Genomic DNA, 144,179 nt, shown 5'->3' with positions numbered 1-144,179 from the left:
ATATATATCAATGTGGCTGAAATCTCCCATGAGGACCAAGGATTGCAGTTATGAAGCTACTACTAGTCTGAAGAAGGCCTCATCTTCTTGCTCTTCCTGATCAAGCAGCTTGTAGCAGACAATGTCACCCATACTGGTATGTTCCTTAACCCTTACCAACAGATTCTCAACTGTCTCATCATCCATCCTCAGGTACAACTCCATGCATTCCAGCTGCTGTTTCCCACAGGGCAATTCCACTCTTCATCTTCTAGGCCTGTTCTTCCTAAAGAGCACGTATCCCCCCACTGCAGCACTCCAGTCATCTGAGCCATCACGCCACATATCCATGATGCCAAGAAGACTGTAGCCCTTGAACTGCACACAGATTTCTCATTCCTTGTGCTTATTCCCCATGTATGTGTGGGAGTGTACAGCCACTTCACAGAGGCATCCCAGCACGCTGATTTTTCAGAAGGGGTCTGTGGGGTGTTTCCCCATATAATGATGCCTTTCAGGCACTTTCTTACTTACAGGCAAATGCTTGTGACCAAACTTAAGCCCTGATTTATTCCCTTTTGCTCACATCATCCCAGGCCCTTTGCTTGTCAGCCCTATCCATTACTTCATGACAGGGCTGCTGGAAACTCTGCCTCCCTCACCACTCCCATTATAAAGCCCTTCCATTAGATGATGGTCTTCCACCCTATTGGTAAAGATATCATTGTCCCACTTAGTGAAGTGGAACCCGCCTCTCAAATAGATGTCAATCCTCAGATGGGGTCCCCGATCATAGGAACCAACCCCCTGTTGCTGACACCAGCTCTGCAACCAGTAGTTGACATGCAGTACCAGCCCCATCCCTTCTCAAATCCTGTCCTCTCACCGGCAGGACTTAGGACAAGACCATGTGGGCCCCCCATATCCCTGACTACCACCCCCAGACTTCTGTGGTCAATTTCGACACGCTCCACATTGCCCCTAGCAGGGCCATTGGTGCCCATGGGGAAGAACAGCAGTGGGCAATAATCATTCAGACTTCTGCAGCCTCTCCACAAGATCCCAGATTTGGGGCCCCAAGCAGCAGACTTCTGCAGATGATACATCAGGGTGGCGGATGGGTGCCTCCAACACCCCACCACTGCCACCACCCCCAGCAGGGATTTACCACTGCTGTCACTTGCCATTTCCACCCGATGCTTCTCTGGCTCAGGGCCAGCGAGCCCAGATGCTTTTCTTGAAAGCACCTCCTCCTTCAGCTCCTCCGCCTCAGCTTTGAAGGCAGTGAACCCGTTTCACAGGTGCAAGCCTTCAGGTAGAAAAGGAAGCCTCCCTAATCAGGGACCTAGTTCTTTAGAGGGTTTCCAGACTCTTCACAAAGTTCCTGGAAGCTCAGGAACATCCCAAAGAAATAGAGCCCAGAAACTGCTGTACAAATGGCTGCCTCTGTTAGCTGCATTATCATTTCATCAAGGTATCTTTCCTGTTACCATCCTGTTACCCACCTACGATTAGAAGACCCTATTCTGGTAAAAGATGTATTATTGCCTAAAGTTTCATCATAGCTTATGGTTTGATAGAGAACCACCTGAAATACCCAAAACCTTAACTTAACTGAATTCCCTCCCTCCCAAGCCTGAAGAGTTAGCTATGGCAGTAAATTAAGTGTTTAAATTAGATTATTTGGTTTCACCCTGTTTGTGAAACTGAAATGAATCAAAGTGAGAAGGATGTTTATCACCTGGTGCTTTAAGAAGGCTTTTCATGTTTTTTATTCTCTCATACATGGGAGCTCTACAGACTTCTGTATCTCTTGAAAGTATTCCTTTATGCAAAGACATTGCAAAACAAAGTAAGTTGAAAAATTCCGATTCCTCCCAGGTGAAACACAGAACTGAGGTCTCTCCCTTCTTGGGCATGTAACAGGAGTAGGCTGTTACATTGTGACAAAGCAACTTTCTATCACAATGTTTCTTCTTGAGAGAATAGTTAGGACATATGCTGCTTTTTGAGTGTGGTTTTGGTGTAGTATAAACACGGATTGGCTTGGGTTCTGCAAAGAAATGCAAACACAGACAGGTGTGTTGGGATTTCCACATAACAACTAGAGGAATGCAGGCAGTGATCTCCGGATGTACTTAAAGCCCAAAACTGTACACAATGTGACCCAGAAGAAGCTTTACTGGTGAAGGTGAGTCACCACTAGACTTTCAACCGACTAAAGAATAGGCTTTCATCCTTTGTACTCCTGGGCTTTGATGTTCACAGGTCCTTTATGTTGTATTTTTTGATTCCTCTGTGCTTTTGTAAATCTGAGTCTCAGGAATTAATTTTTACTGCATTTCTATTCTGAGTTGTTAAGGAAGAAATATAGATGCTAGAAATGTCTGTCTTGTTTTCTCATGGCTTCTGCTACTGCATTTCCATTAGCAAGGATGAAAGAAGAAAGGGTATACAAAAAGTGATGACTAAACCTTTTTGCTATAATTTTAAGTCACATTTGATATAGCTGTTAAAGATATGGTAATTTAATTTGAGGAGCATTTTGTTTGTTTCTGGCTTTGTCAGCTAGTTTTATCATTGCCATAATTTATATATAAATTTAAGCAAGATGTCAGCTGCAGCAAAATTATTTACCTGAAACATTTTATTTGCCACTTTGTGCTGTGCCCAAATATTTTGCATTTGAAAAAGGTATTGGTATGCACGTGATTGTTTATACAAAGCCCTTCTTATCCTCCAAATATGTCTCACACCCTACTTTGGTGATAAACAGCATAACTGGCATTGTCAGATTCAATAAAATAAAGGTTTTCTGTTGGTTATTGGGCTATTTAACCATTTAAAAGAGCTAGAAAATATTTTGTTGAGTATAGATTTCTTTTACAATGCAGTTGTGCTTCTAATGTTTAACAAACAGAATCTATTTGTTTCTATTGTGATTAATTTCATAGAGAGAGATTCAAGTTGAGAACCTAATGCAAGCTGAATTAAATCAGAAAATACAGATATCCTTAGTTGTCCTTGGCCAGATCTATATAGATTTACCTAGCCCTTCTTTAGGTTAATAGCACAGACATTCTTGTAACTAATTAACTCACTAACCCATTATTGATACCCACTATTTTTTGAACTTTCATGTTCAGCCTGAGACACTTAAAAACATGGAAGATTGAGGCTCTAAGAATATACTAGTTCCAGCCAACTCAGAATATGCTAATTAGAAGTGTAGTTGGAAAATGCTAATTGAGACCTGTAGGAGACTATATAGCAAAGCCACTCATCTCAGGAACTGATCTGCTGGCCTGTGGAAAATGTATCACTATGTGCAGAGAGTACATAGAGGTTTAAAGAACATAGGTATTAATTACTGAAAGGCATTTTGATCAGGAAGTCCTCTGCCTACTTTTTTTTTTTTTTTTTCTTTTTCCAAATAGACACAGAGGTGCATATAACACAAATATAATAGAAAGATGCAGTAGAGATTTGCCTTCAATTAAGAAGATAATATTTTTTTCATTATTTCTTCTAACATATTCCTATCAACTCATATATACTACTTGGATTTATTTTCCAAATATTAAGTTTATAAACCTTTACAGACATACCAATAAATAGCTTTTGAATTATGAACAACTGTCTGATCAATAATGAGGATAATGCCAAAGAATATATAACAATCAAAACAGAGTGAGATATGGTAAAATGAAGAAAAAGATAATTTCCATTCTTAGGTGTAGCCAGAAAGAGTTTCAAAGCATACCTTGAGGCTGACATAGATGGAATTTACTATGTATGTTGTCACCTGTGAACAGTTTCTACAAAATTCGGTGAAGGGCATTTATCATTCTTCAACTAAAATGTCAAGTCTAATTAGACTTCCCCTCAACACACTGTATCTTATCACAGTGGTACAAGGAGAAAGACTTTCCCTTGAATTACTGAAAAGCAAAGAGGGCATCTGTGAAAGCTCCATGAGAAGCAGGGGAGCCTTTATGTAGGATTTTAAAGTGCAAAGGAGTTAATCCATCAGCTGTTTACAGCCCATAAAACATCTATGGATTTGATACTCTACCTGGATGAAGGAGAGGTTCGTTCCCATAAGACTCCAGATCAAATTTTCTGTGATTAGGGGAGCTGTGTCCAAGACTCGCAGGTTGTTCTGATAGTGACTGACATAATATATTGGCTGTTTGGCAGAGGGGAGATTTCACTATTCATTTTTTGGTACTTGCTTTTAATCTGATATGACACAGCTTAACAAAGCTAAACACTAAATGATGAACAAGATGTTCTTTCAAAATAAAGGTTTCAAGCAACACTATCTTGCTTTTTCAAGTAAGGGATTGCCAGTCCAGCCTGCAAGTCTGACTTACAGAAGACACAGTGGAAAGCAAGGTGTTAAGTATTTTTACCAGTGACCTAAACATTTCCAGACAAACTCAAGTATTTAAAAAGATTAGAAAGAATATCTCATAAAATTTTCCACTGCTAGCTATAAGAAATAAACTACAATATATGAAATCGGTAAATATTTTCTTCTCACTGGTTTCCTAAAAATCTAAGTCTGTCATATGCAGACATGTGAGTAATGCAGTCCAATGATTAGAAGACATGGATCACCATATTAGTAACACTGCGTTGGCGGTTCAAATCATATCTGGTCATAAATGGGAATTATTCACCCTCTTGAACTGAGCTAAAATTTGAACTTGAAAGAGTTATATAATTTTTTCATTATAATGAACAAGCCAAAGTAGTTATAGAGCTATAACTACTCTATTTTTCTCTGTTTTTCCACCTTCCAATCACTCCGTATATAATTGGGTTTGTTCTTCTATTCTGTTGTCAGTTTTAGAAACAGTGTTTTAGCTTTGAATTTTTTTCCCCAGATTGACCCTCATTTTTATATTTATAAATTATTGTAAATTGTCAGTATCTGGTACACTCTGGCCAGGTTCTTTTAAATATTCCACACAAGGAAGGTTTAATGTTTAATGTAGAATTTACTTATTCATGAATATTTGATGTTACATGGGATTTTGATTTTGCAGAATGATACAGCAATATAAAGAAATCAAAACAAAAAACCAAAACCACAATATAACTATTACAATGTGCAGTTGGATCACAATACAGACATGATTCCTATTACTGGTCTCTGTAAGCTCACTGTCATGGTGCTGGGTGTCCTCGGTCTCCAGGAAGGAATATGTGAGTTAAAACCATCTAAAGCCCATTGCTCTCTTCAAACTTGTTTTTGTTTTTTCAATTTTTATAAGAGCCACATATGCACTTTTCCATGCAGGTCTGTCTGGCTGGGGATGAAAATACTTTCTATTGCCTATTTTAGGGACAGCCATTTGCATAACTGCTTGTCAACTGTCCTGGTTTTGGCTGGGATGGAGTTAACTTTCTTCTTAGTAGCTAGTACAGCCCTGGAGTTTGGCTTTGATGTAAGAACAATGTTGATAGGACCCTGAAGTTTTTAGTTCTTGCTGGGTGATGTTTATACGAAGTCAAGGACTTTTCAGTTTCTCAGGCCCTGCCAGCGAGAGGGCTGGAGGAGCACAATAGACTGGGAGGGGACACAGCCAGGACAGCTGACCTGAACCAGCCAAAGAGGTGTCCCGTACCATGGGATGTCATGGTTGGTATATAAACCTGGGGGGTTAGCTGGAGCCTGGGGATCATTGCTCAGGGACTGGCTGGGCATCGGTCGCGGGTGGTGAGCAGCTGTACTGTGCAGAACTTGTTTTCCTTTCTCCCTTTTCCTTTGGATTTTATCCTTTTCACCAACTTTCCATTGTAACAGTTATTATTATTATTTTTATTGTTGTTGCTATTGTTGTTGTTCTTACCTTTTTATTCTGTTCAAATCATTAATTTTTTCTTATCTCAACCCTCAAGTTTTACATTCCTTTCTGATTCTTTTTCCCCACCTTTCTGGGTGGGGGGGGAATGAGCAAGTGGCTGCGAGGTGCTTGGTTGCCGCCTGGGGTTAAACCATGACATCAGCTGATACAGCACTTTGTCTAAAGCAAAGGCTACTCGCTGGTCCCATTTATGTTTGGCTTCCTTTGTAATAGCTGTGGCCACTATATTCTTTTCTGAAATTCATCAGCACATCATCCTTGCTATAGTATTGCGTTTATGTGTCCAAGTTTTGGTAGCAGGGGGCTGTGAGGAGAGACTGGGGCTGCCACATGCTGGACATAGCCAGTTCCAGATGCCTCCAATGGACCACCACTAGATGCAGCTGAGCCCATCAGGCAAGCTGGTGGTGCCTCTGTGATAACATATTTAAGAAAGGGTGAAAAGTGCTGTGCAGCAGTTAAGAAAGTGAGGAGCGAGAAAAGGTATGTGATAGAAACAACCCTGCAGACACCAAAATCAGCAAAGCAGCAGCTGGGGGAGGTGGTCCAGGTTCCAGAGCAGATTCCCCTGTAGCCCATGGAGAAGACCATGGTGACACAGGCTGACCTCCCTGTAGCCCATGGAGAACTATACTGGAGCAGATATCCATCTTGCAGCAGGTGGAGGACTCTAAGCTGCAGCAGGTGGAGATGCCCTGAAGGAAGCTGCAAACTGGGGAGAGTCAATGCTGGAGCAGGCTCCTGGAAGGAGCTGCAACCCATATGGGACCCATGCTGGAGCAGTATGTTCCTGATGGACTGTACTCCATGGAGAGGACCCACGCTGGAGCAATCCTTGAAGAACTGCAGCCCATGGGAAGGACCCACATTGGAGCAGATCATGAAAGACTGTATCCCTCATGAGGGACCCCATGCTGGAGCAGTGGAAAATATAAAGAAGATGGAGTGGAAGAGGAAAAGTGTTATGAACTGACTACAGTCCCTGTTCCCTATCCCCATGCCGCTTAGGGGGAGAAGGTAGATGAGTCAGGAGTGAAGGAATGAAACTGAGCCTGGGAAGGAGGGGTGGAGGGAACTATTTTTAGTTTTGTCCTTGCTTCTCACCATCTTACTCTGTTTTTGTTGGCAAAAAAATAATAATTTATCTTTCTCCAACTTGAGTCTTCTTTGCCCATTATGGTAATTGTTGAGTGATTTCCCTTTATTTGCCTTGATGCATGGGCTTTCCCATATTTTCTCCCCCAGTCCTGTTAAGGAGGGGGAGTGTGAGACCGGCTTGGTGGGCAGCTGGCAGCCAGCCAAGTTTAACCCACCACACATATCTTTGAGCCTTCTTCCATTGTAGGGTTTTGTTTATTGGTTACACAAACAAAATGGAGAGGGATATGCCTGCCATGATGTTCCACATAATTTTTTTCTGTAACTAGAAGACTTGTTTGGCAGTGACAGTTCCTTCTTTGTTAATAGTACAGTTTCTCTAGAAAATGCACATAATGTGATGCAGTAGCTGGCAAAGTACAGACTTAAATTCTCCTGCTCAGCAATGGTTGGTTCTGTCATGGATGAGACAGAACCAAATGTCAAAGAGGGAAGAACTGACAAGAACACCTTCAGTGTGGTAACACAGGAAACCATTTCTTCACTTTCATCTTTTTCTGGCAAGTGTTCAAACAGCCCACAGTCACTAAAAATATTAACTGTATGTCAGAAAGTTAATGGAAATTCTTCGCACATTAAGTGTGCACATCAGTTGGGAACCTTCAGTGTGCTAACTTAAAGCAGGATAGGATATGTGAGAAAATGTAAGAAATGAGCAAAGTATCTAAACTCTCAGCAAAATGATTCTCCTTTACTTCTTCCCCTTCACCAAAGTTAAAATGCTTTCAAGTTAAATTTCCACTTCTGGTGAAGTATGTTCTTGAATTGCAAGTGCATCTATTCTGCTGCTAACTGTTTTCAGTTCCTGGTTCTCTTTACATTTACAACTCAGATGATTAGCTGGGAGTTGCTAAAATTTCAATGTACTTCCATTATGTTAAACCAGCTGGGGTTCCGCTTAGCAATAAATCTTAGAAATTATTCATTTTCAGGGGGTTACTTCTCTGTGTCATGATTATATTTTATAGGTATTATCTACTAAGGGATTATCAACTAATTGCTTAGAAAGAGTATTAAAGTTTACATTCTTGATAGCTTTGAACAGATGATTTCCATAGTGAGCAGCAGTAGACACGTGGAATTACCAGCCAATAATTCAGATAATGACCAAAAAAACCATCACTCCCAAAAGACATATAAATTATCTTAAAATACAAGCACTTTTAAAAGTTTAGCATAAAAATATTAAACATTATAAAACAGATATTAAAGTAAGTTCTGTCTAAGGTATGCAACTTCAACTGAATTTATTTGAAACTTTGTCAGGGTATAAGACTATTCCAAATTGGATCAGGTGTAAGTAAGACTGTGCTAATTTTTGATGTATAAGTCGGTATGAATGGTTACTTCTATGTAAAAAGCTTTTGTGGATCTGCCTTAGCTTATTTTCTTGATTCATGTACTCACACAAATACATATATATAGACATAAGTAGATCCTGATGATTCCCTTTTCTTCCAGTCCCCTATGTAAGTTTTAGAAATCAATTGGTAATTACATCCTGATAACAAAGTAATGGAGAAATATTAATGCTAGCATCAAAGCGCACAGCCTGTTCTTGGTGATATTAGTACGTTCATCAAGGTCATTATGTTTTGGGTTGGTTTCAAGGTGTTTTTTTCCTGAAAATAAAATGAAAAATGTTCATAGCCAAATTTCACTCACGGAAGGGTGAAGAGTTAATAATTGCCCTTAGCATTAGCCAGCATCAGTTCAATCATGTCTGCAAATGACTTTTGGAAACTGGCTGAGGAATACCAAGAAGTTACCCGAAAATGTGATCCCACAAATGACCTATTGTTCTTGCTTTAATAAATCTTCTTTCTACAGGTATACACCACAGAAGTTTAGTGTATCTGTAAGGCCCTTTATTTCATTAGTTTTCATGAAAGCAACTTCTGTTTTCATTATATTCTTTGCTTTTCATTTTTTATTCTTTCAATAGATGTTTTTGTTGTGTGATCATTCACTACTTCAATGTATGTGTCTCTGGGGCATAGTATAGTAGTTGTCCTCTATTAGAAAACATCTGCAGAAAAAACAACCAACCAACCAACCAACCAACCAACACCTCCCCTGCAAGAAAAAAGAGATTGTTAAGAAGGGAAATGATTGATAAACTCTCCAGAGAGAAGTATAGGCGTGTTTCACCCAAAATCAACTTACCCAGATGAGATTTTCGCCAGCAAAATGTCATTAATACCCTTATCCTTACAAAAATGTCTTAGGATCTCTTAATGAATATTAGCTGTCAGGGCACTGATATAAGTTTCTAAAGTAATTTCTGTCTCTCAACACAGTTGTAGTCTTGGTAAAACATGATATTACTGCTTGCTGAGAAAGCAAATCATTGTGTTTGCAACGTGCAGGCAAACCAGTCTGGTGCTAAACAAAGAACAGAAGAGTTCTCTGCAGAGAAACCAATACTGGTTAAAAATCCTGTCTTCACCAGTTCTTATAGCCAAACTATATTATGTGGAAATATTGTGACATCCTTTCGAAATTCAGATCAAACTAAGACCTGTATATTACTAAACAAAAGTTACAAGAGACAAGAAAAATTATGTGCAACTTATTTAAATGGGATTTTATTCAACCACACAACTATTTTAACAACAGTTAAAGTAATGCAATACTGTACTAATTACAGCAAGCAGGGGGATACCGTTACTTACTATAAAGTTTCCTAATGTTTCCATGAATAACAACCTTTTTCTACCTATCTTACTTAACCAAAATTAACTAAACTGTAATAATATGAACACTCAATTTCTAAACATTCTGTATGCTTGCTTTAAAAAAAACACCAAAGCAACAAAAACCCCCAAACCCAGGCCCAAATAGGTTAGATATTTGTGTGAAAAATGCTGAGGGTGAATATCTGGGGATTTATTCATGTTAGAGAAATCTAGAAACTTCTTAAAAGCTCTTTGTGCCTCATGCTTTGGATTGCGGAGATGAAATTTGTCAGAAAAAATGGATTTTTGCTATGTTTGTGAAAAAACCCACAGAATTTAACCAAATTACACAGCTTAAAAATATTCATTTGAAAAGCAGAATTTCAGAGTTCCATTCCCCAAACACTCCATCAGCACTGAGCATGTTCTAACCAGGCCTCAGCAGACGATCATGGTAGTTCTATGTCTAAGAATTTTAAGTGACAACAAAAGGGTTGATCCTCTTGAGCAACCAGGCAACTCTATATTTGTACCTAGTCAGCAAGTCAAAGTGGGTAGAGGAGATGAGCGTGCAAACTACCCTATTTGAATTCAATCAAGATAAAAGATAATTTTGGAGCTAGATGACTAGACAGAGATTAGGAGGGGCATAGGAGGTTCAGTTTCAAGGAAAACATATAACATGGTGTAAACTGAGACTTGTTGAAAAAAGAAATGTCAGCTGGATTCTTCAGGAGAGTGGTTCCGGAATCTGTGATTAGAAGTGAAGGGAAATTAGAAGTGTCTGGAAAGGCTAGACAAATGTGCATGGCTATGTTCTGGTAAGAAACCATAACATTGTTTCAGTCCTGAGGTGGTCTATGCAAAATAAAAGGATTAATATGGTAGAAAGGAAGAAGTGAGATTAGATTTAGAGCCCAGAAATGAAGATTTTTATTAGAAAGCATTTAAGCACTAATGTAAAGACACAAGTAAAAGTAAGAAGGCAACAAGGGAGATAGCCAAGAATTGTGAGAAGAGGAAGTAGAATTTAACGGTCAAGCTGTTAACAGGATAGTCTTCAGCAGCACACAGAGGTTTTATCCAGCAAGGAAAGAGATTAATGATGTGAGAAGGTGTGTATGATATTTAATAGCTTTTGTTGATTGGAAGCTTATGTAAATTCTAGCACCAGCATAGCAGTAACAAGCACAACTAGAGTTCCACAGCATACAACTATGGGACAAACCAGCAAATAATAGATGACAATCATGTCAATAAAGTAATTATGAGAATGGCAGTGGAAAATATAATCATAGCAATCATAAAATAACAAATTGGATTATGTCAGTGGTAGTGGATGACTACTACAAACCCAACATCATGCTATCATTAAAATATTAGCAGGGTAGTGTTATGGGAAGGTGCTTCTCTCCACAGCGACTGACTCTCAGCCACTGATACCTGCAGTGCTGACCTTCCTTACATCAAGCTTAATAGTCTTTTCAGTTGCCTTTTATACCCTCAAAAGACTGATCATGTTATTGTGTTCTTTACTACAGCTTTGCAGGCTGATTGTTACTTTTGCTGAGTTTGTTTCTCAATCTGGAGATAAATGGTTGCTGTGCCCTTGGTCATCACATCCCTGTTCTAAGAGTAATCTGGGGAGTCAGCTCCTCAAAACTAATCAGAAATGACCATTCCCTCTTCCTTCTTTCTGCAGCTGACATAAACATATCATTATCCCACTGTTTTTCATATGTTCTACTTACGTCAGCTCAGTTGTGCATTAGTTCAATTGTTGTAGGCCATAGATAGTCCACTATCTAAAACTTAAGTTTAATTAACATTTCAGTTAGTTCATATCTATGCAATACAAAATACACACCAAGGCTTATTTTGACTTCAGTGGTCACCTTTCCCCTACTATGGTGGCTAGCCACATGCTAAGGTGCATCTCAGATCAGAAGGTCCCTTCTCCCACAACAGCAGTATATATTAAATATATATTAAGGCCTATAGTCTTATCCAGGCTCAGCAACTTCCTTCCCTGATATAGATTTCAAGTCGTTTTGGCATTCTTAAATTTCCTCTTACACATGCAAAGTAGAGATTGGGCAGTAGGAACAAGGGAAATATTAGTGTGGAGTCTGAAAGAAAAACAATATGTATTGACTAGTTTTTAAGAATGGATCTCTGATGAGAAAGTCTCCTAGCCCATGTTGTGGAATTTCTGATGGCTGTGCGAAACCAGTCTTGGGGCAACAACTCTACCGCAGTTTACGAAAAGGATACAAACTTCCTGCAACTGCAGCAAATTTCTGTTACTCATATGACAGAAGGCTGTGGACTAAAAATATTTTGGATTGATAGAGTTTGTAACAAGATTATTAAACTGGTCTTTCAAACAATAACCTGCAAATAAAATATTATGAAAATATTACTTATAAATATATTTTGTTAAACTCATGAATTTTGGTCAGCTTTTTCCAGAGACAGCTGGTGACTCCTTAAAATTAAAATTAAAAAAAATCATGTGTAGTTTGCCCAAACCACTTCCCCATAACGCTTTGACAGTTTCACAGGTTTCCAGCATCTCATTTTCAGTTTTGTTTTCTTGTTTGCATTTTCTTTGTCATAAAACTGTGTAACGGCCATTACTGTAAAGTTTGCTTTAAGTGATAACGTGCACACTCACGCTTTATTATACTATATTCATATGGGTTTTTTTATTTTTCTCATGGACTATTTATGAATGAGATGTCCTATTTCATACTGAGTCTAGAATTTCTAACGCTGATCAGAAATCAGCATTCCTACTCCTTCTGACTAGAATTTATCCTGACTGAGAGAACTGTAAACAACCTGTGTTGGGGTAATGAGTGTAGAACAAGAGACATTTTGGGGTTCGATGGTTAATAAAATTTGACTCAAAAAGAACCTGAATTCTCTGCCTCAGGGAAAAAAAAGCCCCTCAACATATGTGAAGACTGAATTCAGAATTCAGATGGGATGAAAGGCAGCTTATACCCTAATGCCTAGGACATCCCACCAAGGGAAACCAGACAGTAATAACTGGAACACTTAGAAACATGTTTACAAGAAACGACTGCATGCATCAAGAGAATATTGTGTTCTTTGATTTTAAGTCCAGTGGTGGAACTAAATCAAAATGCTTGCACTGTGTCCCTGCTGAAAATGAACAGATGGCCTCATTCTCTTTTGCCATGAATATATATTTTTTTTTTTTTGCACATACGCTGCAACAGCAAACCTCTATACCCTTATCCCCCTGAAAAAAATAATAATAATGGGGGTGTGGGGGGTGCAGGGGTGGAATGTGGAAGGGAGAGAAAAAGAAAAGACTGTAAAACATAATTGGTAATGAAAGTCCATGAAATCTTAATGAATCTGCTTCTTTGCTGATGCACTGTTTGGTTATAAATCAATGTTTATTACAAGATCAGTGTAGTAACCTTAGATCAGATTTATTGTGAATAATGAGTGGAAAATAAATATGCCCTTGAAATAATATCTTACTCTCAGGCACACAGAGTACCACCTTATTGTTGCCAATCATTAAAAAATATAACTAAGCTATAGTATGACATAGGTGTGCAATAAATGTTACACTCTATAGCAGCATCAAAGTCAGGAATCATATCTCCCTATGTTTATACTTTCTGCCTTCTTCTATTTTGTATTTCTTTCCTCTCTTTTCAACTCTTTCATTCTTTCAATATCCTGTTATTATCATATACAGGGAACTTAATTCTCTCCAACTTTCCTCATTACTCTTCCCAGTTCTTTTGTTCCTTCATTTTTCTCTCACTGTTTCTAAAGACATTTATAATATGGTTTCTTGATTTTTTACATGACTTTTATAGCTATTTTACTGTCTGGTACCAAAACGATAACTTGGTGATATTCCTCAGAGGTTTTTGTTCAAAGTCAAAGATTTTTGCGAATCTAGTGAGAACTAGAGTTTTAAATATATAAAGATGAAGTTAACGTCTGATCCATCCCCAGAAGAACCATTCCATCAAAGTAGCAAGGGCTGGGAAAGTATAGACTGAGTCGTCTTCCACAAAGTTAGCTTCCCAGACATTGAGGTTATAAAATAACCTTTCCTGCTTTGCATGAAGAACCTCTGGGTGAATTTTCTGACTACTGACTTACTGTTCAGAAAGAAGAAATCTCTTCAGATGATGTTTTAAAAGAAAAGACTGACCTGCAAGTCTGACCTCTCTTTGAGGAGTAGAGAAGTCCACTAATGATAAGATTTCCTTTGTATTTTGCTCCACACAAATCATACTTGTTGATCTTTTAGTTAATGCAGTTGATGTGCAATTAAGAAGACATTTTCAGCAATTGTAGGCTAGGTTGTAAGTAACCTTCCCTCCTTTTAGAATTTTGCTAGCATTATATTAATTATTTAATCTTCATGTACTCTGTTTTTCTGCCTAGGATATTATAGGTATATTATTTTATAATTTCATAGACATTTATGGAAGAAAAGAATATTGGATCATCTCATGTAACCCACCGTGCACTCCAGGCCCAACAATGTACATTTAACTAAGGCACGCTTTCCTCAAAGACATTCAAACCGCACTCCAGCTTTCCAAGAGATTAAGATTTCAGTATTTCTTTAATTCCAAAGAAAAAAAATTATTCTGCATTATTATGTAAATTCTTTATAACCGGAGTCTTATTTTTTTACTTCAACACAGAATGTGTTGTACATTTTAGCCATGAACCCCAGCCCCTCCACATCAAAAAAAAATCCCAAATCAGCAGTTTAGGATGCTCACATGGCAAAGGTGGCTACTATGGCAGATCATGGGTAATTTGGTCTGTCTGTGGTATTCCTCAAGAAGAGCATATGAAGAGACAGCCAAGCAATAACTTAATGCATGGCATCTATGTCACAAATTGTTCTCAATTTTTCTGCATTTTCAAATATTTCAGTTTGCAATATCAACCCAGAATTAACATCCATGAAACCCCCCTCATTATTTACATTAATTTATAGGTATGCAATAATGTATATTTAAATAATGCATGTGCATTCAAACAGCCCTAAATATTTCAGAAACCATAAGAACCTCACCAGACCAGGATCTAATAATGAACGTTATCATGCTTTGTTGGTCCATCTTACTGGATATACTGTAAAAGATCAAAAGATGGGATAACAACGAGCTATACTAACTGCATTGCTTCTGTGTTGGTTCTCTTCCTTCTGAGTCATTACAGTAACCATGCCTTCAGCAAATGTATCACATTGAATGGATGGGTCAGCTTATAAAACAAAACTAAAACTCAGAAAGTTGTTTCAGTCAGAGGAGAAAATCAATTGCCTGTATTTATTGCACCCACCTTAGGGAAAAGCTCTGGAAATAAACTTCAGAGTCCGAGTAATTATCCATACATTCCTAAAATGTACAAGGACCTAAGCTGGCAGAAAAAACAGCAGTTTTTGTTATTGTTCTATTTTTCTACTCTTTTAATATACTTTTCTATGTTCAGATTTCCGGAGTGCTAAACCACTGCATTCCAGTAAGGAGTAGAAGCTAGAAACAATAACCTGTCTTTAGCTGCACCAAGTTGATTAGTTATGTCCTTTTAATTTCAACAAAAGAACGGTGAAAAGACAGAAAAATGATCCAGCAGCTGCAGAAAGAAGATAGAAAATACTTCCTTCCAGGTTTTAGTTATTTTTTGGTTACTCAAACACTTATTTTACCCAAACCAGAGAAGTCCAGAACTGTCAAATTAATGGAATCATATTGACAAGGAGGCAAAGAGGTTCTTCAGGCAAAAGAATTTTGTGTCTCAAACTGCTGGGCAGTGCTGACAATGTCAGCTAACTAGAGGCTAAGATCTGGGTGAAGAAAAGTACTTAGGCACTGAGTATTGCATTGCCTCATCATTAATTCTCTGGTTCATCTCAACCCGAGATATTTACAGAGCAGACATCTACATGACATAAGCAGACTCCTTTATGGGCAGTGGAGTAAAATAGGCACTTACAGGATGCAATTTTTCTTATCTTAATGTATGGTAAAAGTAGGACAGAAGAATTCTGCCATAGAAGTGTCAACTCATTGTTAGTGACCAGAGTGAAAGTTGGAATTGGATCATATTTGTGTTTATACATTGTTGGTGTGATGAACATTTAAAAATTACTCCTTAGTAATTATAAATTGGAGGTTTTTCCTTATATGTAGACACATAAATGACTCATAACAGCATCAACAGACTCCGAACACCTGAAACTTTGTAAAGTAGTCTTTAGGTAACAGTTGCAGTAGTGCAGCAATGAATCTCGCCCTTTTCTTAAAGGTTAGAAAACATCGGTGTTTCCTTTTGGGTAATTTTACTTTCCTTATAGACTGCCAGTCAATGTTTTACCTAAATGCATTTTGCATGTTTGTGGGTTTTCTTTTTGAAAAAATGATAACTTTGCAAAAGTCCACTGGATCTTTTGGTATGGAAGACATATTATTGCATTGAATTGTTAATGCACTGAGATATAAATGTTTATATAAATATATACATATTAGTTTGTGTACAATTAGATTTAAAGCTCAATGGGGGAGGAAAATAAAGGAGTCGTTCAAATGCCAGTGGAACCTCTTTCTCTATAAAATACAGTAAAAACTGTACAGATGGGGTTTCTTTCAAGATTATGAATAATATTTGAAGTTTTCTATTCCACAAATGTATTCGTATTTAGACCTTATCAACTGACTGCAACTTATTTATAAGGCTGAAATTCATTCTGTTGTCCTTTCAGACTGTACAACTGCACGAATATTTCTCTAGGGTAATATATGGGTTTTACTTATGTAAAGCAAAGATACTATTGTAGCTTTTCATGAAAGCAGCTATCCATATGTACTACAATTAATGAACCAGAATTAGTATTTTTTCTCAGGTATACATTTCCTACTAATCAAGAATTTGCCACTAGGAACACAAATACCTGTAATGAGAAGACACAAGGAATAAAATTCTGATATAAAACGTTTAACAGAAATCTGCATATGATGGAAATAATTCTTGAAAAATTGTCCAGCCTCACTGGCAAATAACTAACATTGTGCAAGAAGGTATGGAGCTGAACTAAATGTCATAACTCAATTTTACTTTTTCCTCTTTTTAGTTTCTTCAGATATGTAATAGTTTGTATGTTTAATTTCCTTTCTAAAACATATGGAACTGAGGTCTGATTCAAGATTCTGATCTTAGAAAAAGAAACATTGTTATATTCAAAAGCTTTTCCATATTAAATATCTCTCTTTTCCCAAAATATTTCAGCATCCTTATTTTTACCAATAAAGAAACTAAGGAATAGACGTGTCCCAAATGAAACTGGTAGTTGATGATAGGATCAGGAATAAAATTCATCATCCTGTCCCTGTACAGATATCTCCTCTATCTAAAAATATCCCTTCCCTACCTCAGCTGTCCACAGGCAAGAGTAACTACTGGCCATGCTGTGTGCTTCATTGCTGATGTTCACAGAAATGTTACACGCAGAAAGAACCACAGGAAGGCAGCAGATGGTATTGTCTAGGGATGGAGTTGTAATTTGTGCTCTTCCATTTACTACCATACATACATTTCAATAATAAGAAATATAATGAAAGAACAGTAGTTCCATTGATGGCTTTTGGCATCATTCTAAGCTTGTGCGCAGGGCTTTTTTATTATTTGTCCTGTCAGCCAGGGTCCAAAAGACAAATCTAAGGCTCTGGCTATGTTTTTTAACAGAATACTTTCAGAAATATTAAATTAGAAACCTAATATATAGTATTATTCATCCTAGAAAATGAAAGACTTCAGAACTTAGCATTTGATTGCCCACAAATTTTATTCATTTATTTATTTACTTTAAAGAGCTTGCTTATCTGAAATTCTTTAACCCTCAGGCATTCATCTGGAGTTCTGATGCTGTGAGACTTCAGTCTTACCTACAGTTACTGTCATGATGTTTTTTAAATGTCCATGTGGTAGTTTAAGGTTTTCTGCTGACTCATAGTCACAACTGAAAAATGCTAATGTATCCTGTCACCTCAGCTACTCAGATTCATCTGTCATCTCTAGTCTCTTGGCTTGCCCCATACCTCAAGATGCCTGTTTCCATTCTGTCTGCAGGACTGACTGTAGAAAAGAAGGATGCTTGTGAACACTTACACTACTGTGAATTTTCAAAGACAAGTCTCTAGGAAGTATTAATATATTTTCTCAGCCTTAGTTACATGTCTACTGCTTTATCAGAACCATCAAACTTAGAAGGAAAAATAGCTTGCTTATTAATGTTCTTATATGATCATGCCTATGACACCTCCACTTAATAAAGGAAGTATTTTTGAAACATCTTAAAAATTCACTGTTGGTTTGTGAAACATTAAGTCTGGAAAAGGAAATAATATTGTAATTTAAGTGACCGTCAAGAACAACAGTGACTGAATACTTAAAACTCAAAGCATGGTGTTTGTAATCGATTTGTGGCTTGCACTATATTAAACTGTTCACACAGAAATTTTCTTGATTCACTTCATATAAGCAACTCATTGGTAAACATTGAACTCTGTTTTGAACAATTTGCAAATAATAAAAAAAAAAAGCAAGCATGTAAAAGAAATTATTCCTAGAGCATTATCTGTCCAAATCTTTTAGTTGCAGCCTCTTTGTTGTACTATCCATGACAAGCCAAAAGCTGTTTACCTCCTTTCTAAACAGGCTGTAGTGAAGTACTGAGGAATCTTGGAGGCCACCAAAAAAATTCAAAGCAAATGCTAAAACGAATGCTTTTTCATGGATACTTTTAAAACTTTCCCATTGCTTATTCATAATATTATGATTTTAAAAGGTGTGTATATTCTTACACAATGTATAAGACTCCTGAGTGACCACTGTTAAAACAAAAGATCAATTATTTATCCATCTCTACCTCCAGATATTTTCCAAAGTCTATGTATTCTGTTTTCTAGAGTTTTGATTTCAAGGTGAGGAATTCTGAAGTTTACCTCCCTCTTCCTGAATGTTTTTGGCCTTCCAGGTTTATTTTAGTTCCCATATGTGCTTTTCTCCTTTCTCTCCTATTTGGCCCAATACCTTTGTTTTAGCCACTCTGAGATGATTTCTGGACAGAAGCTCTTTTCACCTCACAGAAACCAGTCTGCATTCAGGGGTCAAGATATTTCAGGTATCTCACCTGTCTCGTTTGCAGATCTTCAAACAAGGTCTGTTTATTGATATACAATATGACATACACAACATCCAGTTTTCACAAAAGTGATGCCAAACCATTCACTTGTTATTTTAGATTGTTCAAGAGGTCAAAGGTTTCCCTCAGTAAAAAAAAATAATAAAAAAAATCTAAATGCACAAACCACAACATCCTGTTGTGATTTCTCCCTGTTCCAAACAATTCATTAGCCATATTCCATGATGCCCAGAATCTGCTCCCTCTCATCTATCTGGGTGACAAATCAACTGCCAGCCCACTAATGAAAACTGGTTTTAGTCTATACCTTCTCTACGTGGAAAGTCTTTCTTTGACATTCTTCTCTTTCAGGTATAAGAATTTACCTGGTTGCTTCTTCTATACTCCAGGGTAAGTTCTTATAAAATACTTTTTAAAATAAAATAAACAGAAATAAATTAAAAAGTTGCAATTAAAAATGAAAATATTCAGTATAGAAAAATTCAGAGATACACTAATTGTAATTATGCACCATTTTATTCCCATTTCCAAAAAGAAGAAAGGAAGCACAAGTACTAATCAAGTACTCTCCGTTGTTTTGTTTTTGATTGGGGTCTTTTAAACTGTGCTTCAAGGATATTTTCTATAATCATTTTTTTTATTTATATGTCATACAAGCAGTCAGTAAGACAGTCCCAGTGTTCATAGCAACGTAGAGTTGCAAGAACTACTTAAACAGTAAGCTTGCATCATCAAGACTTTCTTTTCCACAGGAGGATAGCATTTTTCAGGAATCAGGATTCACGTACCCTGTTAGATGTGACACTGATAGGTTGAATAGCATAAGATGCTTTGTCCGTTGCAAAATGTGTTGTCAGGTGAATATCCTTCTGGTAATTATTAGCACTATAATAATTTGAATGCCTAAAACCACAAAAATGAATGCCAAAAATACCAAAATCATATAATTATTATACTATGGTGGTTCTGAGGACAGGGGTGTCAACAGTCTGCCTCCCTTCTCTGATTCCTTATTTCCCAGCTGACTATGATTAGCTAATCTGATTTCTGTGGAGGGCTGTGACCTGTTCTGCAGGTTGTGCAGTGCAGGCTGAAATCCTCTGCTTTACCCACTTCTCCTTCCAAGAAGCCTCTGCCTCTTCTTGTGGTTTAAAATAGGAGCTATTTTCTACAGTTTTCTAGGAAAGAGAGGTGGATTCTGGCCTAAAAAGATTTTCTCTAACGCTGAAACTGGTAAGTGCCAATGAAGTTTGGGAAAGATACCAGATAAGAACAGGAACAGGAATATTGCAACAGGTCTGCTAGCACAGAGTATGATACAGATCTATTATCATGACTAAAACAGCATTGGTGCATGATAATTTTGCTATCATTGAATATGCTTGTTTGAATAATTTCCTGTTATTGTTTCACCTATGAATTCTTTTAAACTGCTTTGTCAGTCAACTGCAAATTTTCATCTGGGTTTTTGTTTTCCGTAGGTGTTCTAGTCTTTCAGAGAACACAAAATGAGCAATATAACTGATCTTTTCAGAATAGCTGTGCAGAAGGATTGCAGACTACAAGGGCTGAGAATATTATTTTTTTTATAAATTCACAGCATGTCATTAAGTCTCAGGTTATGAACAGAAAACTGTAGATACACAAAAAAAACCAAAGAACAGTTTCTACAACCGTCTTCAAACCAAATCATTGTATTTAGCACATAGGCTGAAAATGGTATACTTCTAGTACGTCACAGGATTAAACTCGCAGCAGAAAAGTCATATTCAAACACTGAACTTGAGGCCAAAGGAAAAGTAATGGATATCCTCTGACTAAGATTGGAGGAACCATTATTCCACCCTTAAAACACACTTACTGGAACTAATGATAAGTATTTACATATCAGGTTCCTTATATAATCATGAGATTTGATTTGTATGTGTTTCCTTCTCTCTACTTTTTGTTGGCTCCTGAACTTTTTCTGCTCTGGATCTTTTAATTCCTCTGTATTTAAATTATGTTGTATTTTTCATCTGCTTTTATCTCTACAATAATACCTCAGTTCCTTGAGACTCATAATAGTTATGTTATCATGTGCCTAATTCTATTTCAAATAACTTGCATTTTTGCCTAGGACAAAAATAAAGAGTTCAAGTTGTATAAAATAAATTTATAAGTAAAACATGTTCAAGATATCCATGAATTTAAAGCTTTAGGAAATTCTGCTCTTTCACCTACTTTTTTTCCCCCAAAGAACTACTTGTCATTATTTACACTTACTAGTAGGAAGCAAGATTTTGTGCTTTGCTGGTCAGGTAGAAAATACTGAAATTAGGGAGACATGAACAAAATCTTGCAGAAAAGTCAGTTGCTTTTCATAGTGTGCTCTGAGTTAATTTTATGGCCTTAGTTTCCATTTCTCCTCCCACATTCTTATACATTTATTTCTTAGAAATGACCTAAGCTTGTAAGGGTTAAACTATAGATTCAACGCTCTATGTTGCAGACCTCCACCCACTTCTGATGTATCTGAGATAACTCAGTCTTTGTTCGATTTGTTTAGAACGCATTGTTTAGAACAGTTGGTAAATTGTAATATTTTTCCATTAAAGGTTATAATGTTTTGTGAATTCAGAGTTTGATTCCTTTCTTCCTCTTTCTTTACAAACATTCTTCCCTAATTTCCCCTTTTTAGATTTTTCTTGACATGAAAATAAAGCATTCAACAATTTCATACTTCTCCAGGGAAAACTTTGCTCTACTTGAGCTTAGTCTTGTTACCCATCAATCACTCAATCAGCCTTTATTTTATATGCAGTAACACATTGGAGAATGAATCTCAAAGTGCCATGCATAATAGCTGTTAGTTAACAAGAGAAAGCTAATCTCAGCTGATGAATTTTCACCTTTGTTTTACATCTACTTAAAGAGTTTCTAATAACCTCAGGGACCAAGTGTTATTGCTGCAGGGTATATGTCTGAAGTCATAGTCTCTGCGTTTTGTGCAGCTGTGTCCATGATCACTATGGAATCAAATGAACCTCAGTTTAAAATAAAATAATAGCATCAATGGTTGAATTTTTATGCTATGTAGCAGAACAGTGACTAATTACATTTTTGTGACTTAAGAACTTACTATGGCCACCGGCTAGGTAAACTGCTAGAAACAGATCAAAGCTGTGTTACTGAATCAGTATCCATACAGTGAAATTAATCAAAAGTACATTCTTTGCAGCTAATACACCGCTGAGGAATGCCACCTCAAGGGAGGTCACAATGTTCTTATGCAAAACTGAAATTGCCCCTTTAGCTAGATGATTATTACATGGCAAACCCTGCCCCTGACTCCAAGAAATGTGAGAAGACCCCTGAGGGAACTCCCTCTGGGACTTTTCATGTGCAGTTTTCCATTAAAAGAAACATTTTTTGTCAAAGTGAATGGTGGTAGTAAGTATGCCCTATACTTATTGCACTGTTAGTAATAATGGTGATTTCTAAAGTCCCATATATACTTTTTCTGTCTTTTTGCTGCTTAATACAGAAAGTCAGGCTCCCTATACGAAGAGTTTGACGCTTATTCTAGGTAATATATAGACAGAAGAACAAAAGCCAGTGGATACAAAATGGCAAATGCACCTGGAAATCTTGACAAATATCTGAGCGTCAAAATTTCTCCTGAAGTGTATATATGCTATTGTTTGTTAGAAGACAAGAAGCAGACGAAAAATAACCAAAATCACTTTAATGTAAACAGACTATCTGTTGACTATGCTACTAATTGGGCTTTTTCAGTATAAACAAGCATGTAATTTCTATTGTTAATTTGAGTAAATTCTGGTATAAGCTCATTTTTCAAACTGTATGTGTTGACAACTGTATTAATAACATCATTATTAACAATCCAGATGAACAGCAGTCATTTTCACAATTCAGATGAAAATTCTGTGGAATTTTTCTGAGAAATTGTTTCTAATCCAATCAAATAGATTTTTGTAGAAAAATCTAAACCTTAATGTTTTGCGTGTAAGCAGGCCAGCTTTGTCTCTGGTAGATTCTCTCCAGGGAATGCTTGGATTTCCTACATAGGAAATTACTGAACAATTAGAGGAGGAAAGCTACATAATGTAACATTAACATTTATGTGTTCTTTTTGTTTGTTTGTGGGGTTTTCGTTTGGGTTTTTTGTGTGTGGGTTTTTTTTTTTTTTTCCTAGAGAAACTCTAATGTAAACAATATACTTCTGGCAGAGAAAACTGAGAACGTTTCCTCAAGCATTTCAAGTAATAGAATAAAACTTCAAAAAAGTTTGGGGTGTGCAGAGGCAAACAGAATGGCACAGCACAAAGAAGGTTTCTATCTCAAAAGTGAACTACAATATATAGATAAACCACTAGGGATAATTTGACCTTCAGACCTTAAATGGCTGCTAAGATTTGTGAGATAGAAACTGCTTCACCAAAATGGGGAACCTCAGCTCATGACTGGTGATAAGAAAAATTCTAGTGATTCTACTCAGGGCAGTAATCTTGAGGAAGTGACCCATCCATGAGAATTCAGCACGTTTTGGAGGATATTATTGCCTCTGTGTTGGCTCTGACATAAAATATTAGTATGTATTTATTGTGGCAATTTACTGTGAGTTTGAATAAACATCACTAGGAACTAAATTTGTTTAAAGATAGTAGTTTTTGCCAGCACATAGTCAGTTGTCAGAAGGAATCAGTATGCCAATCCAAATTAATCTCCATCTTTTTTTAAAAGCTATAATGCTTACTAGCACATGTCAATTAATAAACAAGGTGCTTATAATAATTGGCACTTAACATTGTATTATGAATCAGGTTGTTCACTGTTAATAGAACATAATGGATTGCAATTCTGCACTTTAATATTAAATTTAATGTAATCTCGCCTTCCTTTCCATCTTTGCAAGCAATTACATAATATTTGACAATGACAAGTAGACAAATGATGATACTTCACATGTTGTTTTATTAGCTTCAGAAATGCAATGGCAGTTGACTATTTTTAATGCTTTACAAAAGTCCTGTAGTCTTAACATAAATTATCAGCTTAAAATTGTCCACTTTTACTAGGGGAATGCTTATTTTCATCATGAAGTTTTACACAAGGTCGAAGTAGAAATATTCTACACATACTGATTACGAAACATGTTGAGGGTAGCTACTAGAAAAGTGATATTTACACAGGCATTTTTGCCACTTCTGATACCAAAATGCCAAGAAACTTTGGTTTTGCATCTGCTGTTGTTAAAATGCTGAAATCCAGTTGGCAGCTGGTTGTAAGTGGTGTTCCCCAGGGCTTAGTATTGGGGCCAGTTCTTTTTGATATCTTTATCAATGATCTGGAGGACAGGACTGAGGGCACCCTCCTTAAGTTTGTAGATGAAAACAGTTGGGGGGGGGGGGGGAGTGTTGATCTGCTGGAAGGCAGGAAGGCTCTGCAGAGGGATCTGGACAGGCTGGATCAATGGGCCAAGGCCAGTTGTAGGAGGTTCAACAAGGAGAAGTGTCAGGTCCTGCCCCTGGGTCACACCAGCCCCACACAATGCTATAGGCTTGGGGAAGAGTGGCTGGAAAGCTCCTCTGCAGAAAAAAAGACCTGGGCTGTGGGTTGACAGTTGGCTGAATATAAGCAAACAGTGTGCCCAGGTGGCCGAGAAGGCCAACAGCAGCCTGGGCTTGTATCCAAATCAGTGTGTGGCCAGCAGCAGTAGGGAAGCGATCTTCCCCCTGTGCTTGGCACTGGTGAGGCCGCACCTCGAATACTGTGTTCAGTTTTGGGCTCCTAACTACAAAAAAGACACTGAGGTGCTGGAGCGTGTCCAGAGAAGGGCAACGAAGCTGGTGAAGGGTCTAGAGAACAAGTCTTATGAGGAGCAGCTGAGGGAACTGGGGTTGTTCTGCCCGGAGAAAAAGGAGGCTCAGGGGAGACCTTATCACTCACTACAACTACCTGAAAGGAGGTTGTAGACAGGTGGGTGTCGGTCTCTTCTCCCAAGTAGCAAGTGACAGGATGAAATGGCCTCAAGTTGCACCAGGGGAGGTTTAGGTTGGATATTAGGCAAAATTTCTTCACTGAAAAGGTTGTCAAGCACTGGAACAGGCGACCCAGGGAAGCGGTTGAGTTACCATCCCTGGAAGTATTAAAAAGACATGTAGATGCGGTGTTTAAGGACATAGTTTAGTGGTAGCCTTGGCAGTGCTAGTTCCTTCTAGGACCTAGGTGGACTAGGTAGTGTTAAAGTCTTTTTCCTGCCTAAACAATTCTATGATTCTCTTCAGCTGTAAACAAACAATAGACACAAATCTTGAAAGCACTGGGATCAAGGCTAAGTGATCTCTGCTAATAATTATTATTACTTGTCTGGCAGTTCTGGAGCTTGGACAAACAAACCTCCCCGTAGGAACCACTGTACCTGATCCCTAAGGAAGAACACATAATAAGGTAAGTGCCTAGTAAATAACCACAACAGCCAGCTGCGGCTTTGTGCCTGTCATTTTCTGCTGAGAATTAACCTGGGTTAGTTCTATACCAGGAAAAAAAAGATAGAGAGGAAAAAGAATGAATGTTTGCATTTTTTGTAGCATAGATTTGCACCATATTTGTTTAACTGCACAGAGCAATAGCAATGTTTCTTTTCAAGCCAGTATTAGTTAAAGTTTAAATCAATCTCTCTGCCATTGCTAGCAGTAACTTTTAGATATGTTTGCTTGTTTGGCTTGACAGGTGTGAAAGAATTGGCTTCTTAGGCTTTTTTTTCTCATTCCTGTTGTACTTAAATGCTAATATATATATATATATATATATGTAAAACATAAATAAAATCTTACTGCCATTCACTACTATCTAGTTATGGAAAGTGCAATCTTCCTGTATGACAACATCTAGCAACTAAACAGAAATCAGTTTACATTTCTGCAGATAGTTTGTATAAATTATAAATCAAGAAAAAAAACCTCACCCAAAACCAAAATATTGGAGCAAGAATATATACTGCTTTCACAAAACCAGTGCAATGACAACTTCCTCCTCCCAGAATAATTACTTAAAATAATATAATTTGAAATAAAAATACTGAAAGGTAAGTCTTCTTACAACCAAAGATGAAAGGAAAATGTGAGGTTTATGCATTGGATCTTAACCTCACAAGAAATGTGTTCTATATAGCTCACCAGAGCTGGTAAGGTTATCCTCAGTTTCTGTATCAAACAGGATTCTCATTTCTGAAGATGTGGATTTTATTACTGAATAGCATAGAGCAGAAGTATTGGATATACTATTATTTCAGCTGTGATTCTATGCTTCCTTTGAAGCTTTTTTGGTATACAAACAAAACATTTAACACACAATAAAAGTAATACATTGAGAAAATTTCAGATTACTTTTAACATTAGGAATTTCTGTTGAAGGAATAACTACTTTTATTGTTACCAAACTTTTTAATAGCTGCATTACCATAGTTCCTAGTATATTGCACTTCAGAAGGTTTAGTAGTATCAAAGCACCTGTGATTAACAAACCTTGTCTACTCCTAAACTTCGAGGAAGAACAAAAATATCACTAAAACACTGGAGTCTTATCTAGATCCTGGAAAGCATATTTATGCTGTGTAAACTGCAGGAGGCATCCCTTTATAATGGCCAATTGAGAAAACCATTTAAAGAACTAGAGGTTGTTGTTATGGTTGCCTTCATCTGTTGAGAACATGGTGCCAAGAAATGCGTAAAACACTGGCAGAAAATGGAACACTTCTAATTTTTATCCTTTATGTTGAAAATTAAACCCTGGTTACGACTGAGATGTAGATTCCTAGATGTATGTGTTAATGTTCACATGGTACATACTTACATCCATACAGACTGGATAGAAAAATAAAAAAAAAGAATACTAGAGAAACACTGTGTCATCCTCTTGGTATTTTGAATTTTGGCTTCATTTTGTAATTATTTAAAAAACAAAACAAAAAAAAGAAATGGATACTTGTTTCCATTTAGCCATTCTGGGGTTGTCTAAATTTGGAACTGCTGGAAGAACTTTATAGATTCTGGTCGAAGTGTATACTCTAGTTAGGACTTGACTACCTGCCTGAACTGATCTACAAAATGAACTGCCTGAAAATAATAATAATGTTGATATAAAAAGAAGGGACCCTTTCTTTGGAGGCACCATTAACTATGTTACATGGTTCATATTATTATAAATCTGGGTTAAATTGTGACTCACCAATGGAATGTAAGGGGAAGAAAGCCAGTGACTGTTTCCTTCATTATAAGAAAAGCAAATGCAATTAGCATTTTTGTACAGACCGAGGCTGCATGTTTGAAGTGAGTGATCCCACGTATTGAAATTGTCTGCATCACAGAATGGCCTTGGTGTGTGCAAGCTGGTTCCTTTCAGATAAAACCAAATCAGCAGATAAAGTTTGGAAAAGCACCTGGTGGTTTCCAACCAGTACTTTTTTTTTTTTTTTCTTTTTTTTTTCTGGGGTGGTGTGGGGAGGGCAGAAGGTGACATCACAGAATAGGTAATTGGAAGTAATTTGGGGTAATAGCGGTAATTTTAGGTAAAAGAGGGGAAAAAAATAGTAGACGGTGGGGATAAAAGGTCCTCGATATCAACTGCTTCCTTGTGCAGATTCACTCCCTCTGCTACATATTTATACAGACATAGGTAATGACATTTGTAATCAGCCATCCCACAAGGTCCTAAGCATTAGAAATTATATAATTATACATCCTGGCTAACATGGTTGTCCATCACATCTCACACCCCGAAGTACAATGCAATGGTTGATTTCCTTTAACATTATGAAGCGTGCTTGGAATTCTGTTTCTTAAAAACAGTGTGCTTAATGGAATTATCATGGTTTGCATCCTCTTTGTGGTGTTTCTTATATTCCCCTGTGCTTTTTGTGGCACAATGATATAAAATCATTCAGGAACACACAATCAGTATCAGGGTGTGCTGTCAGTATAATTGCCATGACTCCAGGAGGTTGATGTCTTATCTTTTATTTTTCACTTTCTAACCATCTCTTGTTCCTTTTATTTCCAAAGCACTCTAGAGATTTTGTTATATTTGAAAATATATAATTGTAAACATAACCCAATATCCTATTGCATTAAATGCAATGCTAAATAATGTGTAGTGTATTGTTTAGCCACCATGAGAAAAATTAAAACCTATTTGTAAATTGTGTGTGTGTGCATGCTTATGTATGTATCTGAGTGATTAATTAGATTAAGGGTAAAAATGAATGTCTCGGAGATTATTTGCTATTCTTTTAATGTTGAATATCTTCTTATTTAATGAAAAATACAGTTGATTTCTTCAACTTTCATCAAAAAAGGAAAGCAAACTCAAAGCTTATCAGAAATTCAGATGTAAACCCCAAGTCTAATCTTTTACAATAAGTACTGATTTTATTGAAGTCAGTGGAAGTATTCCAATTCTTCAGAGTTGTTCATAAGAATAAATATATCTAATTGCAGGATAAAAAATCCCACTTTAAAAATACCTTGGGTTAAAATTAATTCTTTTTATTCCATGCGTGGTGTTATAAATATCCATCCATATGTTTTGTCCTTTGTTGAGTATAAGAACATGAAGCACAGAGCTCTGTTGTGAAAAGTTCAGCAATCTGTAAATGAACTTGAATCAAACAGTTTCCTTACAATCACCCTTTCTATTGTAGTTAAAAGTGTCAAATACTACAATGTATTAGAAATTATACTTTTTTCCCCAAGACAAAGCCTGCTAAACAAATGAACTGGGCGGTGCTAGTTATAAGAATAAGCTTTCCACAGAAATTTTAGCTACGTAAGCACTCATTAGTGTTGAAAAAGGCCAGATGCCGCTCTTCCTCAGACAGTTGCCAAATTTTTTTAATGTTCCTCAGCTTTGGCTTTGTCATCTGTTCACCAAAAATCCCTTAATTTTCCCTTGATTTCTGCTTGTAGAGCCCATTAACATATTATGTCCCTGTATGTTCAAAATAATCAGTAAAAAAATAATTTTATGCTTGTTCGAGCACCATAAGTCTCATCTTACAAAAAATATTTTGAAACAAAACAGATTTTAGGTTCCTATTAGTGACTGAAAATGGGGTTATAGATCTCTAAGTTATTGTGATACATTTGAAAATAGTAATTATTATCTGTCCCTTCTAGATCTACTGTGAAGGTAAGAACAGCCCTAAGAGATCTGTCTAGGGAGCATTACAATTAGTAAATCTTCTAAGCATAATAGCACGATCGATTAAAAAGTATCAGGCACAGAAAAAGTTCCTTCCCTAGATACTTTAAAAAAATTAATACAAAGCTTAAGGGAACAGAAATGCCATCTTGTCCAAACATGGGGTATTATTAATATGGTTAGAAAATTAACCCATTTTTCCTAAAATATGATTGGAATTCAAAAGAACATTATCATTGAAGTGCATCAGAGAAAACTGATACACTGACAAGTATTCAGCTTAAAACAACTTAAATTTACTTGTCTTGGACTTAAAAAAAAAATAATGAAAAAAAAAAAAAAGCTTTTTCAGACCAAATTTTGTACATGGAAACACAGATGTGTGTCAAAATCTGGAGAGAATAAAATAACTGAGAAACGAAGTCCACTGTTTTTTTGCCATGTGTATTTATAAAAGTCTTACAGTTCTAAGAGAACTGGGCAAGAACAGGAACAATTTTAAAGGAATATGGGCAACAAAGCAATGTGTCCTACTTTGTGCTGCTTAGCTAAGGATTGATAGTATGAGTCTGTTACAGGCTTGTAAGTTCTGTATGCCTTTTCTCTAGAAGTCCCAAATAGGGAGATCAAAATAGCAGCTACATTTTTAGAGGAAAAAAGGTGGGGTTTTCGGAAAGAAATGAAATGTTTCTGCAGGGTACTGTAAGGGTAATGGGTTTTTCTGACATTTTTTGTACAAGCTTGGATGATAAACCTAACTGTAAGATAAAACTCTCTTCCTCCTAGTGTGTCAAAATTAAGGAAATGCTTACACTATGTTCAGTCTGGGAGGCAGCAACTGGTATGTGAGGTAAGATACTATTTCCTATTTTTATCTTCTAGCTGAGGCTACTGGATCAGTGCTAGTCAATGCTTTAATGCAACCTGCTCAAGCATATCCTGTAAAGGACAGAGAGCCACCCAGGCTCTCAGGCTTGTCTCACTTAGGAAGCAGTGCAAGGAAACCTCTCCTTCCTAGCTGATATAGTGCTCTGATTGTTGGGATTCTCCTTTTTTTTGCTACACAATGAAGTTTCACCATAGATGTCTAAGCAATGAATTCACTTTGCGTTGGAATGAAGAAAACACAATGCTTACACGGTCAAGTACTGCTTAAAGATAGCAAAACATCTCTCTCTTACCTCTTCTCTTCTGTTCCTTTCCTTCTGTCTGTTTCCACATGTCTTCCTACTAATTATATTTTAAACCCTGGGTACAGAGGAGAGATTAAGCTTGCCTATGATGGATAACTCTTCTACTTTAGGAACATTCAAGACCTAAATCTATTAGCAGCTACCTGTTTGGCATCTCTTCATGTGCATACTAGCCAGGCTGTTGGCGTTCTGAGTAATTTCCCACATCTAGAGAAAAAGACAACAAGGAAAAAACCCCAACAAACCAAAACCCGCAAATCAAACCTTTGAGAAACTTTGTCAGAAATTATAAACTTGATTTTAAAGAACTAAATTTTTTTCCTTGCAATTAAAATTTATCTGTCTTTACTTGTTCCTTAGGCAAAATGAAGCTTGAACATTTGAGAGGTTTTTGCTATCAATTGCTTCCTGTATTAGTTCTAAAATGTCTAGGATGAATTAAGTACAAGAATTCTGACTATTATACAGTCTGTGAGGAGGGGAGACCTTTTGAAGATATTTCAGAATTTTCTAAAATTTAAATATATTTACAAATAAAATTACTGGAAATACTGAAATGAAAACCAGCTTATTCTGTCTGAAAGCAAGTAAAGACTTTGACAGTAATTTTTCATGTCTGGCTTCACTCACCATTTTTCAGTGAAAGCAGACCTAACAAAAAAGCTGCCTGCTTCTACTCAATTCTACGCAGTATCCTCCTATTTAAATTTTTCTCATTTCTACTGCACTTCTATGAAGCCATCTTTAACAAAATCTTTGATTTGTACACTATTTCAAAATTTCATAATTATATTTTTTTTTCTTAGCACAAATAAATTCCTTGCACAAGTAGTGATTCTTCTCAGATTTCAGACCCTAAAAACCTGAAACTGTGCAAGGGCAGTTTACATGATCTTACAGTGAATTTAAACAGCACAGGTGGCAGCAATCTGGTATAGAATACGGCATGATCTAATAATAATTTGAATATATTGAAGGCTCAAACCCAAAACTCAATTAAAAAGAAAAGTTAAGGACCTCAATAAAAGCTTGGTTAAAATCAGAACTGCTAACAATACAGCCTTAGATCACTCATAACAAAAGAAACCAAACCATCACACCAAAGCAAATCTTCATTGAAAACACACTGAAAACATGATGCCACCGGTTACTGGGTGCTGTTTTCTTCCATTTATTTTGATATGCTTTTTCATTATTTTCTAGCTACATGTATTAGAAATCCTCCTTATATATAAATGAAATATTAAGAGCAATATAAATCCTCTTAATACTAAGCTATTAGTAGCTTAGGTAAGCTACTGATTAGTTAGTCTGTATAACTTGTAATGATAACAGTCTTCCTAATTATTTATTTTTAAGATTTGTTCTGTCCAGTGAAATGGTAAAAAGTTGGTATGTTTTTGGGATGAGCTATGATTATACTAACAATGCTCCCCAAAACCTCACTCACATAATTATGTGCGTTATATCTAGACATAGGCAGATCCTCTCATTTCAAGGGAACTTGAACGTTGCTTTTTTATGTGTCCATCACTATCCTTCTTCCATTCTCCACAGTGTGACTACCACCATCACCTTATCAGACATGTTGACAGTATAATTGAAAAGAAGTATCAGTATGGAGGGTAATGTGTCAGGGAAAGCTGTATTTCATCTGAGTCTTTCTTACAACCTTTCCATTAAAAGGTCATACTTGTACAATCAGATGGAACAAGCATGTTCATCTGTTTCAACAACGCTGGCAGATGTTTCGAAGTTTCTTTTCTTGAAAACTGGAACTATTCCCTTGCCTACTATAACCTTCAAAGATTTGATTCCTTTTAGATCAGCAGTAATGCCGTAGGTTTAATTTAAAACCTGCCTTCTCATGACTAGATGGCACACAGAGATTAACATTAGTTATCAGGTTTTGATCAACAAAAATGCGTGTAGAAAACCATCCTGAATATAACTGTTCAACTGATCATACAGCGTGTGATTTATTTGTCTATGCCCAAGCTGTTTGGAATAATCGTCTTATTTTGCAAGAACAAAGTGTCTGAATCCAGGAAAGTTTTGTTTCTATTTCTTTTGTTTTAAATTGTAACTTTAGCAATAACAATTTTCAGTATCACAGTGACTGAAAGCAACTTCCTGTGTGATTTATTTTTTTAATTGCAGATTTAGTGTGAAAACTGAAAGTTCTTCTACATTTTTCTCCAGAATGTTTTACTTCTTAAGATAAGCTATTGTTCAGTGATTTTCAGTTCTATTTTCATGTATAAATTTTTGAATTTCCATTCTTCCATCATATGAATTGTCACTATTAGAGTAAATTTTGTTTGTCTTTCCTGATCCTTTTTCTGCTTAATTTATTTTCTGATATTAGATGTTCATGTATGTTCAGATTCATGATAATGTGATTGGGGTTTTTTGTTATATTAAGAAATGGTCACCTAACACAATAAATGCAAACTATTCAGATTTAAGTTAGCTTGCATAATATGCCATCTGCTTTCAGTGTCATAACTAAAGAAATATTGTTTAAAGAAACTGAAATATAATGAGCAAGCCAACAACAACCTAGCAGTTTTCTCCAAATTTAGTGAAAGATGGTGGAATAATTATTTATTCCACGTAGTATAAACAAACAAAGAAAATATGTATTCTGGACATTCAGTTTATAATCTGATTTCTCTTTGATATTGAAAATATCTTTAGAGCTTGCTGGTGTGGGTTATATCTGTGACAAAAACTGCTGCAAAAATTCCATGTTCCATGCTTTAATTTTCAAGTTATTTTCTAGTTACAATGTTGTTGACAAAATCCACAGGAAATTATTTATTTACATTTCATCATATTTTTTTCAGCCCACATTTAAATGTAAATGTTGAAAACTTACTAACCTATAGGAACTATGCATTCAAAAGAAGTATTAAAATTTTGGGGAAGGAAATCTAAACACAGATTTGCATTTTTCTAGACAGCTTGCTGTTGAGATGAGGCCAAAACATTAGCTTTAGAGTCCACCTGCCAGCTCCTAAAATTCTGTTCTTTCCCTTTCTCTTTTGCTTGCCTCTTTCTCTTTTTCCTGCCTCTTTTAATTATACAGATCCTCAGTGAAACTGAACTTTGCTTGACTACTACAGAAAATCCCATCTGGATTTCCTTTAATCCTTTATTAGCCAGCTAGCCAGGTATTATTAATATACACATTTTTTCATCTGTTTCTCTCCTACTCTGTTATATATGCTACACTGTTTACCAGTTCTCTTCTAGGTATTATTCTTCCATGATAAAAATTCCCAAATTTCAGTTTCATTTTCCTCCCAAATTAGACAACTTTCTTTTTGTAATGCTCGTCATTATGACGCTGCACTAGCATAAGAGATCTATATTTTTACTCATACTGTTGCTTTGCCGTGAAAGGCACCTTCTATACTTCACCAAGTCTTCATACTGCAGGTTTAATGTTTTTGTCAACTGTTAAAGTGAAGCGTTGTCAGCTGTGGAAAAAAACCCACAAACGCAGCAGCAGCAAGTATATAAGAGATGGATATGTGAGACATATGAAGATGGTAGAAATCATTTTCTTTTTAGCATTTCCTATATCATTTTTAAAAACAGAGAATTGAAAGAGAGTGATCTATCACATTGCATGAAACAGCTATCAGAGGTTACATGGAGGAAGAAGGATTATGTGGATAATGGGAAAACAGCAGCTAACAGTTGAGATTTATAAAAACCATGACCTAGCAATGAGCTGCATAGATGCTGGCTTTTCTGCCTCTCTGACAACTCACATAACTGTAATGTGTTTTCCATCTAATTGTAGGGATCCAGCTGCTCAGGGCTCGTTGCAGGATTAACACTTGTATTTGAAATGGAACGAGCCTAGTAGTAGAGAAGAGGAAGGCAGGCGAGACAAGGGTCTAATTTTGCACCCGTGAGCAAAAGTAACAGCCACTGGGAATGAGAGTCATTATTAAATCTCAATACAGAAAACATATAGAAGGCTTCTGGTATAAAGAAAACTCCTTATGGAATTACTGTCTAGTAACTGAATTAGGTAATAAATGTTCTACAGTGCTGCCTATTTTAAGAGATCAAGATTTTTGTTTTTAAAGGAATAAAAATCGATTTTCAGAAAAAGAAAAGTGAGCTGCATAATCCCCATCTTTTAATGTTTAAGTTATGTCCCCAGTAAATCACAGAACAAAATATTGAAAGACAAACGAAGATGATGTCATTGACACACTCAAAAATTTATTTGGTGACATTATAGACATTTCAGTGTGCATGTGAAGAAAGTAATCATGCCTTCTTTCTGCAAAAGGAAGATGAGCTAAGGAAGCTTCTGTCTGCATTGTCAGATGGTGTATTGACATTTCAGCACCGTAACAGATCCAGCTGTCCTCTGTCCTTGGAGTGTGAGAGTCTAGCTAATATAGTATGCTGAAAGAAATAGACAAGGATGTCTGACTTCATATCATGTTGGTCTCCCAATTAATTGAGCCAGAAAATGTAAAACCATTCCCCAGCCAGAACAGTTGTCTCATTCCTATCTCAGCTGTGGCAGGTGAAGAGGAAGAAGGGTTGAAACTGTAAACTGAGGACAAACCAAAACATCTATGAACCTTCATTAAATGAGGAACTGTAGGAGACTGTAGATAAAATGTTGAAGCTCAGTGATGCTGAAGAAATTTGTTAATATGTATCAGCTTTTTGTTGCCTAGAAGAGATCTTTTGCTCGATCATTACACTGACGTTCTAAAGCACAAAATAAATTTGATGTGGTAGAAGAAGCAAAGGATAGACTGATCTCTATACTACAGAGATATCTGCTCCCACATAAGACCAGAAATTATTTCATTTTTAAAACAGGCAAATATAAACTGCTTAAAAATGAGATCTTTCTAACAGATAGATTGGAGGTGTAATGGCTTTTTGGATGTATGAGGAGCTCTGGTGCTGAAATGAAAAAGTCTTGATTGATCAAAACATTAAAAAATTGCTGCAGGGAACAGTTTCATTTGAGTTCATAGTAAACTTGAGCTGATTAGTTTACCTTTTCACTCCTAACCACTCTAATTTTTATATATTTATTTATTAAACTTTTAATGTAATTTATTACATTATATATTAAACACAACAATTATGAAGTTGTTCTTGGTTGAATAAAAATAATAAACTCTGATTAACAGAATTAAACTAAACACTCAGAAGTGATTGAGTTGAACTTGGAGGTCCCATTACCTTCAAGTAAGAAAGATTTATTTGAATTAAATGTTGATTACATTAGTCATTCCTCACAATTTGTTCTTTTTCTTACCTGCTAAACTATAGAGTGGTCCCACAGAGAAACAGTCAACAGTGCAGTCGGGGTAGAAAATCCTGTCATTGCAGAGTGAGTTTCTCTTGTGAATGTAGTGGTCCTGTGTTGTGTGTCCTGTTATGCCGAAGTTCAGAATTGATAAGCAGAAATTTCCTTTTTGGTGATTTTTTAAAAAATACGAACAGGATTCATGTATAAAAGACTTGTCTAGGGGATTTAAATATTCCTAATTCATCCAGTAAAACAAAGCCTTCTGTGGAAAACTTGCATCCACTCACTTGATGATATCCTGAAGTATAACATGACATGTTTTTCTCATAATGCAGTTTTACATCTTCAAAATAGCTACAGCACAGCAAAATGGACTATCCACAGCTGGTGTGGTATGGGTTTTGCAGGGACTTGGAGTGATAAACATCTTTCCCTCAACTTTGTTCTTTCTGGTATTTTGGTCAGAATGTTTTTTACGATAGTGCTGAAATAACTGGGAATACTCTTCCACCAAGGAGAACAAAACACATACAACCTGTAAAGCCACCGTTCCGCCTCTGCTAAAGAGTCTTTAATTTTCAGTCTCCTCAATGAGTTTTTTAAACAGGATATCGAGCACAGTATACTAAAACTAGAACAGAGCAGTTCTTGTTGATTGTTTTTTCTCCTGAAAAATGTTAAGCATTCTTAGTTATTTTGGGCATCTCTGCTGTTTCTATTTTATTCCAGTGTTTACAAGCAAGCAGACATCCTGTACTCAGTTTAAGTGTAATTATAAATCTGTTCCAACTTCATAACCCGTTTTCCTTCTATTTTTTCCATTTCTCTTTATCAATAAGCAGCACCTGTCCCCTCAAACTTCTTAACTACACTGGTACCTCATCACACTAAATACAATTTCCAGTGCCTTTGGAAATATAATTGTAGCAGCTTTTTAGTAATAATTATATCAGGATCTGCAGACCTCAAATAATCCTATCAATGATTGGTGTTTTATAGAGTTCCTGCCACTTAGATATCACTATGTGATCAGAAAAGGCTTTCTTCCCTGTGGAGAAAAGGTTCAGTTAATAGGAATCAAAATTCAGGGGTGGAATCAGAGAAGTAGAAACACGATACTATAAAAGTGCCTTAAGCCAGAATTTCCTCAGTCATTTCTATGAATGATAACACTGGAGAAGCTGAATCATATAAGCTATAATGCTATTTTATATAAGGGCAACAAACCAAACAGTTTTTTCAAACATTTGTGAAAGAGTCCAAAGACCAAAGAACTGGAGTTCTTGTTTCATAGTCTTTCTTCTTTGCTATTTTATATGTCCATATTTCAGATGATTATCCTGAAATGATGACTCATCGTTTGGAATCACCTACATTTTATGAACGTTATTTGAAAGGGCAAGTCTAAGCGTTGTCAGTGTTATCAGAACCGACTGGCACAAGGAAGGTAGTGATCCTTCAGTGGTAACAAATATCTATTTTAGAAAGCAGTAATAGCCATTTGCTTACTAGGATGGCCTATAATGTAGTCTTCTGCATCTTGGAACAGCAAATGCCAGTACTATGACAAGAAATTGAATTTGGAATTCATACTCAGACCAGGATCACACAAAAAAACAACCAAACAAACGAAAACCTGAAAAAATCGATATTGCATTTCCCAAAGGCACTGATGAATACATTACATCTGCTAGAGACAGGTTAAAAAAAAAAAAAAAAAAAAAAAAGAGAGAGAGAGAGAGATTTTACAGGGCAACATCAGTGCTTATTATTTTATCTGATTGAATTTCTGGGCCTGAGAACATGACTATGTGCAGGAGTGAGATACCTGAAAATCCATGAGAAAAAAGAATAGAGAAGTTAACCAAAAGAGATTTTCAATGTTAAGATAATAAGGTTTTGAAATTTCACGTAAGCAAAATGAAAACAGAAAGCCTAAGAAATTTTCCTTTTAGGCAGCTAAATAGGTAATTAACTTGAACAGGTTCAGACAGTAAATATACTACTCATCACTGAAGACCTAGCTTGAACATAATGCAACTTTTAAACAAATTTAAAATGCTAGTACAATCCAGCATAAAGCAAACCACTTTCAGGGTGTGCCAGCATTAATTTGGAGTCAGTTTATTACATATTTCTTTGCCCATTTTAACTTGTGAAATATAGGAAAAGAACATTAATATTTAATATTAAAATAAATGAGGAAAATATATTCTTAATGTGAATCTTGAAAAGCTTATGCTTGTTTTAGGCCATAAGAAATTATCTTATCTTTTTAATAAAAATAAGTTACATAATTTCTTGTTTCTGCTTTTATTATTGAAGCAATGTCTTGGAGCCAGGTCCAAAGAAACCATGTTTAGTTGGCTGGAACAGGACTTCGATAACAATTAAAGATCTCTGTTACAAACAATCAGAACAAAAGCACTATTCAGGAATTAAACTCCTTTTGAACTTGAAAGATACTTTCAATTTTTGCTTGAAAATTCACATTTGGAGGCTTTTACATAGAGGTCTTTTGTCCTATGCAGCTACAAATGTGACTCCCATTTACACTATAATTGGATCTAGGAACTGCACAGAGTAGTGTCTCAGTGCTCTGAAGGTCCAAATTTGTTACGTGCATGTAGAGTACATTTAACATATGTGGATATCACTGGGCTTTGCCCAGGAGCTAGTAATTACTTTTATTGAAAGCCACAACTGGAGGCACGTCTTCTTTACATTATCGTTGTATGTTATTTACTTATATTACTATATATATTGGTTTTTTTGGGTAAATTGCTAAGCAATTTAAGCTAAGGTAAGAGTTTTGGACTGTAGACCAATGAATAAAAGAATTTAAAACTACACTACCTATTGCCTAGGAAAAAGCTTACCTTGCTTGAACAAGGCTGCCCTGGAGCATTTTTCCATACTCTCTTGAAGCTGCAACGTTTAAAAAGAAAATGTAGGAACTGTGGTGGCAGAAATAACAGAAAGCTAGAGACTGCTGTAATACAAGAATCCTTTTTTCTTCTTTCTGTGCCAAGGACTGTGTTTCCTTTATCTCAATGACTGTTTAATGTCTAATGGGTAAAGCAATCTCTAGAACAGACTAGAATCCAGCATAATCAATGTATGTTCCATTTCTTTACAAAGTTATGTACATACTTTCATACTCAGCTATGTGGGATTCATATATATGAAAGCAGAACTTTGTTTTGCAATTCTATTAACCTTGTTACCATCTGCTGTCAGTGGAAAGAAGTAGGTGCTTCTAAGACTGTTCATCTGAACCCTCTTAAGACATATAAAATATGTCAAACTAAAACCTCAGGTGTCCATTTGTAACTGTTTACTAAAAAGCAGTTTGAGATGACTAGCCACATCTAGCTGCCTGTGCCTAAAATAACTTCTAAAGTTAGGTGAGGTGGAATCCACCTCTCTGGCCCTGTTTTGTTCATCACTGGTGATGTGACAAAAAAAAAAAAAACAAAAAAACAACCAAACCAAAAAAACCCCAGCTGATATCAGGCTCAACTCTAGTGATTGGAACACCTTTTTTAAAGAGTTAGATTTTGACCTCATTTATCTGGAAAACAGCAACAAAACCAAAACATCCAAACCCCAGGCATCTCACAATTATGTAAGGGCTGTGAGAGAAAAATCAGGAAGAAAGGTGTAAGCCGTATTTATGTTTTAAAAAAAATAAGTCAAGAACTCTGGGTCATGAGTCCAGGAGACTCGTTGTTGCCCTGTGCACAGTAACTAACCATAAACATATATACATACTGCAGACGAACCACAAACAATTTTCTGCTTAGTGCACAAAGGTTTTCTTCACTCTCACTTTCATTCTTCTTTTTTCTTTTTTTTTTCTTTCTTTTTTTTTTTTTTTTCTTGTTGTCTCATCAACTGCCTTCTTGAACATCTGTACAGAAACTCAAAAGCTAATTCTGAAGCCAATTTCCACTTTGGAAACCATACAAGTAACACGTATAAATTACAGTTGTATTTTCTAGTATGTGACCACTGACTTTCAACATTTTTAAAGTATCTGTTGATTTAGTCAGCCTGCAGTTAATTTATTGTGGAAGATACTGAAAAACATGAGCAAGCAAACATGCTGTTCATATTCTATTTTTGCATTAAATAAATATGAAAATGGAGGTCACAGAGTTCAATACTGTAATAAAAACATTTCCATTTTAGGATTTTTGTGAAATTTGTATGTAATATACTAAGCAAAAAGAAATTATAAATCATTTAAGAGAAACATCAGGGGAAAAATATATCCAGACAGTTTATAATTTATTTTTGAATCAGTAAAACTTAGTAATCACTTTGTAAGTTAGTGGAGTCTCGATTAGGTAAAGACTAAAACTTTACAGATCTGAAAAAAAACCCAACAAACCCTCTTCAGTCTTTGGATGGCTGGTAGCAAATGTGAATGTCTGGAATTAAGTGATAAGGAGGCATAACTTGATGGTGCTTTGTCTCTTTTCGGGATATCCCCCATATATCAAGAAAACATCTAAAACTCCCTGAAATTATGGATATATTAATTCAATACTGAATTGGTAAGTACTTTTTATTCAAATAATAATGTGTAAATGTTATTGTTTTCTAAAATTATTTTCCATCCCAAAATGGATTAAGTTAATGTAGTTCCTTGCAGTGAAATTAGATCAGAGTGGTCTTAAACCACTCTCGCTCTAAATGGCTCATATATGAAATTAAAATATTCCCACTAAATCATCTGGGCATTTCTGTCTAAAGATATTTAAATTTGTCCATTGATTTCTTTTCCATCTGGAACATATTTATATATAATGAATCATTGATAAGAAATATTTTCAGAGTAAAAAGCTTTAGATTAATGAGTTGTGTATTCCTGAGGGTTTGTTTTCTATCCTAGTTGAGAAGATGTTCCAGAGGAATTTTACTTGTATTTTCATTGTATTATGTACTGTATTAATGAGACAACCAGCAGCTTGTCAGACCACATGGACCTGAGTACTGGAATGTATTGATTTAATCATAAAGAAACTACTAAGCTAAAATATCTTCAAGACAGATACTACTACAAGGAAGTGTACTTCACAAAATCCGTATGTGCTGAACAGCAAAAGCCTGAAAACTTAAATCCTTCAAAGATCTTAAGTAGTTTTCCATTCTGAGACCACAGAAAAAAATAAGGTATCCTGTGGAAACCTAATGTTATTTGGTTTTGTCCTCTATCATTTAGTGTCTCTAATTGAAGACAGGTTTTAGATTACTCAGAAGAATTCTGTCTCTAATGTGCTAGTGTAGTGAAAATTAGGCTACGTTGACTTGGTGCCAGCCTAGATGCTAAGAGTAGACACTATAAAAATGCTTAGCTCATGCAAAAGTCTCAACCTCAAAAATATATGAACATTGCTAACAGAAAAGGAAAAAAAACCCAAAATCCACCAAAACCACTGACCCAGAACAATCAAGCATAACAGTACTGGTTCCTTAACTGTATTGCACTAAGTAATCATCACCAGGCATCAACATAGAGCTAATCATCATGCAGTTAATAAGAATATGAGTACACCCTTTGAAAATGATACAACAATTAGCAATGAAGTACCATGGAAAATTTCAGAGCTTTGTGTGTTTTCTAAGATACAGTGATGTTTTGGGCACTTGGTGGAGCAGCATGAAATTTAAACCTTAATTCTTAAGTGTCTTAATTTAAAAATTCTTAAATGTTTTAAGACTTCAGGAAACTAGCTAGGTGGCTAGCTTATTAAGCTAAATCTCAAACTACTTTCAGATATAGAAGTGCAAAAAAGTGAAGGTCTCATTGCACCTGCATGTGGGAGCCTTAGCACAAAAAATCCCAGAGAAATTTGATATCAGAGCAATACTCCTCCATGCAGAGCTCTTATTTTAGGATTTATTGCTAATAAAAGCTGCATTATTACAGATGTAGTAAATGGATGTATTTAATATGTCACTTTGCTTTCAGGTAGACTGGATCTCCCGTAGCCTACTTTCTATTCCTCACAAAGTAAGCCAGTCTGGTTTTGTTCTATGGTCACTTTGAGCCGTTGAAGTTAAGAAGGGGGATTTTGTTTGTTTTTGGTTTGGTTTTTTTTTTCCCCCCTGATGTTTCTTGCCTGACATTATTTAATTTGAATTTCCCCCCCCCCCCCCGCCCCCTTTTTTTTTTTTGCCTACATTAGGTTGAAAGTTTTAACTTACAGTATTATTTAGGAAAATATTTGCAGAATTACAGAAGTCAACTAGCGTAATAAAATCCTCTCTACCATTGCACAAACATCTTTCCAAGTTGTTCTTGAGGTAAGGAAAAGTCATCTATATCTATGTCACAGAGCACTGAACACATGACTGGGGCTCTGAAATATTGCTAAGAAGTCTATATGAAGTCTACATCTAGGAAGTCTGCATCACTGCAAGGTGATATTCTCTCTCTAGCAAGAATGAGCTACCAGAAAAAACCCCACAACATTTTAAATAAAATTATCTCTTCCATGGACCAGCTTCATTTACTCTTGCACTCTTTCAAAACAAAAGTCACTACAGGTTTTATTCAAGAAATTACTTTATATGAACACTGGAGAGGGTGTCAGTCATTGCAGTGAGGTAATGGCATAAACACCTTAGCTACTCTTATGTCACTAGAACCCAGCTTAGTCCTGGGCCCCAGTTCCCTGGTCATTCACATACTTTGTATGTTGGTTTTCTCTATGAAAAGGCTTTTGTAATTCTGAAATAATTCCATGAGAAAGCTACCCCTATGGTCATATGGATGAAACCATAGTAGTTTTATTATTGCCACCCTATACAGTTCTTCAAGATCACCCAAGCATCTGTTGAACACTGGAAAACTCCCAGGCAACCTCAGCCCAGGTTCCTGTGTAGGAAACAGGCACGTCAGGGTATAATTCACAACAAGGTGGCCTGTGACAGAGTTTTCATTATTTTAGGCACACTGACCAGAAAAAAAACCCAACACGATAATGATATCTGAGCATCACAGATATAGTACCTTTAAATCTGTAGCCAGTCTACTCCAGAAATAGTGAAGTATTGCAGGCACGAGTTTATTATTCGGCATTTGGTCTTGAGCTGAAGGGAAATTCCCTTGGAGCAGACAACTTTGTCCAAGTAGATGTAAACAAACAGCACTGATGACCAAGACGTACACAGCAGATTCAAGTTGTCCAGATCCAGAGTGTATTCTACCACATCTCTCTGCATATATTTAGCAAGTTTCTTCTTTATCAAGTTTTACTCTTTTATGTATACTTTTAAAGTGGCTAATTATGTCTTCTATAGATTCAAAATGGTTTTTCACACTGGTTATACATGTCGTGTTCAGTTCATGCTATACATTTATAGCTTATGTTTGTATAAAATAGTATTTCATATAAAAATTATAAATATAACAAAAATATATTTTACATGTTATTACTGGAAAATATCAGAGTTCTGTGATGTATACCTTGACTGCTTATTTTGATGCAGTATGGATTTTCTGCTCAATAGCCTGTTATATAGCTGCCTGTAAATCACAAAATCCCAATTACTGAAGTTACACAACTAAAATAATTACCCTTCATATTATTTAGCTGTATATAACTCCTTAATTCTGCGTACAGTCTAGCAGCAGATAGAAAATCACTGATGAATTTCCACAGTTCAGTGTGTGTCTGGCTGGTTTGGTATTTCACAGTTTTATTCCACTTTTCAAACTCTGATTTTGATATTTATCATACCTTCCCATTTGTATAGCATCAAATTTCCATTTAGTTTTGAAAAGATGAAAGCATATTTTCTTTCATCCCAGTACTTTTCACTGCTTACCTGTTAAATGACATAGACTAAACTTTATAATCTTTTGGCTGTATTTAAAATTCACCAATAAACCTTACTATTTACTCTAAATTCTGCTGGAATTTAAGTTCAGATTGTTACCTCTGTGGAATCCAATTCAAAGAACATGCCCGAGAAAGGTCTGGAGTAATTTCCTCCACTGAAACCTCCCCCCTCAGACAATGTAATTTTCATCAACTCCAGACTTGCTGCTGGCTCTTTTTTAATGATTCATTCTCTACAAAGATCAGAGACTTTATATGCCTTTTAAAGTTATGTTTTTTTAACCCCAATTAACAGTTCAAAATTTTGTATTACATTCTCAAAGTTCACCCACAGAAGTAAATAGGCTAGACTTACAACTCTTACAGTGATACGAAACCCGTGCCATTTCACTGTCCTCTTGAGTATAAAATCCGTGCAAGAAAGTGAAGGATATGCACAATATTCATGTCTCAGGAGATGGACGCTGAATATGGTGGAAATGTTAGTACCACGGGAACAATTTGTCTCAGGTATTTCTTTGGAGACATTAGGGGAAGCTTTGATTTATTACATTATGGCAATTATTATATACATATAGTAATAATTAATTTTTTTCTCATTTACTTCAATTATGAACTGTGAGTAGCAAAATGCTTGAAGTGAATCAGAACTTTCCTCATATGGACCTCATGCACCATCTGTCAAAATTGTGGAGAACCAAGTGGTTTATGAAAAAGGTCTTGAGGGGGGAAAAGAAAAACAAATCTATTTAAATTTTTTCCACAAAATTCACAAATTTTGTCTTTGATCTCTGTCGCCAAATATAATCTCTGCACATCTGATATTTCTCTTTCCATCTGCAATACTTTAACTCAAACTCAGGCTGTTCTTCAATGAATGACATATTGGTTAGAATTGTAAAAAAATGTTCTTTACAATGGAATGTATTTCAGGAAATAATTTTTATTTCACAGAAATTTTAGTTGTAAGTTACCGAATTTCAATTTAAAAACAAATATTTAAGGACAATTTGGTCTGTATATCAAAATGTAGACTTTGTCAGGTCTTGAGAATAAATGCTTTCATTCATTTTTACCTTTGTAATTCATACTAGTGATCCCCAGGACAAAGGAGTTTCAATCATTCTAGTTATTCTGTCCAAATATTCTGTAAAAAGATCACTGTGCTACTTTGAAAATAATATTACACTGGGATCAGTGAGCCCATTGTCAGATCCACTGGATATTATCACAAAAGAAATTATGTGTAATATTTTCTGCCTTTCTTACAATTATTTCTTTGGCCAATTATTTTAATTTACAACAGTCCCCTAAAAAAGAACTTTCAGTATTTCATTGAACAACTGCAGTTTTCTAAAAAATACCCTGACAGTCAATATCCAATATGTAGTTTTCTCATCAACATTTCCAAAAAACCTAGTTCATTTTAAGACAAAATATTGACATCTTTTAAGTATGTAGGAGAAATCCACTGCTAATAAATTGCATGAGTGAAAACTAGTTCAAGTGCTAGTGAGAAGAGGCACAATCCCTTCTTTATTAGTAGCAATATCTGTTGTGTCTATTTCGTTATTTCTTAAAGGAGCAGATAGAGGGTTGACATTTTCTCACCTAACCTTTAACGTTCAGGAGTTTAATGCCTGGTCTCAAGGCGTAGGCTAGATAACTAATTAAGGTTCATCCTATATTAAGATACAACAGATTCCCCCTTAGAGTTGCTTATCTTTCAGTTTTCATGTACTAAAGTAGGCAATATGAATCACAGCCACAACATAGGCTTATCTGTGTGGAATTTCTAGTCCCCCTTGAGTGGAGTTCATGCTCCTCTGTGTGCTGTAAAAATACTTATACTCCCCAGATTATACTATATCTATTCTTGGTGCTTTTATTATTTTTGGTTTTGATTTCTAATACAGAGAATATAATAACCACGTTTCTCTTTAAATATTTGTTTCCTTTTTCTTTAATACAACCTTTTTTTTGTCAGCTTCCACCTGTTCCTTATTGCCATAAGGACAGATTAAATACATTTATTTCTATTTTATTTTCTATTTAGCACCCGAAAATTTGGTGTTAAAAGACAATATGTGCTGTCACTATAAATCTTGAGTGCAGATGTATTTTTTGCCAAACTCCATGAGTACTTTTGCCTTATAAATTGAATGGAAAACGTGAATTTTGCACTTGATATTTTGTGCAAATAGAAAACGTGACTTTTGATCTGTTTCAAATATTTTTTAGTTACATTTTAAGATACAAAGAAGTTAAAACCTGAATTACAAGATTACATTATCAAGAAAAACTAATGAGGCTTCTCTTCATATATTCTTCTTGTTCCCAGGAAGTTCTTGCCTTTGTTCAGAACACTTGGCTTGCACCTAAACTCAATGGATTTCCTTGTCTCTCTTTGAGGCCCAAGGCCATCTGTACAGTATTCTGCAGAACTTGTGTGTAAAAGCATCCTTGGATAGGAGCAGACCCTGACGGCCAAGCTAGGAATGTGATAGGTCTAGAAATCCCTGGAAAGGTCTGGTCATACCTACCCCACACAGAACTTGAACCAGGTTTTTTCCCGATCCTGTGGTTCTAAGTGGACTTACCTCTGTGAGTGTAGATTTTCGGTTCAGAGCGACTGAAATAATGTTGACATTTGTTTTGCTTCTTGCCAGTTGCTTTTAGGGTATGTTGCATTCTGCAGGCGATGACAGGAGGTGAAGTAGAAGAGATGACTGAGAAAATAACAGTAGCGGCCTAAAGATTAGCTGGGATGTGGGATCTTTTCATTTTTCCAGAAAGAGAATCACTGGGCAGGACAGATTCAAAATTCTTTGCAATCAGATTGTGCAGATGAGTCTGCACTTGCCTCTGCAACACAGTATGTAGAAGGAAGATGATCACTTTACTTCCAGAAAACAAAATCAAGCAGCTTGGTAGTGCCTCTCCTGGAAATTGGGAGACAGAAATCTGGATCTCTTTCAAAAAAGAAAGAAATGTGTTCTGATTTCTGAACATGTTCTCTTTAACCACCACCTCCTTACAACAGGAGAGGATATGCATGCACATCACTTGAACAGTCTGAATGTTGAACAGTGGGACAGCGGGACTCCCAGCATTACACTTAGTCTTGCTATGGGGTAAAGGGAACATGCCGTAGATACGGAGCCAAGAATTTGTCATTCGCTTAATTAAAATCTTTAATAATCTTATTGGAATGCAACACTTATTAGTTAAATTACAATATTGCTAACTCTTACAATCCAAATAATAGCAAAACCAGTGTTATTAATAATTGTTATTTAAGAATACATATTAACATCCATGACTTTCCCCCAGTACTGTGTTCACACTTTCAGCATTCCTAAAGTGGAAGGCTTAATTTCCTTGAGCAGGAAGATGGTGATGTGTCCCAGTGGGTTTCTGTCATTTTAAGGAGTTTGGCACCAGTGATGGGGGTCCCTTCCTCCACAGCCCTGGGGACTGCTTTGGCTTGTTTTCTAGGTGTTTCCTCACTTGTGTCTGCTGCCTTCTGGCTGCTCCCAGCTGAAGGTGACCGTGGCCCCACGGCCTCCCCAGGCTCAGCCCCCCCAGGGCTCCTGTGTGCTGGGCAGCGGCCCCCTGGGTTTGCCAGACCCGTCCCAGGGAGGCGTTGGCAGGGCCCAGGCTCAGGCAGGAGTCCAGCGGCACTGGCTTAACTCTGCTTAATCCATTGGGGAAATGAATCCTGGGGTAAAGTGATCTCCTGGATTCTTACTGGGCTAAAGTATAAACCAGGCAAGTATCTTCTGCAGTCAGAATTGAAGCACTTCTGACAAATCAAAGACATTTCAAGAACTGGAATATTATGCCTAAAAAGTTGTGATGCCTTGGGAATCCAGTCTGTTTGACACTTCCACAGTTAAAAAGTGATACACTGAAGTTAGCAGAACTGTGAATTTTCAATTAGACACCTAACATTCGAATTCTCACTTTACTTTTCTAAATATAACTATTGGATCAAGACACCATTTCCCTGTTAAGCTAGGATTTTCAGATCAAAACAGTTAAATTGGGAACAGATGCAAAACGGTGGGTTTGTTTGTTCAATGAACACTCAAAACCAAATACAATAGCATTGGGTGTGAGGGAAGGTGCTAACTAGCTAGTTGTGATTCTGATGATGGTTTTGGCACATTCTAAATTGTATAAGCAAGTAATTGACTTTGTATTGTATATTATCACTGTTATCATCAGCACATCAAAGAGACAGATAAATTGTCCAGCTGTCTCTATAATATTCCCACGTGTGTCTTTAGTAGGGGAAACCGTTCGTGTTTTTTATTTTATTTGCTTCTACCATTGCTTAATTGCAGTCCTTATCATTTTCATTTAAAACTTCATGATCCAGAGCTCAAGAATGGAGAACTGAAAGTTAAATTTAGTAACAATTGTGTAAAATAATAAAGCAGGCAAACGTCTGCTCTTGCAACTTTCAACTTCCACACTTTCAGTGGATATACTGACTTTACAATTACTGATGTGTTAATAACTTAAAAAAGCATATCTAGCTTGCCTTATGGATAACTAACCAGATCCTAATGTGATCAATCAGAGCCTCAAATCTGCAGATGTCATCCTTTATTTCTACAATATACACTATCAGGTTTTAATTTAGTGTTGTTACATGCACAGGAAATGAACAGAAGATTAAAGAGGAAATTGCTTTCCCCTTCTGTCACCACTGGTACTGTATAATTTCATTTATTGTTAAAAGCTGTTTTATAAAGCCGAATATACCAATAAAGCTAACTTATGTTTTGCTGTTATGTAAGTGAAGCAAGAGTCCATTGACCTTAACTCTTAGTTCAAACAATAACATGTCTATTATGAGTGTAACATGAGAAGAATCTTGTACATCAGATCTTCTGCTGTAGAAAGATGGATTATGTCACAGGCTTGGTAAAAACCTGCAAAAAACCTAGGTCAAGACATGCTCAGATAACTTTATAATTCTGTATGATTCAAACTTGAATTTGGAGTTTAAAGTGGTAGAGAAAAAACTTCTAAATTGTACCTCAGCGTCCTTTTTCACACAATTTATCCTAAGTAAATTGTATTGTCAGCTGAACACATATATTTGTGTTTTTCCATTTTCACATACTTTTCCATAGGCAGAGGAAATTACTGCTATCATTTTGTTGTCAGCTACTCATGATCATTCATTTTCTCCTGACTGAGGTTACCAGTCCTCTTACCTCTGCTGGTTGCAAGATCACTCCTAAACCATTTTGGATGGTATGAACTGAATTATAGACATTTCATATGGAAAGTTTTTGCCAAGACAGCAGTTCTAAGAAATCAGTTTACATTTGTTGGTTGAGCCTACAGTAATAACCACTTCAACCAAATGTATGTGCAGACAACCTTAATTGGCAGAGGAAGAAAACATTACAGGACATGATTCACTTAATATGTTGACCTTTTTAATTGGAAAATACAGTCATAAAATCTGGTAGATAGATAGACAGACTTCCTGTGTAAGGCAGGTCATAAATTTTAACTCAGTAATTCCCACATCAAGGCAACGAGACAGTCATGACTGTAAGATTTATCAGAGTTTCTGTTGTGGTTGAGAGTGGCGGATTTTTTTTGAAATAGTATGTGCATAGATCACAAAACACCTGCGTTTAAGTAATGTCTGCATTTAAATTAAAACTCAGATGCTGAGCTATATGTGTGACGTATTCTGTTACAGGTTATATTGTTTCCCACCCTTTATCAAGTAACTAGTCCTGTTTACTAGAATCTGTAGCTTCAGTTTTCTAATTTCATAACTTCTTCATACTCTTAGATGTAAGGGTGCAAGATTTTCCAGGAATTCTGAGTCAGACTTCTCAGTTCTCCACAAGGAGACCTTCCATTTGATAAATCTCTTGCTGTTTAATAGCTATGAAATTGAGCTGAAACACAAATTTTTTGAGAGTGCATAAAACAACTTTCTGAATATCAGTGTGTGCCATGGTAGTCTGTGGAGACTAGCCAATGACATCTTGAGAGCTATCCATCTGGTCTCTGCAAGCTAAGAAGTGCCAGAATTGCAGACAAGTAAAACTAGGCAAGATGACCCCACTTTCTTATACCTAAACTACAGACATTTGCTATCCTCACTGTATAAGTCAGAGAAATATTATTCCTGATTTACTGTCACTGAGAAAGCAGTGTCAGCAGAAGTCCTGTCTAAGGATATGTTTATTATAAAAATGTATTTCTGCGCTTAGGGAGAATAAATTTCTTTCCTTTTAACACCCACAGAAACAGTTTCACTATAACTGGTTAAAAGCACAGCATGATCAGAGTAAAGCGTGGAAGAGGCAAGAGAGATCAATTACATAATTATTACACAGAAACTGTGAAATGTGACAGCCTACACAGATTCTCCCCATTTCCTGAGGAATCACTTTCTATGATTCCCTTGGCTGTATTGAGTAAATCTCCACTGATCACAACACTAACCGAGACAAGTAACTCATACATAAATCACATTCCTGATACCTTGCAATAGGGAGGTAAAATCCACCCAGACCACAGACTCTTACAGCTCTGGAGTGGAACTTGTATAACTGCTTCTTTCCACTTTCTTCTGCAACTAAATACACAGGTGATCCATTTGCCATACTTTGCTATACTTTCTTTCCTCTTCTTCAATACCTAGTCGTCTTCCTCGCCTGCACTTGTGCTACTTACAGATGACCAACCTAACCTGTTGGAAAACTTCTGTGAAGGTCAACAACCTCCTACACAAAGAAGGGGCAACTCCCTAGGGCTCTGTGAAGGATGAAGAATCTGGAGCCTATCTGGGAAACAGGGTTTAAACTATTAAATTGTAAAGAATTCAAGTGGATTATTATTTTTTTTTAATTCCTCCAGCTTGTGACCACTGCCTCTTGTTCTTTCCCTGTGCATCTCTGAGGAATGTTTGTTCCATTTTTCTCTATACCTTCCTTTTTGCAGCAGTCAGGTCCTCCCCTATAAGTATTCTCTTCTCCAGGGTACACAGACCTTCAGCCCCTCATGTTACGTATGTCAGTCCTATAAGCATCTTACTGGTATTTTGCTGGATTTTATCCAGGTTATTGGCATGGCTTTATTACAAGGAGCCATATTTCACACAGTATTACAGATGTTGCCTCATGAATGCCAAGTAGAAGTCATTGATTACTTCCCTTCATCTACAACTATATTTTTATTTATTCAGCCCAGTAACCAGTGAGTTTTCACTTCCTTAAGGGTACCCTGCTAATGCATGTTCAAATCCCCCAGTCCTTCCCTGCAAGGCTGGGAAAGAGCCAGTCAGTTCCAAGTCCATACTGATGCATAGGTCTCTTCCACCCCGGGTGCAGGGTTTCACATTTGTCTCTGTTGGACTTCCTCAGTTTCCAGTGGCTCATTCCTTCAGGTTTTTGGCATATCTCTGAATGGAAATCCTCCCTACCACTAATAACCACTCTCCATTAGTGCTGTCCACAGTAGGGATGAGGGTTAACTCTCTTCCCATCATCAATGAAGATCTTAAGTCAGTACCTGTGGAATGCAGATGTGATCAGATACTAGTTAGATTTCAAAGGGTTGTCTGTAAGGGCCCTTTCTGAGAACAGGCTTTGTTCATTGTCTGAGTGCCAGGTTGCAGAGTGATTATGCCTTAAAAAGTAGTGAGGAAGCAACTAGCGCTAAACCTGGCACTCTGAGCTCACCTGCAAAACAATCCTGTGCACACCTGTCTGCAATGAGGGGCTGCCCAAAGCCTCCCAATGAAGGGTGTGCCCAAAGCCTCCCACAGCTTAAGTATTGGGGAAGAAGAAAGTTCCTCAGGTGAGTATGGAGGAAGAAAACAGCTTGGTGGAGTGTGAACTTACTGCAAAGGTGCATTGCTGCATGTATGCATATTTCAGGGCAGAACTTTAGTAGGTAAGAATTATACATAACTAGCACTTATGTATGCAATAGAGGATCTCACATAGGGTCTGTGCCTTTATATGCCACAGTTGTCCACTAGTTTTTTAAGCCTGATAGATAAACCACTTTTTACCCACCTTGTAATCCACACAGCCTGTTTGTGTCTTACCACTTTGACTTTCAGGTTGCTATTGGAGCTAATTTAAAATAAATGTTGCTAAAGTTAAAGAAAACATCTACTCTTGTCCACAGAGCCAGTCATTTCACGATATGAACTGATTAAGTAGTCAAGGAAAACTTGTTTTTGATAAATTCTTACTACCTGTTCCTAGGCACCTTGTCCTTCCTGTTCTTGGAAATTGCTTCTAGAAGAACTTGCTCCATAGTCTATGTAGAGACTGATGCAAGGCTAATCGCCTGCAGTTCCATGTATCCTTCTTGATTTTTAAAATGGGAATAGAATAAGGAGTTAATAAGCAAATCTGGGTTTTCACTTAGCACTCTATTCTGTTGGAAGAAATTTTTGAACCTGATTGCCCATCAGATGTGAGTAATAATTTTCTGTTTTGTTTTCTCAAATGGAGAATTTTATGTAAAATTAGAATACTCCATGGAAATATAAAAGTTTAACTCAATTGCTTCAAATATATATGTAAAAAAGATGAAATGTTTCATTTTGGATGAAGTTGGCATTAAAGAACGTGTGCTGTATTTCACCATGGAACTAAAGTTTCTGGACCTATGTTCCTGCTTTTCTGTTGTAACTGCAACATACTTTAAGATTTTTCTGAACTGACAAAATATAAGAGGCTGGTGTACAGTGCAGGCTAAAGCTAAGAGAAGCACAGAATTCCCTTTCAACAAGAAACAAACTATTCTAATTCTATTTTGACAAAGATTTGTACAAACTACAGATTATCTTTTTCAGGAAGGAAAATAGTAATTTGGTTCATCATTTTTTACCTCCATTACTACAGTTGAAATTTGTCAACTAACAGAAAGAATAAGATTATTTTTCTTTATTTTCAATGGCTATAGCATGCTTCCCCTGTTTAGTTTCATGTTCTCTGGAAACTGGAGTTTACATGTAATGTGCCCCTTCTTTTCCCTAAGCAAAAATATATCGGGTAGAGCTTGGGCAGAAAAAAATATGCACTGCATTTTCAGGTACGGTAACATACAGTCTGAACTACCCACCATCATGATAAAGATGGTGAGCTGATAAGAAAATGCATATAATGGTTCATGAAACAGTTCTATTTTAAAACTTTTTTTAGGACACCTGAAAAGACAAAATAGTCTGATGTTGATGGAAAGATCTGAAATTTAAAAATCACCTTTTATTCTCACAATAGCACTGTGCATGCCAATCATAAATAAATGTCAGATTTTAAGGTGTATCTCTATGCAAAAGGACCTTACAGAGAAAATGACTTAAAAAGTCTGCCAAGCAAGGTAACTCAGTCTTATAGTTTACCGGGCTATATGAAAAATGAAACCAAACCAAAAACCTTCTGATCTTCCAGAGGAAATTGCTCTTTGCTTAGTGCAGTTTTGGGTAGCAGTCATCCTGTGACTGCAGTTCCTTGAATACTGAAGAACTGTATATGACTGACAAATAAGTGCAGGAGACATTGGCTGCCTAGGTAAGGAAAAGGCTTCTGTTTCTCCCTAACAGTTTATCTTGACTTTATTACACAAGTAAAAGTAGTAAGCAATTAAGTAACGTTTCTCTTCCCATTGTCCATAGAAAAGATGCATTGGAATTTCCTTCGTTTGTGCTGATCAGTGTCAGAACCTATTAGGTTCACAGCTAGCAGCTCTCAGAAATTAAAGGAACTTGTGCAGTTATAGGAGAGAGGAGAAGAGTAATGTACATGCTAGTAAAACATCAGTGTGCTCTGCGTCATTAAAGTAACATTTTTAGCCTTTTTGGTATATACATTTCTGTTTGAACAAAGAAAAGAACTTTTCTGAAGTTCAAAAATAAAAGCTTTTGGGAACAAACTGGAAGGAATATGTAAGAATTAGGAAGGTATTGCTCATTATATGCATGCAACGTGTCTCATTTGTTCAGTTTGATGTTAGGTCTCATTTTCAGTGAAAGGGGACTCTGCATGCACAGTGGTAGGTGAACATGCCTTATTTCCTTTTGTGCTTGGTGTATCAACTGCATTCCTGAAAATAAGTTGAATTTCATTTCAAGCAATGCATCTCATTGCAAGTTTCTAAATGTATTACAATGCTCTTTCTGAGTAACAGCAAAAAACCTTGAGCAACTCTTGATGCTGAAGAAATGAGTTGTGCAATGCATGCTCAACATGTGCACAAAGAAACTATTCAACATAAGGTAAAACTGAAGTGGATACCATAAGGCTGGTGTTCTAGGGGAAAACAGGAACTTTCTTGAAGCTGAAAAAACCTCTGACCTAGCTCACTAGACTTCATGGATCATTAATATTCTTTGAGCCTTACACAGACGTTCTACACAAACTTTTATTTTCTCCTCAGCCAAATGACAGAAAATAAACAATTATGGACACAATCATGTTTTAGAAGTTAAATCAACATTTTTCATGAATATGATGAATTACTCTGTTGTGCCCATGTTCATGGACTGCTCAGTAACATATTAAAGTTGATTTTGTGTACAGGACCATGAGAGGTAGAAACCATTAAATTACATTTTTGTCTATGGTAAGCCTTGTAAGTAGCTTACAAGAAGTTTACACCTGCCATATAATATTAGAACTCGGCCAGTTACAACACTGGTTGAGCCTAGAATTGTTAATAAATTGAAGATTCATCTATCAACTTTGTTCTTCATACTTTTACAGTATTTTATGCTCCTACAATTTTTAAACAAAACAATTGAAATTTAAATGTGTTTACAGCCATTTTAGTTTGGAGGATATTGATTGACCCAAAGGTTGAAATAGGTTGTCTTGTGGCAGCTTATCACACTAGAGTGCTTTTTTCTGTGGCCACCAATTTATGTTCCATCACTCGCAGCTTGCATTTCAAATAAACAAAACAAAACTCCCCAGACCTCTGGTGGGAAAACAAAACAAACAAACAAACAAAAAAAACCCCAACAACAAACCAAACATGGAAAAGCCAGGTGAGTACGTCTACTGTCAGTGTGAGTATTCAGAGGATCTGCAATAGAAGATCTGAAATATATGAAGTCATACACACACAGAGAAATGACAAATACTGTCAATGTATGTATAAGCAAAAATGAGAGGTTTTCAGGGCATAAATGAGGAATTTTAGCACAGGAAAAAAGGCCATGATGGTTTTATTCTTATTTATTGTCCAATTATTTGGGTTCCAATGGAGATTTTATTGTTAGAATGGTCTCTTCTCAGGCAGGTGAGACAAGTGTGTTGCTGTTATGGCTACAAAGGCAATGAACCACTGAGTAAATTGTTCCAGAGCAGAGTGGTTAATTTTTCCTTATTAGTAAGCTGGTGGTGAGCATGAGCAAAGAGACACAGTGTATTTGAGTTAGCAGCTTGAGAACGTCAATGGCAGTGGCAGATATGGGAATTCTGAGGAAAATTAAAAGGAGGGAATATGAGAAGTTTGCTTCTTTGGTACAACTCCATATGTAGTATTGTGATTAGCACTGGAACAATAATTGTAGCTGATAAAAGATGTGTTTATTGAATCAGATTTAGACTCTCTTGTACAGGAAAATTGTTACAAAAGAGAAGCAAGCCCAGCAGAGGGTCCCCAGGATGAGGAGGAGTCTGGAACACAATGCACAGAGAGAAATCGAGAACTGGTTTTGATCAGGTTTAAGAAAAGAGGGCTAAGGGAGACCTTTAGTTGTTTTCTTCAGTGATCTGCTGGGCTATTAAAAAGAAGATACACTCTTCCTAGAGGTGAAAAGCAAACGGACAAGAGGCAGCTCACACAAACTGCAGAAGGGAAATCCTAATTAGACACGGAGAAAAGCTTGATGGGTGGTTTAGGCTTGCACAGAGGGGTCATGAATTCTTCATCTTTGGACATTCAGAACTCAACTGCACAAAGCCTTCAGCAACCTGATCTAACTAGATTCAGATCTGAGTTCAAAACTGGCCTTAGGTTTAGCAGGGATTTGAATCAGGTTATCACCAAGATCTCTTCCAATTTTAATTGGTCTAAAATTATTTTTTCTTGCTTGAAGATGTAACTTTTTCTTATGAAGCATATACCTGGCTTTACTCATAGGAAAGTTTTTTTCAGGTACAAAGAATGCATATAGACACTGCAGAATATTTGAGATTAAAAGAAGGCCTGGATAACCAGGCTACAGTAAAATGCTGCTAGGTCTGATTCCTTGAAGAAAGGAAGCATGTACCAAGAGAATCAAAGCAGTAACTGAAAATTTTGTAAGAAATCAGAATCTAAACTACAATGTTGTGTTCTACATAACTGGAGACAGGCAAAGATCAATGGACTTCAAGTAACTGAAAAAGAAGGATAAGCCTAACTCCAAGTCACTGTAAAGTAAGGTAATTGCGAGTTCTGACCATGGTGTTTATAGGAAATTTAACAATTCCAAATATGCAGCTAATAGTCCAGGACAAATAGGAAATATCATCTATGAAAAGTTGTGATTAGTAAGTGCCTTCCCTGTCTATAGTTTGACCCATTAGCTCTGTCATCTTAGTTTCTCTTCACGTCCTGCTGAGAGAGTGAGTGAATGAGTGGCTGGGCAGACACAGGAAAGCAGCTGCCATGTTAATCAGCCCAAGGCAGGGAGCCTCCGTACTCCAAACTCCTTTTAGCTAAAACTAGCACTCCCCGTGATAAACAAAACACGCTGGAATTATTCTTTTGGAAGTACAGTTTACTGATAACTGGTGGGATGATTGGTGTGGCAGGAATGTTAACAATGTGTGAGGAAAAGGGCAGGAACTTATCTCTGTAAAAATGGCATCATCTGTTTCCAAGTAACAGCTTCTGAGTATTTAGGGCTCAGTGTTCTAACAGATAAAGTAGAACATGGAGCAGCAGTAATTCTTTAGAGAAAAAAAATCTCATATGAGCTTAGAGCTGCAGTTACGTGGGGTATTTAGGGCTTCCTGTGTATGTGCAGGAGAAAGCAAAGCTGCAATGTCTTTGATGACTGAATGGTTGTTAAAAACTGAAAGGTCTTCTGCCAGTTGCTTGTCATGCTCAGAGTCTTAAATAGCAATATATTAACTCAGAACTAGTTGTATTCAACACGAGGAGGGAATTTGATATTTGATCTTCTTTTAAATTAATTGCAGAAAAAAATAATATCTCAGGTTTGAGTAATCATCATTCAAGTACATTTTCTGCATGCAAAAACAGTGAAATTCAATCTAAAATAGGTTCAGGAAATTACATGGCAAGTTTGAAAGATAAATGTACAAGAAATAACATTGTTAGGATTGGGAAAACATTTTTCATCAAAAGTTAGAACAATACAAAATCAACATGACATAGTATAAATTAACTAAAAACTACCAAACTGATATGTCTCAATGAATTCATCAAGCAGGGAATTGCACATAAATCTTTTTTTTTCCCTTAACATTTTAATGATGAACTAGACTCATAATAACGATGACTGACAAAGTTTGCAATGACTCAAGGATTAGGACAGTAATAAATGAAAAGGAAGACAAAATACTCATAATAAGAAACACTTTCAAGTGGTTTAACGTGTTAGGTTCTTGTTATAAGACAAAGGAAATACCCTATATAAATGGAGCCAAGAATTTGTTAGTCTTAATAAAAAAATTAACAGTGTAAACAGAATGCAATAAACACTTTTTAATAGTTCAGTTACAACAGTTACATCAACTTACAGCCCAAAATAATACAGTGAAGTCTCTGTAATAACACAATTAAATTTGTTATACAAGAAAACTTATTGATATCTACCCCTTTCCTTCGTTGTACTCTCCAATATCTCTGTGGGTCTTATTGTCAGCAGTTGCAGCTTCATCAAGAATTGCGTGCATGGAGAAGGGCAGTTTATGAAGAGTCATTAGTGTCCAAAATTGAACACTGGAAGGAGCGTGATGCTCTTGCATGGCCCAAGGACAGCACTGGCAGAGCTCAAGCTCAGGCTGAGGAGGCAACAGGCACTTGGCCTGAGGCAGATGCTGAAACCAGCTCAGCCCTGCTCCAGTCAAGGTCAGTCCAGGACAGCCTTGAGAGCTCAACTCTCAGCTCAGGACAGAGCCCAAGGGCTTCACCTACCAGTGGCAAAAATAGTTGTAAAAGATACATATGACTTAATCTGTAATTACTTTATGAAGAACACTCATCAGAAACTTGTTTCTGAAAACACCTTAAAGAGTATCTGGTGGGTAGTGCACTAACGTGATGTTGTGGTCCAAGTCTGGCACAAAATTTTAAGAAATTAAGTTCTGATTCCAATTTATTAAAAATGAATTTTTTATAAAAAAATAATGAATGCCTTCTCAGGTAGAGGTTAGTTTGAAGAAGTCTTATATCCAGTGTTATTCAGGCTGATGGACATAGCAACTGCTTTTGTCACTTTGATGCCATTTCACTGTTTTGATCAATAAGAGCAAAATAACTTTTGCTTTTTATTCTTGATCAAAGCCCACAAGACAGATGTCAGACAAAATGCTGAAAGCTGTTTTAAAGAACTCAGTCTGCTGTTTTACTGATGGATTCAGTGAATCAGATGGAGGAATACAGGGGAACTGGGAAGAAGCCAGAAGTGGCTTCTTTATGGGATACTATATGGCCCCTTTTGTAAGCAATATGGGATGAATAGATTTTTGGTACATTAAAAAAAAATAGTGTCTTTAATCTAAAAAGCAATGGAGTAACACAAGTTTTCGGTCTAAAACTAGGGAAATCTTGCAAATGCTACATATGTTCCAATGCTCTGGGCAGAGACTGAGAGCTCCTAAGTCCTGTTGTTTTTCACCCTATTTGTTTTTCCTACTTTTTAATGACAGTGCAGAGTCCAATTTTATGGAGTGTTACCCTTAACCAGGTATGACCCAAGAATCTGGATACATATAAAAAAAATAGCTCCTGTACTGTCTTTGTGAAAGGAAATTCTTTGTGTAGAAGATAAAAAAAAATCCAATAAGTTTTATTTTTATACCTGTATCTCCTGATATTTCTTTAGGTACTGTCTCAAAGATAAATAGACATATTTCTATTGTAGATAACACTTTATTAAGTAATATATGTTAAAATGAGATATGTGACTTTTAATTAGGATTTTAACAGCTTAGATGAGATCTTAACATTGCATTTCTTTGCATAGGCCAAAACAGGTCAATCCAGTTCTTGTCAATTGACATTTCTTAATTTTTGTACCAAATTCGGCTACCACATATTTCACAGTGACATCTATACTTGCCTGATTTGCATTGTCCTGTTTTACTTAGAAGTGGTTAGACTAAATGTACCATGCAGAGGTTAGAAGTAAAATCAAGAGGAAAAGAAAACTGTGAGAAAGTCAAACTTCTATTTTAATGCTTCATTTAGGAAGATAATCTTCTGGCTGCTTGCTTCTTTTGCAAAATGGTTAATTGGGGGAAAAAAAAGCCCACCTGAGAAGTATTTATTTTTACCTGTTTATTAGAAATAAAAATATAAGCACACTAAAATTATTTATGTTCTGTACTGAGAAATTAACTAATTATGTTCTTACTAGGTTGCTGACTTTTATGCTCAGTTCACACAATGCAGTTAATGAATTTAAAAACTGGGACTGTTCAGATTTTATTTGGGAAGGAACAGAGTACACAAGTAAAACTTATCTCTGCCACTTAAGGAGTTGATAATTTGGAGGGAGGTTACTCACCTGGATGGCATCAAAACAGGGAGAGGGAGAAGGGATACAGAATTCTGCTTCATTTTGATGCTATATCACTACCTGGGAGTTAAGTGAGGCATGCTTTCTTCTTTATTATTTTTTTTCCTATTTTTTTCCAAAACTTTTGTAATGCCTGTACATCAGTTTGACCTGCTGAATAACTGTAGCTGTAGGACTAGTAGAAACAGCAGCATACACTTTTGTTACCCATCACTTCATTATGATACAATGGGTTTGTTCTAGATAGGGATATGCATGTGTTCTCAACTGTGGCAGTCAGCAGTATGCTTTCAGAGGTTATTCTGCATTAAACACAGAACAAGGAATATGAACACGTATATCCTTGTTCCTGTAATCACTGCTACAAAACAATAGCCATGTTAAGCTGGTCCTCAAACTAAATAACACTGTGTACAAACAAGTCAAATTCTATTTGCATCTTGAGATACAAGTCAGTACAGACAGTTATATGGTACCATGCCAGACAATGGTTTAAACAAGGAAGTGTCTTAGTGGGAAGGCAAAGTGAACAAGCTGCAGGAGAGTACGTACAACCTTTCTTGTAACGCCACTACTACAGACAACGTCTTCTCTGTTTATACAACCAGGAAGATGTTTCAAAATAAAGGTGAACCCCTTTAAAAACTGTTCTTGGACTGGTAGGGCTGGAAATGGTATAGACTCACAAAAATCTTAACTACTGGATTCTCTGTAGTGTATTTAGCTATGGATTCAACAAAAAGTGATCATATGCAGAACTCCTATCCATAGAGTTATGGAATTCTTTGTCACATGCAGTTTAGTTTGCCAATGCTGTGACCACTGGACTGTAATGCAGAAGCTGTTGTTTTCCTCTGAACAGGACAGACATTTTTGTGGGCACGTAGAATTTTGTGAGGCTTTGCTTAGAAAGAAAAAATTAGGCAAAATTCAGAGGTTGTATGCCTAGACCTAGATTGCTGTGTAGCTCTAGGCAAAGAACAGAATGGGCATTTCTGATTATATTTGACCTATGGAACTCTTAAGCTATGTAGTAAAAAATTTAATCAATGGAAGTAACTAAATGATCAGACAGACTGGATTATAACCTGGGACTTGGATAGATTTAGTCATCCTTGAGCTACTTATTCAGTCCCCAAATCCTTATACACTACGATGGAAGTCTATCTGTGAACATAAAGTCTTCATATGTTCTAATGTAAACCATTAATTGATATAGGTTGAGAGATCTTATAGTGGCTAATAGGAATAACTGTCAGAAACCTCACATGTACAGTTTTAAAGTAAACAATTCATATTTTAAAAGAGAGGAAATGAACCTCTGAAAGGTGTATTCTCTTTTTTGTTGTATGTGTTTTTTTAAGAGATGGAATTATAACCCCATACAATGGATTATTATACAAAGCACATGTAAAATTATTGTTGATATTAATTAAGCTTTCCATAAATCTTTCCACCTCTTATGACCAAAGATGAGGTACATTCTTGCCCAGTCAAACCTTGTGTGATGTTCAGTAAAAAAAGACAGTGTTTTTGGAAAGTTTCTTGAGGGATAAAATTTTATAATCTGTCTGAAATATGTACATGTGTATTAGAACTTGAAAAATGTACTGATAATGTAAGACAACCATGTGGATGTGCATATTGGGAGAAGATGATACCAAAGGACATGTTAAACAGGACAAAATTCATGTTACGCCACTGTGGTACTTCAATTACAGTTCTTACCTGTAACTCCTGCCACAAAGTGAATTTTCTGCTGACTGCTACCTTTTGCTTCAGATCATTACAGACACCAGAGATTTATCTGCCCATAAATTCTTGATTCTTGAGGAAAGTAATTAAAATATAAATGTTTCAGAGTTTCTCTTGTTTAATTCTCTTTTTGACCTTCATAGTCAAAACTTCTTTCATTTCCATAAAGTTTTTTCAGATTCTGTGAAATTTCAAAAACATTTTTGAAGAGATTTATTAAAAACTAGTTAATGCAATTAAATAGGCTATTTCTAATGCGCAACACTTTTAGATGTTACTGATAACTCAAAGATGTAAAGCTGTAAAATTTCTCAAGTTGTGCAGCTCATTGACATCAGTATAAATGCCACCCATTTTAATCATCGTCAATTATTTTTTTTGTACATAGAAAGTTCAATTCTGTCTGACAGAGCCAAAATGAATAAAATTTCTATTTTTTAAAAAAAAGCTTTAATAGGAGAGTATGTTTCTTGTTTGGTTGTTTGCTTTGAATTGGACAAGTGGTTAAAAATCAAACTTTTGAATTAACAAAGCCTAAAGTATTGAATATAAAAAGCTAAATGTATACTGCATTCTTTAAACATATTGAATAGCTTTTAGCTTGTGTTTCATTGAGAGTTTGCTTATGGTATTTAATGAAAATTTGTTATGGCATGAAGTCTGAAAACACTGCTCAGAAAAAATGAGGTTTTGACTGCATCTCTCCAGTTCTTACTCATCAGAAGTTTATAATATGTTCTGTGGTAACAACTGAAGTTCAGATAGTTGTCATGGGGGAGCCACCCCTGCCTGAAAGCTGTGAAATGCATCTGCCCTCCCTAATGCTTTAAGTATGTGGGGAAAAAAAACCCAAAGAAGCTCGTTTGAAGTGTTAACAAATTTACATCCTTGTGATATATTTAGGACAGGATGTCAGCAGGAGATAATGATCAAAATGATGAAAACTTAATTGCTTTTAGAAGTGGAGAAGAATGAAGATATCTGATTAGTAAAGCCATTTGTGGCTTATAACCACCATCTGAACTACCAAGAAATATATAACTAAAAAACCCATCCCCTTGGGCATGGCAAAGGAAGAACGACTCAACCACCCCACACATTTTGTGCCACAGACGAAGACTCTGACCAGGGAACTGAATTAAAATCTACTTTCTCAAGATTTTACTAGTTGCATATATCCTGTTCATGCCAAGAAAATGCTAATGTGAGATAGTTTGTCTGTGTTTGCCTATGAATGGCAAAGCAATTTTCATGAAGTATATTGTAATTTATATCACTTACAAAAAGCAGGTATCCTTCACCAGACAAAAGGGTAACTGTGGTAACGAGAGAGGAAAAAGCTTTTGAGTGAAGCATTTAGAGTTTTTTCTTTCTACTTAAACATTATCATTTCTTTTCATAATGACAACCTGAGTAAACTGGCACTTCAGTAGAACTTCTACTGATGCAGTAGTTAAACAAAATCCTGTGCAGAATAAAAAGGTGGCCTCTAGGGAAATAGGTACATTGAAAGCCTTATTGTAAGTTTTATTTATGAAGCTGTTATAAAACTGTTTTTCCATTTATAGTAGATATTTGACCAAGGCAATATACATGACCATACTCCAAGTGGGGAATTCTAGTTTACTTTTCTAATCTCTGTAGAAGTCTTCATGCCTGTAACCTAAGTTCTTTCCTACTGTATATGTATATAGTGAAGACATGATGATGTTTGCATCAGTAATTTATTCTTTTATGAAAGATGAAAGTAAATATGAAAGGCTTTTTATGAAATGACCTGTTGAAAGACATAAAAAACTGAAAACAAGAAACCAGATTTCCAGTTAATATTTTACACATCTATTTGCTGCAGTTGTATTGAACAAAAATGAAAACAATTTGCACCTCAGTTTCCAGTAGGAAAGTCAGTGAGAAAATCTTTTTCACTGTTAGGACAATCAATCATTAGAACAAGTTGCCCAGTGATGTAGTTTTCAAAGTCTGACTAGACAACGGCGTGAGCAAACTGGTCTAGCCTCACATCTTTGAGCAGGAGGATAGATTGGTGATCTCTGGACATCCTTTCTAACCTGAAGTGTTCTATAATTCTATGATAGTCTTTACCTGTTCACGTAGAGCTGGAAATTAAAAATATATCTAACTCTCAGGAGAATAAAACTCCAGATAATGATTTTGTTCTTTTTAAAATATGAGTAAGAGCAGAATGTATGCTAAAGCCAACAGAATTTGATTGTTTTAAGAGTTTGAAACTAGAGGGGCATTAACAATATTAGCCTCACTGAGATGTGCCAATTTGTCAAGTAGATGCACTGTGGCTAAAATATTTTAAACACTGCTCAAAAAAGCGAATTGGCAAAAATCATAATCTTACATTCAGATAATCAGAACTTCTGGAGGAAAGCAATCAGGTTTGGATCTGATTTTCACAGATGTTCCCTGTAACAAAATAGACTTTAAAAAAAATATTCCTGATTAAACAGTTACAAACATTTCAGATGTCTTATGCTCATAACTCCATGGACTGGGATTTGTATGAAAAAACCCAGACCCATACATGTGTCAGCGTTTCATCTGTGAGACCTCTGTAAGAAGTAGCTATCAATGTTTCACCAATCTGTTTCAGCTTCTCACGTGACTCTGTATAGGGGACACATGCAGGTACAATTCTGTCCCTGTAGTATCTTTTATATCATCCCTTTGGTCAGCTGGGGCAGCTGTGCCAGTTGTGCCCCCTCCCAGCTCCTTGTGCCCCCCCCAGCCCACCTGCTAGTGGGGTGAGGGGCAGAAAGGGCCTTGGCTCTGTGCAAGTGCTGCTTGGTGGTAACAAAAACATCCCTGCGTTATCGACACTGTTCTCAGCACAAAACCAAACCATAGCTCCATACTAGGTACTATGAAGAAAATTGACTCTACCCCAACTAAAATGAGCAGATATGGGTAGTCTTATATTTTGCTGATTTAATAAAATTATTAGTGACAGTTTCTTCTGCATCTCATTTCTAATGGAATGCTAAGTGTTCTCACAGACAATGTTGTGATCTCAAAACATTTTTTTTTTTTTTGGCCTTAGAGGGAAAATCAGTATTCTCATCTACTTGTCTACTTGAAAAGTTGTTTCCCATCATGGCAAAATTTAGTGTGAAAGAATAAAACATAAGGTACATATTGAATTTTGTTGAAAGATAAAGAAAAATAGGAATACATACCCATCCTCAGATATGTAATATGTTTGAAAGCTGCTGGGTGTGTTTTTTTTTTCTTTTTCATAAATACCATGGAAGATTATATGCATTGCAGTCTTCTGTTTTCCTTAGAATGTACAAGCATTCTAAAACAAATAGCTGGTAACTACTTTCCTTGATCTTTTAAATATATGGTTCTACTGTGCAACCTAAGTGACTTGTCTCCGTGTACTCCCTAGTGACTGAAATCCCAGTGTTGAAATTTGCCAGCTGGTGAAGCAGAGATGTCAGTTACCCATTATTCACCATCTGCATTAAGCAATCCAACACAAACAGGAAGGTGATAGCAATCCTGCTCATCTCTCAGCAAAGCCCCTTCACACATTATGTAAAGGCTCACAGATTGAAAAAAACCAGTTTTCTCAAAAGGCAGTGTTGCTGACTTAGCCAAAAAACCCCCATGATTTTGCAGCTGCCTGCTCAGTGGTAAAGAATTTGTAACATGGTGCAGAACTAACTTCCTTGCAGTTGTAGCAGCATTGTGAGCTTATGCCAAATATTTTGCTGCATCCTGTTGTAATAATTCCTGTTCATATCCTATCCTCCTTTTGGTTTAAAGAATCATCTTACATATATACAAAGTTGATCTATACTAAATTACAGTGAAGATTAAAAATAATTACAATTGAAAGCATTTCTGGGATTGTTTTTAATTGGAAAAGAGAATTTAAATTGTTCATTCTAACTGTGTAGTATTCCATAACCTGACATTTAGAGGGTATGGCTTGAGGACAGGTTGTATTACTGAATCCTCCAACTCAAAGACAAATGAGAAGAAAAAGAAAAATAACCTAACATTAAACAAAGCTGAATCAGAAAACCCAGCAAGCCAATAAAAACTTGATGAGTAGAAAACTTTCAGAGTATAATGAAAGTTTCTCATGTTAACAGAAGGTAATGCATCTCTTGTATGGACTTCTGTCTGGTTCTTAACCTTTGCTCCTCACTTGTTACCTTGTATTTTGGTATATCCTACCAAGTAATTTTAATAAACTTTGCTGGTTTTTTCTTTGTTTTTCTTATGTTGCCAGCTGGCATTTAGCAGATGCATTAGGCTAATTTGTGGAAGAAAAGTCTTCAGGAACTATATAGATGGAAGCTACATCTATAGTGGTAAAGGAACCCTTTCCGGGAAATGAGCTGTGGCCCTCAGAACAGAGTAGAGTAACTCATGTTCACGTGGCTCAGGACTAGGCACCACTGGAGTGGACCGATAGATCCATACTGACCGTCCTTAGGCCCGGGTCTCTTCAAGGATGCAGTCAGTACTCCATAGTCTCCAAGGTAACTATTAATTTTTCTATCCTCCCCCAGACCCCTGGGTTCAAGTACCAGAAATGATACAGAAGCGTTGGGAGTATGGGCTGAGGATGTGACACAAAAAAAAAAAAAAAAAAAAAAAAAGGTTGTGCGAAAGCACAGCATGCACTGGGACAGTACCATCATATACTACAGGAAGGAAAAACTGGTGCAGTTTTGTCTATAAAGATTCCATGGGGTAGTTTGTGGAGTGAACTCTCTCCAGAACATCAGCCTGGATTTGTCTGGAAGTAATCATTTCAATCAAAAAGATACCCTGGGAGTGAGCTATTCTAAGGGCTAGGGCCTAGGGATGAAATCCGGTGCTACATTATTTGCCAGGAGAGACATGAACTAAAATGTTATTTCTTAATCTGGAAGTCTCAAAGCTATTAATTTTTCAGTGGTTGGGATAGTATGCTGGGGAAAGATCGCTTTATCTTTATTGACTTCTTACAATGTTTTGTATGCATCTGCTACCTCCACTTCTGAGAGACAGGACACTGGCTTAACACCATCACTTTCTGTCCCAATATGACTGTCTTATAGACCTTTAGTGGCACTGCAGCACAGATCTTTATGCTTGAGACAAGAAATGAATGGAGCATGCAGGGGATCATAAAATTCAGAGGACAACTGAGAAGACCTTGAATTGTGCTTCCTTCCCCCCCCCTTCATTTATAAAGGAAAATCTGAAATGTTATATTCAATAAAAAAATGTAGCTGATGCTCAAGAGTACGCAAAAGACTAAAATTATTTTGATAACTTTTGTCACATATAGTACAATACATGCTGCCATACTACCTTTTATTTTATTCTGTTTGGTTACGGAAATGATTTAAAGGTATTTAAATGGATCAAAGCGTTAGAGAGAATTGTCAAAAAAAGAGAACAGTGAACAAAAAGAGACCAGCAGGGTGAGTTGCATAGCTATTCTTTACCCTGAAACACCTTTGGTGCTTAGATATCACCTGCATCAAATTACACTCAATTGAAAGTAATGATGTCATTAATCCTTTCTTTCTTCTTGCCTATGCAAGACATTAGTTAGAAGTATTACATTTGTTCATAGACTGATTAGTAGCTATTTGCAAGGGGCACTTCATGACCACTATGCAGTTCTTTTAACTTTTTAATTGTGTATATATAATTAAATCTCTAAAAAGTCCCCTGTAATTCGCAAGATGTGTTGTACTTCCAGCTCAGTAGTAGCCGTGTAAGTATTTGGCACAGAATAAAGGCTTATATTTGCTCACCCTCCTTCAATTTCTGTAAATATAGCTTGATTTCTGTTTCAAATATGTTTTTTTAAATCATACTCTTTGAGTCTGGTTTCTCTTGGAGCTAAAGACTGTTTTAATTCTAAGGATTGTTTCTATAGGGGACAGTTGTTTTCTCCCTATAGTTTCTCTTAAGTTGACAGAGGAATGACTTGAAAAAAATCCTCCCTAGCAACACAGTTCCTTTCATAAATTCTAACAGAAATAAAACAACTGATTGTCACCCTCCTCTCCACCAAAAAAACAAACTAACAAATAAACAAAACCAAAATGATAAAACCTAATCAAATTAGCTTGGAAAAGGTTCATTGTTTCCCACACAAAACGACTTTGCCCACCAGCGCACTTCTATTTTTCATGGAATCAGAATTCTGACTTTTTGAAACATGTTCAAACATTTCAGAAGACCCGTAGATCAATGGAACATGTCCCCTGTTTCATGGGGAGCAACAGTTTTTTTTATAGCATGTCTGACTCTAGAAATAGAAAGTACTAGTATTAAGGGTATTTTGCCTTACTTCCTTCTTCTTTTGAAAACTAAAGCTACAATACTTGTTAAAACATATAACATGTTTTATATATATAACATATACACATATGTACACACAACACAGATATATGGACTTTCTGAATTTTGTCTGCTAATAGCAGGTAGTTTGCTTTTCTTCTTCAAATCTATATCAGAGAAAACCAGAAAGGTTAAAAGTAGTCAAATGACTATGGGTACTATTCTAAACCAGCTATTATTTACTGAAAGAAGAGATACAGCCTAACAGAATTCTGATTTCAGTATTGAAGCTTACAAAACTCAAAATCATCTTCAGTCTTTTTATGTCATAGTGAATGCTGAAGGTTTTTCAGAAAGTTGACCTTCAAGAAAGTTTCTGTAGCAGGTGAGCAGGAAAATGGAAATATTTTATTTGGATACCTATTTCAAATCTAAGTGAAGAAAAGTTCTCTCATAGCAAATCTGAGCAATCTAGTTATTTGGCTTTTGTGTGCAACAGGGACATACGAAGAAGGTACGTCCTTTTCCTTTTTTTTTTTTTTTTTTGAGAAAAGGTTTTTATATTTTTTTAATGGAACTAATAGAAATAGGCAGCATGTTGCAAATTCAAACTCTACAATAAATGTATTTGAAAAACTTTTGCATAAGCTTCTTAAGACTTCTGTTTGATTTTGCTGGCATAGTACTTGAACTCGATGGTAAGCCAGCCTCATGACTGCCTGTGGGTATACAGGAATATTCTTGTGATCAGGAGCTCCTCCTTTTTTCCAATTTCCTACAAAATTGCCTATCTCATATAAGGTACACAGATACTGTGTCAGTCTTTCCTGGGCCTCATTGTGATCATGCCTTTCCATCTTAGCATTTTTAACCATCTGCTGAAGTTCTTTAATAATTTATATATCTTTATAATACGAGCAAGACAATGAGAGAGTTACCATATCTGGGTTTTCAAATCATGATGTCAAGGATGTATATCACGTGTGAGAGGGCACCGTCTGATGAGGGATAACAGAATAATAGATAAAAGAATTGAAACGTTTGCTGAAGCATTGTCATGGAACTAGGCTAGAGAGAGTAGGCAGAACCTGGAGCCTGCAGGAGCATCTCCTCAAACAGTCAAACTCCAGACCTGCTTTGGGTTATGTCTTGGGAAGTACCTAGTGAAAGGACTATGTCAGGAGGCATGCACCGTAGGGGATCAGTGGAGAAGGTTCAAGCTAATAATATAACTGGAACCGAGATGTCTAACATCATTAGCAAAGGCATGTTGACACTGAAGAACAAATCCCTGAGTTAGGACTAAGATTAGGTAATTTACTCGATGGAGTGAAATTCTGTGAGGATGTCATATGAATTTGAGACTGGTACCAACAGTTTTATCTTCTGGAGTAAGCTGGGTCATTCAGAGCAGTAGCATTCCAGGGTTTAGGGTTAGGCACAGAACACAAGTGTCTATAAATCTATGTCATACACCTCAAATACATGTCTGACTAATTTTGCATAATGGCCTAAAAGGGTCCAGAATGTCTAAAAATCAGTTATGATGCACAAGCTGCCTGGATACCTATTCATACCTAGTTGACATGAAAATAGAATTTTATTACCAAAAAATATTGAAGATTTGAGTCTGAATTGAAGGTTTCTGTTTTATAATGAATAGAATGTTGGAACATGGACAGCAAGAATATCCGATTTTTCTGTTCGTGAAGGTGTGTTTTGTTTATACTGACATGTCTGCACTTCTGAGATATTTAAATTTAAAATCACATTCCCTTACGTAACTTGGTAGTGAAAAAAAAATATTTCCCTGAATAAGACATGGTATGAATTATAAAAATTAGCTAAAAAACTATGGTCTGAATTTTATTTTGTTGGATGCTAGAGATGCACAGCTTGTATCCTGCATTGTGACTCTTCATAGGAAAAGGCAAGTCTCGTCTACTGAACAACTCTGTTGCAAAGCTGAAACGAGGAAATGAAGAGCTAGTATTCAGTCTGAGACCAAAGTCCACAGACATGAAGGATACTTTGAGCGTAATAGTTAGGACAAAAAACCCCCAAGGAAACCCACAAAAACATTAGCCTTACCCAGTAATGTTACAGTGAAAAGAAACGATGTCCGTAACAGACAAGCTTACAAACATGTTGCAGCATTGAAGACTGAAAACCCCTGCCTATTGCTTAATTCTAAACCAAAGGCATTTCTGAGAGTCCACAGCAGAGTGCATAAAGTCAGAAGCTCATTTAACATGATTTCTTCTTATTGGGAAGCACAGTGATTTCTCACCTTGCTTTTACATCTTTTTTTCCCCCCCCCCTCTTTTTTTTTTTCTCTCTTTTACTATGTCAAACAGCTGCAAATAGTATCCATTCCCCTATGATGTTACATATCAACTATTTACAGAAAATATTCTTAATGGACCAGAAGTTTTCTACAATAAAGTAGTCCAAAGTTCCAAAGGAATACATTAATCATACAACTTTTTGTGTAGTGATGACCGATTCTCTTATACGATTTATATTTGTAAACCACTATAGCACAGATGGAAGTCCATGTCAGAAGGTTTTTGGGATCACAGAGTCTGGATAGCTCTATTACACTTCAAACTAACAATAACAGCAAAGATTTTATATTTGCTTGAAAACATTTTAAATATGTATTTCACATCAGGAAGATGTAAAATGTGTTTGTAACATCTGTGTACAGAAGTGAAATATTGGAAAGTGAAACTCTAGGGATACTCTTCATTAACACGTGTCATAACTGAACACCCTGCAAGAATATTATTCAGGCTCTAAGTTAATCATACTGACAAACTCATTGGGTTTCCTTACATTGCCATCTTTGGTTTTCCTCTACCAAATATAGCACCACTTCCTTGCAGTAGAACTTAAATATATTAGAGAAAGAGATCTATTAAAAAAATAAATAAATATACATACGCACCTATACATTGCAGCACTCTCCAAACTAGCCAGCTGCAATAAAGTCTTTTACCATCACATACCAAGATACTCTTCACATCAGTCCCTCTGCTGCCTTCTCCTTGTCCCTCCTCACCCAGGGCACGTGCTCTTTTCTCTCTGTTCCTTCCTCCTCTCTCTTCACTGGCTGCCCAACCCCTTAACAGAACCAGCCACAGCTGCACCTTATCTACATCAGCCAACCCCCCACCCCTGAAGCCGCCCCCACCTGTATATTATCAATATTAATTAACCCAGCTTCATTCCTCTACACCTATATATCTTTCTTATTTATTTATTTATGTATATAATTATACATACACCCATATATATATGTATGTTTAAGTAACAGTGAGCTGAGTTGCTGGTTTATACAGAAGTGAATCTAGCTTAGGTTTTGCTATTTTCAGCTATTGGATGGAACAAACCATATGTGCTGAAATTATTTATATTTTTTGTTACAACATAGAGAAACGGCTATGTAGTTTTAGTGTTCAGCATTTGTTATGAAGTATCCAGACTGGCAGCTTTTCTTTGAAAACTATTCACATTTTAAACCAGAGGTAAGGATCTGATATTGAATGTAAACATCTGCACATGTTGTAGGTGAAGCCACTAACTGGTATGTGCTTGTTTTCCTATGTTTTCCGGTAAATAAAATTAAAGGAATAACTCATGTGTCAACATGAAGCCTGATATCTCTTTGGGTAAGGTAATAAAAGTATCCATAGGAATACGATGAAAATCCCTTTGTATCATTAAGAGATATATTAACAGGATGAGATGAAATGGTCTCAAGTTGTGCCAGGGAGTTTAGATTGGATATTAGGAAAAAATTCTTCATGCATCGGAATAGGCTGCCCAGGGAAATGGTTGAGTTGTCATCCCTGGAGGTATTTAAAAGAAATGTATATGTGGTGCTTAGGGACGTGGCTTAGTAGTGGACTTGGCAGTTAGTTTTATGTTTGGACTTGATCTTCCGGGTCTTTTCTAACCTAAATGATTCTATGATTCTCTAATCCTTTGAAATTGTCTTGACAAACTTAGGCTGATTTCTTCCACTAAGTGGCAACTACTCCTGGGATTAAATAATTTTTAACAAATAACAAATAATTTTAACTTTGAATAAATAGATTTATAAATAAATATAATTGATTTCACGAAATATGTGTGTATATATATACATATATAAATGAAATAATCTTTTTCATATATGTACCAGACTTTGGTGATATGTTTAGAATCTACACATTTGGGTATTATAATATTATGAAATACAATTCAAAGCAGAGTTCCACATGTGAATAAGCCAACAGATGGCAAGAATCCTCTAAGGCAGTCTGTATGCCAGAGTATAAATACTGCTGCAGTAAAACTAACCACAAGAGGAAACTAAAGCCTGTAGATGATGTATCATTAAGCAAAATAGTGCAAGAATTCTGGACTCTCAGCTTGGCTGATTCAGTTAATCTCACCATGTCACAAGTTATTGTCAAGTTTTCTTTCCTGAAGTAGAGAAAAACAATTCTTAATTTTAATGGCTGAGATACATTTGCAGGGAATGGTGTAGAGAGAAGTTGTATTTGTCCTTACTAGGTATAAGAATTGTGTAAAGCCCCAAACATCTTTGAAAAACATTCTGTGAAAACACTTGGCTAGAAGCTGTGTAATTAAAAGCATAGGTAATGACTACAAGACTTATTCCAAAGTGAGGGTACAGTTTTCTGCCCGCACCCAGCTTGGCTAGCACCAATTCATTTGTATGTACTGCCTTATGCCTCTTGACTTCCAGCCTGAAACTGGAATCTTAATCAGACTTTCCAGCGGTGGTGTAACTCACAAATACATGACATAGTCTTCTAGAAGGATGATTTCAGTCATATCTTACTATTTTCTGCTTACTGCACTCTGATAATGAACAACCTATACATCACCTCCCAGAAGTCAAACTATACAGTTAAATACTTGGCCTAAAGTAATTGAAATAGAGATGAAAATCTAAGTGTCTTATTTAAGACACTTTACGTCTTTTAAAGCACTTTACAAAAGACCTTACAGGATTACAGGAACAGTAAATAAGGAAGGTGCCATGATATGCTTCCCCAAGACCTGCCTTTGATTGCACCTCAGCCTCAAAGATGACAAGTCAGACACTCCTGGAGATGATCACACCTTGCACTGCATGTTCCACATCATCTTAGGAGTGAAACTCTTTAAAAATTCAGTTGCATCTTCGTAGAGCATTGAGAAAATAGTAATTACTGTTTGCCTCAGTATGAGCTTATTAAACAATGAAACCTAAGTTAGGCAGCTCACGCAGTGTGATTCACTGCTGTTCTGTACAACTGACCCAGCAGATTTGTCTGCACGAAGGGCTGATGAATCTGACTGAATCAACATTGGTTCTTTGCCCACAGTTTTCAGCAGAATTTCACTATATCATCTCAAAGGTGGGATATATGATTTTCATATTTTGCCCCATTTGTAGGAAGTCTTAAGCCCTAAACATATTTTAGCCATACCTGGATGTATAGTACATGTTGAGTAATTGGTTACAGTTGTCCCTGGCTTTGATAAAAAGAGCTATTTATTAGTATCTAACTGAAATCAGACTGCTGTGCTCAGTTTTAAGTATATCAATAGGCCTTTCCAATTAAGCCAAAGAGTGGGAAGGTTTTGCTATGAACAGATATACTGCTAAAGAGATGGTTCCTTAATAGAATATGTGTGTAGATGTCCAGAAGATCTTTTTGTGTTGCCTTAAACTGAATAATCAGGTGTTTTTAACTCTAGCAACACTTCATGTTTTCATTCAGTTTTGCTTTTCTTTCAACATACACCTAAGAACACATTGTCACTAGTGCTGATGGCTCTTTTTGTGTAAAAAAAGACATGTATAATACAAAATTTTCAAAAGAATCGAGACAAATAGATAAGACTTCCTTAGAAATATACCTATAACCCTCTAGGCAAGGCATGTAAAAAAGCGCAGTCCCAACGGATGTGTTATGCTAACACATTCACTCTCTCTGCCTGAACATTTTTAGGCAATCCCTCTGCAAATGTGATTGCTGGCTGGTTTGATAGCAAATACAATCTGCCACGCTGTTGTGTGAGTTATGCACAGCTGTGTATATAAGCTTCTGTAAAATAACCCATATGCTAATTAGATGAATTGGAGAAGGCTGCACTAGCGCAGGAATGAAAATAAGGGGGCAGTTAAGGTTTTCTTTTTTCTTGACACTCTCCCCTTGCTGTGTTCTCTCATGTTCCTTGTAAATCTAAAGTGAAATGCACCAGTGACTAAGATTTGGTACACTATAAGCAGTCACCACTTTGTCACTCTTCAGTCCCTCTAGTACTCCGGTGGCACGATTCTGGGTTTCCCAGCAATGAGGTTCTTCTGCTTCCACCTCTTGGTGGCCCTTCATTTGTGATTTCCAGTGCTAAATAAGTAGCAAAATGTTGTTACTACAGTTACGCAAAAATAGGTTTTTTTACAACACAGTTGCCTTTTTTTTTCTTCCTAGCTTTGCAGAATATCTGCCCAATGTTTGCCACTCACTTCTGAGGACCAGTGCAGAAGAAGAGTACCAAGACTTGCTTAGAACATCTCACTGCTAAAACCAACCTTCTGTAGGATCCTACCAGCCCAGGTGAAATAACAGGCTTGTTTTCCCAGTTTATAGTATTTGTTCACAGCTGGACTGCTATCTGTTTCCAGCCAGCCACACAACCGCGACGTCATAGCCTATTCATGAGGGAAACTGGGCTTTTTCTGGGCAAAACCAAGTCTAGTAAAAACATTTTAATTATTCTAAAGAAATGTATTGCTAAATATTTCCTTTGTATATTTAATGCAATCAAAAAGAACTTCAGGAAAAAAGAGAAGACGTAAGTGAGACAAAAAACAGAGATATAAGAAGAAAATTCAGTCCTCCTGTGAAACAACAATGCTGCTCTGACAGAAACAAAAGGCAGAGAGCTAAATGCAAAAGCAATTGGAGGGAGGTTTCAAAAGCTGTCTTGTAGCAAAATCCATTAATGAAACATAACAGAGAGGCACCTTTGAAAGAGAGTAGAGTATTCCAGTCTGGAAGAAAGCGGGCAGAAGAAACTGATTTGCTGATGGATACTTTCCTGGTTCACATTCCCCACTACAAGACATTGAAAACAAAAGAAAACACAAAAGAATAAACAAACAAAAGCAACGCAGCCAAAAAACGCCAGTAGCTATCTTATTACCACAACAGGTAGTAATCTTTTCCAACAGGCTTCTGTTTTCCACTGTGTCTTGTGGAAATAGGAAAATAAATCTTTAATTTGATTACTTTTAAATTTTATTTACTATTATCTAAGCATAATAATGTTGATCAGACTTTTTGTTCCAGTTCAGTAATACAGCAATCTAAAAAAATACAAAAAAAACAACAAAAACAACCAACCCCCCAAACTGTAGAATCTTTGCAACCCATTTACAAAGTCAGTTAACCAGTTATAAGTGCAAGTAAAATACAAAATGAAGATGTAAGAATTTGTTATTACTGTACAGGACATATTTATATCTGTAGTGTTTGGGTAAAAACAGATGTTGACACTTAAAAAAAATTAATTTCTATATTTCTATGTATTGTTTACCTGTTTCACAAAATTGCAGACTGGTAATTGAAGAGCAACTGGATACCTACACTATTCAACAACATTCACCGTTTTTTACATTAAAGAAAAGGTATGAATATGCACTCACATATATATACACACCCATGTGCATATATGTATATATACAAACACATACATATTTATATAGAAATGCATATCTGTAGAGATATGTTTCTTATGATGCATTTACACATGCAGTGGCCAAAAGCAGAGCCCTGAGAACCAAGTACCTTTTTCATTAAATGAACTTAGGTTTGATTTTTGTTTTCACACTCAGAAATGTTAGTATTTAGAAAATTACTGATAAAACCCAAATTAGCTGAGCACAGTATGGCATCAAATCCAGAAAGAATCAGGTGGAATATGTTTTATGTTAAAGCATTCAGGGCATCAGTTATCCACTTACTCGAGTCAGTGTTAAAGCTCACATTGCCTTTAGTATGGTAAGGACAAAGATTAGGTCTGTCTAAAAAAGGGAGAAAAAACCTCAGTGAATTATAAAAGAGTAGCAGAAAAATATAACTGAGGTTAAGCGTTAAATGCAACAAAAATATAATTGTTAGGTAATTAAGCAGGGGAAAATAATTAACCGCAACTGAATTCAGTAATCATTTACTTCTGATAATACCAGGTGTAATTGTCACTGTTGTAATTCTTCAGTTTGCTGTTTATTTGGGGCATTTCATCTTGTAGTAGGAATCTAGACATCATTTTATAAAAAGAAAACGCATGCATATATAAATACTTACATGCACATACATATTTATATACAAAATAAACAAGAATGAAACAGCCTCTTCAGCCACCCTGTAGAAAATTGCCTAAAATATACAGTAGAAGATGTTGTAGCATGGTTTATAATGTCAAAGCCTGGTCAGAAACCCAGGTCTATTTCCAACAAAAATCAGGGAGAATTGAAAACTACAAGACAGATTTTACAGGCCTGATGGAAAATTATCTGATGTTAGAGGAAGAATTCCCAAGCAGCTAGATGCGGTGGAACGATTGAATTACATTCTGGTTTACGAATGTTCATCTGGGTTGTTCATCCGCTGCATTTCCAGTGGATTACAGAGCTTCAGTTATCTGGACCAGGCATGGCAAGAATTTTTCTCACTCACAACAAATTGCCAAAATGTCCACGTAAGATAAAATCTCAAACTTCAAATACTTTAGTATAAATGATTACAGTTATAAAAATCAACTATTATCAATACATTTATGAAAATTGACTTAATTCTATTTGTTTTCTCAATGTGTATAATCTGGTTTTTAGATTTTCCTGCATCAGCCTGCTTCCAAAACTGATTATATGAGAGCTATGGAAATGGAAAACGCAAGATTATAATCTGTTCTTCTAGACTTGCTTATAGCTAGATATATTATAGCATTAGCATCCCAGCTGAAAGGTAATAAAAATATTCAAGTGTACTTCAAAGTTATTGAAAATAATGTTTAATTATAAATTTGATGCTGCAAATGAATAAAGATCTCTATAGAAAATTAAAATGGCTTAGTGCCAATATCAAAGCAGTTCTATCCATATTTCATCCAGAGTTTGCTTATTTGTGAAAGTTATAAATTTTCCCTGTACATAAATGTATTGAAAGGGGTTCTCTCAAGCGTATTCTCCCAAAGAAAGAAATTCTGGGTATTGCATATTTTTCAGTGTTTGGCACATCCCTGGATTTCAAAACGGACTCTTTATGTAAATGACTAGTGTCAGCGACACCAGAGCTGCAATGTCCCAAGCCTCAAGAGGACTCATTAAACGGAGACTGTTTATAATCTCATCCTTGATGTTCATGCACGAGCATCATTCTGTCAGTATCCTTGGAAGTACATTCCTCTTCATGGCACATCCAGGTGCACCGGCCGGGTAGGTTGCATGCAGGATTAGCTGCAGTGAAAAAGGAAACAACATGTGACTTAGAATTAAAGTCCAAGCTTCCATCATGAGCAACATTGTGACAGCGGTAGTATTACAATCGGCTTGACTTTTCTATTGCACCTAATGATTTTCCAGGTTTAATATTTTTCCTAACCAGAGTGCCACAAAGGTGAAATGTGCAGTTGCATGTTGGGTGGTTTGCTTGGTTTGGGGTTTGTTTTTTGAAGGTCTTTCAATCCGCACGGTGCCGCATTGTGTATCTCATGGAGTTTAAACCAAGTCAGGATCAAAGTAGTTTATCGATTTCTTAATGTCTGTGTAATGACCAATCAGTGAACTACAGAGTCAGGATCTGCCTCAACAGATAAACTACAACACCAGACTGTTACAAAATGTTAATAAATGTTTTATTTTTTTAGAAAACATCCATCTATAACTGAATCCCAAAAGCTGGCTGCTCACAGCCCATGGTGCTGGGCCCACGGCCGCCCCTGGGTAGAGGGCAGAGGGCAGGGGGCAGGGGGCAGAGGGCAGGGGCAGGGGGCAGCAGGCTGGTGCCGGGCTCACAGTGGGGCAGGTCCCTGCCCATGGGGGGCAGTGCCCAGGGCGCCCCAGGGGGGCAGCGCTGCCCACCACCCCGGGGTCTCTCCTCCCCGTACAGATCTTCACACTTTGGTGCCGCTTTCCAAGCCTGCTCCTTTGTTTCAAATTCTCCCGATTCATCCCCTGGGAAGTGCTAAATCCAGTTGGTGGTGGTCTTCAACAAGAGCAGTGCGGGGGCAGGCGCCCTTCCAGACAGTCTGGTGTATGTGATTCACTGTCCTGACAAATGTTGTTATGCAGGACTCTGGCCAAGGGTGAGCCATGAAAGCAACCGCCAGTCTGTATACATAAACATATGTGTGTGAGCATATCTATACACACATATTTTTGCAAAAGACACTTTACATTTGTTTACCTATACACAGAGATACAGGTATGATATCCTTATCTTTCCTCACCATCTTTCCATCCTTCCTCAATATACTTTTTCAGTTTTAACCTCCAAACAATGATCTACTCCTCTCTAGCCCTTATTCCAGTAATTTTAACTAAACTGTTGACATTTTCTCTTGTCAGGCTTAAAGCAAAATTGTTTTGATTTAATTATGGCCATAAAATTATCAAAGCACTCTCATCTAAATCAGAGAATGATGTTAATGTGTCAAACTAGTCAAGCAGTGTACATGCCGATTTGTGAAGACACTGGTGCAGTGCTGTATGAAGATTGATACAAATAATATCATTAGACGTCAATAGAGGGGAAGACCTCATAAAGTTGTTTGCTCGGGATTCATGATGTGATAAACATGTCTGCAAGAATAATTTCTAATTTATATTTTAGCCTACAAAATTTCAGTTGCTTCAGCAAGGTGTTGTAAACTCATTACTGATACAATCTCTAACGCACTGCTACAGTTCTGAAGCATAAAATGTCTCTTTTTCCCCCCCCATCATCCTTCTGCTTTTCTCGCTGTCTCCTCCATTTCCTGGTTTTAATTTCTTGGTCGGTAGCATTACCTTATCTCTTATACCACCACGTTCTCCCCATGCTATCTGTTGTAATATAGTAATTAAAAACATACAAATCAAATCCTCCCTCCCTACTATGAATGATGATTCACCTGCACTTTGACAGCCATTAAGTCTCACGACTTAAGTTCTGTGCTTTGTCCCTCTGTCTTCCGCTTTCTATGGGATTTTACACTGTGTGTTCAGTGAGGCAGGAACCCGGTGTAAGGTCTGGCGGAACATTAATACATAAAGATTTATCCTGGCCCCTGACAAAGAGCAGGGAGGCACACACATTCACTACCCTCCTTCCCCCACCAAGAGAAAGTCTGTGAAGCCACGTAGTTGTGACTGCATTATATGCACTGAATAATGTATAGTTTCAGATTCCACACTTCCATTTGAAATTTGTGAAAAGAAATAGTCAAGTGACACTAGATAATAAAATAATTTGGTGCAGCAGAGGCATACAGGCCCACTTGGCTACCTGTACTCCGCCTTTGACTTCAAAAGGCATAGAAAAATGTACTTGTGGGCTGTCACGGAGTTTATCAATTCTGTGCCACATGTGCAAGGGATCTTGCATACAGTGTGTGTTCTGCTGTTAAGTGTGATGCATTCTGATGTAACTGGTTTTCCTGCTTTGAAACCCGAGTGGCTATTAAAAAGAAACTATAAGTGACTAAGCACACGATAAAGCATAAAAGGCAGTTTGTAAAGCATGGTTTTAAAACTAAAAGTCAAAAAATGGAATAAAAATAAATAAATGAAATTAAAAACTGATAGGAATTGGAATTTACTAATACTCTTTCAATTTGAGTGAATGAAAATAAATCCTCAAGCACTGATATATTTTTTTCTCTTCTTTTTCTTTATCTCTAGAAGCCTGGGACATCTGTAGCACCTCACTTTGTTTTCCAGTAAAATACAGCTGAAGACCATAATGTAATTATTCGTATTTTGAAAATAAGAAAGTGTATGATGCACAAGGATATTTCTGAAATAAACTATTTTATTCAAATTACATCATATCTTATAAAATAGCTGAGGAACATTTTTAAATCTTTATCAGGGGCCTTTGAAAGCACCATGCAATAACAACTTTGCATTTCTATCTTCAGAAAACTTGCTTCATGGAGAAGAAAGCTAAGAACATCAGGAAAAAAAAAAAAACATGAGGACCTACTAAAATGTAATAGCTTAAAAAATGCAAACTACTTTCAAGTTTTACAATTCTTTGAACCTTGAGATGCTGACACTAACATGATCATATTCATCATGTTTTGGCAGTTTTAAAAAATACAAAATAATAAATAAATAATATAGCAGAGCTGGGAGGGAAGAGATTTTTCCCTTCCCATGAATCTTTTTCTGATTTTAGGTGTTGCACATTGCATGTGGACACTTAGACATGATCACTGTATGTCCACGTGGGATAGAGAGACAAAGTTTTCATATTCCTGGGCTGAATTAATCATGGAAAAATCTTGTATTTAGTGAACTGAAAGAACATACATTTCCTCTTTCCCTCACTCCTTGGAACTATTTCTCTTTGAATAATTACAGAATACCCCAACTACCCAAGTGTTAGTCTCTTTCCCTGTCTGTCTTATTTGCCTGACTACTTCTGGTTTTGAAATGAACCATTTTGCCTTTTTGCCTTTTTGGTGTGGTGTGGTGTGTGTGTGGGCTTTTAGGTGTTTTTTCTTTCCTTTTTTTTAAATATTAGAACAGGCAGTATGGTGGGTAAAGTGGTAGATGATAGGAAATCCTGCCAGCAAAATGATTAAGAGGCAGAAATGGAGAGGAGACACCTGGAGAAATAGAATGCTGATAAAGGAAAAAAGAGACATTTTATGCTTCACAACTGTAGCTGTATGTACTAGAGATGACATCAGTAATGAGCTTCCCCAGTTGAACTGTCTCCTACTCTATGTATTTATAGCCATGGTTTCCATTTTAATAGGTCAATATTTTCCAGCAAAAACCAACTTCCCTGAAAAATGCCCAGCTGCATGTTTCCTGTCTACACCTGTTCATGGCAGGTTTGTTTTTTTTTTTCCCTGGAAGTCTTAGACAAATACATTGGAAAACAGTTGTGTGTTTCCAAACACCAATCTAGAGTAAGTAAATAAGGGACGTTTGTCTTTTTTTAACAGATATTCAATAAAGAATATTCAGAAAAATATTCTCTGACACAAATATATGAATTAAACAGTTACAGAAAAGTGTGACCTTTAAGAAAGGGATATCTAAATGTAGATTGCTAGCTTGGAGTTTCAGCTTCCAGAAGTCCTTATGTATGTGTGGCAAAAGTGAGAAAATGGCTGTAAAACATGGATATTTTGCTATGCTACAATCTTTACCTCTGCTCTGTGTTGCTTTACAAAGGCATAAACGTAAAGAACTGAACGATTAATGCCATTAAGTGTTACTTCAGTGTCTAAGTGTAACTCGTTGCTTCTTCTGCATTGTGCTAGAGTGGTGGAGTCCTGCACTGAATTAAGCTCAAAAGACAACACACACGAATGGGTAACATTTTCTTCCCCTATTCCTTCTGTATATATTACACCATGACCAGCTTAGATGGTTTTGGAGCTTTAAATCTACATATAAGGACACTGATCTAGGCTCTAGGGACATCATCATATTTTTTCTGGATGGGTTTGTACTGTCATGGAAAGCTCTGCATCATACCAATTAAAGAAATATTTATTTGCATCCTTTGAATATATATGAGTAATATTCAGGTTTTATTACTGCTAAATAAATTCCCTTGGACCAAATCAGTGATCAGAGTTCCTAACACAAATGGATGGCATACTGTCCAGTCCCTTCCTCACCAAGAGTTTGCACATAATCGTTTGGCCATTTTTCAAAACACATAGTGTTTTGACTCCAAACACCTACAATGGGTCATAGGGTGTGGAGGCGGAAGAAAATAAGGCAAAAATATGGTCTTTAAGAATATCCAGCTTTCCGGTGGGAGTAGCATGAGATTATTTTCTTTTAAGCAGCAATGATACTTTTTGATTGATACATTGCAAAGCAGTTTGATGTGATTCCTAAGCGTGTTATACAGCATTACACTGACTTGTTTTTCTTTTCTAATCTATTGCAGAGCCACGTCTAATATTTCACAGATTTAAAAATAAGTATTTGCAACACATGTGGTAATCTTATAGATTGTGTAACTAAATATAAGACATGATTACACAAAATATGCAACTAAACAGGTAGGTCTGTTCAGTTCTTAAAAACAAAAGAGACTTAAATGAGAGCTGAGATCTTTCAAACTAAATTTTTGCTGAAAAAAAGATTCAGTTCTGTGCTTCTGTATTATTTTTAACTGTCCATTATGACTAGCATTTTTTTCTGCAGAATAATCCATAACTTACTGGCTGCTGGATTTTCCCCCAGAGCAAAGCCCAGTTCTGTACCAAAAGACAGGTGACTAGGGAATTGCAAGTACACCAAGAACATTAAATTCTATGACAGAGCACCTGCAGGTGGCGCTGTTCCACAACATTTCCTACAGCAAAGCGGATTAAAATGCATCCGTTGGTCTGCTCCTTCATGTCTCGTTATATACTGCCGCAACCCGCGCGGAGCTCTCACATAAAATGGTTGGCTGTGTGTGAAGGCCAAACTAGACAGAAAATGATACATAAAGATATAACATTTCCCCGACCCAAAGATCCTTCCTTTTTTTCCACCCCCACTTATAATATTAGCAGTTATCCAGTGATGTCATACTGCTTCTTAATAGTATAGAGCATTTTAGCATGGTTGTTTCGAGACCAAAAAATGTAGTTACTCAGAGAGGCTACATTTAAAATTGTGGTTCTGTTTCAAACATGCTACAGTGTAGAAACAATTGTTAGCAAATGTTCTCTATAGAACATAATTACTTAGGGGCTACAGATTAAGAATTATACTTTTCTCACAAAGACTGTGGGGACTGCAGAAATAAATTATTGCTCCGCAGAGAGAAAAAATTTCAAAGCTATTTATTGCCAGAGCAGAAGACTGAAGGCAAGGTGTTATAAAGTGAATTATTTCATCCTTCTATGCTATAAATTTAATGTTATTTCCATTGAAACTAGTTGTATTTCTTTTACTATTCTATAGTTTTCGGTTTTTAATCATGAATGAAAATATCACTGCTACTACTAGAACTACTATGACTGCTACTACTACTACTACTATTACTACAACTATCAATTTGTACAAATCATGGCTCTATACTTCATTGTCTCTATGGAGAGCCTAATTCTAGTCTCCATTCCAGTGGAACAGTCTTGTTTAAATCAATAACACTGCACCAGTGAAAATCAAATAAGTGTCTGAAAGTAAATTATGATTTCCATATTTTAGAGCATAACAAGACTTTGTAACTGTATTTGAATAGGGAAAATGCTCAATTTCAGAAAGATTTCTATAGGATATTAACACACATTGCACAAGAAGCCGGAAGTAGTTCAATGGAGATCTTTTTTCTAAGTGATTATCTCAGAACATGAATATTTTATAACAGTAAGGAATAACAACTATTTTCACTTAGACATTTAAATCTCCAAAATTTTTGGCAGTATATAAATCAAGAAACATTAAATATTTTTTAAAATAAAAAAAGATATGTTTATGATAAACCGATGTTAACTTTTAGTTACAGGGCAAGTTGGAGAAATGTGAGTGGTTTAAATGGGAAATCTTTACCCACTGGCACTAGCGAGAGAATTTTCATTAACTTCACTGGTGTTATAATTACATATGCTAATCTTCCACAGTCAAAGCCACTCATTGAAACCAGTGGGAGGCCAGAATATTTCAGGGGCATAAACATAATTATTGAGTTTTCTGTTGGTTTTGCCGAGTTATTTACTTTGAGGGCCCATGTTATGCCTTCTAAAAAAGGAATAAATCAGAACTGATGCACTACTATTTCTTTTAGTGTGAAGGAATGAATCAGTTTTTCTCACTCACTCTGCAAAGTATGCAGAGGATTTAATAATTAGCAGTTTATCATGAGATCCTTCGTATGCCCTGTGCGTCTTCAGTATCTCTGATGCTTCACTTCACTTGCTGTTGTATGTGGAAATTGCTCTACAGAAAAGTATCTTCAAAACAAAACAAAAAATATCAAAATTTTAAAATTTCAATTTAAATTTTGCAATGATATCTGTCAATACTTGAGGAAATTGATTTGTGTCATGTATACCTATAGTTCCGTGGTCATAGCCTGTGGACATAGGCTGCTATGAGTTCATTTGTGATATTATGATGTTAGATCCTAAACAAAACTCTTAATTTTAGCTCTATCTTTTTTCCTTGTTATAAACGCAACCTACTGCAAAGCTGCTTCAGATCTATCAATAATACACATGTTCTCAAATGGTCGGTCTAATGTCTGTCCATACCAGGTACTTGGATTCTTGAATCTTACAGACACACATTGAAGTGGTTTGGATTGCCTGTTGCTGATACCCATTTTTTGTCTTCAGACAGTAGGATTTTTCAAACTTGCTCATACTCAGGTTCCACTGTATGAGCTGTAAAGTGACTTACTCAAGCAGCACAATGGAATTCCATAAAACCTTAAAAAATATTTAGATTATTTTTAGTAGAAGTTCACTGAAGATTACCTTTGTTAATGCAGATAAATATACAAATAAAATATTGACTATACTTGATAAACAAAAAACCCGCACCAGATTGGTAGTTGTCAGTGAACGGGGGGGGGTGTGTGTGTGTGGGTCACACCGAGTCAATACCATGCAATCCCCAAATTCCCTGCTGTTGATTTTTATTATTTTTGTTCTTTGTACATAATTATGTCTGCTGTTAGGGACATGGAAAATATTAACTTTTTCAATACATGTTATGTATCTGTAAGTCAATTTGTAAATATCCATACTGAATTTACTACCTATCTCTTCTATTTGACTATGTAACACTAGCACATGCTGTGCCATTTAGACAGAAATGGATTCAGCTTAAGGACTCACCAGATAAAATCCCAGTGTTCTGACCATATGTACAACAGAAATATTTTAAAATATTGTTTTCTTGAGGAACTATTATCCCATTTTCATGCTTTCAGAGGGTGGGGAAGGTTTGGCAGGAGGGTATCCCTGCAGGATAGCTGACCAAGAAAATGATGGGGCATTTGGCTAATTAATGTATTCATTTAACTACTATTTAATTGCATATACTTTCTGGAATTGAAAGTTATTTTGTTGCATAATAAAGATAAATTTAGAAGAAAGGAATATGAAGTAACTCATTTATCTTGTCATAGAATAATCTACTAATGTAAAATTTCTCATTCTGCTTTCAGAGTTGTGGCCACCTGCAGGCATAATGTTACAGTCTTAAAATTCATTCTTTTCTACTTATGTGATACATATTTTTCAATGGCAGTAGCTGGTGTACAGTGCATAATACACTGGTTGTCTTATACAGAGATTAATCTTTAACCCATGCTGAAAAATATTTCCAGGGTTTGATTAGTTTTCCCTGCTCTTTATTATAAAAATCTTATTTTCGTCCATCCTTAGAAAGTTGATGACCCTAACTTACTTCTGTCTTTTGAGTCTCTTGATTTTTTTCTCCCCAGTTCTAATTTAATTTAGCAAAAAGATTAGAAACTCCCCTTTTCTCTTAAAAAGGAGATTTACTAAGCTGATAACTATAGTCTCCTAAAAACAAAAATTAGAAATTAAACCCAAATGTGTTCTTATATGTTCAGAGAAGGGCATCAGAAGAGGAAATCAGTTAACATTTGTAGAAAGTTATGCCATATATCACACAACATGTTTCAGTTCAGTTTGGTGAAATGCCAGTGCAGGTTTCTGTTTATGTTGTGCAAATGACAGCCTGCTCTATGCTAGCAAAATGTTTGTTTGGCAATATGTATAACAGATTTTTGATAATTTAAAATTATAAATTACTTAAATATATTTAATTTCTAAAATAACTTTCTTTTTGTATATGAATTTACTGATTTGACCCAATTCTCCTACTTCTTATTTCAATAATAATTACAATTGTGTGGTTTATGATGGTGCCTAAACAATTCGTTACAATTGTGTTTAGCAAAGTTGAAAAATTAGTTATCTAAAATTTTAGTTTGTCATCGAATAGAAGTCTAATGTTTCATCTAAAATTTTGAATTCTCTATTACTGATCTGTGTCACACCAGGGAGCCCAGCACTGGACACAGTACTCCAGCTGTGTCTTACCAGTGCTGAGCAGGGTATCACCACTTCTGGGTTGCTACTATATTTCAGTACAAATACAAGATTACACCATATCAGTACATCAGCTTCTCATAGTAGAGTGCTATCACATTTAAAATTATTTTTTTAATCAAAGACTTACCTATAAACTGTTCTGAATACCAGAATAATTTACATCATGTGTTTTCCTCAGTTTTGACTTCAGCAGAGCCATTGTACCTGGAAGCTATTTCAGCCCCCAGGCTTCAGAATTTTAATTTTGAAAGGAAAAGTGAAAGTGGCCCTTCCAAAATGGAAATCGTGGCCTTGTGGTATCCAGTTAGTACAACCTGAGCTAGGGTGTTCATGTAGAGATTGTTTTCAGTTTAGTTCAAAGAGAGAGAGAGAGAGAGAGATAATTTCTGATACCACTTACCTACCAGTTCAGACAGTAGTTTGTATGACTTGTGTACCACCCACTTAATGTTCATCTAGTGTATGCAGATGGGGGGGGGGGAATCAGACAGTAGTTTGTATGACTTGTGTACCACCCACTTAATGTTCATCTAGTGTATGCAGATGGGGGGGGGGGGGGGGGGGGAATTCTGAGAGTGAATATTTGCCCTATATAGCTAGTAAAAATGTTCAGATCCAACAAGCCAAGAAAAAGCTGAAACAAAGAAACTCAAATTACAGGGTCTTTTTTCTTCTTTTTTTTTTAGGAAACCGAGTCAGGGTAAAAGTTATATACAAAGCTCTAATATTTAATGAGGTTACCAGGGTAGTGTAGGGCAACAACTGTTGCACTTGCAATAGGACTGAAATATATCCAAGGTTACTCAACAGTTACTTGCTGATTCTCAGGTCCTCTGTTACCAAACTGCAGGGCTGTGCCTGCATTAATGCTCTTTTCCTGAAAATGAAGGTGTTGAATTTGCCCCTTTTGTAATATTTTTCATTAAAGCATATAAATAAATGCAGATATTTTATCAATACAGCACTCTCCATCATCATCTCTAAAACAGGTATTGAATGATTGGGACTGTGTATTAACAACCTAATGTCTGGTATACTTACACGAAAAAATAAAATGCTTAACTTGAATGCATAGAACTATCTCAAAATGCTTTAAGATAATAGCTTTTTGTAATTAATTAATTTAACTTGATTCCTGAGGATGCCTTTTCCATGAATTGCTAAAGGGATAATTAATTCTTCTTCATATCTGAGGAGACTCATTCTACTTCAGGTTCACTTTACAGACCTTGCATATGTCTTAGAGTGCCCACGTTCAGGAAGCCAGGCTCCACGTTTGGCCCTGGGAGAGGTACAGGATGTCACGGGGGGTAGTTCAGAGTGGTGGTGCTGGGCGCCCTGGGTCAGGTAGTGCAGATGATACACTATGTCGTTATTCGGCTGAAGTGCTGGCATAGGCAATACAGATGTGACTTCTTTTGAGCATAGGCCAGAATGTGGCCTATCAGAGTTACTGCACAGGCGATGATCTTAAAAACAATTAATTAACAGCAGGATTCCCCAGGGATAGAGACAGACCAAGTTTTTTCAGCATTTGAAAGACGAGTTGGTCTTGTAAAAATAACAAGTACAGATCCTGCTAAGTGACTTGTGCTGTCTGCCATACCAACATCTGTTTCTGAGTTTAGGAATCAAGAGTCACTTTGTAGTCAGTGGGAAAATGCAAGCACTTGAGTATTTAGTTCACCTATAGCCAATTTGGAATGCCCACTTTTATCCAAGAAATGAATCATGACTTCAGAGTGACTGTCTCCTCCAACCATAATGGAAGGTGAGGATGGCTGGATACATACAGCATATTTGTTCAGGTGAATCCCTCCTTACAATAGTCCACGTCGCTAGGACTAAGTGTCTTCTAATCATTAGACCTGTAAGGATAATAAAACAGGCCGACAAATAAGATGGGGGGTGGGAGAAAAAATAACAGCACCTGCAAATCTTTCTTACAGTCTTGTGTTCCTGTTAGATCAACTACTCGTGCTGAGTAATACAGTCGGTGCAACATTGCAACTGGGTAGATCTCTTGGTCATTTCTAATTGCCTTTATAAATCAAAAACCTTTATAAATAACAACTCCTCATTACTGCCAGATCACAGTAAAAAAGGCATATGCAACCTCAAAACTGGCAGGAAGATAGCATATTCACCACTGGGAAACCACTGGTTTGTGGATACCTGCAAATAGAATTTCACAGGATTTAATTATAAATTTTAAGAGCAATTTAAAAAAGCGCACTTCAGCAAAGTGATTGCTGAAGAAAGACAGTAAAATAATAACCCTAAGGGTAACTGCTGAGGTTATCTGTTTAGGGTTTGTTTGGGCTTTTTTCTTTTCACCCCTCACCCCCATCATTCAGAAAAAAAGGTAAAACCTTGCATTTGTAAGACTAAGTAGATTTCCCCCTTCCTCACCTTTCATGCTCACACCCATGTCTCTACCCGTCTCTTCCACACAAAAATGATTTGTGAGATAATATGCAGCGAAGAAAGGAGGAATGACACATTTTGAAGAATAAATTGAATCTTCTATGAGGGCTATGAGGTACAACAGGTCTTGTGTATTTTAAAGCATAATGGTCTGATTTCTGTTTGCATCATTGTGGTGATGCCTTTATTTTCCAAGGGCAGCATAGGAGATTTTACAATAAATGTAGGATTGGACGTAGGATTGGACTCAATATTAAGCAAGTGTGCATGTGGGTATTGTGTGTGTATCTTTACTGGTGCTTTGAATTAAGACATTGATAGAAATAATTCCATTTTTAAATTGCTCTTTTGTTTCTTTCTCCTTTTTTAATAAGGCCTTTGATTACAAATGATTTATACATAATTTGAGAGAAACATATCATCTTTAATAACTGATCAAACAAAGTAAGATTAAGGAAAATAACAAATTCCTATCATCTAACCTTAATAGTGTTCAGTTAATGATAATGACATGACACGTTTGAACTTGTATGATAAACAGGAAAGAAAAAAGAAACAAAAATAAGTTGAGTCAGTGAAGATAATTATGGTAATTTTATCCAGCTCAATTTCTCTTTCAAAAGAACATATAATTGCTTGTATTTTTTTCCAACCAACTTGTCTCTGAGCCAATTTAAACTAAGGGCAAACTGGATTACCAGCTCCCCCTTGTCCCTGCTGTTTATCAAAACTTTATCTGACTGAAAGATTCAAAGCTCTCAGCCACCTCTTTGCCAGTTATCATCATGAGATGAAGGTGTTGGGATTAAGGGAACAAGAGATTTCAATCTGGGGGGACATGATACCTCATGAGGAAAAAATGCCATCTGGTTCCAAAGACTGTCTGAGATGCTGGCAATATATCACGTATAAAGAGTGTTCCTTGACATATCTTTTGAATGTATTGTTAATTTTTAATGTGCATCCTTTCCCCTTTTAATTTCCATAATGCTAAAGCAGTAATTTGTGTTCACAAAATACCTTTCAATAATTTTCTCAATTTCATTCAAAGTAAAATGGATTAGATAAGTTTAAGTTTCAGGACTTATCCCATCTCTGAGGCATGGTCCAGGGGTGGTGGTACCCATCCAGTTACAAGAACAATCTCATTTAGACACCATAATTACAATAATGAAAATCATCCACCACTGCTTAATTGTAAGCTCCTGAAAACAATCAGTCAGAAATTAGCTAGGTTTCAGAGGTTTTTTTCACCTTTCTTAATAAGGTGTCATGACTTTAAATATTTTTATTCCTCTGAAGTTAGGGTGATTAAGTACTATCAGCTCAGAAGTGAGATTTCTCATTTTCTTCACCCTATCTTTGTACTTTAAATCATATTAAGTTGGTACCCACTGCAGTAACTTCTAACATCTCTGAAGTGGGCTTTATGGTACAACTAGTTCTACGGGCTTCATAACCCCTCCGATTTAGGTAATTGTCATGGATACCAGGTGCCCACCAAAGTCACTCTATCACTCCTCCTTAACTGGACAGGGGAAAAAAAATATAATGAAAGGCTCATGGGTGGAGGTAAGGACAGGGAGATCCCTCACCAATTACCATCACAGGCAAACAGGTGCAACTTGGGGAAATTCTATGAAATTAGTTTAATTTATTACCAATAAAATCAGAATAGGCTAATGAGAAATGAAACCAAATCTTAAAATATCTTCCTCCCACCCATCCCTTCTTCCTGGGCTCAACTTCACTCCTGATTTTTCTGCCTTCTCCCCTCCAGCAGTGCAGGGGGATGGGGTCAGTTCACCACACAGTGTCTCTTCTGCTCCTTACTCCTCACTTTCTTCCCTGGCTCTAGCGTGGGGTCCCTCCCATGGCAGACAGTCCTCCATGAGCTTCTCTGACATGGGTCCTTCCCACAGGCTGCAGTTCTTCACGAACTGCTCCAGCGTGGGTCCCTTCCATGGGGTGCCATCCTTCAGGAACAGGCTGCTCCAGTGTGGGTTCCCCATGGGGTAACAAGCCCTGCCAGCAAACCTGTTCCTACCTGGCTTCCTCTCTCCAAGAGTTCACAGGTCCTGCCAGGAGATTGCTCCAGTGTGGGCTGCCCATGGGGTCACAGCCTTCTTCAGGCTTTCCCCTGCTTCAGCTCAGGGTCCTCCATGGGCTGCAGGTGGGTATCTGCTCCATAATTAAATTCCATGGGCTGCAGGGGGACAGCCTGCATCACCATGGGCTTCACCACAGGCTGCAGGAGAATCTCTGCTCTGGCACCTGGAGCACATCTTCCCCTCCTTCTGCACTGACCTGGGGGTCTGCAGGGCTGTTGTTCTCGCATATCTTCACTCCTTTTTTCTGACTGCTGCTGGTGTTGCACAGTTTTTTTCCCCCCTTTCTTAAATATGTTATCATTGAGGCACTACCACCATCACTGATGGGCTCGGCCTTGGCCAGCAGCAGGTCCACCGTGGAGCCAGCTGGCTTTGGCTCTATTGGACACAGGGCAAGCCTCTAGCAGCTTCTTACAGAAGCCACTCCTGTAGCCCCCTTGCTACCAAAACCTTGCCATGCAAACCATATGCAGTAATCTAAATATCATCATTACACCACTAGAATCTGAATGGTACTGAGCATGATATAACAGTTGGGGAATTCCAGTATCTGCTCCAAGGTAACACTCTTCAAATGCATCAACACCCAACCTGCGCTTCTGTCCAGTTTCATTTTAATACATCTATCTTTCAAAGGTTTATGCAAATCTATACACAGATATAATACTTCTTAAATCAGTACTGGATTTATTAAACATTGGTTTTCATGATGTGACTTCTCAGGAACATTAAATAGATATTAAAATATGGAGGGAAAAATACCAACGCTCTGGGTGAAGAATGGGTGTCTGCTTGCGTTTGTGTGATACCTCATACAGCTGAACGCTACCTTTGAAACATTTAAATTTATCTGCAATAGATACAATTAGGCAGTATTTTGTTTTGTATTCTATTTATGGAAAGAAGTTAAAAAAGATACTACAAACAGAAGTAGTATAGGTTTACTAATAATGTCAAAGACACTATTATAGGGCATAGTATAAGCACTTATTTTCTTGTCAGAGTCTATAAAAATATGAACTGAATGAATGTTTATTATAGATGTTTTATTCATGTATTAATTATTTATAAACTATATGAAGTTCCATTTTATATATAAAATGTGACTGTCAATAAATTCTGAGAGCAACTGGAAGAAATTTAAATGTCTCTCCTAGAGAACATAGTCATAAAATGCAAAATGTGGACCTTTTCTTACATGTGTCTCTAGAAACAGAGTAATTTTTCATTGCTGACACATCTGCTATACTTTATTTTGGTTTTCATCTTCTCAAATTCACAATAATTCTCAGGAGTAAGGTCTTTTCTTAATAAGTGCTGCTTGACATTTACCTTTACATACATGATAGATATTTGAAAATGATTATCTGTCAATGTTATGGCGTCAAATTTAAGCTTATTAGTCATGCAAATAACCTACAGATCTCATCATCACCTTTTCAAATTTTCAGACAAACAAAAAAAAGAAAACCCTAGCAGAACAAAGCTAAACCAGTTCTCCTCTTCGCCAGCATTAAAGAACTGCCAGTAAGAAATTGGCACATCTATTACTGTAATACTAAAGCAGAAAAGGATGTTTAAAGGTTTGGGTTATATTAATTCACCTTTTCCTCTAGTGAATTTAAATTGAAAGTTTAATTTACAACAATGGATTAAAAAATGGATGTTAGCTGTTAGCTGTCGTGATCAAAATCCCATGATGCTATTTAAAGGACAAAGTGAATTAATCCTTATCCAAGTGTTTTAATGTTACATATTTTGTCTAACACTCAGAAGAGATACCTCAAAGAGAGTATTCAACCTGAACGTTGGGGTATTTTTTGCATAGAAGATTTTTTTTTTTCTTGAATTTGAACAAATCTGAAAGGGAGCAGATAAGTCTTTCTTAAAATATTTGTCACTTCGGAAACAAAAAATATTCAGATGTGTTTTATTTTTCTTTTACTATATTATGCTTGAGGTTTTTGAATATTCACAAACATTTATTTTATAAACCTATTCTGGAGTGAGGAGGCAAGGAAAAATATTATAGAATTTAAATTTTAGGGATTTATTCCATTTCTTTTTGAAACACACAACTAATTTTCAAAAAATTGCTACAAGAAGTTGAGTGTGTGATATGTCGTTGAAGTGATGACACCTAACCGCATATGGGGCTGCATTACTAAGAGTATAGCCAAGAGTCTGAAGGATTTCCCTCAAAGTATTTACTTCTATTTGGCACTTCTGAGACTGCTTGTGGAGAACATAGGTAGTTTTAAGCTCTGCAATGCAAGAGGGGAACTGATACATTGCAGCAAGTCCAGCTAAAGGTCACTGAGATGCTTAGGGGCTGGAGCACATATAGAAGGAAACTTGGAAAGTTCAGTTTGAAGGCAAAGCTATATGGTTTGTATTGCTGTCTTCAATTACCTAATGGAAAACTATAGAGAAGATGAAGTCAGACTCCTCCAGGAGATGAACAGTGGAAAGGTAAAAGGCAACAGACACCAGTTGTTGGAAAGGAAATTTGAATTAGACATTAGGACAACAAAATTTGCAATGAGTTCATCAAACACTAGAAAGTAATTTTCAAGAGGGGTTGAAGAATCTCCAGTATGGGAGAAAGCCAAAATTTGACTGAATAAAAACACTGAACAACCTGACTTTGGAGTTGGATTTGATTTTCAAGCTGGTTCTGTTCTGAGTGGAGAGCTGGGCTGTGCTGGTTTCATGCCTGCCTCATAGCCAAGCGCCTGTTGTCCCCCCTGCCTGAGCTTGAGCTCTGGCCAGTGCCCCTGTGCGAAGGGTCAGGAAACACAGTTTCTTCGTTTCTGTCTAAGAAACCAGAGCCCATAGGGAGGCTGAGCCTGCGAGGAGGCTGTGGGACCACACTCACAGTCAGCTGCAGGCAGCCAGAGGGGATCAATTGATAGAAATTACAAAGATAGACCCAGAGAAATCAAGACCAGGTGGACTTAACCTCTACTTCAAACATTAAACTCCTTACAGTGAAGTCTCAGGATGCTGATGGTTCATGGTAACCATCACTTGTCCTTCTTCAGGAAGACTGATACTATCAATCTTAGGACCTAGAGGGACATTGGAAGGGTCAACATAACACTGGTAAAAAGACAGAGATACTAGAAAGTTTATGTATAACAATTTTAGCTGTATTTTAGTGAGACTTTACCATGTTAATTTTGACTGTTAGGCTGTCAAAACATCAGATTGATAATAAAATTTTGGCTGCATATATATAGTGTGTTCCCTTTTGCTCATAACAGCTATAACACTGGGCTAGCATATTAAAAATATATACACTAAAAAGACTTTCATTCACTTCTGTAATTGGGCCATTGCTATATATATAGGAATAAAAAAGTAAAAAAAAACCATTCAAGTTGTAGGGGGATGAAGACAGTGGGTTGTTTGACATTGATAATGTGCAGCTGTGGCCTTGCTTTGATGATGTGCAGCTGTGATCCTGCAGCAAAGTGGTTAAATAGCTTTGAGGGAGTGTAGGAGAAAACCTAGGTGAAGCAGAGACAGGGATGATGAAAGGCTGGTTGGAAGAAGAGCACTGGATGAAAAGAGAATCTGGACGCAGCAGACAGTAGCCTGTGGTGGGCAGCAGCTGGTTGCATGGACAGTAAAGTTTGACCAATGGTAAATCTTTTGACTGTGTGTGTACAGTGCACAAACTTATGGAAGTTGTGGCTAGCTAACAGCAAAGGTCTTTGCTTCACCATTCTTGCAAGGTCTGTGCTATCGTATGCCACACAAGTGACCTTAAAACTCATTCTTCTACTGCAGGAAATTATACTGCATTTTTAAGAAGTATCAGACACATGAAAAATCACCCAGCTGAGCAATAAACAAGAGGAAGGCAAAAAAACCCAATGATAATCAAGAGATGTGTTCTGGATATGGTTTTCCAACGCTTTGCTATGCTGCTTCTGATCAGAAATGTAATAAAAAAATTACTGAGTGTGTGTAGTTACTAAGAGCATCAAGTGCTGCTTGCTAAAGGATAAAATTGTAGCTGCCACTAGAGACCATCAGTACACAGATCTACAGCTCCACTCTTATCATTTTACTTCGCTTCTGGTGCTAAGATGAGGAAGTACTACCACCAGTGAGCTGTGACAAATGAGGTTGCATTAATTTATGAGGAAGTAAGAAGCCAGAGAGTAATGTAATGTATATTTTCCTGCAGATTGAGGTAAACTGACTCTTTTGTGTTGGGTAACAACCCACTTATAAGTGAGTTGTATGATTTGAACCAAACTTTAAACCTATTAATGTACAGAGTAATTAAATTATTTCATGTGGGAAGACTTTGCAACTCTGTTATTAGGTAAAGTATTGTCTTACAGGATGGTGGCAGTGGCTATCATTCAGTTGTCTGAGATTTCCTGAAGAGAAAAATATTGCTGTGTGCCAAAATCCATTTAAACTGTATAGGTTCAATGTAGCTGTTATTTTCAGATTATGTGAATTTACTGTATATGCCCATATCACCTCCACAGAGCACACAGGATAGGCCAGACTTTCCAGACCTGTTAAAATGGGGAGATTGACTGTGTGTGGAAAGATCTTTCTGAAAAAGAAATACTTCTACCTTAGTAGTATTGAGCCTATTGAACAAACTGATGCTTATTGACTGTGGACATGTGTGGTACATTGGTCTACAAGCTGCCTGTTTTGAGCTTCTGTGTAGTACCAACCAGACGGATATGGCTGGCAGTCACCTGGAAATCTTAGACAAATATAAAAAACACCCAAAAGCCAACTTAATTTATGTCATAGGAAAATAAATCTACCTGACAATATCTAGATATGAAATGGCATCACTAGACCAATGTGGTATTATTAAAGCCAACATTTTAGTATTATTTTCACCACAGCAGAGGAATGAAGAGTTGAAATACTGAACATTTAGGCATAATAATGATTTTTTTACAAAAATCCAGTTTAATGACATCATTTTCAGACACTTCTAAGGTAAAATAACTACATTTATTTTCAGTTTTGCATTTCTTAGTTCTACCTCCATTTCCCATTTTGACACTAGGATTAATTCCATTCTTATATGTTTGCCAAGAAAGCATGACACAAGTTAGAGGAGAAAATAAGTTGGATCAAAGGTCAGTTTAGAAGGAAAATGGACATAAACTGAGGAGGAAAAATGCATGTCATTGAAAAACATGAGCATCGCTACCATGAGCTAAACCAGTACTTGTAATCACCTGCAGAGATCAGCTCAAAAAGGGAAATATTTTGAACTGGGTTATAGAACCCAAAACAAGTTACTTTGTATTTTTTCCTGTAGGTAATTTGAAAATATGTTTCAAGAAATCTACAATTTTTATCAAAGAAAAATAAATTTCCCCAGATGATATAGACAAAGAATTCCTGAACCACTTTTTTAATGTATGGAAATACCTACTAGGCCCAATGAGCAGTTTGGGTTCCAAAGCTGAAAAGAAATCTCTGTCCCAAGAGGCTTACTTTTTACATGAGAGATAATAAATACAAAGAAATGTGAAAAGCATATGATAGGGGAAGGTGAAAGTCTGAGATTCTTAAAATATCTGTTTGTAGGGTACAAAATGTCCAGTTGGAAGGTTCCATCTGTCCTGTCAGAAGTTTTCATCAGTATCATCACTGTCTTGTCTTTCACCCTCTCCTATTAATTTTCTACTCTCTGATGTCTGATGATCATTTTACGTGCCTCAGCTTTTGGTTTCTTATCCTTTTATGATCTTACCTTTCTGGTTGGGCTCCTTGTGTCTGTTGCAGTTTGCCTTCTCTGCTTTGCTACCTTGGAAATCATTGACAAAAAAGTTCTACTTCTGTTAACATAAAAAAGCAGTGTGTGCTTATACGGAAAGCAGGTTCTAAGACTGAATAATAAAGAAGAAGAGTAAAGGAAGAAGAGGAGAGTATTTCATACTACTTTTTACTCACAGCTCTGCTGTGCTTACACTGACTTGTTTTAGTCATGCCAGCTGTAGGCATGCTATGGAAGTGTGAAAGAGATGTTTGTACAGGACAGTGCACAGACCCAGGCAGCCTGAACCCCGGGGAGTGAAAGCAGAATGTAATCTCAAACATCTCTTTAGAAGACTTCTTGCATTTCGTGAGCTCGAGAACTAGTTGGAAGAACAGCTTTCAGCTGTTCAACTACTGGAAGCATTACAAATTCCAGAAAGAACTTCTAGTGTCCTAACCCTCTGCGTGCTGGCCAAAATGTGGAAAACCCATCATGCTTTTTCCTTTTGTACAGCCAGGGTCATTGCTGCTGCTTATTATGTTCCCAGAGCTCTCCTGCTGACATTACACCTCACATAGAATACTTCTCACTACTGCCAGCTCTGCAAAGGTGATTGCCAATTCATACACTTAGCAATGCCTTGGTATCCTATGCCAGATTTACTGCTTTGTGTGGAAATAATATGTTTGTACAGAGAGTCCACCTTTTCTTCTGTGAGTGGAACTGTTATTTATTCAATTGAATAAGCAGCATTTGTATGCAGCCTTAATCATGAACGTTTTGGAGACTGGCATCAGGCACTAAGTACAATCCTGTCAAATAGCTGGCAGTGGATTAACTTTGACACCTAGAAACATGCCAAATTCTGACAGAATAAGAACTCGCTGTATACTCAATGTCAATCATTCACTGAGTGCCACTCCAAATGCTTATCCTGTTAGTGATGACATCAATCTGCATTGGCATTCAAAATGCTGCTGCCCTTTGAATACAGAATTGAAAACAATGGACGAAACCTCAAAATGCATGCATTTCAGCAACCACTTATCCTTCCTTAAGAACTGGTGGCCACCTCCAATGTGGATATGCTGCTTTATTAATGGGCCGGGCAATTTACACAGCTGTTTGCAAAAAAAAAAAAAAAAAAAAAAAAAAAAAAGTATTGCTCTACAGTTAGGCTCACTTGCAAGCAGTCAAAGTGATTTCCATCATGTTCACAGCAGTTCACAGAGCTATTTAGGTCTAATTCTACTTACATCCCAAATTGTAGAAGTCTACTCACATTAGTAACACCTAATAACTTATGACAAGGGTCACACATACTTTTTATAAGCTAGCCTGGTTATTAAAGCACTCACTTCCTAAGTGACAAAAGAGCAAGGTTCATCCTGAGGGGTCTCTGAACTATAAGCACCAAATATTTAGGTTTCCATTTATTTGATCTTCTCTTGTCTTCATAAAACCTGCATTTCTGCCTGCACAGTGACCCAACTCAAGAGTAGCTTTCCATTTTCTCTTTCCCTTTTTCACTCTTTGATTCTATAATCCACCAGAGTGAGCATGACCTTGTGAAGTAAGAGATGAAACTGAAAAGGAAATTGAACACATCTCCTATTTCCTAGGCAAGTGTTCTATTAAACTGTTCAAAAGATGAGTAGCTCTGCAACAATAGTGATGGACTAAAAAGTGGCATATCTTTAGTCAAGTCCTTGCCCTTGGGAAAGGACTTCACTAACCAGTCATACTTAGCTAGAGATCACTAATAAACAGGTCTGAAGCAAGTTCCTAAGCTTTCAAAAAAGGCAAATAACTTAATAAGGATATCTGTCCTTCCCTTCATCTTGCAAAGTTACTCACAACTAAGAAAAAAAAAATTCTAAGACTTAAATATCACTGGAAATATACTTTTCCAACATGTATTTCCTGTTAGCTATGGATAATCCTTTGGTCATCATGCAGAAGCCACAAGCAATTCTTTGAAGACATGTCTCTCTTGATGGAAGTCTTGCTGTGTGATCCCCAGAAAAACCCATCTTGGACCCTGTAACTGGTTTTTATCTTTGAGGTACAGAAACTGGGCATTCATTTTAGAGATCTTACTTCTAGGATCAGATCATCAAATAATCTTATGAATCAATCTATCACAAATTATATACCTGTACTACTGTTTAGCTGCTATCATCCAGTCTGTAAGTTTCAAGTGGTGTATTTAGGCAAAGTACACATCAGAACTTCCATTCAACTAACAAACTCAAAGAGGGACAAGATCCTTATTCCTCTATCAGACCAGCAGGTTCTGATTCTAAGGCACTTGCAGGCCTATTTAAGCCATCTCAAAAAATTAGTAATGCCTTAATCTGGGCTAGCTAAGTGATATGGCCATTCACTAACGCAGGGCAGTCATGTTCTCAAGGAAACTGGATCTCCTATCATTGAATACTATCCCTTTATCATTATCAGATACACCCACATATAATTTCTTTCAAAAATCTAGCAGCCTCCTTTCCAAAACATGATTTACTCTATTTGACCTTCTAGGAGGTTCTTCCAGAAACAAACTTCAGCTGAGGAAAGTCTAACAAGCCTAAAGCCAGTTCTTCACAAATGAAGGACCACGGTAGCATGTCTTTATTACATACTGCTATGCAAATATTGTAGCTTACCTAGAGCTGAGCTATTGGAACAAGGTCAACACTGCTGTAAGTTTAGACACCTGTCAACTTGGCAGTTTCATAAAGGAACCTTTTTTTTATTATTTTTTATTTGTCCTTGACAATATACATAGCTGATTAGTTGTTTACAAATCTTGTTATTAAACATCCAAATCTCATAAGGATCCTGAACTTCTGATCTGAGTCTGATAATTCCACTGAATAAAAAACACAGAAAATGTTAGATATTGCACTGCCAAAGTACTTCTAAGCAGCTGAGCTCCATGTGTGCAATCTAGCATCGATGGCTCAAAAAGGTGTCTTTCTGCTGCTGTCATGTGGAGGTCAGTGTTTGCACTCTAGTAAATAGCTGTGATAAAACCTGAAGTATTACCGACTTGCTTAAAATTCAGGCAACGTGGAACAAGTGCAACTGTCAGCAATAGGAGGCCTTGAATAGCTGTAAAGGTTAAATATCAATTTGTTTAAAAAAAGAAGTCGAACTTGTTCCTCTATGATAAACTGCAAATCTGATGGCCTTCAACCCATTAACACTCCTGTCAGACATTTGAATTTAAAGTGTTTGACACCCCTAAAAACCAGTACACACTTTTATTAAATATAGATTGCTTTGTAGAGGTTATTTAAATAGGTTCTTAATTCTATATACAGAAGCTTAGAAAACCTTGTTTAGGAATCCAAATTCTACATTTGAGGCCAGCTCCAAAGGCAGTGAAGGTTTTCTATTGACTCCAGTAGGTTTTGCATCCAGCCCTTAGGACTGCTTGAATACATCAAGAAAAGGGAAGACTGGATGCAGAAAGGACACATTTCTGACTGACCTCCGTGCTTTTGTCTTATGGATTTTTTTTAGGATACTTTTTGTCTTTACATGGCAAATTATCTATCTTACGTTTCCTATCAAGAAACAGAAAATGTTGTTTCTATAGTAATGAATGTTGTCTTTTATTCTGAAAGGCATATCCACAAATTTTAAAGGGTGCCAAATTTGCGAAGGCTTAGATCTAATTTTTACTTTGTTTTCAATGAAGGATTAAGTGACGGGTATCTTTGAGAGTAGAAAACCTTTTAAAAAAGTATTTGTGGAAGATACAGAATATTTGAAATTTAAAGCTTACAAGTAAAAATCTGATTCCAGTAAATCATGATAATTAAAATAACAGCAGCAACAGCAGCAACAATAATAGCAGATACACTGAGTCTTTCTCTACCATTGCAAGACTAGAAAGGGTTGAGATATGAAACCAAACAGAAGTTATTTTTCAACGTTCAAGTCAATGATTGCAACACACTAGTTTTCTGAATTCATGTGTAAGTACATGATTCAGTTTCACCCATTGATAGAACACAGCATTTCTTCAGTTGTTCAACACGACTATGGTGGGGTTTTTTGTTTGTTTTTGTTTCTAACGTATTTGGCATGTAAAAGCACCCTACCAGCTCTTGTTGGTATCTACATTCATTTATTTTTTCTGCCTTTGAAATCTGGACGGAAGCTGAATGCTTTCTTTGGCAGATACTTCAAATTTTTAAGGTATTACAGATTTTCTTGTCTTATGGTAGAAGACTGATTAATTGAGAAGATTTCATTCCCAGATGATGTAAAAATTGGATAGGTTTGTTTATTTCTGGTGTGATTCCTGAGTTGCTTATAGATTACCCTGAGCCTTTTTAATTATATTCTACCCCTCTTTCCTTTGCAGTATTAACCTGTAATACAGGCTGGAGCAGCAGAAGCCTTTGTTGTACAGCTTCTTTGAACTCCTTGGACATAACAGCATGTGTGCCTATACTTTAGATTAAAGTACACATGCATGTAAATCCCTTGTTTTGTAGGTGTATAGATTAGACATTTCTCAGGAACGATACCAATTAATAAATGGGTGAAAAATTAGTATCCGCCCTCTCCCTACTTGGTCTTTTAGGATAATTTATACAGGCAAAGCTGCAGGGGCTGCGTGTCCATCAGGGCATATCCTCCAACATCCCTACATGAGTTTACCCACCCAGCTCCTGTGAGTTACAGACCTTTTGGACCCCGTCCTGGTTTATCCTCACGCATATTCTGGCATCAGCTATTCGCTCTGCTCTCCTGTAGGTGGCGACAGAGGAGGGAGAAATCCCGAGGAGTACTACTTCAATGGAGCGAAAGGATGAATCAAGAGAATGAAAGAAAAGGGAAAGAAAAATGGGAGAGAGAAGGGGAATGCTTCAAAGAGTGCTTCTTTCCTTGTCCTCCCCTCGTCTACAAATAGTAATATTCCTGAGCAGATCATATTAACCAGCTTTTCATAGTAGCTTTAGTCGTTTGCTCTTCCTCACAAGCAGGGGTGGTGGAACAGGCTTCCAATTCGATCAACGTTGTTCTCAGCGGTGGGCTGGAGTCCCTTAGTGCCTTTGGACTGACGGCGGACCTGGGCAGCCTTGCCTGGGTGGAGAAGTAGCTGTAAGAGCTGAGCTGAGTTGTCAGGAAACACTGTGGAAAGAGGGTGAAACATCTGCACAACTTTAATGGATCCATACTTTCTGACACATTTTAAGAACAATCTTGATATAAAAGCCTCCTTTTTAAAAACACTGATGCACGTGAATGCTGATATCTTGCAAGAAAGTACCATTACTTAATGTTAAATTTTACTTAACTCTTTTTCAGAAAAATAGTAACTTTTCTTACTGATCCAAAGAAAAAGCAAAGTTATTCAATGACTTCATGCATATTAGAGCTATTTCTGTAGATTTTGCTGTATCAAATGAACAAACAACTTTTCACATATCAGTAGCAATTATCAATAATTACAGTTCACAGTCACAATGCTATGGTTAAGGCTTTATCGGTGCCCCCATAATACCATAAAATGTTATTTTTTTAATAAAAAGGTGTTTGAATTTCTGATAAGAACTAAAAAATAATTCTGCAAAGACCTAGAATTGGATAGTTCTAAGTCCTAACCTGTAAGAAGGTAAAACTTCAGACAATAATTTGAATTCACATAGACACCTGAAAATATGTTTGCAGTATTTTTTAAGTGATGTCCCTTAGTATTATTCTGATATTGTTGCACAGAAATGTGTACTATTAGATCATAACCAGCTAAAGAAATAAGGCAGCCTGGGTGAGCCTGGAGCTCACATAACATTCCTACAGCACCCAGACACAAACATGATGAGAAGCCATCACATCAGCTAGTCCTCGGACCAGGGGTATTGCCAAGAATGATTAAAAAGGAGTCTAAGGAATGCAGGTGTGGGGAAAGTTCATTAGTAAAGAGAGGCAGAGAAGACTGTGATCAGTCATTGCAGGATGACACAGACTATAGAAAGTGAATTGTAACAGTGCATTAAGAATTAGACTAAATCAGGTTTTCCTATAGATTTGAGGAGACATTCATGCACAGGTGTGATATATGTCTTCTTGACTACACCTAAAGCGAGGAACCCAGAAGGACATATAAACAAGTCAGTGCAATATATGTGGCAACCTAGCAGTAAGCCAACTTTAAAAGATGGGGCACATTGCAGTATATCCCCAACAATGTCTCCCATATCTGTCCTCAGTTATTTTAAAACAGTTTTTGACAACTGTGCACTTCCTGTGCATGCTTTTTTGGAAAAAAAAGTTAAATTGCTTTCTCTTCCCTGAATTCTGTATGTGTCTGTAACTGCTAAATAGGAACTACTTACAAATGCAATATTAATTTGACCTCCTAACTATCATGGTTATTAGCTGTAGGAAAACCGTTCAGAGGAGAAGTTGGAGAGTGGCTGTTCTGTGCTGATTCATGGTTGCATCTCCAGAGTAGCAGAAGAGGAGATCTGTACTTGTAGGGTCAGAGAATCGTCTACCAACAAAGGTCTAGGGATCATGGTTAATGAAAACAGGCTCAGAGAGATAGTCCCTACAAACCCTCATTCCTGTAGGTGTGTTGGTGATGTTAAATAACTATACGTGTAAATTCCAGAATCTCTGGAATTTTTCTTATTATGTGATGATATTATAGGTTGGGCTTGAATATACAGAATTCAGACTTGAGAATTACATGATTTTGGATTAAAAAGAACGTAGAATAATGGTTATATTGAGAAGCCCTTTGTAGCTTTCTTCTTTACCCAGATTACCTTCTGGACCACATTCTTCACTTTGACTGAATCTATGTTAGGCTTCTCTGTTCTCTTTCTGACCTGTTTAGTGTACACTTAAAAAAGCCTTGGTTTGCCACTCAGGTTCCAATGATTAGTGAGACTTCCAGATGATCCCTCCTCTGCAAAGCTTTCCCAGTTAGATCCAGCACAGGCGCAAGGGACATGAGTCTAGAACCAGGCTGGGGAGGTACATCTCATCTCCCGATTTCATTAAGACATAGCACTGTCTATAAAGGATTTGTTTATCCTTCAGGGCATTATCTGACTGTACCAGAGCAGCTGGACAGTATGAAAGATTGGAATAGAAAGTCAGATTGTTATTGTCTGTCTTTCTAACACTAAACCCTATTGTTTTCAAGCTTTATTAACTTAATACTTACAGCTTTATATGTCCAAGCATCACAGAAGGGTTATACTGTTCCTTTATGAGTGTACAAGGTAATTCCTGCCTTCGATGATCCATTTAGAAGAACATGTCTCACTGGCTGAAACAGAACCTTATCAAATGAGTAAAGAAATGAGCTCAAGTTTCTCCAGAAGGACATTCGGTATGTTTACACAAGATGACACAAAACTGTCAAAGCAAAAAAACCATGTCTCTCTGATATGATTTCAGCGTAGAAAAGAAATTATACACAATCCTTACAAACATGTATCTTGGGAATATGTACTTTCCAAACCTCTAAATTTAAAAAGCATGTCCTTGGGCAGTCATTCTGCACCTTATGAAATCTCTACAGAATATCTTTATATACTTATCTATAACAGGCATCCTAATAGGTTTGTATGTCTGTATTGATACCTTTAAGTGTAAACTAAACAGGATGAAGTGCTGGTGTAGACCATTCATGCTGCTTAATTCTTATCTGAGTCTCTGTTATGAGTTTGACCTTGGAAAACTAGCTATGTCCCAAAAATCCATAGGAAAAGTTTGAAAATTAGTGCAGAACAGAGGCCATCCCTAATAAGCAGGCTGAATGCGCTACACACACACATCTCAGTGAGGTAAGAGAAGGTGGCTGCATGAGCATGAGTTGTACTGTGCCAGATGGTCTTAGGCATGGAGAATGGCACCTTATCCACTCTATGCACCAGTATAAATTAAACTTTTGTCTATTTATTTAAATCGAGACTTGGGAACCTTTTTTTGGTGAGATCTGTTATTGTACTTTTAATTTAGACAAGTAGTCCTTAACAAGTATTATAGCATTGATTACATAAGCACATTCGGTTTCTCCTTCAGTTGAACTTTAAAGCCATTCTTTAAAGCACAGTAATTACGTGCCCTCTTTTGAGAGCTAGCAAATATCTATTAATTCAGCAGTATGTGTATATTGATCTTCTGATCTTAACCTATTCTGGTTATTGTCCTTTAACGGAATTCTTCCACGCACATTAGTGCTCATGAGAAAGTAGAAAAGAGATTTATGTTACCTAAGGAATTTTGATGCCTATATTTAAAGATTAAGACTCCACATAAAGATATGACATCATTGTACTAAAAATTGCACTGTAATGTGTCTGTGGATTTTATCATGAATTACAGGACAATACAGGTGTGCATATCTAACCATTTATTTGTCTTTCAGTAAGAATAACTACAGATACAGCATACCCTCCATATAAATAGTTAATGCAACATAAAGATAGAAAACACTATTGAAATATTTAGATTTATGAACATATTTAGAGGGAATTTGCCGTGTTGTAGAGTAGAAGCAGTTACTATGCATTTTCCTTAGCATATACTAAAATGATCTCTGTAATTTAAGAAAGTAGATATGAATTATTCTGTGCTTTAGGATATATTTTATGACAGGTGATTGGCAGGTCTAGTTCTACCTAAAGTCTGCAAACAAGTTGAAGTATTCCTTGTAACAGATCTGTGGAGTTTATCGTTTGAAGGACAGGCAGAGAGAGATTTTTCTAACCACAGTGTTTTACCATTTCAAGGCATACCCTAGGAGGCAAAATACAGAACTTTTCAGGAACTGCAAAAAAAGATGTGGATACAAAGCTTCTTTATGAAAAACAAACAAACAAGCAACAAATAACTACCATCTTGGTCATTATGTTCTCTGAGAGTTATTTCTCTTTCAGGCTGGTACCACTGTCATTTCTAACATCTGAAATAGAGGTAGAACATTGCTTTCTTTTCTGAACAAGCCCACAAGTGCCTACCCATTCTTGACAATAATAGCAACTGTGTTGTCTTTAACACTTTGCATACTCTCCAGAAATATATTCAGGTTATGGAAAGTGCAACTTTACCAAAGTCCAAGAAGCTGGGAGGAAAAACTGCTGGGCTACAAAGGTGAGTAAATGTTGAGGCAGAAAAGAGTAGTGAAGATGGAAAGGAACCCCCATTTTAATTTTTTCTGCTACACTTGGTCAAATAATCAGTACAACCAGCACCAGCTTTTGTGACAGGTAGCTCCAGGAAGTACCTTCAAAATGACAGTGGTTCATCTCATAAGCTATATATCCAAAAATATAGGTCCAATGAATAACCCGATAAAAGTAAATATTTTCATTAATCATTATAAATAAATACAGAAACACATAAATCAGATAGCAGTCTAAACCTGGCATTTCTATACTGTTGGCAGTTTCCATGAGATGAGTTAAATCCTAACCATTTTTGTGCTGAGGCTTCTAGGGAGACATTGCAGCTCTGTGTTATGCCTGTATGCACTCATGCAGTTAAAGCAGATTTTTATTGCTATGCAACGTTTACAGTTCAATGGAATTTCTACTGGAAATTAAAATCATCAAGAACTTTTATTTTTATTTTTTCCCATCACCTGATATTTTCATATTCTGTTAATATTCTTCCTTACATAATGGTATACAGCTTTCTCACTAAGGAAACATCACTCTTACTTTTCACACCACTTACTAAAGTGCTTGAGTATCAGTTTATCAAGACAGAAAATCACTCATAAGACCTTAATGGTGTACTATTAAAGGAATATTCCACCTACTCTTTGCAATTCCCTCCCAATGTTGGAAGTGTTAGAGAAGATAAGAAAGTATTGTCTTTGTTTCTGTTTTTTTCATGCGTCTCTTTGACTCCTATTCATGCTTCCTTTAAAGTTTTTCCTATTTTTAATGCTCAGATCAAAATCACCACTTTTTGTTTGTTTGTTTGTTTGTTGCTGTGTGAATTTAGAAGAAAACAAATTTGGCATATATGCATTTATTTGTTGAAGAAAATATGGTACAGATTTTCCAGAACAGGAACAAAACCAGTAATAGACTGGCATGGATTTTAATTCCTGCAGTAAGTTGTGACATTAAAGAATGTTTATTTCCTTCAGTTTCTTTACTACAAAACTGAAGAACAGTTCCAAATCTAGATTTAATTGTACCTCTTGGTTAAGGCAACAAAAGAACCTTTGAATTTTTTTTTTCTTAATATATATATAAAAATAATTTATATATCTATTAAGAATACATAGTAATTTTAGTAGCATGTATTTAAAATATGTATGCTATAAATTATAGAATGTATAATTTAATATAGTATAAACTATATATATTATGTAACATACAAAATATAGTATGTAATGTGTAACATATACATATTCATTTTATATATTCCTAAAAGTGGAACCCATAATCATAGAATCACGGAATGGTTGAGGTTGGAAGGGGCCTTGGGAGATCATCTGGTCCAACTTCCCTGCTCAAGCTAGACCACCTATAGCAGGCTGCCCAGGACCAAGTCCAGAAGATTTTTGAATGCTGCTAGCAACACTCTTCCTCCTGCAGCCCAGGACGCTGTTCATTGTCTTTTCCACAAAGGTACTTTGCTGGCTCATGTTCAATTTTCTGTCCACCAGAACTCTGAGGTCCTTCTTTGCAAAGATGCTTTCCAGCTGGGTTGCCCACAGCATGTACTGTTTCATGGTGCTGTTCCTCCCCAGGTGCAGGACTTTGCACTTCTCTCTGTTGAATTCCATGAGGTTCCTGTCATCCCATTTCTCCAGCCTGTTGAGATCCCTCTGGATGGCAGCATGACCCTCTGGTATGTCAGCCACTCCTCCCAGTTTTGAGTCACTAGCAAACTCGTTGAGGGCACACTCTGTCCCACCATACAGATCATCAATGAAGATGTTGAACAGGATTTGAGCTGCTATTGACCCCTGGGGTACATCACCAGTTACTGGCTTCCATGCTTTAGACAACAACGTCAGGTTCACATTTCAAGTCAACTGTATTGTGGATATAGCTCACATGTTCAGCGATAGTGAAATGTGCAAAACATTGCACAAAATGTTGATGGAGGCCATGGAAACTACTAACAGCTAAAGCAGCTTCAAATATAGAGTTGTCAATATGGACTCTTGTTCTCATGGAACATTTTGATTTATGAGATATTGTATATATAAGTATTTTCTAAGTATAGCCAACATTCTTGAACTATTAGTACATTCATATGTTATATATATAATATATGATGTGGCTGGCATATATAATAGCATCACTTGTTAATTTAATAATGATCAGAATGTTCTTTATTTCTTAGACCTGAACCTCCACATATGATGATAAATATCAAAACATATCCATCAAATTGTCACGTGCTGTTTGAAACAAGATTTGTTAGAGCGTATAGGGACAATAATTGTAGTTTTTTATGTAGTGCAGAAAAATAAAAAAAATTATTTCCAATTTTGGAAGATTAAAAGAAAAAAGTAATTTCTCTTATTTTTAGTTATGTTCAGAAAAAAAAAAAAGAAAAGAAAAGAAACCCCCCAAAATTAATACTTTCACTTGAAAAAATAGCTTCTATTTGCTGTAATTTCCCTAGCTCTGTATCTGGCAGTTAAAAACATGTTCATTAGTAAAAATAGCTACATTTCGATTACCTTTATTCATGCTGACTAATGCCATTCTTCAAATGGTGCTATTGACTTCATTTGGTCTATTTATAAAGTACTGTTCAACACAAGAGAGAAGAGAGGAGTCAGATGCCTGATACTCCATCCAGGTCAGTGAGTCTAAAGATGTGACACGAAATCCTTACTCTATTACATTCTACAGGAATTTTGTCTTTGAGCTCAATGAAACCAGAATTTCATCCATTATATACTTATTTCTCTGGCTTTTTTGGAGTTAGACATTTAATTTTTTTTTCTCTGACATCTTTGCAGTCTTCCATTAAAGTCAAATACTAATTTCATTTACAACACAGTGAAACTCTTCTGATGTTCAGGGGAGATTTTCCCCAGCAGAACTTCAGTCTTAGGCTGATGTTCAGCAAAGGAGGTTACCAGGTATTTAGTTAATGCACCAGCTAATTGTTATGTTAGTATCTAGTATTCTTCAATGTTTACATTGAAGAATCTTTAAGTATGCTAAAGTTCACACTGAAATAAAGATCCTTTGTTGGATAAGGTCTATGAATAGTAGAAGTAAGTGAGAATCAGAATATTTGGAAGGAGTAAAATTTGGGTTTATGGCACTGTCAAAGCAAGTTCCACAGGCTGTGAGTTGAAAGCATTACAGCAGCACATCCACTGAGCATGTGAGCAAGGGGAAGGCTGTCACAGAAAAGGGACTTGGGCTGTAGGCCAGTGTATGTTTTAGGAAGCTGAATTCAGGATTTCAGGATTTCCAGGAGGACAGCTGGAATAGGACAATGGGATGAGGGGACCAAGAGGAAGTAGGGAAGGCACCCTCAGGGAGGGGGCCTTGTTCTTTCTTTTCCCCTTCTCACTAAACTTGTATCCCAAGGCTCTGTTCTGTAATCCAGTTCACACATATTTTTTTTTTTTTTCTTCTTCTTTAAATCCTCCTTCCAGCTCCTGGAAAAGGAGACAGAAGTCTCATGGCATGCACCAGTTACAGGGAAGAGGGAAAGGGCAGAACCAGTCAGGAGTGGTGGATTCCTGACAGCTACTGCTGCTGTTGTCAGAGGTGAAGGGACAAGGAATGTTGTTTGTACACCATGCAGCTGAGTCTGTGACAGCAGCAAAAAAAGACAGTCAAATAAGAAGAAAGGGCCCTTGATGGAAAGGCTAATCACCACCTCTGACATTAACAAAAGAAGTCTACTGCACTAATTAGCTGCCTTCTTTATTTACACCTTTGAACAAAACCCAAGGAAACTAAGTTTGTACTAAATACTTTTCTGAGTGACAGCTGTAGCTGAGATTATTTTCCTGGTCTGTATGGAAGAATTTAGAGAACTGTAATGGGCCTATGCTTCCTTCATTTTTGCCCTTGACTACGATTTTTTTTTTTTAAGGTTCAGCCTCTTATTTGGCGTCTAAGATTTCTAAAATTGTATTTAATTATCAGTAGGAAAAAATATTACAAAAAATATAATTGTGAGCCCATAAAAAGAAAAAATATCAACTATCCTAGCAATGCAGCAGGGATTTTTAAGAGAAGATTTCTTAATAGAACAAGAAAGCTTTATACATATTTTATGCTGAAGGTATTTCAAGAAATAAACAAAAATTAAATACCAGTAATTTTTGTAGATTTTTATATACATTTTTTTCCTAAGCTGCTGCTGAAAGTCTTGTGAAACTCCTTTGAATGTCAGTGATTCTTTCAACCTTTTCAGTTTAATGAATAAAAGTTAAAATTTATAATTACTTATGTATGAATGCAATTAGAAGAGTTATATTAATAATATATGAGAGTAATTTTTTATGAATATAGTCCAGAAGTGGTAATTAGAGGAAGTACCAAAAATGCTGTAATAATTTTCACACTGCAATTATTTAGCCATTCTAAAGCATACACACGCTTGAAAACTAGTCCATCTTATGAAAAAAATTTAGTGTGTAAAGTGGAACTGAATTGAAAGGATTATGCTTAAACTTAGGAACTGAAAATTTCCCAACTGAAGAAGTTGCTAGTTAAACGTAGAATCTTGGAATAACACAGCCCTGGAGTGACTTCTGGAGGTCATCTGGTTAAACTGGTTGCTCAAAGCATGACCAGTTTAAGTGATATTACTCTGGGTTTTTTCCAGTTGAGTTTCAAATACCTCTAGCAGTGGAGATTTCATAACCTTGCTGGGCAATCTGTTTCAAATTTTGACTACAGTCACTATGTTTTGGTTGGTTGGTTGTTTGGTGGTTTGTTTTTTTTTTTTCCTAGTATCTGATCAGAATATCACTTCCTGATAGTTGTTATGTGCTTAAGCACAATGGATTGCTGCAGGTGCAGAAGCGCTGGTGATGTCTCCTTCTTAAACATTTAGACAAAACAGCACAGTTTGATCCTTCAAAAGATAACTCCTGGGAGAAAAAAAATCAGGAAATACTGCTGCTTTATAACTGGAATTGACCTCTTCTACGTCTTGATGTAGTTACCATTTCAGCTGTCAGGAAAATTTTCATACTATTTCAAAAGAATTGAAAACCTAGCCAATGCCACAAGCAGGTGATTATTTTTTTATATATATATTTCATGTCCAGAAGAGCTTTTCTTTCCAGAAAAAAAAAAAAAAAAAAAAATTGTTTGCTGTTCTGGTTATGTACACACAGGTAAGATGTAGATCATTTAATTAGTTATATATGTACAATTGCAAATAGGTTTTTTTCCTCTTTGTTTGCTTCTTTCTTCCTTCTCTAAAAAGAAATATATTTAGAAAGGTGGGAAAGATTATTCTTTTTTTTCCCTTCCCCTTCCCCCTTCCCTCTTCCCCCTCTCCACTCCTTGCCTCACCTCCCTTTGCCTTGCCTTGCCTTCCCTCATCTCGCCTGTTCCTGCCTTTCCCTGCCTTGCCTTGCCTTGATTTGTCATCTTGGTCTCTGGGAATGTGATAGAACAGTTAATCCTGGAAAACATTTCCAAACACATGAGGAGCAAGAAAAACATCAGGAGCAGTCAGCATGTATTCATCAAAGCAAAGGTCGGTTTGACCAATTTGATTAGTTTCTATGATGAATTGATTAACTCATTGATGTATATGAAAACTTGAAGTGAGGCAAAGAGGACAGAGCTGAGACCTTTTCAGCGGTGCCCAGTGACAGGACCAGAGGCAACAAACACAAACTGAAATACAGGAGGTTCTGCTTGAACATCAGGAAGCACTTTTTCACTGTGAAGGTGACCAAGCGCTAGCACAGGTTGCCCAGGGAGGTTGTGGAGTCTCCATCCTTGGAGATATTCAAAAGCTGTCTGGACGTGGTTCTAGGCAGCCTGTCCTAGATGAATGTTCTTGAGTAGGGCATTGGACCAGATGATGACCTGAGGTCCCTTCTAACCTCAACCATTCTGTGATTCTGTGAAGGAAAACTATACATAATCAGTACGGGATAATGTTGAATGAGCTCATATTTAATTCCTGTAACTAGGAATTCAGTTCAAAATTTCCTCAGTATAAATCATCTTATTCAAGCCTTTGTTGTTTCCAAACGGAAACCCAATGCAAATGTTCCAATTCAGTTTGTTTTAGAGGTTCAATGCAAAATATTTGCTTTAAATGTAACACAAAATCAGTAAGAAAAAAAAGGCAGAGGGAAAAGGAGAAAATAATGATTTCAGCAGGAGACAAAGTAAGATGCAATAGTTTCTAAGTTAAAATTTATACCAGGGCACTTAATGACGTCAAATGCATTACAGAGAGTGTAAGACAGAACTGATTAATTATTAAAAAAAGTATCTAATTCACTTGATGGATCTTTGTAAATTAACTATTTGCAGCCAGTGTAGCTAAAAGTTGCTACTACTCATCTTCACAATCTGGGTAATATTGGGTATTTTTGGTTGTACACTGCATTGCATACTGATTTGGGTGCTCAGATGATATTAACGAAATACCCCTCAGACACCTAGTTTCACCCTTCTATTATGGTCTTAGAATTTGTTTAGAACTGACTTCTCAACATTGCAACATTTCATAGTTAAGTAGGAGTCATCAAAATAATTTATTTGCCCATAGGCTCCTAACTGTTTTCAAATACTATCATCCTGAAAAAGAATATTAATAGAAGACAGATAGCTGTGCCCACATCTCTTTCATTCTAGATAAGATAATTAAATATGCAAGCAAAGAAGTTACCAACAAATGCATAGAAACAATTATTACATGAAAACCTATATAGGGATAGGTTATCCTGCATTCATTAATTTTACACTGATGGTTTGATGCCTTTGGTGTTTAAAGATCCTAACCTTAATTCTTATACCTTCAACATTGTCATCCAAGTACAATAGCACTGTGTTATGAATAGTATATTTTATCTTTTATGAGGCACAGTAGTCATGAGACCTAATTCTGCTCACAGCAAGACTGTGCCACCCCACTGAGCTCAATGTATCATTTTCAGTGAATACCAGCTTTGGCCTGTACTTTCTAAACATGAGCCAAAATATTTTCTGAGACAAGCATAATAGAAATCATATTTCTTTTTCCTGTAGGCATGACTAAAGGGCTTTTTATTTCCTCTAATATTCATCCTAATGCATTAGACATCAGAGCACCTTGCATGTGGGAAATCCCTTGTTACTGCTCAAATGAATCTTTAAGTAGAGAAGGTGTGTCTTAATAAAATAGACAAAGACCAAGCCCTACGGATAACTCTATAGAGAATGCTGGTTATGTCATTATATTGAAATATGGAAGATATAGGTCCAAATCTCATCAGATCCATAACTATTAATTCTTTATATACTTTATTCCTGGTGAGATCTCTACAGAAAATTGGTGGCTGTAAAAAAGTTGTGTAATAATTTTGTTTTCATATGTTTAATTCTGTGGGGTTGTGTGTGTATCTCTTGTCTTCTTGCTGAGAGAAGGATTGCACCACACTATCAGGAGGAATCTGAGGTCTATATGAACCGAAAACAAAAAAAAGACTCCTTCCTTAAAGCTCATCATTTTCCTGACAAAAACACCATCTAATCTTTTGAAATTGTTCACTGGTATCATCCAAGCACTAAACAAAATTAAAACAACAAGCAACATAATACTAGATGCACTATTACAAAAAATCTGTTTCAGAAAACCACTGACTGTGGGGATGTACTTTTTCTGAGCAGGTACAGATGGTACCGTGTAAGAAAACATTAATTTGAAACTACTTATATTTTTTTTCTTGTACACTTATACTATATTTAAAAGCATTTCTGCTTTGCCAGATGGAAAGGGGTCATATTTAACAGATATGCAGAACTGATGGAAGATGATTTTCAGCACTGAGTTACAGTAGTGAGAACTGTCATTAATGTTCATAAAGTGCTTTGAGATCCAACAATGAAAGATACTGAAGAAGTTCAAACATCACAGTGGATGGTGAAGAAACAGAAATTAGGTGTTGAATATGTGCAAGATAATTTTTCTATACTAGATTACCCTGTGTTGAATCTATTGTACTAAAGTGTAGATTGCAAAATTATTCTACTAGCTCCACAGACTTTTTTTCCTCCCAATCTATGATATTTAGACATGACTTAAACAGAAAATACAAAAAAACACCCAAGCACCTGCCTTGTTTATTATTTTTCCTATCATGTTTCTCATGCTGTGCTGAGAGACAGGATTAAAATGTCCCAGTGCATTTTACTTCTTTCCAGTACAGCCTTTCCAGATTGTTTCTCAACAATCTAGAATGATAAAACTTCTAGAGGATAGAAGCTAGAAAATATTAAAAATTTCTAGTAGTGGTGGACTTGCATTTTTCAGTTCCACTTTCAATTTTCCTCCATTTCCTCATGGAAATGTTGGCCAAAGATGGATTGAGGTTAACCTTACACAGTTTTTCTAGTCATACTCTCCTTTTCCCTTCTAAATACCTCTGTGAACACTCAGCATCACTTGTACATAAGCTCAATAACAATCACAGAAGACTGCAGCTCCTAATGTCTATTACTCTGTTCTTGGGAATCTATAGAAAATAATGAAATATAGACAGTCTGATTCCTTCATTTGCTACTAAAGAAATTCAAGAGTTCAAAGAAAAATCCAAGCTCCAGTGCCATTATACAGAGCCCAAGAGGCCAGAATGTCTATTGTGCATTTGTGATTAACCCTTTACATGGAACACAAGATAGGCTTTCAGAGTTTTAAAAGTGTGAGTACTGACCATAAATTTTATCTTTGTTTTCTATTGAAGCATTAACCCGGCATTGCTAAGTATTTGAGTACAAAGCTGTTCTTCAGAGTAAGCTTGTTAGCTTTATAGGTATTTCTTTCTGATCGAATAATATTTATCTTTGCACATGTGGATGTTCTGAGTCCACCATTTCACCATCCTATGCAGCTTCTCTGATTTTCACTCATTAATGTCATCTATTATTTTTTTTAAAGAAAACCATGCAACTATTTCTTTATATACTTCATGGGACCGTACATTCACATGTACATGTATCACCAGAAAGGTTCACAGAATCACAGAATAGTTGAAGTTGGGAGGGACCTTTAGAGGTCATCTGCTCCAATCCCCCTACTCTAGCAGTGTCACCCATAGTAGGCTGCCCAAGGAAATTGTCCAGACAACTTTTGAATAGCTGTTGAAGAGCTGGTAGGGTTGTTTGGGTGGGGTTTTTTTTGCTTGTTTTCACCCCGTAACTACATTTGATGAAGAAGAAAAAAACTTACCAAAAAGCCTACATAGACCAAAATTTTTCCATGTCAAAGCAGTGAAAGACTTCTTCATTTTAGACTTGTATGATTTAATAAATGAAAAGTTAATGACTTAATAACAATTTAACTTTTTCAACATAATTTCTTATACTTTGGGTTTTTTTGTAATTGAAAAGCTTTCTTTAACGTTGACTTAATCCCATTGACTAATTCATACCAATTCATGGGCTGTTATAAGTAATTTACAAATTTGCCAGCCAAGGAAAATTAATATGAACCATCTTGTCTTTGTTCAGCATCAGAATTGGCTAATTAAAAATTGTCATAGCAAGGTAATTAATAAACAAACTTTAAATGGCAATCAAATTGTGGTTTGGAAAAAAAAAGTTTGCAAAATGGTCTTTTAAAACTTTACTTTCATGATTCATGAACAACAACAAGAACATTAATTTAAACTTCAGAGTCTGTGGAAACTTGTGCTGAATTTTTTATAGGTGCAACAGTGTAGAACCTGATTAAATGTCACTTCTTTTTGTGGAACATTATACATTCACTTTGTATAAGATAATGTCTATTTCACAGGTCAAAAGGTGAAAAACATCAGCTAGGTCATCTATGTTGACTAGAGAAATAACTATTATTCAAACTTCCAAATGCAAAGCTCAATTTTTATTTTTATTTTATCATAATAAACTTTTTCCCCCCCATTCTCTTATTTTTTCTGAGAGAAGAAAGGGGAAAGATGGCAGGAGGCACAGTCTGTACCTGCTTAATGAGTTAAAGACAAATTGGCTTAATATTGTATGGATGATTTTCAGATCAGGCTGACGTATTGGACCAAACAGATTTCTCTTGAGGCTGGTCTAAATTAAAACAGTTGGTTAGAATAAAATAGAACAGAATAGAACAGAACTCTAATTATCTTCAGTGTCAATGAATAGCAGCAGCCCTTCCCCATCCCTTACAATAGTATATCAGATCCTAAAATGAGAACTAAGTTTTAGGAGAAGCAGGGTGAAACTTTGGATGTGTGTGTCAGCCGTCATTGTAAAAGCTGCAGGGATTCTGAACAGGTAAAATTAGGTACTGAAATGAAACCAGGAACCTAAGACAAAGCAGTAACAGCAAATCTCATATAATATTCATTTTACCAAAGCACATTTATATTATTTCGGTTGTGTTAAGGAAATATAAACTCTTACCAATTCTTTGTGTCTTCTGCAATCAGATGGCTTCATCAGGGATTCATTCAAAAAGGTACTTAAACAAGTGCTTTGTTTTAAACCCACAGAAACTGTAACGAACCAAAATGTTTGCACAAGTCATTAAAGAGTCCAGGCAATGGGGCCCTTGAACATCATGCACTCAGCAAGCTTGTGCTGCTTAATATGGTGTTACTTTGTTTCTTCCCTCATTTATTTTTTCCACTGAGGAACTAAAACTATTTATGAACTCATGATGCTTGATGTCTTATAGCGTCTTGAGAAATGAAGTACAGAGTTTTTAATACCATATCATGTTTATATATATGTATATGTGTTTATACAGTACAGAACATTAAGTTTTATACCCATTAGCCAAATTCAGAGAATACCCAACTGCATAACCTGTTCCTCTACATGGGTAACATGAGTATTAAAATGTTACAACAGAAATATTGCAACAATAATTTGGATGCTTCTTGGATGAATGTATTTCCAATTCCTTTTTTGGACCCTGAATAAGTATTTTAATTAGCCTGATCAACTGTGGAGAATTATTTTTGAGGTTCAAAGTGTCACAACTTTTAAAAGGAAATATTTCAGTGCATATGGATGCCTCCTAATGAAGGTCAAGCAGCTGCTCAGAGGAATCCCAAGATTGTAAGTCACCAATTTCTCTTTAACAATCAGGTCCTTAATGGGAAGAAACCAACCCCAAAACCAACCCCAAAACAAAACAAACAATCAAAAAAACCAAGGAAAAAAAAAAAAGAAAAAGGCAAAAAAATAAGAAGCAGTAGCATATGCATGTGTTTTCTTGTATCTGATATGCCTTGCATAAGATCTCTAGGACAGACTATTTAGTCTTCAGTTTCAACTGTTCTAATGTGCTGACAGTGCTATAAGAAATGGTAAAAATGTAATTTCTCCAACACTAATAAAAAGAAGGACGGTTTGCTAGGGTATTAAGGAACTTGTGGTTTTGATCTATGTAGTGGCAGCATGTGAAAGTGATTATCTTTGCCCATTGGTTCCTTTCAATAGTAAATAAAAACACAATGCAGAAGTAAAGCCAAAATAAAAAATAAAAAAAATCTGAATTTTCATATGTAGCATCCTAAACCTATAGCTTGTGCTAGGAATTGTATCTACTGGTCTTGCCAACAGGAAATGGAACTTGAAATGTTTGGAAGCAGCAAGTCAGAGGGACAGTACCAGGGAAGAGAGAAATAGTAAACTACCCAGTTAGACTATAGAAAAATAGGATAAACATCGCTTTCTATTCTGTTGTGTTGATCAAGTTCTCAGTACAGCTGACTGCAAAGTAATGCAACTATACCAAAGATCTAATAAGAGTAGATAGCACCATGGTCATTACATACATCTTCATAGAAATCCTAGAAAATTAACGGGTTTCTGCTGCATTGAACATCCGTGCCATGTCCTATATGAGTCAATATCACTGGCTCTTTACAATATTTTGTGACTAATGAGAGAACTTTTAGTTATGTAGATTTCAAAACTATACACATTCTGCTTGACTGTTTTTGTTCGTTTTTTTTTTTTCCTTTTTTTTCTGTTTTTGTTACCTAAGTCTCTTCAATTCCATAGCATTTTCCAGAGTTGATAAGATGATTCCCTGAAGAATAACTGCACTTCTGAGATATACTCAACTTCTGATAACACCGGGTTGCTCTATTTTTTCATTAAATTTGTATTTACTATTGCTGAAAGTGGTAGGCAGAACTGATTATTTGCAAATGCTTCTGCTTGCTTTCCTATGACTACATTAAACCTTTTTTGTCTTTTTTTTTTTTTTTTTTTTTTTTTTTTTTTTTTTTTTTTTTTTAAATAGGATAGAGTATTTCTCACCTAGTGGTATGCTTTTCTGTTAATTTACCTACATGGTGATCTGAAAGAGAAATCTTCATACCAGTGAATGCTGGCTGAAAGTTAGTCTTAAATATAAGCTATTTGTACTTACATCAGTAAGCTAGTAAGCCTGCTGTCAGTCCATAATTAATGAAGAGTTGTATGTCCAGTTGTATGTCTGGAGAACTTTCTTAGGTTGCAATGATCTTTATTAAATACATTACTTTTTTTTTAATATACTTTTTTGCATTAGCCTAAACAGAACATGTGGTGACTTATTTTTTATGCATAATTTAAAGAAAGTAAATGCTATGTACAGTTATTACAATAATGTAAATGCTATGTACAGTTATTACATTATAGTTATGGAAATCTAAAGACATCTAAAGGCTTATACAGTAGGCAAACACAAGAAATTAGAGATACTGGAAGAACAGGGTCATAGAAGACATAAGCTATCATAATAACAACACCTCTTCCTGGGTATGATTATTCTGTTGTCTTGTAGATCTTTATTTAAACTAAAAATCCAAAACTTTTTTTTTTTTTTTTTTGGGGGGGAAGATAAAAGAAACTGTCCTTCAGTACGAAAAGCTTCCAGCAAAAAGGTTCAAATTTGAACCTGTAAGCAAGATGAGATGTTCATTTTCAAAGAGTTCTCTTTGTTTCTTTGCTAAAACCTGCCTTAATACTCATGTATTAGTTTCATATTTACAGTAGGCTCATTATCAGAAAAGAAAGTACATCAGTCATTTTTTTTAGTGGTTACTGCACTGTGAGGAATTCTTTGGTGTAAGATCTTTTCTATCTTTGTTTTTGTTACCCTCGTGTTTTCTTTGGTTGGTGCACAAAACATAAAAATGGGATTTCAGTTCAACTTGAGATATGAAATATACTGTTATATAGGAATATATCTCTGTCTCTTTAGTGTCTTTTCAGAGGGGCTTCTAGGGATCCAGTTATTAAAAACTTTATGGGTTTGGTTTCAGTTATTGAACTACCCTTAAATCAAAGGCATTATGTCTATTCTGTGACAACACTGGCACTCTCTGTTACCATGTTCCTTTTATTGCACTCTGATGACTATAGTAAAGTAAATTCCAAAACGGCGGTTTTGGCAAAACGGCAAAGCAGGAAGCTAATAACAATGCAGACAAAAGAGTTCTGCTTTTCTTTGGTTTATTTTCCTTGCATGATGCTAAAGTTGACTTTGTCTCATTTCTTGTTTCTGTTGTTGTTTGGTAGGACTATTTATTTTCTTCATATGTGACATGTTAGTTATAATAATAGCAATAACAACAACTTTTGAAAGACTGCTTACTGGGAGACAAGGTAAGTGATATATATATAATCTTTTTAATTAAAAATAATAGCAAAGATAAAGACAACATCCTGTGACAGCTAACAAACTGGAGGTTTTGTGGAACTTGTCATTAATAAGCAAGTACTCACTCCTTCAGGACAAGTAAATCGAGTATGTGTCTGCTGTTTAATGACTTGCCTGGTGTCATTTAATAATTTACAGAATATGTTTAGAGTATTTTTTAAGACCAGAATATGGGGGAAGCTTTTTGTTGGTAGCAGGGCTGATAAGCAGGCTACTGAGGATACTTAACAGTTAAAGGAAAGACTAAGTTAGTCTACTCATCCTCTATAGTTACTGCAGGAAAAAAGATATCTAGAAATAGGTGGGTCCATGAAACAATTTACATCTTGGGCACCTAGTCTGGAGTCAGAATAACAACTTCTGGGTTCTTCAGTCACATTTTTTTCCATTATAAATGATGCTGACTAACCATATTTGATAAATGCCTTTGGTTTATTTGCTTAAGGTGCTTTAGCAGTGTCTGCACTGTTCAGAGCTCTTCCTGTGGTTGCTCACAGTATGGTTCATATCACAGACCCGGACCAATCCTCTATAGAAAGGACTAGTGACATCACCCTGGAGTAGTATTTGGTCCAGGTTTCCTCTGAGCCCCACATGGAAATTCTGTAGACGTGTTGTTTTATTTTCTAGTTTTGTTTCAAGTTCTAAGTGGCTGAACTAATATGCCATGTGATGTTAAATTGATGTTTTACAGCATGCAGGTTACATTACAATGCCCCAGGACACTGCATGACTTATGAGAGTGAAGTGTTTGCAGGTGGTGTTTGGGGGTACAAACCCTATGAAAATGTTGAAGGACAACAGTGAAGAATAAAGGCAGCCAAGTCTGATGCAATACTTCCCAGCTGCCTGGGCTGTGAAACAAACTTTTCCCACTGAAGTTCCCAGTCTTTTACTGGAAGGAGAATTAACTGGTTCACTTAATTAAAAAAAAAAAAAAAAAACAACAAACCAAACAACTAAACAAAACAAAACAAAAAACACACCAACACCAAAACCAAACAACCCAAAATAAAGAAAGAATCCCCCTAGGAGATATTAATATTCATTGTCAAAATCAGAGGACTAGGAAACAAAAGGAAACCAGGCTGATATGTTTTCTGATATTGCAATTCAGATCACAGCATTTAGGTGTCTGCTTCCACTAACTGTAGAAAAACATCAGGCAATAAAAATCTTCCTTCGCTTGGCATCCATACTGACAGTTCTGAGGACAAGGGTGATAGCCCTGCATATGTGTATACATACACATATAAACACACACATATACACACAGGTATATGTATATGTGTGTGTATATACATGTTTCTTAAATAGAAATTATTATAATCTTTCCACATAAAGTGGAAAACCTGTTTTTTGGGGGTTTTTTGTTTGATTTATTTCATCTATGGTAAAGGTAGGTGGTTTCACCAAAGCCAGTAATACACTGGATCTTAGGATAGATTCCCATCTCACACCACTGGGCATATCTACATTTATGTTTTTATATAAGCAGGCTGTTTGCAAGTTTAACAGCAAAATGCAAAGGGATTTTAGCACCTTTAGAATTAGGCAATGCCAGCACATATGGGGGTTGGACAGCTGTCAGAGCAGCAGCTGGAATGCAGGCAGCTGAATTCCAGTGAGTGAAATTTATTTGGACTAATAAAACAGGACACTTGGAAGACAGTAAAAGAAGTAAGATACCTGATAGATAGCTAATGAAGAAGAAATTTTTGTGCTCTAGAAAGATGCTAGTTTGGCAAAGCAGTAGCATTTTAGAGGAATGTTGGTTTGCCTGAATATTTCAGTAAAGTCCAGACATTTTATTTAGGAAACCTGATTTCATGTTGGTGATTTACCTAGAAAACTATGAAAGAGGATTTTGTACCAATGCATTCTGGCTGAAACAAACCTTTCTGGACTTTCTAGTCCATGCAGTCTGAAAACCTGACTAAGCTTCACAACAACTTCATCACCCCCTTTCCATAAGATGGACTAAAAAGCCTGTTCTAGTTCCCTTGTATGAAATAGGACGCATTCTTGTTGCTGATTGACCTTTTCCCACTTCCAGGCTTTTCTGACTCTCTGCTGTGAGACAGGAGGAATGACACCAGTTCCCACAGCTTTCTGAAAGAAAAGTAGTACAAAAAATTATTGCTTTTCAAAAGAGAATTACTGAGCTTTTCTATCAGTAGGATATTTTATAATTTGTGGTACTTTTTCCTGGTGTAGAAGCAAAAGCCTCGACATTTTTTAATTCCTTGGGAAACTAGGCTTTTGGAGATTGACCAGGGTGATGCTGTTTTCTCCCCAACTATTGGTATGCAAATACCTAAGAAAATAATTGCTAGCCATGCAGTTCTCGGTGACCAAGTGTGAACATTAAAGTAACAGTAAAGTAGTACAGATTTTTGCTACAGAATTGCTAACGTTACACCGTATCATCCTCTCAGAGCCTACAGATATGTGACTGTTACACTCTATGAACATGAAAATACCCAGACTCTGAAGAAAAAAAATCATTGTCTCTCACTTCTTGCTTTTCTTTGGAGTAACCCTTTTAAGTGACAAGACTTCACTGAGCTGTGACACCTTTTATCATGCCACATTCCCACTACTTGGAAATATCTCATGACTTCTTATACATACATACCTATTTTCTCAAGCAGTATTCCATTTTATGGGTTTTGGTTTAGACTTAAGAAAATGTTTTCAAATAATTTGAATTGTAATTTAACTTAATTATAAGGATGGAAAGCATTCCCTGGCATCATAGCAATATTTATGAAGAAACTAATTGTGCACATCCCACTTCCAGTCATGTTTACTTAAATAAACAAAATGGAATGTATTTTGGGTTGCTTATATAGGCATGGACAAAACCAAATCCTAAGAATAACTCTGCAGCCAGAAAAAGACTTGATTTTTACTTCTTTTTAGCACTAATTCCTTGATAACTTTGAATCAAACTTCTCCTATTATGTCACAGATGTGTCCTAATTTCTCCTTTTTTGTAACACAGAAAAAAAATAGTAAGAAAATTACAGAATATTTTGAGAAATCATTGGTTATGCTCAGTTCCTCAGTGCTCACTGAGTGCAAAGATGGAATGCTTTTCTGGAGTGCACCTTTTGCTTCAGTTTGTGTGGTCTGAGGCTGTGATGCAGAAGGAAGTGTGGTAAATTTGATGACTAGGGAATATGCCTGAAAAGCAAACCCCTAATCAGAATTACTATAAAACTAATGTGGACACATTCTTATGATTAGTTTTCAATTCCAGTAAATTATCATAGAACCTGTCTGGATTTGACAGTCTGCTAATAACAGAGCACTTAATAACACTGAAGCCAAGCAGCAGCAAGACATAGATGGAAAAGTTACATCACTATTTCATTGATACCTCTTCCAAAATATAAAAGCTAATGCCTTGAAATTCACATTTCAGTAAAATAAATGTGTTTACACTTTAACTGATGGCAGTATATTGGCTTTCACTCTCCAAGCATATGATGAAATGTGAGGTTCCCAGCATAATAATAAGGTAGATTTGGAGACAAGAATGTTCTAGGAAGGAAGAAAATATTGACCAGAAGCAATGGCCTGAGAGTTCATGCCACTGAGAGAATGGTCTGAGACTTCATGTCTTTGGATTTATGATAACAGAAATTGTGCTAAAGGATTATTTAAATAAGCATTTTTCTGCCCTTGCTGTAAAACCCAACCAAAACTTAGCCAAGATTCCAGCCTATGAAAAATTCAAATGACTCATGTTGAGATTTGGAGTTTGGAATATTAATTATTCAGAATCCATCTGTACTTGGGATACTCCAGACCCAAACAGCTTTGTTATAGCAAGTGTGCATGCATCCTCCTAAAGGAATGAGCACACATGGATCGTAAGCCTGAATAAACTAGACTGAGCTGTCTTTGCAATTCCTTTTTACAGCAGGTAGGATAGCTTGAGCATCAGGAACAAGGAATGAAAATAGGAAGAGTATCTCTTTTAGATTGATGATTGGTACAGAGGTAGTAGAGAGAACAAGAAAAGAACAGCCTGTCCTCTTTTGCAGGATAAAGAGCAAAGCCGAGACTGACAGAGGGGATACAGGTTTGCAGAGGGGGAGGCAGCAAACAGCATGAGAATCCAGAGCAAGGTAATTAATAAAGGCCTAATATACAGAGAGGTTTTTCCTTTTACAGCGGTTCTCTTCCTCATTCTGTATACATCACATAGAGGGCCTACAAATTTTGCCTTTTGAAATATCCCTAACTACCACAAGTGCTACAGGGAGGAAAAAAACCCAGAAAACCTCGAGCATGTAAGCAAAAATTGTATTTAAAAAATGACAGAAGAAGGTATGGATTACATTTGTATTTGTATGAACAGAACTAATTCTGATGAAATGACAATCTCAAATTTTGCATTGTTCTTCTGGGCCTCAGCCTTGTAATATTTTATTTTTTTAAAAGAGCTCTCTATATATTTCTAATATATATATATAAAGGAATATCTTAGTTGCTGCTCCATAGTCCTTACGTATGTACTTTTTAATCTGAATTTCTCCCGATCATGTGTATGTTTTATTTGCTTCTTTTCCCTTGAATCCTTTTCCTTTATTGTGTTGAGCTTTAAAATTCTCTCCTCTCTCCTCCTTTCCCACCTGTGGGGCATTACCTCTCTAGCTGTGCTCTCAGTGCTCCCTTGGCTGCTGAATCTGTGAGGAGATGATACAGATAAGAGGGAAGGAGCCATCCAGCTGGGCAAAAATCCAGGCAGCAAGGACTGGAACAGCAGCTGCTTCTCAGCACAAGGGGTTTCATGTTGGTGCTTTTAAGGGTGTACATAGTCCCTTGCACAAATCTCAGCATTCTCTGCCAGATCTTTGTCCCTGTCTTCCCACCACATTCACCATAAAGAGCTTTCCAAAATGACTGCACTTTAAATATGTAAAGATTATGGAATTATTTAGGGAGCAGTTGCTGTCAAAGTTATCACTTTCTCATGTGGAAGGAAGTCCAAATTCCACTTTTGCCTCTTCGAAATAATTACTGTGCTCTGGTTAAAAATGATTCCTGATGAACTTTCATTGAGGGGTAATTCTTGGCCATAGGGAGATGTCAGATTATCCAATATGTGAGTTGTACTAGGAATCTCATCCCACTGCATATTAGAGTTTTTATCCCACTTCCATAGTTCCTTTTCAGGTGTCAAACTCATTCTCTTTGATTAGGTCTTGCTGTATTTGACATGTAAGTCCGCACAAGATGATTTTTACCACACTGCAACAAGTCCAGGTCCTGAATAAGCCCTAAGATTTGGAGAAAAATAAAGTGCTGTTCTCAGGTAGGTATATAGTAAACTCTTACCTCATACTGCAGTGAAGTAACCACTGAAGCAATCAGAAAGTTGTCGTTATTTTCCCTATCCCCATTCCTTACCCATTAGTTGCAAAAGAGAGGGAGTATTATTTGCAAGTTCAGAGATGCAAAGAATAATCAAGTAAAAAATATTAAAGTGAATTCATTGTTCATTTAAGGACAAAAATGCACATTGACCTTTGAATTTCAATTAATTTAGTACTTTCTTCCATTGCTATCAAATTCATATGCACTGCTCACTCTTAAAATGAAGTCCCTGAGTTTGCTCAAGGAAAAATGGCAGTAGAATGAGCCTGAAAAAAATTAGATGAGGCACACTGAACTACTGCAGAGGGGACAGATCCTCCTGGAAATCTGTGCAATAGACACCCCTGCAGCAAAGAAGCCATATAAACATACAAATCACCTCTGGGCTGCACATCCCTGGGAAGCTCACGAGGTATAAGAGATACAGCTAAAGGTTCATGATACATATTTTTCCTTGGGCAAAATACTGTTTCCAAAACCTTTTCATGCTGGGTGAAGCACTGGGAATAGCCAAAAAAAGTAAAATCCTTGAATGAAAGAAGTAGCCTCAGAATGGATGAAGAAGCACAAAATACTCTGGAATTCTAACAAAACCGTGAGGTCTGGACGTATTTTGGAAGAATCTAAGGATTTTAAAGATAGATTTGATGCCTCTAACACTAGGAACAGAATTTCTCAGCAATGTATTTCTTTACTGACATTGTATAAATAATCTCTTGTTAAGACACCAATTTGGTTATGAAATGTGGGATTATGTAACATGGAGATCAACACGTTACTCAGTCTTCCAGGCATGGTTCCTAAAGTTTGCTTACATTTTGACACTGAAAGGTATTTTCAGACAACTATAGTGAGTTCAATACCTCTTCCTGTTGAAAACGTTAGTTTAGAGACCATTAATCCATATGTAAACTTTGTGGTATCTGTTTCCCCATTTGCATAACCTTGCATTTTTAGATGTTGGATGCCGTTTGCCTGTTATGCCTAATCCCTTGGTATATTCTGCATCTCTTTAGAGACAGATTTATTTTTTACTGGCATGAATAACTTTTTTCAGCAGAAACTTTGATCACATCGCTGTTTAATCTCATTTTCAGATTATTTCTGAGTATGATAAAGATTTTCACATGGATTGTTGCACAGACCTCCGGATCTGCAGTGGAAAACTTACGGTGGGAAAACTGTTCCCTTCTCCCTTAATATTTTAGCCAGCCCTTTCCAAAGAAATATAGGAAATATGAGGATTATACCTAAAAAAAGCCATAGAAAACTTCTGACACTAACTACCCTTAGGTGTTGGAATTTGTAATAGAAATATGCCGGGTTAGGTGTGGTGTTTTGTCATAGCAACTGCTGTGCCAGAACATATAAAGCCTAGGATAAAGTATCATCACCTATGAATGTCCAAGCATGTAGCAGAAAAATACAAATGCAATTGTGGAAACTTAAATGGAAAATATGAACTAATTTAAAAAAAAAAAAAAAAAAAAGAAAAAAAAAAGTGTGTGATGCTGCGCAAGCCCTATTTTCCAGGGCATATGTCCACAGTCAGCAGCTGGGGAACAGGTAAGCTGTCATATACATAATTATTCTAGAGATTCTTGCAACATCTTTTGCAGGTGTCCAATGTAAGAGAAGAACCTGATAGAACCTGGTGACACTGGTTTTGTCATTGAGTTTGCTCTGGCAAACTATTTTACATTTTTCACATTCTGAAGTCTCACAATTCACTTTTACGGTAGCTTTAACTGTGCAGCCTTTGAATCACTTTTTCTTCATAAATCTTAGGTATCTAAATTCTACAGTGACTAAGTAACATAGGAATTTACCAGTAATTAATCTAAACCAATATATAACATTTAGTGCAACCTCATTTCGAGGGATGCAAATAGGTGTGTGGGAGGATCTATAGAACAGTCTGTCACACAGAACTACAAAAAACAGTTAGATTGTCTTAACAACTGAAAATGAGTCAGTTTAGTCTTTTCAACTTGTACCTGTAGTAGCTAAATTTCATGCTAGCTATTCTGATATCTATTGAAGCATTCATGTACATTGAAGCATTACAATAGAACTGTGGATTCAGAAATGTCCTCTGTCAAAATTTTTATCTCTTCCTATATTTTTTTAACAAACTTACAACATTTCCTTCTATCAGTTTGGAATTAATATTTTTTTTTTTTTTAATTTTGTGGAAAGCTCCTTCATTCTTGTATAATCATAAGATTATAAGATAAATTGGGACCTCAACATGTCTCTAGTCCAACTTTCTGCCCAAAGAAGGATGAGCTCTGAGGTCAGACCAAGTGGCTCAGGGCTTTATGCAGATGAGTCTTGAAAACCTCCAATGCTAGAGAAGGACCGCACAGCTTCTTTAGGCAGCTCACTCCTCATTGCCCTCATAGTGAAGAAATTTGACAACAACCTCCTGATACAGATGATTGAGAGGCGAATGAAGGCACTTGTGCCATTGGACCTCATACTTGCAAACAAGGAAGTATTGGTCAGAGAAGTGAAGACGGGGGTCACCCTTGACGTAAGTGAGCATGAGATGATAGAATTCACAACCTTGAGAGCATGTAACAGAATACAGAGAAGGACCACAATCCTGGACTGGAAACAAGAAGAATCTGGCTTGTTTAGAAGCCTGCTTGCAGGAATTCCATGGAAGACAGTCCAAGGGAGAAGAAGGGTCCAGGAGAGCTTGTTGATTTTCAGTGATCTCCTCCAAGCTCAAAAGTGGTCCATCCTGATGACCAGGAAATCAAGCAGAGGTGGCAGGAGGCCAGCATGGATGAAAAAGGAGTTCCTGATTAAACTCAGATACAAAAAAGACCATTCAAGAGGTGGAAGCAGGAACAGGTGGGCCAGGAGGAATTCAGAGACAATGTGCAACTGATCCGAAAGTAGTTAGGAAAACCAAAGCCCACTTGGTGTTGAATGTGCTGAGGAGGGCAGCCCCCCTTGTGAAGGGCATCAAGAAGAGCTTCCATACAGGTATCGGTAGCAAAAGTAAGACTAAGGCCCACTGCTGAATGAGGCAGGGAAGCTGATGACAACAGATATAGAAAAAGCCAGAGTACTCAATGCTTTCTTAATTTCTGTCTTTACTGATAGGATTTGCTTTCAGGAATCACAGACACCTGAGACCTGTATGAAAGTCTAAAGCAAGAAAGACTTACTCTAAGAGGAGGGAATTTTGAAATTAATTTGATATACACAAACCCATGGCAATCTGATGAGATGCACCTATGAGTGCTGAGGGAGCTGGTCAATATGGTTGCAAGACCACTCTTGATTGTCTTTGAAAGGTCATGGTGACTGTGGAGACGTTTGTGAAGACTGGAAGAAAGCAAATGGCACTGCTACCTTCAAGAAAGCAAAAAGAAGAATCCAGGGAATTACAAACTTCTCAGCTTCACTGCAGTCTCTGGAAAGGGGACATCCCAGATCTGAGACCCTAGCAAGCAGCAAACTTCCAAGTATAGTCAGGCTGGAAAATGGATCCCCTCTTTTCCCACAGAAATCTTCTTCTACCAGCATTCACCACTTTCTCATGGTGCAGATGTGTGTTTCAGGTTCTACTGTTTCTGATGCTTTCTCAGACATGGTTTTCTCCTTCTGACCAGCTACAAGGGCATTGAAGACATTCTGCAGTTGCAGATGGGGAGAATGAGAAAAGGAAGATAGGTAGACATTTGTGTCCTACCTTCTCAAGGCTATTTAATACTCTGTTGCACTCTGTCATATGCATTTTTACTTATTACAATAATTCTTGCCTAAACGATATTAACTTTTGACATTCCATACAGTTATTTTTTTCTGCTACACTATTATTTTGGTTTCTTTCTAGCTCCTCTGACATTTTGGCTTAAGTTTTTTGGTATTGTCAGGATTCCAACCAAAACTTTGTGATTGGTTTCTGTAAAAAACTGAATATTTTGGAGGTAATTCTTTATACCACTACTGCTGTTTGCTTATATTTTGTTAATATTTTAGACAGTGTATCTTAATTGAACAAAAGTTTTGTTGGTGAAGAAACTCCTAAAAAAGTCTGGAATCGCAGTACAGCAGAATAAATTAATGAAATTTCCATGGAGTCTTAAGACACTCTCTTGCTTTAGCTTCTCTTATTTCCTGCCTGTGTCTGTCTGTTGGCTATGCTTGGGGGTTTTTGTGTGCTTTAGATGTAGAAGTTGTTAATTTGCAATTTGAAAATCTACCCCATCACCTGAACCTATGGCTTTATCATTCTCTATGGTTCTTTCTCTTAAAATGAAGCAGTTTATTTGATATACCATTTGGCAAATCATTACCACTTCAGAGTTTTCAGTTTAAAGGTTAAAACCAAACCGTGAATAGCATAGTGTGTCATATGTCATATTGCTTGCAGGATCTCTATTACTATAGCTGACTTGATGCATGAGGCAACAGATAAGTTCGAGTTATTTTTTTGATTGTTTTTTTCCTGGTGGTGAAAAACAGCATATGCAGCTGAAAACAGCTTTTTGTTGTTCCCCCTCAACAAACAAAAAAAAAAAGCAAAAAAGTCAAGGTCATGAACAGAGAAAATAAAGATTAAAACCTCCATCATTCAGAAATCTTTTTGCTCTATCAAGTGTTATTCAGTATCCCCAAGGTTTTAAGTGATTGTTTCATTCACTTCATCATGATCTAGAGGGTTCCTGGCTACCCCCATTGCCTCTTATCCACTTCAATCCATTTCTCTTTACAAGTACCCTGTTGGTCCCATAGACATGTCTGTGCATCTTTGGAACATCTCCATTATTAAATTATCTACAATCCATGATCTATTATTAAATAGGCACCGCTTTACTAAAGCCAGAGCAACCCCATAGGCACAGAAACTTATTAGTGTAGCAGTGTGCTTGTGAAAGGTGACAGATGGGAAAGACAGCTCCAAGGACAGTGCCGGACCCCACTAACCTGCCAGAGATTGAATCCATCAATCAGAAAAGACACAGTAAGAGTGCAAAGAAGGAAGAAGAGAAGACAGCGCTCCTGACTTTTATTAGGCCTGTTTTGTGTCCTCCTTTATGCTTTTACTTTCATGCAAAGGGAGGAAGGGGACACATTCTCCCTGTCCTTTTCATGGTATCATCATATTTGTTTGTAATTTGAGCTGTTTCTGAATTGATTGGTAATTCTAATGGCAAGCAGGTAATCTTTCCCAGAAATTTAAGTCTCGGATAATGTCCCAAACCTAATCACTCAATGCACCTGTGCAGGTAATTTCTACACCTTGAGAGAGCCCTTTGAGTTTCAGTGGGCTTTGGCAGCCCTGGTAGCACTGTTGCAGCCCTGAAACCTTGGAGTGAGGTTTTATTAAATCTAATAAATTAAAATAAAAGTGCAGAAGTAATAAATGAAATAAACATTCAAGACATCTAAACTACATAAACATTCATCAGAAACCATAATAAATAACAGAAAGTCATAAGAAGAAATGATTTTTCAGCCTCCTCTTTTTTCTTGATTTCTCTGAGCAGGTACACTGGAAAAGTGCAGAAGTCACTTTAAGGATCACATTCATTAAACATTTAGTTATTCAACTAGAACAAGCTTTTTGTTTTCCTTGAAGGATTAAATGGAGAATTTGAAGTTATTATTTTCACAAAATGGGAATAAAGAATACAACTATATTGTAAGAAGAAAAAAAATTCTCAATTGCTGTTAATTTTGACAAATGTTTATAATGCTTAGAGGAAGGTTTACTCTGTTACTAGAATGGAGAAACTTAAAGCTAGGTTGTTGTTATTTATTTCCCTTCCCTGTCTTTAAATTTGTCTTTTAATAAGTGAGCATCCACAGATAGCTTCTGGGCATGTAATTTATACAAAATTCATTACATTGCATAATTTTCTGTTGCTATTTTTGAAATGGCGAAATTATTTGAAATTACACTGCTCCAAAGTTGTGCAAGTTCCCTAGTCTCCCTTTTGGGGCTAAAAAAAAATTTGAGATTAAGGAATCAATCGAAGGCTTCAATCTTAGTGTTTCTGTAGTGAAGGATAACATACAGGGGTTTTATAGAAAGCACTAGAAAATGGAAAAAAACCTGTTATGTCATCACATGTCCCCATATTGCTATTACGTCTATCGTACAAAAGTATGGACTGCAGAAAAATGATTGCCCAAGGGCCACAACAAACCAACAATGCAGTTAGGTGTTTAATCCCAAATCATCCAGTATTCTTGCTCCCAGTCTCAAATCATACCACGCTCAATAGAGCTTATTGTTTCTAATTTGCGGTGTCTGATCCCACTCAGTAGTCTTTGGGTCAGTTTAGGCCATAGGCATACACAGAGAAATGAACATTTAAACAAGTCAGCTATACAGGAATTTAAAGTACATAGGAGAGATCTAATCAAGTGATCAGCAATGAAGACAGAAAGCTTCCAGAGCAAGTTACATACTTAGACTCTGGGCATTTAGAATAGGGAATTAGAAGACTGGCTATGTTGTTCATTAACCTCAGTACGTTAAGATTCTTCAGAAGACATGCAATGCATTGACTAGACTTTGGGTATGTATATTTTTTCAAATCAGCTTGTCTTTATTTCCTAATTTTTAGAACACTTCTCAAATTATGATTAATATGATAAGTTTGAGACTTTGTTTAAGAATTAGTACTGAGATCTTTATTAAAATCTTTGGACAGTTACATTATTTTCAGCAGATAAAAGGACCCGTATCAAGATCCTATGCAGACTGCATTTATTAGTCATCACAGAGTGTAATTGCTTAGTAATTTACAAGTATCCTAACTCTGCTTGTACACACAGGGGTTGTCCTAACCTTCCTGGTTTCTTGGAGTCTCCACCATTCATCCCAGTTCTAGTAACATAAAGTTAGTAAGCATTATTCCTTTCCTCTGCTTTTAGCTTACTTCCTGTGAAAATGAAGCTTATTTAGAAATATATATTAGTGTTGTCACTAATAACTTTTTATTCTTCCAAGCAAATTAAAGCCAAATTTGAATGCAGGACATAGATCTTAAAAATATTAAGTTTCTGCAGGTCTGGTGAGAGTCAACAATGTGCTCAGGAGACACATCCTGCTAGTATTCCTTGAGAGAAAATCAAAGAGCTCGGGTTTTGTTTTGTTCAATTTGTGTCAATCAATCATCACAAGTAAATCCAGACCCAACCAGCAACAGGTTGGACAGGTCAGCCCAATCCTCATGTGTGAACCTCATGTGAAACATGGTATGAGAGTGGACAGGAGCTGGAGTGCAAGGAGAGGAAAGGAAACACCTGTTAGGGTAAAGGAGCTGCTGAGGACATGGGAATGACATGGCAAACTGTGCAGGGCATGAAAGGTAAAAATAATCTGAGATTATTGCAGTGACTGCTGTAAGAGATACCTAACATGACCCCTAGGTATTTGCAGGAATAGAGTCACAGAGGCTGTAGGAGACATAGAACACAATTATACATAGGCTGGACTAGGTTTCATTAATATGGCTTCTGACAGTATAACTGAGTTTCTTTCTTATTACAAAAAAAAAAAAAGTGCCAGGGGGAGAGGGATAGCGGAGAGCCTCTGTCCTTTTCCTGGAAGGGGAACTCCATTTTTCTAATTAATTTTCAGGATGCTCAAATCATATCAAGGAATGTTCCTTATTCATTTTTAAACACATTTTCCTGTTTCTTAACAGGTAAAGAAATAGAATTACCTCTATTGAAGATGGTTTATATTTCACATTGTGTATAGGTTTTTATTATTTCTAGTTATTCCTTGCACATCTTTTTAACTCTTTCTTATGAGCTGTTCAGAAAGCAGTAATCCATGATCTTGGGGCCTTAGCTATCTTTCTTTATTGCAAGTAATAACTACCAGATTTCCCCCCCAGAATCCAAATATATTTCATAATATTTACCTTCAGGGCTACAGTATGGTAGGCGTGAATCAGCAATTAATGTTTTGAAATGTATTCAAAGTTAAGCTATTATGCAATTAGATTGAAATGAAAAGAAACGCTGTTTTATGTGAAATTTCACTTTAGTAAATGATCTGCGCACATTTGTAGTGTTTTAAAGCCTTCCAGTTTCATGTGTCTGGGCATACCTGTCTATTATGTCTTGAGCAGTACGTGTTTATTCTATGGATTACACTGAAAGGTTTAAGGGATCTACAAGGAATTTTCATTTGCTGTTTTATTCCCTGCCCAACAGGAAAACTGAAGAAAGCTTTTAAGTTAGAAGTAGGCGTGTTTGTAGGAGCTTGAGTCTCTGGCAAACAGCTCACTGCAGCTCTAGTTTAATCAGCTCATTCTTTGGCATTTACTTGCTGCTTTCTTGCCTGAAGGGCAAACACTATCTTAATGAAGCACACAAGGACAAATGACTTTTCCAGGCTGTGATTAATTTTCACAAGCTGACTTTAATCACTGGTTAATTAATAGAAGATTTGTTGATTTACAAAAAAAGCACAGTCATTATAAACAGTATTATATCGATTTGTTTTTCATGAATTTAATGCAGTAACAAGCTTTTATTTAGAAACTAACTTAATGTGTTGAGGTTCCATAGTAGAATGAATGATAGTGTACTAGAAAAGAGTACAGAACCTATATTGCATATTGTGTTTGCCTGCTTGACTGGATCTTTTTAAAAGCAGAAACAGGTATCAATACAAATCTAGCTCAACTCTACCTGTTACCCTCTCCCCCAGCTTGACAACCAGGATTACGACTTTTTGCACTATTCACACCAATATTTTAAAAATAAATGGGTATTAGTAGTGTACAACTCATATAACAGATACAGCAAAGATCACACAGAGTTCAACATATAAATCAAACAATTCTTCCTACCATGGTGTATTTTCTACATGATGTTTTTAAATCATTATGCCAGCAGCTGGACATTGTTTAAAACCAAATTTCACTGAAAGTGTTTAACAACGTAAGTTAAACTATTTATTTCTGCATGGTACTCTGACAAAAATCATGTCAATTCTATAAAATACATGCTAACGGGTTTAGATCCGCTTGATGAGGCACCCCATCGTGACGTAGCAGGGGAAGCCATAGGAAGAATCTGTGACTAGAGACTAAAGGCAAACAAATTTAGATTAACAGCAAAATGCAAACTTTTAAGAGTTATGAGGCAATCAGTCTAGGAGATTGGATGATCTATCATTTGGGGTTTTTTTTAATAGAAAAATAATTGGCAGTCTGGAAGATTTACAAATACAACTTTGGGAACTCAATATGAGAATAATATGTGGAACATACTGGCAACATGGTCTGCCAACAGATTAGAATAAAGAAATTTCTGGTTTTCTCTGGATGTGAAATATATTAATCTTGAGGTCCACTGAAGTTGCCTGACAGGTGACAGCAGACTTTTTTGGCACACTCCAGTACCTACCATAATCAAATGAGCAATGTTTATTATACAGATGTATTTTATGATAGTTTAAATTATACTAGACTAATAATCTTCTCTTTCTTGATTCATCATATTATGTTCATCCCTTCTTTTCTGCAAAAAAAAGGAAAAAGTCCAACCGACATTGATAGAAGTCATACAGTACATATAGCACTGTGACATTTGTTCTCAAAACATAATTTTTCTTTTGCCTTTTACAAATGAATATTGCCCTTCCACTTATCCAGTGTGGGGAAATAGTATAATTATAAGATTTTTACTTACACAGTTGCTTGTGTTTTGTTTGGGATTTTTTCTCCTGTTTTTTAGTAAGTTTCAGAGAAAGATGTACAATCACTAAAATTTGGTGTATACAAGGTCTCGTTCATTTTATAACACCCTTGAAAGTGTCACATCGTATAAATTGACTACCACATATTAATGAAAAACAATTATCTAGATTCAGTGTTTGCATGCTGAAATCTGGGATTATTTGGAACAAGTCTGACTTTAGTTTTTGACTCTTCAGAGGGGATAATGCTCAGTGCCATTATACCTGTGATTTTTCTCCACAATAACACTTTTCTACCAATGGCAGCAGCAGGATGCTGAAAATGCAGTTTAACACATACTATGTGATAGCTAATTTGAATAGCCTTTGTAGAGAGGGAGCATTACACTTTAACTGTGCACTATGCACAACACCATTACATAATTAAGCATCAATTAAAATGCTATTAAAATAAAATGTTATCCTGTTGCCTTTTCAATGATGTTATCTTAGCATTTCATCTGCCTAATGTCATCAGTTAGCATACTAGACCCAGTGCCATTAAGGTTAATGTGCAACATGTTTGTACTGTAGATTAGCGTGTCATAACATATGTCAAACATGAAACCTGATCATAATGATGATGACGGATTCACAAAGGAATATACAAAGAATAAGGAAAATATGTGAACTGACTCCTACCTGAAAGATTGTTTTGGCTTTCAGTTAGGTGCTTGATGATTTCAAACATCCACAAAGAAAAAAGTAAATAAAAGTAAAAGTGGAATGAAGCTTGCGTAAGTCTGTGTAGAGATATGACCTCAGACAAATGTATTCAGGGCCTAACTTTGTCCTAGAGTCCTCAAGCACACCTCTAAAAGCCAACTGCAAATATTCTGTTACAGTCCTCCATGATAATTTACTGGAGACAGTTTTTCATCACAATGGATAGCAAAAGTGCCATCCATGTGTATTTCAGAATGTGCAATACACAGTCTAGATAACAGTAAATGCTGGGCAGGGTATATTTTTTTCCATGATCTCAAAAGTATTCTGGGCTTACTGAGCCAACAGGTTGATTCAAGTACTGTTGGAATAATAATTTAAGACCATCAGAGACAGAATTCACTTTTTTCTTTTTTTCAAGACTACTTACAACAGAGATAAAGAACTGTACTAAAAAGGTACACACAAATTTAAAGTCACTGTCACTTCTTCTATTTATGTACATGACATATTGAAAAATAACATGCTGTCTTAAAGCAAGTCAAATATATATTTTTATACATTTCTCCAACAGCTATCATCAATCAAAACATAGATTTGTAGTCAAAAGATTAACTTCTTGATACATTTGAATTTTCTCTGTTGTATTAAAATCTTTCAGTATGAAATGGATACCTCAGCATACCCTTTAGTGAAAAAAAAAGGCAAAAAACATTGTGAAAAACATCATACAGACTGCTAGCTAAAGTAATGCTTAAATACCTTAGATGCAGTAGCAATGTTTACCTAGTTAAGAGCTAAATTTATGTATTTATTTATTTTTAAATTCCTTGTGCCAGAAAAAGAGATTCTTTGCGGAAAGGAAGTTTGTGGGGGAAAACAATATTCAGTAGATAGTTACCAGAAAACAGGAGTGTCAAGTTTATTTGCCATATAGCACCATCTAAGCAAATCTGCCAAGGTTGGTTTGGGGTTTTTGGTTTGGTTTTTTTTGTTGGTTTTTTAATGAGTGACTGGAAACAATCTATTAGGGAATGATGACTAAGAAGTGTGGAGGAGATAAATTTAGATCTCACTATGACTTTCCATTTAAATGAATCTTAAAAACAAAGCTTAAAAAAACGAACAAAAATGGTCGATGTTGTATTGTCAGATCCTGCTGCCAAAGTGACAGTGGCAAAATTCCCACTAATTTACCTGGAAATCAAAGGAAAACTTAAATGCAATGTCTGAATTCTAGTGAACTCAGTATTCTCATTGAACTGCCTGGTAGTGTTTGATGGGTTTGGGAGACATTCAGTTCCATTGCTATCCAAAGCAGCCTTTGTTTTTAATCTGTTCTTTTTGCAGGACCTAGGTTGCTGTGTCAAAACATCATGATATTGCTTATTGTGAGTCTCTAGAACCAGTGTTCCTTATAGAAGGAAATCGAACAGATGTGCAGCTTTTAGGTCACGCCGTCTTTAAAACCAGAGATAACGAATTGCTAAACAAATTTCAGGCAAGGTATTGTTAAGAGCAACATTCATTTTACCTTCCCAAACATTGAAGTAAGGAGCTTGATAGGTAATAAAAAAAGCAAAAGTCCTGGCTCTACCAGTCACTAGTAAAAGTTTAAGGGGGGGTTATTCCTTTTCAAAGGTTTTACACGCAGGGATACGACTCCTCTATAGTCAATTTAGAAATTGGGAATCCAATCTAACTGTACAATCAATGAATATACGGGTTGATTTATCTCTACACTGAGACATATGAATTATGTTGTTGAAGTTTCCCTGTATTACCACCTAGGGAAACAAGACCTCTGGCCAAGATGAACTTGATGTCCACATTTCATATAGCAAAGTTAGACGAATCCTACTCTTCATGTTCTGAAGAAGGTGAACTTTCACCTAAGAAACAGATTATTTTAGAATCTGAAATCTTCCACATCCTTGTTAAAATGAATGTCTTATGAGCTATTAAGAGATTTTGAATATTTTTTACCAAACAGAAATAAACTTGAATAGGAATATATTTGTAATTTTCATAACTAAAATAGCCACTGGACATTAATAAAAGGTAATGAGGTTTTGTTTCCATAAAACCATCCTGCAATTACTTTTCAGAACAGAAAATTTGTGTTTGTTGAACAGTACTACTCAGACTTTAGATCTGTTAACATGAATGAGGATACGCTGCTCAGGCTTCATTGTAGTTCAGTCAATGACTATTTGCTTTCTTCAGGAAAATGTTAAGATGCAATATGGACAGCTGAGAGAACACTATCTGCTTCTAAGTTTTAACCTGCATAAAGAGATCTCTCCAGTACATAAACACCATTGCAGATATAACACAGGAAGTACAGATTTTAGGATATTGAATACTATGAAACAATACTTTAAATTAGAGTAGATGAAGAAAACCCTTGAGAAACAAATGTAAAATATAATGTAAAAATGTAAAATGTAAAAGAGAATTCTCGACCTGGCACATCACAGTTACAGTGATCAGGAACTGCCTTCAGTCCTCTGGCAAGTGGAGGAGAAAGAAAACCTCCCAAATGCTTAGGTAATTATTATTATCTTTTTTAATACATAATCATCTGGAGTGTGTGCCAGAAACGATTCATCACCCATCTGCGGCCATGCACAGAAGTCATCACAGCCTAAAAGCTGGCATAATACACTACTGGCTGTGTGACAGCTGGTTAGAAGAGAGACTGCAGAAAAATCTGTGACTAGAGGAGCGAACCTGGGCGTTTGACCTACAAACCTTTCCCAGTCTCTTATGTAAGTAGCCATGGTAGATCAATTAATTTACTTGTAAGGAACTGACTTTCCATCATAAGCGCAGCATTTTGCTAAACAGCGTAACCTCTAGGAATGTAAAGTCAAGCCTCTTGGCAAATTGATGAAATACAAGTCTAAGCATAACTTTGTTTATTTAAAGTACCATATGATTACAATTGTCATATTGATCCTATATGCTTAAAATGCATCTTTATGTAAACTATAACATACCCTACCAATTTCATTTTTACCAAAAGAGAAATTAGAACTGTGACGAATTCTGAATCCTTGCTTTGCATAAATACATCAGCAATTTCAAAGAGACATTTAGACATAGCAAGAAAATAGTCTGATCTTTTGGTGAGCCTGTTCCACATAAATGAGAGAACTTCTGTGAGAAAAAGGGAACATTCCAGACATGTCATCTTCATAGATTTTGTGATTTCAATTCAAAAAACATTGGTTACTATGTTTGATATTCATCATCACTAACTTTAGCCTAAACTAATCTCTTCCTGGACTTCTTTCATTCAGTAGAAAGACCTCCAAGACAAGACAAAGTAGCAACCGAGCTTTAGGCAATCTGAATTACGTGGGTGGTGGAACATTTTTCCTGTTGGCTGCAGAGAAAGCCAAGGGAGCTGATCGATATCTGCAAATGCTTCTTCTCCACTCTCCCTTCTCTATGTAGGTGGGTCTGAGTAGGCGCTGGTGGAGTCATGGCAGCCAGAATGAACTCACAAACTTCACTACCTGAAGCCCACCTCAGGGCGATGTCCACAGTCATAAACTGTGCTTTTGATGCCAGTTCAGATGCAGAGGTTAACACTCCCTGCAGACATAGAAACTGTAGTTCATCTGCAGGAAGGAAGTTCAAAGCAGATGGAACCAGATGGAGCAACAAAATCAAGTGAACCACACTGAAGTGAAAGGATCAAAGTGAAACAGGAGGGCAGCACAAGCTCCAGCCTCCTCCACCATTTTTCTGAAATGCTTTTCCTCATGACTTCTCACTCAGTGAGTCATGACAACAGATGCGGGGTCTCAGAGCTGTGGTGTGATCTCACCAGTGTTCACACAACACTTCTATCACAGTTTGATATTTTGAAATTCTGGTTTAAGTTGTCTAACTGGAGTTATTAAACTTAGTTAAATGGTGAGCATAGAATGTATTTCTTTGCACCACCTCAATATCCATGAGACATTTACCAACAATAAAAACATGAAAATATGTTACATTTCCCTCAAGCAGAAACAATACTTTGGGCCAACACTCCATGGAATTACTATGCAAGGCAGATGTTCCATTTGAAGTTAGGAGGATGTAAGTCAGCTCAAGATTTTTCAACTTGTCTGCACCACACCTACGAACAATGACCACTTCCATAAGGTTTTCAACTTCAGAGAACCAAAGCTCAGACAAGACTTGAAAACTGTGAACTGACACCACTGATACCACAAAGAAACCAACCTCTTTGCTAACTACCACCAGAACAATTTCCACAGAATTAGCCAAAAAGTTTCACTACTCTGATCTGAAAACAATGTGTCTTGACAGTCCCTCCAGTACAGTTATTTCTCCTTCAGTTTCTTCAGTTTTTTAATCTATCACTTCTAAAGAGCTTTAGGTAAATCAGTTGTGTAATGTCTTTATTTGAAAAATGGAAACAAAAAATTCCCAAACCTATTTCTCTTTTGTTTTATGACAATTTATATCTTATGATCTCCTCTATTTTCAGAAAAATGAGGGTTTATTTATTTGAACGGATGTTCATTTTGCTGTGTATTTATAATGCTCTGTGTGTGTGTGTGTGTATATATATATATATATGTATATATATAAAAAAAATTTTACTATCTAATGACCTCAACCGTCTAAGCTTATACTCCTTCTTCATAGATTTCAGACATGATCATCACAGGTAAGGGTATCTTTCTGTGTTAATTTGGAAAGGATTTTGTTTTCAGCAACATGACAATTGCCATGTCTTAACAGAAAACCAATGTTCTCTCCAAACACCAATACTGGGACTTTTTTGAACTGCAGCTGCAAAACCAGAAAGTTAGTTTGTTGTCTTATGTCTGTCAAGACATGTCTGCAGGGAGACATGTCAAGAGACAGGCAATTCACATTTCCAGCATATTGTAATATCTTTAACCTTATTACTAGTCAGAGGAAAAATTCTTTTGTTTTTTTTTTTTTTCCCTTTCCTTCAAAACATCTTGTAATGATATCTTTCCATAATATATTTTCCTCCTTTTCTCATGAATGAGGGTATATAAGGATGCCTAAAAGTCTCATTTTGAACCTTCATTCTATTCTTAGCAACATTGATTAACCACTTATTTGTCTTTGAAAATTTCTATGTTTCTTCTAATGCTGTCTCCTACTTTGAGGATTGCATTCAGTTTTGGTAACCTCCTCTCAGCAAAGTGATGCTGCACCATCATTTTATAAAATCTTATGTTGTAATAAACTGAACACTTTTCCAGTATGGAAATATTTTATTTGCATTTTTTATTTTCTAATTACATATTTTTAACCCTAATTTACACCGAGATGTTATTATTTAACAATCCACAATGATTCTTAGGTTAAGTGATTACAGATAGTTTAGAATGCATCATTGTGAACTACTTTAACTCTTCATTTAGTTATAGACTCTGCCATTATGTACAATGAGTTTCATTCTTATGTGTTCCACCATCTGACTTTTTCTGGGCGGAAGGACTCATCCTTTAAGATGAATCTAGAGTAACTTATGTCTAAATAAACCACATACTGTAAGATTCATGGACCTGAAATACACAAAGGAGGGATTCAGCAAAAAGATACAAACTGATGACAGAAATAGAAAAGGAATTGTTTTTTCCCATTTTTTGCATATAGATTTTCCAATTCTAAAAGAACTTGGAGATAATAAATTTAAAACTGAAAATGAAGAATTTTCACATTTATTGTGAATAGGACACAGTTTGACCCTGGAGAGGAATTTCCTACCTCTAAAATGGGCAGAAATCTAGATATAACCTTTTAAATAGATTTTTTGGAATCTCTATTAAATTAAAAAAATAAACAACCCTAAAGCAAAGTCCTTTCTGAAGAAAGAAAAAGTACAACAATAAGCATATGAAAACATGCTCATGAAAGCGTATAAGGATATGAAAATATGCCTATATACAAACTTGATTTTGTGAGATATCCACCTACTGCAATGATGCATCAGGTATAATAATTTCAAGAGATTACTGCAATATTGTAATACTTAAATAGATTAATGTAAAGATTTTACAAATTGCTGATGTCTTTGCATAATTAGAACAAAGCTGAATTACAACATGCAAAATGTAACACATGTTGGTAATAACTATTTCCAACTGTCTGGATCATTATGGATATATTGTAATTAATTATAATAATCATGATTATGATTAAATCATTAGCTTTAATAGATTATGGATAATTAAGAATAATTTCATTCTATGAGTTAGTTTTGTGTATACATACAAATGCAGCTAGAAATGAAGTTCTTTGTAGGTTCAAAGATTTCACTGTCAACCCTAATTACGTGTCAGTGGTATACTTCAAATCTTCTGAATCTAGATGGAATTAGTGTGCTTCACTAAATAATTTGTAAGACCCTTTGACTTTCCTATGAGATTTTATGACAGTATTACATATAATATGGCTCACTATAAAACAGAAGTATGTCAAATTTGAAGAATCTCTCAGCTTTGAACTTCACAACCATTTAAATATAGAATGAAAAGATGTTTTAATATGACACTTCTCCTAGACTACTTTTCTTGTCATTAGATCACAACAAAAACACATTCAGAAGTGAAATATATAAATTTTTAAAGTAGAAGAACTAATCATTTGAGAACTAAGTATTCAATTATAATTTAATTTTAATAGCTCTTCTCAACCAAAATATGTGAAATATCACTTAACACAGTAAATCTTGAAAGTGTGTGGTATATAATGGAGAACTCAGTTATACAGCATTTATCATTTAAAGAACAACACCCATCATAGCTTTCAACATTATTTTTCATTAATGGGGTAGTGTTAATGGTAAATAATACTGGTAATAGCATTCATTTAATCATGTGTACCTACTGTTCTGGTACATTTCTAAAAATACTGTGCAATATGATAGTGTTTTATCCGTTGCATGGTTTAGTTCCACTCTGCATAGAAACAGGCATTTATAACTATGGAAGATATGTTGATCTTTATAACGTTCCTTCTAAATTCCAAATTTTATTTGGAACATACTCCCCCTTATCTTGCCTCAATTTCTGAGCATCTTCTGTTTCTGTAATGATTTTCAGCAGAGAAGGACAGAAAATAAAAGTCTGTGTGCAGAGAAGCATGTATCCAATCTTTCAGGCTTCTTACAGTTGTGGTTTTTCACCCTTTCTCTGCCTATGTACATTATGAATCAGAATCAGTCCTAGCCTCTGTTGTTCACTCCAACTTAAGCCCAGGAGAAAAGCACGTATTCAGAAAATAATACAGAAGTAATGATTTTAGAACAAAATATTACAAAAGAAGACTAAAGTCAATTCATCTGAGATGCAGAGCCTTTCATCTCTCATTTGCCAGACTTAAGCCAACAAGCTCAGCAATGCCTTGCAGTCAATACTGTCTGATGAGTGTTTGGTGGCCTATGAGAAATGAATAAATAGTCTATTTTAGTTGCTTCTAGACAGAATTTCCTGTTGCAGAAAAATATACTAAAAATCCACTGGCAGCCTTCGATGGAAAGAAAAGGTGCACTAAATACTTAGAAAAAGCGATCTGCTCTGGCCCTCAGTAAACCTTCCAGGCACAGTGTGATAGATACTACCAGAGTTTGCATCAGTCTTACTTTATTTGTACTGTTGCTGGATATAAATGAAACACTTGCTCAGAGGATTTTCACAAATACTAACAGTATTCCCTTTGAAATGATATCACTTATAGGGATTACTGATTTTATTGGAGAACTGTTGAATAAATATAATGATATAAAGGTTTTTACAAAGAATTAATTAAAGTAGGCCTCATAGAAGGTGTAAGCAGATAGACTGGAAAGAATGTGCTCGCGAGGTTGAGATGACAATGTGAGAGTAATAGTCCTGGTATATGTAGAAATATATCTATACATACATATACATACATGTATGCATAAGGAGAATAAGGGAAATCTATTTGTTGGCTGCAAGGTGACCCAGTGCCCTATATGAAAGATTTAATTTTAAACAACCAGTTAGGAATGCAAGTAATTTTATAATGCTATAAAAAATGAGAGTAAAAAATGAAGTAGACTTTGAATTAGATAAGGAAGCCTGTATACCATTGTGACAATATTTTGCCATGTCCATAGAATAAGTAATCAGTAATTTTATCATTCAGTTCTCCTGTGCATTGTCATTTTCCAAAGTCACAAAATTATTAAGGAAGGATTTATTATAAAAATAATAAATTGTATTTAGATTAAGATTCTGAGAATTATCTACTAATTTTGTTGAGGAAATCAGAATTTACTAGGGAAAAAATAAGCATAATTTAGACAGGAATCTCATGTTTGTTTGAACTCCAGGCAAGGTTACATCAGACTGTTAACAAATGATGACTCAGTAGAGTAGCTAAGAGGATACTGGGAGAAGGAACTGAATAGTAACATGACAGGAACAAAAAAAGGCTAGGGGAAAGAGAATTCTTCAAAGAAAATTAAGGAGGCAAGAAACAAAAGAAAAAAGTGACAAAAACCCTGTTCATAAATGATTGTTGACAAAGTCATAAAAGTAACCTCACAAAAAATATGAGTAACTCAGCAAAATATTAAAACTTTTTAATTTTTTATTGTTTATTATAAAAATATAAAAAAACCTAAAAAATTAGCATTGACTTAAAAAAAGAGGCAACTGTTCTGAAATCAATGCTCAAGATAGTACAGTTCATGTGGGTTAAGATCTAAATGATTAAAAGGATGGCACACAATGCAGCCTTCTACAATAAGAAAGGTTCAGATTTGGTTATTTTCAAGAAACCATTCTCAGTTCTGTTTCAGTCTGGGAAATTTCCTGCAATTCCTATTCCAGTCAGTAAAGCCCCGCACTCAGCTCGGGGCGGCTACCTCAGGGCGGCTACCTCAGGGCGGCATCTCGCCACCTCCCCCTTCCCGCCTCCCCCTTCCCGCCGGCGGGGGCCACGCGCCGCTCCCGCTTCCGGCCGCGCGGCCCGTGCCGCCAAGACAAACGTTCCCCCCCGCGACAGCTCGGCCCGGGGGAGGGGGTTCCATGCGGCACCCGGACTGGGATAAAGACGCAAACGCGGTCGAATGCCGCCAATGAGGAAAGGTTATGGAAACGGAGTGCTCACAAGGAAAGCGCGGTGGGGAAGGGAAGGAAGGAGACCCAGCACGCGGTCGGGATGGAGTTGCCAGAGGCAGTCACTGCTACGGACACGGCGGCGTCCCGCTGGCCCGCAGCTCCCCAGCCCGTCGGTGGTGGGGCGCCCTGCACCACCGCTTGCTGCCGGATTGTGCGGTCTGCCGCAGGGCATGCGTGACGCGGTGGGCCCGTTTCCCTGGCAGCGGCATGCGCACCACCTCGGTGCCGAGGGGTGCAGGTGGTGCGGGGTGCGCGGGCCTCGGCGGGCTGAGGCGGCTGGTGGTGCCGGCACGTGGCCCCCGAACCAAGGGGCCCGTGGTGGGGCCCAGCCAGCAGCTTGCGGCCGGTTTGGCCTGCAAGGGCTACGCTGCGGCAGGCGATGGGCAGCCCTCTCCCAGCCCGGCGGGGCGGCGAGCAACCTCCGGTGCCAGCGCCCGCTCGCCCTGCCACCTCCGTGCCTGTAGTAGCAGGAAG

This window comes from Falco rusticolus, chromosome 5, assembly GCF_015220075.1.
Source record: "Falco rusticolus isolate bFalRus1 chromosome 5, bFalRus1.pri, whole genome shotgun sequence".
NCBI classification, from domain to species: Eukaryota; Metazoa; Chordata; class Aves; order Falconiformes; family Falconidae; genus Falco; species Falco rusticolus.
The sequence above is the reverse complement of the archived record's forward strand: the minus strand, read 5'-3'. Positions refer to the sequence as shown.